The sequence below is a fragment of the Cibotium barometz genome, chromosome 60 (assembly GCF_041138505.1).
Source record: "Cibotium barometz isolate CiBa-2024 chromosome 60, ASM4113850v1, whole genome shotgun sequence".
Classification (NCBI taxonomy): domain Eukaryota; kingdom Viridiplantae; phylum Streptophyta; class Polypodiopsida; order Cyatheales; family Cibotiaceae; genus Cibotium; species Cibotium barometz.
The window spans coordinates 2,910,039-3,054,217 of NC_141105.1; the positions used below are offsets into that span (position 1 = coordinate 2,910,039).

Genomic DNA, 144,179 nt, shown 5'->3' on the forward strand with positions numbered 1-144,179 from the left:
CCCCGTCCTATACATGGAGGCAAGGTCGTATGTAGCTCTCATGGCTGTCTTTTTTTATTAACTAATAGAAGAATCTTTTTCCCGAAAAAAGAGGATTCTTTAAAGAACTACATCAAAGAGCATTAAATTAAAAAAAGCAAATAACTCATACTATAATCAAATAAAGTATAAAATGCATATGAATATTGTATCTATTATTTAATTTAAATAAGTATACTAAATAAAAAATAAAAAAATCAAGAAAGAATGATAAATGAGATTGATATTAGATTGATAAAACCATACCTTCTCAAAAATTTCATTGTTTTGAGACTTGTCAATAAAAGGAGCATATTCTTGAACCTGAAAGTTTAGCTAAAAGCTCACATTCATAAATATATATATAGTGTATCTTACATACATTCAAAAATATAATCCTTAGATTAAAATACGAGAAGATAACTAGTCATACCATTGAAAAATATGAGAAGATAAAGGATCATACCATTTAAATGATTCACAAACCAATAAAATTTCATACGTGATATGACAAGCCAATGTCCATGTTTCCTTGTTAAGAACTACAGTTGAAGGCAGAGCTCAGTCCAAGTGATTGACTCACTTTTCCAGCATTTAACATCACCTTCTATTGAAACATGATAGTGTCTAATGAACTATCTCCTATTGAGATTATGCATTCAAATATTAGTTTACAAAAGGATTCTTAAAATTAAAAGTAAACCTACTTTATCGTTGATACTATTTTTCTTACTTTATCCTTGAGACTCTTTTTCTTGCTATACTTTATGTTTTGCTTATTTGGAGGAGACCCGCATGAACTTAAAAAAAAGTAAATGTTGCCACGATGAGAGAACATTATCCATTGCCATAGACTAAACACAAGGGCTCAAAAGAGTAGCAGGAAAAGACGCTTATAGCTTCTTATTTAGAGAAATAACCAAGTATCCATGGATCTAGAAAGGACTAATGCAAGATCACATCCCAATAGAGTGGGGATTGTTTACATAGAGAGTAATGTTGTTTAGACACAAACACCTTTGTGTGAACTCAAAGTTGAGAAGAGAGTATATCCTCATCAATAGAGCAAGCAGTTTTTAAGAGATGCATATACTATAGGTTATGCCTAAACCCATACAAGTGTAAATTCATCCTCATCAGTAGAGCAAGCAGTTTTTAAGAGATGCATATACTATAGGTTATGCCTAAACCCATACAAGTATAAATTCATGGTTAGGTACAAGAGAATCTTAGGATGTGGTTTTAAATTCTAAATAATATTGTTCAAAGTACTTTTATGGACAAGAATCTTAAAAAGTAGTAGTATTTTCTAAATTTACATAAAACTTTCCAAAACAAAATAAAAAGTACTATTAAAAGCAGTGTCAAAGACACTGCTTTTTGTTTCACCTATCCATGCTTTCACCCTTCAAGAATCGTTTGGAATGTTGTATTAGCTATTTTCCCATAGACCTCCGTCACAAGAAATAACTTAATTTGTATAGCATGAGTGGATTTCTCCTTGGTTTTTAGATTGTCATTTTAGGATTTTTTTTCTTGAACTCTTTAGCTATGTGTCCTTTTTATTGTTACATTAAAATCTTTTTCTAATTATTTGAAGAGTTACCCTTCTTTTGAATAGTATTAGTGGAGAAAGCCTAGTCACCATTGTTACAACTTTGCATGTGAACCTTCTCATCTCAAAGCACAGATCTGAACTCTAGAAGTCAGCGTTACACCAACATAAAGAGATGTGACAAAACTATCAAAGTCGACGAGCAATATTATTTATTTTAGTGAGGAACACTCACTTCCCCTTCATTCATCTTCTCTTATTAAAATTAATTCTTTGAGATTCTAAATCCTTGTGATTTGTGGTCTCATATTGACTTGACAATAGTGTAAACCAGGTTTTTCTAGCTATAGAGAAATGTGAGACATGGATAGTGACATAGTTAATACAATATCTTCCATGTTGATAATGATGGTAGAAAATACATTTGCATATCCATGTTCGCCAACATAGTCAACACACTATCGTTCACATTGATTATGATTGCTTAAATCTCCATAGCGGGTAATTGGTGCCATTCAACTTTCCATTAGCAACAAATGGTGGTGGTTAGGGCCTTGAAGAAGAAGTCATTTCTCCTTATGTTCTATTAAACAACATCTAGCAAAGACGATGTGCAACAAGACAAAGTTTGAGTATCTTGTAATATGTGATGTATGCATGTAACCCTCATGCAAGTAGGATCTTCCACATCAGCAAAGGTACACTCAAAATGCACAATAACAAAGATGAAGAAAAATATAATATAACTAATGTGATGTAGTTGATGGCTAAGGTCCACATCTATGTGCTTCTTCTATGAAGGAAGCTATGATAGTTGATTTGCGATTGTTGAGATTGGATGATGTATGATAATAAAAACTAGTTTCAAAAAGAAAAAATTAAAGAAAACTGGATGATGTATTCTAATCAAACTGTGTACAAAACGAAAAAGTTGAGAAAATAATTCGTGTGTAGTTGACTATGTAAATCGCTTAGGCGAACCCTATTTGGCTTGGTGACCTTTGATAACCAAGGTGTGGTAGGTACAAACTAGTTTATTGTGATTATTGTGTTCAACTTGGTGACCCTTGATAACCAAAATAATTCATGTGTGTGTTGTTGAGTGTGTTAATCGCTTGTTCGGCTTGGTGACCCTCGATAATCAATGTGTGGTGGGTACAAACTAGGTGAAGCGTGTGTGTGTTTGGGGTAAGGTCTCGTGATCGAGTCTTACTTCCAGCTCTCATCCGTAAGGACACTGCTGGGTACAAATAAAAATCTCACATTACAAAAAAAACAAACAAACTAGGTTATCCCACTTCCACCATTGTCACAACATCCCACAACTTTCACACCTATTTGGAACCATCTTGGTGCCCATTTAAGGCCCACAACCTCAAGTTAGGTGTCTAAGAGTAAATTTTATCAATCCTATATATAATTGTTATAGAGATAATAGTCCATGCAAGCATGTAGCCTCTTTGGCAACGTATTGAATCTATTAAAACCTCTTTGGGAACACCGCTCTTGGATTTTGTTATTTTTATTTTTTTGAGAAGTGCAACACCTTTTTCCTACATTATCATGTGGGTGTTATGCTATACTAATCCTCTAACAAAACCTTACACATTCCAACCTAAATATAGCATTTTACACCATGACTCTTAATATTGAATTCAACACAAAAACAACAAATCTCATCAAATATGGACCAAATTTACACAAGGCTTAACAATACTCGAGTGAATACTTCCTTCCAACTTGAGGAAGGTCCCACAGAGCTCATCTCATAGGACCCTAACACATTGACGATTTGAGGAAACATGGTAACACTAAGAATATTCATTCTAAATTCATAGGACACTAGCAAGTTGATGATTTATTCTTAGTGTTACTATAAGGAAACATATATATTTTTATGGAAGGACAGTAAAAAAGGTTGATTTTGATTGCTTATAGCTTGGATGGAGTGGATGAACGACCAACATTTTGCTATAATAAATACATTAATAACCTGATAATGGAAATAAATACATTGGGTGGCCAAAGAAGAGCCCAACATGGTGTGAGCCCAACATGGCTGAAATAACTCAAATGCAGCAGCAAAACAAAAGGGCAAACCAGTTGCTCTTTTGGGGATCTAATTCGTGATAAAGGAAAAGGCAAGATGCCTGTAGTTCCACAGATTACTTCTACTTTGGCCAAAAGTGTAGAGAAAGATGATGCATCTGCATGGCGATGGCCTAAAAAGCCAATCCATGCAAAACCAGTGTGGTCCCCACTCGTAACTGGACCACTTCAATACCCTCTAATGGTCAATCTAGTCGCTATGTTGAAATTAGTGGTGTGAGAAGGCTATGGGCTGTGGTGGTTTTAAAGAGGGTCTGTTCTTTGCGAATAACATTTATGATGTGGGCAATGTTTCAATGGGCTTGAGGTTCCTGTCCCCTCACATGGTGATGCAAGGAGTTAGACACTATGCAAATGGAATCATGAGCTTCTGCATCCTTCATCATTTCCATATGTATATACCATTGAAATGCATAAGCTTTAACATACAGGGCCTCTGCGACCCCAATAAATGGAGGCTCTTTTGGGCATATGTAAATAGTATGCAATCGCATGTAGTGTGTGCAAGAACAAAATCAACACTTGTTTGTTGGTAGTAATGGTGCTTTCTCAAGGTATCAGATTTTTTACGTTGCAGAAGAAACTTTTCGGGTACTTTCATCTTGGTTAAACACGATTTGCAACCATGTGTCACATACAATGACTCACATGGATGGTGGATGGTGGTGCAGTGTCTCATTGCTTGCGAGGTTTACGAGGTTCCTAGTATATATGCTTCACAGACATCGCTTCGTAGAGTGAAACTTTGGTGCTTCATCCGGTCTTATCCATGGGTTACAAATGCGTTTCTCATAAGGGATTTCAATAACTCACCTAGCCATGAGGATAACTCCTCACATTGTTCCCATATGTGGCAGGATGAGCAAGCCGAATGGCATAGTATGATTGAGGGTTTGCATGCTTTGGATCTTTGGAGACGGCTCATGCTAGACACTCCTAGATTCACATTTCAACATAATGCTCAGTCGCACTATTTTGCCCGTCTTGATCGATGGTATTTGTTAAATGAAAATCAGTATAATGCCTTTGCATGCTACATATGGATTGACCACACAATGTGTCTGTCTTATCATGCCCCGTTGTGGTTAGCTCTATACTTTGGAATGGAGATTCATGACCCACCTCTACCGCATAAATTATGACTTCTCATCAACAATAGTTACCTCACTCATGATGCATTCACTGATTTGGTACGCTCGGCTGTGCAACCCCTTTTGTTGCAGTTGAATGAGGATGTTGACATTGCATGGCGTTGTTTTGCTTCATGCATGCAAATGCTGATAAGGGACTATGGCAAGTGGTACATGGGTGCTTGATGGGAGAGGGTGGAAGAGGCCAAACGGATTGTGTAGTATTACATTGAACTTAGTCATACAAGACCACTGACTGTCGAGGAAAATGTCACACTCATGGATGTTGAATCTTGTATCAAGGACAATGATAAATGAAAGATTGCAAAGTGGCAATGCCTTGCAAAAATCAATGCTTGGAGGCTCTTCCAAGTATTTTTTCAAAGGTCTCCATGCCTCTAGACAAAAGCAAGGCATAGCATGTGTTATGTTGTCTGATGGCACATGGACCTTTACCAAGCAACAGCTTGCGAAAATGTCTCTCATTTCAGGGATTTGTTTGCCCGACCTATGCCACTTACACAGGATGCATTGGCTTCTCGCACTATGCTTTTGGATGAGGTTGCACGGATCCTATCACTTGATGAGGCACAAGGCTTGGAAGAGTCCTTTACGGAGGAAGAGATACAAGCTGCACTTAGAGGTTTTGGGCAAATGGAAATCTCCCGGGTGGGATGGTTGAATTCTTTCACACGTTTTGGCCGGAATTGAAGCATCCATTGCTATACCTAGACCTATGATTTGCTGGAGAAATCCAAGGAATCTGCGCTCCTATCTTGTTAGATCAAGGTTTCTGTAACTTTCTATTTTTAGTAAATGTTATTTTCAGTAAGTACTATTTTTAGCGTGGACCCACCTTGTAAAGCAACCTTTGGGAGCATAGGCTTAACAGCATATTAGACCTCCCATGCTTGGTTCTGCTATCGGGAAAACCCTCCCCCTCTTTTGACACTAAAATTTAATTCAAATCCATCTTTTCTTAAATATCATAAAAATTCTTCTTTTAACTAAAATATCAATACCTATTTTTTTGAATAAACTTGAAATCCTTCTTTTTCTCATTTCAATGAGTGCAATCCAATTATCATGGGAATTCCTCTTTTACCATAAATTAAGTCTACTTAAAATTCTTCTTGTCAAAAGTCTAGTGTGCTCTCAAGGGATGAAGCAAAGTTTATTTTGCAGAAGCCAGAGCAAGGGTTCAGAGTTTGCTCTCTTTATTTCTTGCCCAAAATCCACAAACCTACAGTGGTCGGAAGGCCAATCTGCTCTTACAATCGCTTTGTTTTTGAGAATGCGTCTATATGGCTTCATCATAAGCTTTTCCCCATTCTCTTCCATTAAAAGCAACATCTAAAAGACTCCCTCACTCTGATTAAAGAGTTATCTGAGCTTCATCTACCACAAAAAATTATCCTCTTCACATTTGATGTGGAATCTCTGTACCCCAGTATTCCCACCAATGATGGACTGCATGCCCTCGAGATGATGATACAGGGTGACTTCAACCATGTAGAGCTCAACCTCATCATGACAATTGCCTCTCTTGTTCTCAAGAACCACTATCTTGAGTTTAATGGCACTTTTTGGCATCAAATCAGAGGCACTGCTATGGGCAGTAATTTTGCTGTTGTCTATGCTTGCCTTTTTCTATGTTATTTAGAGAACCTTCAAGAACAGGTACATCCCACAACAGAGCTACTCTACTACAAAAGATACATTGATGACGCTTTAGGTTTTTGGCATGGGTCTCACATCACTTTGCTTCAATATCTTAGCAACAATGCAATAGATCTTCAGGAGCATATCAAGATAACACATGTCATCTCCAATTCATCTGTGGATTTTTTGGACATTCACCTCTTCAAAGGTACGAATTTTCAAACCACAAGAAAGCTTTCTACTAGTTGTTTTCAGAAAGAGCTGAACAGGTATCAATACCTCCCTTTCTCTTCCTGGCACCTTAGTCATCAAAAGGAAGCCTTCATCATTGGAGAACTTAAGCGTTATGTCATCAGGGAAAGCACGCTTCAAAGCTACATCAAGCTAAAGCTTTTGTTTTTCCAACGACTTCGAGGTAGAGGATATCCGGATTCTCTCCTTCAAAAAACTTTCAGCAAGATCAAGTACAATATGCGAATAGCTCTACTTCTAAAGGCTTCCAATCGAGAAACCTCTTCGAGTAAGCGGATCCCCCTAGTTCTTAAGCTTGACTACTCCAAGTACACCAAAGCGTTAAACTTGGGGGCCTCCCTAAACCCTAAACTTTTTCGGCTTTACCAACAAAATCTCGAGCTGCAGTTATACCCTCGGTATATACGGGTAGTCACGGTCCTTGGAATTATAAGGTAAAACCATCATGTCTAGGCCTCAAGCAAGTCAGGGATTCCATACAATTGCGGTACTTCCATTTGAAGACCCAATTACTAATTTATGAATCTCATTCTGAATATCAATTTGTATAAATTTCATCACACAATTCCAACCTTTTACTGCTACTTCATAACTTTCTGACATTTTTGGCTTCCCAAAAAAGCCACTTTGTGAGAATTGAGGCGACTAAAGGCCCCTCTCTTATGTCGGTTGTTTATCAATTATTCACAAAATGATAGTTAATCACATTAAGGGCTACGTTCACTCGGGATTGCACCCAACACAATACGGCTTTGTTCAAGGCGGCAAATTATGGACAACATAGCAAATGCCTCCATGGGTGTTGTGTATGCCAAGTACACTGACTAGGATGTCCTGATCATGGGACATTGCTAAGGCATTTGACATTGTCCATTGGGACTTCATAGCTGGGGTGATGGATCGGATGGGCTTTGGACCCAAAATGCAAAATGTGATTTATTGGCTATACCAGGGAGGTACTGCTCAATGCATTTTTGGTCAAGAAATTTCGATCGCTTGGACCTTGGGTAAATCGGTATGTTAGGGTTGCCCACTTAGTGCAATGTTTTATGCCATTTCCACACACCCCTTGCTATTAAATATTGACAAGCTTACCTAGCAAGGCATCTTGCATGGTATTGCGATGTTGGATGGTTCTCACTTTGTGGCACAGGCCTTTGCTGATGACTCCTCCTTCCCTAGAAATGCCCCAACAAATTATGGATGCCCTTTTGCTTTATGGACTGGCAGTTGGGTTACATGTTAATTTTCAAAAGTCGAAGCTGTTATCAATCCGCCACTATCTTGGCATTCTAATCTTTGGCCAAGTCAGATTGTTCCACTCGGTTAATTGGTCAGACATTTGGGATACCCCATTGGCTGAGATGTTTCTTTGAAAGATGAGGTGGTATGGGTACTGACTCGATTGGAGTGCAAAATTGATTACTGGAAGCTATCCACTTGGCCTTTGCATGTCGGCTTGCGAATTGTCCAGTCGATCATCATGGCGTACATTCAGTTTTACCTTCCTTTGTTACCCTGGACTAGCAAACAAATTGATACATTTATGTCTCGTGCCATTGCCTATCTCTGCAATCGGATCGCAAAGGGCTTCATCTGCTCAAACGTGCTTATGTGTGCTTGCCCAAAATGCATGGGGGACCTAAACATTCTCGACATTCACTGTCACATGCTAGCACGTAAGGCTACATTGCTTATTGATTTTGTCCGTCAAACGCAACCCTGGACAAAGATGTTCGCGGCCATGTGTGCACACAATGGTCACTAGGTTTTGGATCACTCTGATGTCATTTTTGGTCATCTTATTGGGAGTATGCCAAGTTGCCCTTATGCCACTTCTTTGATTATGGCTTGGCAGTAGATCTTTTGTTTCATCCATTGGTCAGGTAGACCTCCACATACAAGGAACTCACTTCGATCCCAGAGCATTCATTGGACTCCTCGGCCTTTAGCGCTAGATCACCCAGGAAAGGCTTATCATCTATCAACTTTGGGAATACGTATGGTACAGGATATTGATGAGCATGGTATGGTCCTTTCTTTCCAGAGGGCCACCAGACAATGGCATCTAGGCATGCATCATAGGCCAATATGGTGTGCCATAATTGAACTTCCAGCTCCATTTTAGTTGGTACCCACTCTTGAGGAGGAGGATTCATTACAGGATTGGCATTTTGATCGCCAGCAACGAGGTTATGCCCCATTCCCATTCCGCCTAATGTTTGCTTATTCCTCAACCTTGGATAGTGGAACATGGTAACAATATATGGCACTTGGATAAGCCTTTGCCTTGGTGGAAATCGACTTTAAAAAAGGTGTGGAAGTCAAAGTTGCCACTTAAGCAACAGGTCTTTTTTTGGCGATGCATTACGGGCACGCTATTGGTTGGCACTCTATTGGCTCAAAGGCGTATTGCTCCAGCTTTGTTGGTGTTGTTGCCTTATAACCGAGACCGTACCTCACTTGTTGTGGAGTTGCTCACATTCCCGCGATTTTCTTCAACACTTGACAGCACTACTATAGTATAGATTCCCTCGACAACGCTTTGGGTGACTTTTTTGGATTTTTAGCAGATTGTCCCCCGCTTTACTAGTATGATGATTTCTTCGCATGGATGTGCTTCTGGGCTCTTTGGACCATCTATTCCATTAGAAATCATCTGCACTTTTTTGGTGATGTTCATCCCTTCCCATATTTTCGTGTTGCCCTATTCTGGTCTTTTCAAGATTGCTATGATCTTGACGAGCTCTCTCCTACATTTTGAAGAATTTTCCCAGTTTTTCTATTTCGTTCTCATAGTTCCAATTGTATAGTTTACTATTTAATATAAACAGTGCTTTCACAACTCTTGCTCCACAAGATGGGTGGTGTGAGTAGTGCCTGGTCCATTGCTTTCACAACTCTTGCTCCACAAGATTTTTTGATGAATTTTTATACAAAAAACATAACCAAAGATGTGAATACATTCACCCTAATCGCCTCCATTGATTAGTGCTACGGTTTAGTCTCCACAATTAAATCATACCCAACAGCTGCCCTACCCACACCTTACGAGCTTCCCCTCCACCACCCATGCAATGCATGCTCTCATCCACCCATGCTCGAGGAGATCTCTGTCCCCTCCCGTCTACAAATTTCACCTCCTCTTTGTGCAGATACCCACCTTGCAAGGGAATCACTAGAAAGTAACATGTATTATTGTTTGTGGTCTTCACGCATGTGTGTGTGTGTGTGTGAGAGAGAGAGAGAGAGAGAGAGAGAGAGAGAGAGCCCTTGGACATCTCAACAATGCCATCTATTTCAAAGAGACGTTCTAACATATGCAGAGAAGATCACATTTATGAAAGCTGATATGAGAGCTTTGCAAGAGGAAGAATTGTACTACAAACTCTACAGAAAGTGCAAATTGATCTCAGCATGTTTCATGAACAAAACCTGTCATTGCATTAGAAAACTGGCTGAAAAGAAGGATACAAACTTTCAAAAAGATGAACAGGTTGAGTTTGATAGAGTTGTAGCACCAAATTCGCAACACCTCAACATTTCAGAGTTTCTAACATCTATGGGGAAATGGATACAAATATGGGACGAGCCCTCACCTAACCATCTTTTACGATTCTATAGATCCCAAGAAGAGGGCCACACAAGCTTGTAAACGTGCGCAATAGACCAGTCACTAAATTTCTCATCATACTATCAGGTACTTCAGCTACTTCTGCACATTATATGCCTAGGCATATAAATGGGTAGTCAAGCAAGATTTGAAAGTTGCCAAAACACTCCAAAAACTGTAGTCGTGAGGTTGAAGCACTCCATGCCTATCACAATATATATCACGAAAAATTTGGAAACCACGTTCATTTGACGTCAGTCAATGCCATCAAAATATGATAAAAAAATGTAAATTTGTCACTTACGTTTTAACAAAAAAGGCATACATACATCAGAGGTTAGATAATCTTCTCAGGCCAAGATCAAGTTGTCCTTAGCAGAATGGCATCACAAGTCCTGGCTTCAAACCTAGCTTATTCACTATTTTTGAAAGAAGTCACCACAAAAAAGCTTTCAAATCTTGGCAGCATCTTTTGTCCAGAAAAGGATGACCCTGGAACTCTCTGCTTTCTCTGGAATATATGGAAACCTGCCTGTCAGTTCACAGGCACAGGAACCCTGCCTCCCAAGTATTTCAACCAATGCCATTGTGCCAGCTTTATACTGAACCATCTTACATGGCATGGAGATGCCACAAGAACCTGGAACACAAAAGCTGCCTCCATGGAGTATCCAGGGAGCAAACATTGGAAGTCTAAAGTGAAGAATCTGTAAATGTACTGGACCTTGACTCAAAACTGTTTTCACCTGGCTTGTGTGATCAAATTCAGGAGCTCGCATCCACCAGTTGTTACCTTTTCGCTATGCATTCACTTCGTTGCAACTGCAAAACCTTAGCAAGGTGGCAGTGATTCCAGAAAGCACATAAGTTACAACACGTGCAAATTACCTGAGGTAAATCTGGTAACATTGCCACGAGCATAAAGAGTGATCTTGTAAGCTAAGTACGAAAAATGTGGCAATGTTTACACTGGTCGAGCCAACCTCACCCATTTATGAGACTTAAGAGCCCACATCGTAGTGGGCTCTCTACATTTAGCCTGTGGCCTTCTCTGACAAACAGAACATGTACATGCACACTTGGCTGTATAAAAAATGCCATTATAATTTCATCAGTAATAAGAACCTAACATGTGGACCGCAGTAAAATGGGGCCAATCCAAGAGCTGAACATGTCACTCAGAGCCACTTGAACTTCCCCTGAGCCATGCTCACAACTGATTAAGCTTGCAAGGAGAGGGAAAAACTGCCTCAAGTATTTCTCAAATGATGAATCTTTTAGCCCGCTGATTGCTTGTAAGGTGGCTACAACCAAAGGAGCTCGTGCGACTAATTCTCTTCTCCTTGAAGAGCCCAACGGGATCACCCAAGGACTTCTATCAGGCTTTTCCAACTGGATTTCAAGGGTAGGGCGAGAAGCAGCTGTGGCAGTGTTCAGGTATACCTGTAAGACCTCCTCACAAAGCTCCACTAACCTTCTCTCAACCTCCACATCTTTTGCAAGAGCTGGCTTATCTAAAGGTAAATGTTGTAGCAAGGTTAGGTATGCTTGGTAAGATTCACTTTCCAGCCGAAGCAATGGAGGATCTGGCATTTGAGTGACCGTTTGTAATTTTTGCAATTTTGAACGTAGTTGAAAGTTTCCATTGACTTTGTGTGAATGCACAGCAATCTCATGCAGTGTATCCAGAAGAAACATGGTATGCCCAGCTGTCAACCTGCCTCCATGCATATTATAAATTTCACTGACAGCCTGCAAAACAAATGAAGAGAATGATTGACCTGCTTCAAGGTGACACTTGAATTATAAGAAACCAACATGCACATTGCAAATAAAACTGATGCGTCTAGTCATTGACTACCCAGGCCAGCAATGTGCCTCTCTCTTTGTGTCTAGGCCAGGCACTTGCAACTGGCCAGAAGATCGGGTCACAGACATCTTCTTCACAGAAGAAAAAGGGCTGAAATTCAGTGGTCATCCCCAAGCACACAATCCTGAGCCACCCCTCCATACATGTCAGACAAGTATGAGCACTGATGCATCATGACCAGTACGCAGTCATCTCCTTCAAAGTGCCCTCAGTCTCTACACAGATTTCAGACATACTCAGGAGGCATTAGTGCGCTAGTTGAGACCTTAGCCATGCTCACTCAAAGCTCCAGTCTCTCACATCAGAACTTGCACTGAAACACTCTCTCATTAAACTTTGGCACATTGCCCACGAGTGCGATTCGCAAACAGATAAGTGGACAACAGCTGCAGATTTCAGTACTGTTTCAGAGACTGTTCTCGATCCCAAGGTTCAGAATTGTGTTGAGAAAACTTGAAAATGCCTTCAAAAAATTAGGGGAGGCACCACCTTTAGTGCTGCAGTGACAGAGAATCTCCTTATGTTTAAAGAGGCCTTTCTAACACATGCAGAGAAGATCATAGTTTTGAAAGCTGATATAAAAGCTTTGCAAGAGGAAAATTTGGTACTGCAGAAAGCTCTAAAGAAAGTGCAAACTGATCTTAGCACATTAACATGTCATTGCAAGATAAAAATGATGGACTAAGTACCCCGTAGTGGAGGCTGAAATGAAGCATGCAAACTTTCAAAAAGATCAACAGATTGTGTTTTATAGATTGGTAGCACCCCATTCACAATTCAAATAACATCTCAACATCTTGAAGGAAGATCAATCCAAGCACATGAGGGAGGTGGTGCACAAGTTGGCCAAGGTTGCAAACCTAAGTGGAGTGATGTGAAAGAAGGGAAAGAGAAAATTGAGGAATACACCAAAGTTATCAACAAGCAAAGAGCAGGACACACCAACTCCACTATTCAGCTACTCTCATGCAGTAAAAAAGGAGATAGGAGAAATCCTTGAACATAAGGTAGCAGGAATACCAGAAGGACTGTCTCCCTTGGAAAAACAGAATGTGGGAATCACAATACAAGATGTGAAGAGCGCTTGGAGATAGGATAGAGACCCTGCAAAGGAAAGGACTCTCGTCATCAAGTTCAAGAATGTGGAAGGTCCATTGGAGATCTAACAAGGGCTTTTAAAAGAGGGGTACTTGTCGACGGGAGCATAGCCTAGTGGTAAAAGGGGTGGACTTGCTGGGCCAAGTCCGGGTTCACTCCCTGCTGATGTTACAGTGTGACATCTGCTGTACAGACACGGGGTGAGGACCTGTGCACGTGCGGGTGCATGTAGACGTAAAAACTCTCCAAAAAAAAGAGGGGGAAAACACTTGCATCAATGAAGATCTCACAAAAAAGAGGGGGAAAACACTTGCATCAATGAAGATCTCACAAAACTACAATTGGAGCAAAGGAAGGTGGCTACGGTGAAGATAGAGAGGGAAAAGGGCTGTTTTCAGAGATGGGCAGGTTCACATCAGTACAATGAGGAAAACACAACCAGCACCTGAAATCACATGATGGTGTGGAATCTATGAGACTATAGACTCCACACCAGTACAATGAGGAAAACGCAACCAGCACCTGATATCACATGATGGTGTGGAGTCTGTGAGACCATAGACTCCACATCAATACAAGGAGGAAAATACAACCAGCACCTGACATTGCATGACAGTGTGGAGTCTATGAGACCATAGAACTGGCTGCAGATAAGGTAAATATGGCATATATACCAATGAAAATTTCAGGTCCCAGATTTAATAAAACCCAGTGCATATCTTGACTCCATGAGAATCTACTCACAAAGCTTCAATCATCAACTCCATCATGCATAAGCAGCGTGCTATGACATCCCAACTCACTGCATCAGCACCCAAGATATATAACCATAGTGGACAAACTAGATAACTCATTGAACTGAGTTTCTATCGCTTTTCAATAGGTGATAGAAACAATGCTATACTCAACCATGATGAAGGCTAGCACTAAAGAGCACATACATGCATGCATGGCTGCAGAAAGCTAAGACAAACCAAAGCCTAAGTCCAGAGAGAGGGCACCACTTCCTACCGGGTCACCATTTGCCAAGAAGGAATCAAAGAGGGAGTCACAATTTCTCTCTTTGTATGAGGATATTATGGCTTTCTCACAACAAGAACATGCTTGGAGATTTCAATGCTAGGACAGCGAATCAACAGGTTAAGCTTACTGATTTCCATGAAGATGTGGTTATGCTACCACTACACTCCTTGGAAATATCAAATATGAATGGCAAGAGTCTCAGAGTCTCTCAGAAGAGCAAACCATTCTGAATGGAATACTCTCTCAAACAAGCAGAAATAGAGGTTATCCCAGCCTAGCCTGGACAATATCTGAGACTCTACTAAAGAATTTCTCTCAGATACAAACCCTTAAGAGAGTTAAATAGGGATTGTCCCAGCCTAGACACTCTACTAAAGAATTTTTCTCTCACATACAAGCCCTTAAGAGAGTTGACATCCAAGCATATGCCACCTTATTGGTAGACCCTTTTCGATAACGGATCTCAAAATCAAACTCTTGCATAGGTTCCAACCAACGTGCCTTTCTCCCCCTCAACTCTAGATAGTTGCAAAGATGAGCCATCCACATAAACAACAACATAGTGCCATGCGAACATAGTCACAAAAGAAACATTTCGAGGTTTTCTTCGTTTCAAGGTTTTTGTTTAAAAAGGTTTCGTCCCTTGGCTAAAAAATCACAAAGTTTCCAAAAATCATTAATTTCATGAAGTATAAATACTTAAAGAATTTATAGAAGCCATCTAAAAACGTACGAAAAAATGGTCTCTTCTCACACATCTCAGGGAACTATCCTTATTTTGGTGAGGCATTATGGCAATTTTGCTTGATTAGATACCACAAGTGGTTCAATCAAGGACTCTTAAGAAATTGAAGAAGTGAAGGTAGAAATTGGGAAAGATTTAAGACATTGAAGGAAGAAAAAGAGGAAAGAAGAGAAGAGAAGAAGAGAAAAGGAGAAGAAGAGGAGAGAAGAAGAGAACGGAAGAAGAAGAGGAGAGAAGAAGAGAATGAAGGTGTAGAGGTGAAAGTAGTAGTAGGAGATGGAAAAGGGAAGGAGGGAGGCACGAGAAGAAGAGGGAAGGAAGGTAATGAGGAGGATATGGAAGAAAAACAAAAATAAAAAAATCCCAAAAGAATCATGAATCACAGCATAAAGCTCTTTTTCATGTGTTGGTAGCTTAATCTGTGGGTCAACAGTCAACTTTTTACTCTCAAAAGCAATTGGCCTACTATCTTGAAATAGTGCTGCTACAATAGCATAATCACTGGCATCCGTTTCAACCACAAAATGTTTACTTGGATCCACAATTTGGAGCATAGAAGTTGCTATAGCCTCATGTTTCAACGAATTGAAACATTTATCCAACTCCTCAGTCCATTCCACAAGCTTGTACTTATTGTACTTGCCCTTCTCCACCGCACTAGAAAGATTAAAAAGAGATAAATATCTAGAAGAAGTTTACAAATCCCAAAAGGATTTGACCTAGGTGATGGCCTTAAAATTGTTCATTCACACACTTTCTAGTCTTTTCATAATCAATGTGGACACCATTAATGACGATAACGTGTCCCATGTATGTTAAATCTTGCTTAAAGAAATCACATTTGCTCTCTTTAGCAAATACGACTTCTTTTCTAAGAAAATATAAGATGATTCTCACATGATAAGCATGTTCCTCAAGGATCCTACTATATACAAGGATGTCATCCAAAAAGACTATCCAAAAAGACTATCCCAGACTTTCCAAGATATAGAAGAAAGATCTCGTTCATCATTTGCTTGAAAGTAGCTTGTGCATTCCTAAGTCCGAATAGTAAAACCAAGAACTCATATTGCTCATACCTAGTTCTAAAACGAGTCTTAATGTGACATGCAAGGGATTGATCGTAGTAAAACAACCCTAGGCTTATTAACTAAACTGCACTTAATGACACTTAAGAGATAGACAATGGTTTCAATGCAAATGCAATGCAGCTATATTATATGCAATGGTTACAACTGAGATCTATGAATAGATCTATGCCTGTCCTAGATGAGTATCCTTCTCAGGATAAGAGAGATGCTGATGAAGATGACGACTGCATGTTCCTTTCTCCAATGCTGAGGTCCACCCTTTGGATGCTGGCTTTTCTCTATGTAGGAGGCAGGAGGCTGATCTGAATGCTGAATGCTGTCTACGACTGTATGCTGCCTACGATTGATGTCCTTGCTCTTCAGGCTGGAAAAGCTAAGAAGAGGAAGATGATTTGACTGAATGAAGCGTTATGCCTTATATATGAGATGCTGCTGTTGGTCGGGCAGAAGGCTGCTGTCGGTCTGATCCTCCACGACCATAAATGCCAAAAAGGCCTCTTTAACTGCTGTTGGCTGCTGTTGGCTGCTCATGATAAATGCTCTAAATGCCTTTAATGCTTTACGTACTGTTGTGGGTGATGTAGAAGCCCCATACACTGCTGTACATGCTGTGATAAATGCTTGAATGCCATAGTTAATGCTCATGAATGCCCTGCTTAATGCTTATGGATGCTAAGAATGCCATGTCACTTGTACACCAATAGAGTGTGCACGTGACACTTCTTAAAGACGTCGACCTCAAATATCCTAATCCGATTATGGTTACATGTCTTCATATCAATCTTTGTGAAGTATCGCACTCCACATTGCTGATCCATAAGGTCATGCATCCTCCACAAAGGATATTTTTATTCTTAACAATGAATTTGTTAAGACCCAAAAATTCTTTTCGTCTTATCTTTCTTGTCCACTAGGAGAATTGGTGCTCCCCATGGTGACTTGCTAGTCCTCATATGCCCCATCCGGAGATAACCAAACACCCCCATGTTCAAATGGCAATTCTCATAATTACTATTGAAAGAATAGACATCAATGTTGTGAATAGTCGATCACCTAGAACTGTGTCAGAATGTACCAAGTGTGCATGTACCTGTGGTTATTCAGCTTTGCCACCACCTCCACTCATTGCCTTCCACTGAGATATTAACAGATCCAAGGGATTCAACAATACCCTTGATCTTCAATGCAACCACCGAAAGTCTTTTTATTGAATGGACATTGAAATGTATAGAGGCCAAGTCTCTGACATTTAAAACACGTCACTTTATGGACCTCAGTGTAGCCATATTTGGTAGTGATGTGTGTGAGCACACTAGGACCAGCCGAGACACTTTTTCCCTCTTTAAGAGGTTTTTTCCCCTGTGCTAGTATACACCCATCTTGGGGTATACTTATCTTCTTTATACAACACACATTCATTATCTATCTATCATCTCATTGTGTGCTCTCTTGAGCTTCTCCATTGTGTGTGTGTGTGTGTGGGGGGGGAGGGGGGGGGAGAGAGAGACGCACGTGCATTCCTGCAACCCTATTTCCAACATTTGGTATCAAAGCATTTGCTCCTCGCCCATGTGCTGCTGCCTACCCCTCACTCCAAGTCACCTGTCTTCTTGAATCGGATCAAGGAGACCTTTTGGGAGAAGAAAGAGGACTGTGAAGTGTGGAGTACTCTGTACTGAAGTTTTTCGGTTAGATTTTCATTTCGGGCATGTTTTGGGGGACGTTCATCCAGTTTTTGGTTTTCTGCACACATCTTCGAGGGTCGGATTTGCATTGTTCTTCATCGGATTCTAGAGTAGTTTTGTCAAATCTACTACAAACAGGTGTACAGATATACGAGAAAGCATCTGCAAGCTTTACTTCAGCGATATCGATCTCTGCATCTTATAAGTAAAATTTCTACTCACTATACTCTGCATTTCTTTCATACACCTCGCAGGTCTCCATTGTCAACAACCTTGTTAGCAGCCCACGTTGGTTGCATCAAAGAGCACTCAGCACTTTGCAGGTTGTGTAATTACTTGCTTGGGTATTATCAAAAATGGTAGACAGTGATGTATTTCGGATGTTATCCGTTGAGGATAAGCTTGACGGAACCAACTACCCGTTATGGTTCTATATGATGCAGGCATGTATTGGTAGCCAAATTGGCATTGAGAAACGTCCTGGTTCTACTGATGAACATAATGTAGAAGGCACATCTGTAGATACGGACTCAGTTTCACATAGTACATTACCACAACATAGCTTACCTTCTCCACAGAAACAAACAAAGTGGGATGAAAGAGATACGCAAGCACATGCGCTGCTTGCTTTGTCAGTTAAGAGAAGTATCATTCCTCACATTCGGTCATGTAAGACTGCTAAACATGCTTGGGATGCACTTGCGTCATTGTACCAAGTACGTAATGAAGCACATGTTACTTATATACGCAAGCAATTAGAGTTAGAGCATATGGATGAGGGAGACTCCATGGACAGTTTCCTTACAAAAATCAAGGATTTTAAGGAGCAATTGGCCAATGTTAATGAAATATATCCTGACAGTTTATTGGTGCCTACTGTCTTGAATGCGTTACTGGACTTGTATTAAGGTTTGCTTCTATCATTAGACTCATGATGAAAGGCAATCCAAATGCCTTGGAAGTTTGAGGAGTTGATTTATGTGCTCTTGCAAGAAGAGCAATCTAGGCAAAACAGATCTATCATGCATACAAGAGATCACACTTTTGCTGCCAGTCACAACAAAGAGACAAAGGTAAATCCTTTTCTCAGAGTAGTTACAAGCCAAAATCAGAGTCGTCGGGAAAGCATACAGACAAGGAAGACAACAAGCCAAAGAAAAAGGACAAATGCAACTATTGCAGGAAACTTGGTCATTACATTAATGAGTGTAGAAAATGGTTGGCGAAGGAGAAAAAGAAAGACTCGGGTATGGCTGTAGCTTATGCATCAACATCTAATACAGAAAACAAAGAATCTGCAAACTATGCACATGATGGTAAGGCTTTCATTGCGCAATGCACATATGGCCTTTTGCATAAGGAAGTATGCATGGCTGTTATAGATGTATATGTCTGGTATTTTGTATTTTGACAGTGGTGCTAGTAAGCACATTACTTCTCATTGCAGCTTGTTCTCATCACTTGAATCTGCTCCACAGGGAAACACTGTAACATGTGTAAACAATTCTTTATATCTTGTAAAAGGAGTTGGTAAAATTGTTCTCACTGCTGCATATGGTGGAACAATCACGCTTTCAGATATATTATATGTACCAGGGATCAAGAAGAACTTGTTATCTGTCTCTGCCATTACTAAGGCTGGCTTTGTGGTTCAGTTTGAGCATGACAGATGTATTGTTCATGATCGTAGTGATGGCAAGACAATTGTTGCTTTTGGTACTTTGTGTCATAGCCTTTACAGGCTAGATGCATATGAAAGACAAAGGCATGCTGCATGTATAGTTTCTGCCACAAAGGCAATGGGTGATGCGAAGTTGTGGCATGCACGCTTTGGTCACTAGTTTACTGTGTTTGCATAAATACGACATGGTGTCTGAGTTACCACATCTTGATGTCCCTATCAAACATGTTTGTAAGGACTGTATTCTTGGAAAAATGCAACGAATATTATTTCCCAAAGATGGTTCAGTTAGAGCTATTCAAAATTTGCACCTTATACACAGTAATGTATTTGGTCCTATGAGGACACCATCTATTGGGAGCTACCTCTATTTTGTCACATTCGTTGATGATTATTCCATATATACCTAGGTATATCCATTGAAACTAAAATCAGAGGTTTTTATGTACTTTAGACACTTTGCTGCTATGGTTTAAAATGCTTTTGCATGTAAGATTGGTACCCTGCGTACTGATCGAGGGAAGGAGTATATGTCTAAGGAGTTTCATGCATACATGGCTGATAATGGGATAAAACACTAATGTACTGTGCCCTATAGACCTCAGCAAAACGGTGTAGCTAAACATAAAAACAGGTCTCTCATGGAGATGACACGTTGTATGGTCAAAAGTTAGGAGTTACCTCATGGTTTCTAGCTAGAAACAATCATGTGTGTAACATATATTTTGAACAGGTGTCCTATAAAGGCTTTGCATACAATTACGCCTTTTGAAGCTTAGAATGGCAAAAAGTACTCTGTGGCTCACTTACACATTTTTGTTGTCTTGCACCCACATGTCGTATGACTACCATGCGGACTATCATTGCATTTGTAAAACATAAAGATTGAAATGTACGTTAGTTGGATATCAAAATTGCTTTCTTGAATGGAGATTTGCATGAGGAGCTCTATGTATCTCAGCCTCGTGGTTTTGTTTAGAAAAGTCAAGAATCAAAAGTATAAAGATTCAAGAAAGCTTTATATGGTCTTAAGCAGGCTCCCAGAGCATGGTATGAAAAGATACATGCATACTTGGTTGCACAAGATTTTTGCAACAGCCCAACTGACAGTACCCTCTATATTAAGGGGACTAAGGAAGTTTTATTAGTCATCATGTTATCCGTTGATGACATACTGCTCACAGACCCTAATGATGATCATATTTGAACTTTTATAGCTGATTTAGAGAAGTCATTTGAGATGTCCGATCTTGGATCGTTGCACTATTACTTGGGCATTGAATTTTGGCAACGTAATGATGGCATTGTTATGCTACAGAGGAAATACATAGATGCATTGTTCAAGAGGTTCAATCTTGAGGACTGTAAACCTGTGGCTTCACCTATGGAGCCACGTTTACGACTAAGTCTTGAAGATGCAGGTGACTCTTTTGATGCTCACTTGTATAAAGAAGCTGTTGGATGCCTAATCTTTTTGTGCAACACGAGGCTTGACATTCAGTATGTGGTCTCAATATTGAGCAGATTTATGCATAGCCTAAGCAAAACACATTGGCAATCCGTCAAACACATGTTCCATTACCTAAAGGGCACTATCCCAAGGGGGGTAAATCATAGCTTTACAGACTCAGACTGGGCTGAATGTTATAACACACGAGTGTCCATGAGTGGTTTTTGCCTTTGCCTTGGTGATTCATGTATATCATGGCTCAGCAAGAAGCAACCCACTGTGTCAGCTGAGTATAGGGCAACGTTTACAGCTACACTTGAGTGTGTTTGGCTTAGGCATCTTATTGCTCATTTGGGTGTTGGCGAGTCCTCAATCACTACCATCTTCACTGACAGCTAGAGCGCTATCACATGCACTTTGCACTGTAGTGTATGGTGACAAGATGGCTCATCATCAATGCAACATTGTACAGTATTAGACCGGTATTCACAAGGTCGGGAGAAAAAACCTCCTGAGGAGGAAAAAAGTGCCCCGGCTTGGTCCTAGATGAGTTCACATATCACGACCATGACATACAATCTACATGTAGACTATTCAGTTGGGCAAAAGGACAGTTGAGGCATTCATCGAGGAGTTTAGAGAACTTATGATTGTGTTCTCTCGCTTCCTTGATCGTTATGTCCACCTACTATTTTTACAAGCACTTCCACGGAACTATCAAAATGGTGTGCGGCGCGGATTACGATTAGATCCTTTGAGGATGCATTATACTTTGCCCGTATCTACGATGATACACTCTATAGGTCCTTATTAGTGAAGTGGAACGAAGAAGAATAGAAAAGGGAAAAACAATTGCCGAGCTGTAGTAACTAGTAGTAATAGTCAAGAGACCTAGCACACAATTTTATACTTTTGAGCAACCAAAGTCAAGATCTCTTGGAAAGAGACCTCGACTAGATTATGCTACGACCTTGAGTGTTGGAAATAGGGTTGCAGGAATGCGCGCACGTGTGTGCACACACACAAAGTGGAGAAGCTCAAGAGAGCACACAATGTGATGATAGATAGATAATGAATGTGTGGTATACAAAGAAGATAAGTATACCCCAAGATGGGTGTATACTAGGGAAAAACCTCCTAAAGAGGGGAAAAGTGTCTCGGCTAGTCCTAGTGTGTTCACACACATCACTACCAAATATGGCTACAAATCTCCCCTAGGAGTGATGATGTGAACAAGGGGTGAGCTCGTACTAGAAGTACAGAGATGTGCCAAGCTCTTTGGACTGTGATAGAAAGCCCAAACTAGTTCCTAAAGGGAAGTAAGTTTAAAGCTTTGCGAAAAGCTTCAAGCTTCTCTCTTGGGAGAGCCTTCGTGAACAAATCTGCCAAGTTGTTCTATGTTGGCACATAAGCCAAGTTGATTTTCCATGCAAAGCATCTCTCCCTAACATAATGATAGTGCACCTCAATGTGCTTTATGCGAGCATGAAAAACTGGATTCCTCACAACTACCATAGCGCTTGTAACAAACTGAGGGCCAAACTAGGTTGAGTACCAAACTCATCTTCTATTCTATCCAAGTCTTTTTCAGAGATGTTGAGAATGGTGACTCCTGAATGGTCTGGATGCGGGTCTTTCTACTAAGAGCATTGGCCATTGGGTAATGCTTACCAGGGATATACTTGTTCAGTTCTTCAAACAGGTGGAAGAGCTGACTCCATCTAGTGTGCCGATCACTCCACTGGGCATTGGGCATTGTCAGGAGCCACTCGAGTGCTTGGTGGTCTGTGGTGACTGTGAAAACTCGTCCATAAGGAATATGTTTCAAATGTTTGAGTACGGACTGCTGTTCTTGCCTGCCCTTGCAAGTCTTGGAAAGACGATAGGGAAACTTGCTAGGAGGTTCTTCCCGAAGGACCAAATTGATATGATGATCCTTAGGGCGAGAGGATGGGATACTGGGTGGGAGATTATCCTTAAGCAAATGTTTGAATGAGAAAGGAGATCTGCCAACTAAGGGACTGAAGAAGAAGATGAGACAGCTGTTGTTATCGATGAGATAGAGGCGTTCTGAGCATAAGTCAATGCTCCTTCCACTCCCTTGCAGATAGTTCGTCGGGCTTGGAGATGAGAAATCGTAGAAATGCCAAGAATGCTCCTATCACCATGAATCATGACAGGCTCAGGAAAACCTTTAGAGATAATAAAGGTGTCCTGCCCCCAATTGGGAATAGGCTCATACTGACGACACCATTGGATTCCTAAGATCATGTCACAGCCCAAAAGAGGAGAGAGAATGAAATCTCGTTGGAATGAGGCCTTTTGAACCTGAAAAGAAAACTGTTGTGCCCGTTGAGATAAGTGGGTGTGGAGACCAGGTGTAAACCTGTCCACCTCCAAATGATAGGGCACTAAGGTACATCTCTTGTTGGTAGCCAACTGGGAAGAGATGGCGTCCTCAGAACTTTGCCCATGTTAAAAAGAACTATGAACTGGCGGCCCGTAGAGCCATAAGCTCGGATCCGGCTTTTTTGTGTGGTCGTAGCCTCTCCCTCCTGCTTAGCATCAAGCACCACGGATGGCATGGGATGCATAGAAGGAAAGAACTGAACCGCATTGGTGTTAGCAGACGGGTCTGGAGGAGCGGGGGATACTGCGACAACTGTGGCAGAAGGCTCTTTGGAGGCTTGCTCCGTTTGCCGTTTTTGACAATCCTTCTTACCATGTCCAATGATAAGACAGAAAAAACATCTGTTCTCTGACTGGTACTTTCTTTGCTCCTCTGGAGGAAGATATCCTCCAGTGATGCTTGCTTTAGCCTTTTGCTCAGGGGTTTTCTTAGGCTTGAGCTAGAACTGTTGTCTATCTTAGTGTCTTTAGAAGACGGAGTACCCTTCCCCGGTTGGGGTTTGGTACTAGATTGCGGTTGTTTAGGCTTGCCTCCCTTCATTCTCATTTCTTCATTTTGAGCCAAAGTCAAAGCTTGGTCATATGTGTTGGGTTCGAAGTTACGAACTGTGAACCGGATATTAGAATCTAATCCACGAATGAATTGATCCATCTTGGTTTGCTCAGATAACCTTAACTGTTGTGCTAAAGTTATAACCTTGCTGGAAAACTGAAGCACAGGTGACCCGTTTTGTTTGAGTCCATAGAACTCATCTGCAAGGTTGGTCAAATACTGGGGAGGGAGAAATCTGGTCTTTAGGCCATGGACAATCATATCCCAATGAAAAGCTGGGACACCTGTAGTCGGGTCTGTATGAAGACTAGACCAATGCTGCCACCAAGTGACTGCCTCACCCGTAAGGTGGGGAGCCGCTGCTTGGACTCTATCCTGAGGATTTGTAATCCTTTTTTTTTTCCGAGAAAAGATCCTTTCATTAGTTATGTAAAAAAAACGCCCGTAGGGCTACAAAAGAGATCTCTCCTGCTCCTAACAGAGAGAAGAGCAGTGAATACATCATGGCAGCCCGGGAGACTCTCCCTAGGTGCTGCAAAATACAAGCATCAGTCTAAAGGACTGAGCGGCTAAATCATACAATGGGGGGGGGGAAGAGCCAAACAGGTGGCCTGTAGTGCCAACGGGGGGATCCCGTGTGTAGGGTGTAGAACGGGCCGCAGCGCCAAGTGGTATGAAAGGCCTGGCGCCGTAAAATCGCCTCATCCGAGTCTCCCCGGATGCGGTCGTACTGTCCTCGCAGGGTGTGGATCAACTCCTGCCAAATCCCCCGAACAGTCTCTGCTGGTGGCTCTAATCTCCCCTCAAAGGCCGTGAAGCACCGGGCCCTCCAGGTGAACCAGATGGTGAGGCTGCTGAGGAGCTCCCATCGTAAATCCCTCTCCTGTGTCCAGCTGTCGGACGAGAAATCCGGTGCCGGAACCAGGCGAGGCTGACCCCTAATAAATCTGATGGCCTGACTGCCCTGCTCCATCTCATAGCCCATAGCAGGCCCTGACGAAGTCGACCAAGCAGCGGCACCCCACGTAAACATACCCTCTGGAGAGAGGGGGGCTAGAATACGCAGCATCCGCAGCCAAATCTGCTGTGCCTGAGGGCAGTCCCAAAGGCAATGTCTCTGTGTCTCCATAGGGTGGCCGCATCGGACGCAGGCCGCCGGAAGACCGCTATAAACAAGCCAAGTGCCAACTGCTGAGCCCCTGTGGGCGACCAGCCACTGAAAAGCCGAGATCCTGCGGGCCTGTCGACTAGCCCAGAGTCGAGCCCAGAAATCCTCCAGGAACTCCTGTGATAGTCCCTGCAATCGCCAATGCCCCGCTGCCGCTGGAGAAACCGTCCTCCTCGCCGTCAAAATATGCCGTCCCAGCCGAACAGTATACTGGAAAAATGTGATCTCTGTGGCCTCAAGGGATGCATAAGGATCATGCCACTCGTACTCTCCGGGGTCCCACTGTAGCCGGGCCAAGGGACGCGCTGCATATGCCCATATACGCCAATCCGGGAGCACGTCAGCAGGGTCGGGGTCAATATGCCACTTCCGAGAAGCGGCAGCCACTACCCGAATCCTCTGAAAGGTGCACTCTGCAACCAAAGGCGACTCCACCTCCACTCTCTGGAGTCGGCCCTCATCCTGAATCTCATAATAGAGGCATCTGCCATCCTCAGTGCTAGCTCTGACAGCAATCAGGATCTCCAACTGTGTGAAGGCACCCATCCACCGTGGGGCCACTGGCTCGAGAGGTGTGAACCACTCCTCTGAAAGTGCCTCCTGAATATCATCCCTCATAATCAACCCCCCTCTGAAGTGACTCAGCCTCTCCACCTGGGTCTCCTCTGGTAGACTGCAGAAAGCCTGCCAGTCTCCAAAACTCCGAGCTGGGCCTGCCGCTAAAGGTCCCCAGGCTAGACGAGGCCGAGAACCCAGCATATGACCCTGCTCTGTACGAACCGCTGGGCTCCAGATGAGCGGCTGCCTGGCCCGCTCCTCAACACAAGACGGAGGCCGCTGAGATAGCCCCGGTCTCAGTAGCTCCCAAGCTCTCAGGATACTCAAAGCAAATCTGTCCTCCCATCCTCTACTGAGGCCTGTCCTCCTCATCTCTATGAATATCCAGCGAATCTCTGGTGCCCAAGTACCCCCTGCAGGAGGCGCCCGGGCCTGCAATCGCTGCAAGAGGAGCTCTTTCCAAGGCTCAGCGCCTGGAAGCAACCCCTGAACAATAAGCTTCCCCAATAAGGCTCTACTCTGATCGACTGGATCTATAATGCCCAAACCGCCCTGAGCCAGCGGGAGTGTAATAACTGCCCATGCAACCTTTGCCCGAGCTGGCTGACCGTCCCGCCCAGACCACAGAAAGTTCCTGATCAGCCTCTGTACCTGGCTGATGCAAGAGCTCGAAAAAATCCAGCAAGACATAATGTACCACATGGTCGCTAACAGCACCTGATTTGCCACCACCACCCTCCCAGCCAAGGATAGTCGAGCTGTACTCCAATACAATAGCTTCTTCCGAATGCTCAGAAGAAGCGGGGCAATCTGCTGCTCAGGTGACAAATCGAGGCCAATCTGGCATCCCAAATACCGCACTGCTGTGCCGGGAGGGATCCATCTAAAACCGGGGTCCGGACTCCATGCCGGAGTGGGAGCACTACTGATCCAAAAGGCCACTGTCTTGCGCCAATTGATCAATGCTCCCGAAGCTGCACTAAAAACCTGGAGCGACTGCTCTGCCCGAATAAGATTGGCCTCTTGGCCATGCAAAAATAAGCCCGTGTCGTCTGCAAACTCAGCATCAAGCAAATCCTCCCCCCGGACTGGGAGCTGAAGTCCTCTCAAACCAACCTCCTCTGCCGTCAAATACATACTCATAGCCTCCGCAAAGAAGAGAAAAAGGAAAGGGGCGAGAGGACACCCCTGACGGACTGATCTGGTCAGCTCAAAACTCGGCCCCCGACCTCCTGCAATCAGCACCTGGCTGCGAGCTGTGGAATACAAAGCTGCCACCCCTCTGATCCATCCTGGCTCAAAGCCCAGGCGTAGCATAGTGCCCTCTAAGAATCCCCAATCAACTCTATCGTATGCCTTCTCAAAATCGAGAAGCATCACGACCAAGTCCTCGCCAAGAAACCTAGCTCGGGCCGTCGCCTCCCAGAAAGTAAAGATGTTGTCAAGGATACTGCGCTCCTTGACAAATCCTGTCTGAGTAGCATGAATCAACTCCCCCAGGAAGGGCTGGATCCTCAAACTCAAGGCCTTTGCCAAGACCTTGTATACAGTATTGAGGATCGTAATAGGCCTCCAATGCCGAATGTCATCCGATACTCCCTCCCCCTTGGGGATAAGATAGATCAAGCCCTCTGAAAAGCTCTGCGGCATCACCCCAGTGTCCAAAACATGCTGAAAGCCCCTGCGGAGGCCTGGCCCCAAAAGGTCCCAATAGCGCATAAAAAAGGCCGGCGTCAGTCCGTCCTCCCCTGGGCAACTATGTCGCGGCAGGACCCTCAAGGCCTCGGTAAGCTCAATCTCTGACAGAGGCGCACCTAGAACTGTGCGCATATGGTCTGTGACCCTCCTCTGCACATGGGCCCACACAGTCTGTCTGCATACATCTCGATCCTCAGTGGCTGGCTCCGCTGAAAGCAAGTCACGATAAAAAGCAGTGGCAATGGCTCTGATCTCCCCGAGCTCAGTAGCTATCGATCCATCCGGTCTAGCAAGCTGGCGAACCCCTGCTCGCGCATGACGGGGTCCAGTGATCTCAAAAAACTCCCCAGTCACTCTATCACCAAGCTGCGTCCACTGAGAGGCCTGACGACGATAGTAAAACTCATGTCTCTGCTCCTCTGCCTCTCTAACCTCCTGGCGTGCCTGGCTCAGCTGGGACGCCACCCACTCACATGCAGGCTGCTGCTCCTGAAGGCGCTGTAGCGAAGCAAGGCTGCGTCTCAGCCGTTGCTCCCGCTCGCGAATCTCTCCCAGTCGTGTCAAAGCTGCAGCGTGTAGAAAAGAGCTAAGATCAATGAGTCCCTGGGCACACTGGCCCGCTGCATCCTGGTCTGAGCACTGACTATCATGCCAGATCCTCTCAATGTCCTCAGCGAGACTGGGGTCTGCAAGTACCCTCTCTGGGATCCTCAACTGCAAGCTGGGCTCCCGTGTCCCCTCCTCCAAAGTCAGTATAACTAGCGCATGATCTGAAAATGAGGTGCCAGCAAGAATGCCGACGGAGCCCCCTCGCTCCCCCAACCAATCGCCCACATAAAAGCGATCAATCCGAGATAGATTAGTCCCTCCCTGCCGGCGATCCGACCGAGAGAAACTAAGACTGTCCTGAGACCGGGAGAAAGCCCCATGCTGCCATGCATCAGTGATCCTCAGTGTCATACAAAACCGGTCCCAAGCTGCAAGCTCCGTGCCGTGCACTGTAACATGACTGCCTCCCACCCTATCTGCCGGGTCCTCAAGCATGTTGAAGTCTCCCCCAACACACCAATGTGCGGCCTCTGGCAATGCATCTGTAACCTGAGTCCAGAACTCTGCTCTGGCACTAGCATGATTGGGCGCATAGATGTTGAGCACACCCAATAGCTCATCATGCATCCTCAGAATGACATACTGTGCTCTACCAGGCACAATGATCCCTCGGTCCACAATGGCCTGCCGCCATGCATCTGCAATAACCATGCATACTCCTCCCTGTCCACCCAACGGACCAAACCCTGCAGACCAGAAAGTGTCCCATCTACCAGGCATCACCGAACCATATCTCCGGATCCTGCTCTCACCCAAGTGGTGCTCCTGCATCATCAGAATGTCAATGCTGCCACCAACCAGACATCTCTGTAGCTCCTGCCTCAAGCAGCCTCGATAGCGTATAAAGTGTGCTCCGCCAAGGCCCTGTACATTCCATGAGATGATCCTCATGGATGTCCTACTGAGGTGGATGCTGTCTCAGCCGTACGGCGGGCCTTCGCAAGCGGCTTGGATGGAGAGTAGTCCCCATCCGAACGGCTGCGAGTCTGCCCACCCGGTGTACTGCAAGAATCCCGGATCAGGCGCCAGTGGCTGTGACCCATGGCGACTGCCTCCTGCTCTGACATAGTAACCTCGTGAATGCTCACATATCCTGGGTCGCGCGCCAAATCTGCAACTATGCGCACGACCAAATGCCGAATCCCGGATGTATCCACACCCCCGGGATCCAAGACAAAATGAGCCAACTCCCAAAGTCGGCCTAGCACATCTGTAACCTCCAAATCGCTCATGTGATGTGAAAACTCAACTGCCTGAGTCTTCAACGTGCTGAGAGCGAGCTCTAGAGTCCACTCCCGGTCACAAGGTCCACATAGAGGGAACGAGAAGGCCACTGCTGAGTCTAGTGCCTCCTCCCCGCGGGCCGGAGGTATCACTACATGCACTCGGATAGGTGCTGGCTCATGGGGGCCCTCTGCTCCAAAAAGCCGTGTGAAGGTATAATCAAACGCCGCCGAGCGCTGTCGAATGCCGAGGCGACTCAGCCGACTACGAATAGATGAAATCCGTGAGGCCCTAATCGGCATAGGTCTCCTCTGTGATGCTCGAGCGAGGTCAGTGCTCAGCGCCCTCCGGACTGCAGGTGAGCGCCAGGGAGCTGCCAGGACCTCCCGGGAAGGCGAGGCGGGCGGAGGGGGAGGAGGGGGAGGCGAGGGAGGAGGAGAGGGAGCCGCTGCCGAGACCGGAGCGGGGGCGGGAGGAGGCGATGGTGGAAGCGAGGCGGTGGGAGGGGATGGGTGTGGGGGAGGTGAAGGAGGGGGAGCTGGCATCTCCTGGTCCTCGGTCGCTGCAGGGGTCTCCTCCTGAAGGGGAGCAAATCTGTTCCTCACGGGAACCCAGTGAGGCTGAGACTGTGGCTGCTGCTGCAGCGGTACCTGGGCGTGCTGCTGTGGCTGTCTCCCTCGACGGCGCCCCTGTCCAGGCTGCCACTCCGAGGTCTCTGTGGCCTGAGCAGGTGTCCCTGAGGCAGCCTGCCGAGCCGAATCTGTGGGCGGGCCATCCGTGGCCTGCTGCGGTGGTGAGGGCCGAGGTCTCCTGCGAGGGCAGGCCTTGGCCAAATGACCGACCTGCCTGCAAATGAAGCACTGGTTCGGGAGCCCCGAGAACTCCACTCTCTGATCAATCCATCCCCCCCCTATCCTAGGTAGCTGAATGACCTTAGGAAGGGAGGAGATGTCAGATACTAACACTCTGACCGAAGGTAGCCCAGCTGCTCTGGCCACCACTGAAGCTGCTGAGGGGCCCGTCTCAAGAACCGAGCCCACCAGTGCTCCGAGCCTGGAGAGGAGCGGAAGATACTCCCGGCGGAGACCAGGGAAACAAACTGTAATATGGAAGAGGCGCTCTCCCTGCTCCGCCGCAGCTGGGTCAAATCCATGCTGCCAAGGCCTGAAGAAAGCCCGAGCACCCCTGATATCCAGAGGACTCATGGCAAGGACCTTGGCAACGCTCTGGGCGGCCTCGAACTCGATCTGATAATGTCCCCGGCCCAAGAGCTGTACATCAAGGATCTTGCCCACATCTGCAAGAAGGCGAGCCTGAAGTAGATCCCTGATCTCCCCTCTGCTGGGGCGAGTGCCGACTATACGGCAGATGGTGGAGTGAGCCTGAAGGCGTTCCACCTCTGCGGTGAGGCTCGCTTCCTCTTCCAGCGAAAGAGAAAGCCTGATGGGGAGGACCTCAGTGGCGGGCGAGGGGGCTGCGGAAGAGTCCCTCTGAGACGAGGCGGGAGGAGTCTCCATCAGAGTCTGAAGCTCAAGCGAAGGCGAGGCGAAAGCGGAAAACCTGCAAGAAGCGGGCTGCACACCAAGAGGCGGAAGGACGGAAGACGAAGAGGGAAAAAAAAACAAAAACCCCCAAGGGGTGACAAGCAGCACGACAAAGGAGGGAAGGGGGGGGCGGCGAAGAGAGGAGAGGCCCAGAGGGGGGGGGGGGGGGCGGCGACAACGCGAGGAGGAGGGAGGCGGGGCGCTGCTGAATGGAGGCGGCGATAGCAGGCGAAGAGGCGGGGGGGCGACCAGGCGGCAGCGGGGGGGGGGATGACAACAGGCGGCAGCGGGGAAGGGATGGCGAACAAGCGGCAGCGGGGGGGAACAGGCGGCAGCGGGGGGGTGATGGCGAACAGGCGGCAGCGGGGGGGGGAGGCGAAATGGCGAAGAGGGGGGCGCAGCAGCGAGGAAGGAGGGGGGGCGGCGCAGCAGCGAGGAAGGAGAGGGGGGGCGCAGCGGCGAGCAGAGGGAAGCAAGCGGGGGGCGGAAGGAAACAGGCGCGAGTAGGGGGGGGAGCGAGGGTGCGCAGAGCAGGGTGAGGCGGGGAGCTTCAGCGAGCGAAAAAAAAGAGTGAGGATTTGTAATCCTAGCTAAAGAAAAATGAGCATTAAATTGATTAACTGCTAAATGATCACACTTACCATCATACTTACTAAAGTTTGGTTGAGTTCGGATGACGATAGTCGATGTCGCGGGATGCTGGCTGGTGGCACCTATGGGTGTGGAAACTGAAGAGAGGTGTTGATACCTCATATGTATGGCCTCCTTTCCTCTTTGGTGTTCGAGTAACATGCGCTCTCGATCGAGCTCTCGTTGGTGCTCCCGAGCAGCGAGTTCAGCTTGACGCCGGTCTTCGTCGATCCTGCGTTGGGCTTCCTCATAGTCTCGTCTGTTTGCTTTTTCTTCCAGCCGTCTGGCTTCATCCTCTCATCTTTGTTGTTCCATCTGAAAGAAGAGGGTGACGAAGTCGGGGATAACTGGAGGATTGGGTCTTGCTGCCATTGCCTCCGAGAGTTGGAGACGCTCCATAAGAAGCTGGTTCTGTGCTTGAAGTAGAGCTATGGTATCTGCGCGGTAGGTGGAAGAGCAAGGTCTCCTTCGGGGAGACATCTTCCTGCTGATGTGTACTCTCCTCTGTAGACATGTTGCTGAAGTCGATGGTCACGTCGGAGCGAAGTCTGACCATCCAAGGATGCCCTCACGCTAGGATGCAGTGTGTGTGGACAAGCTGAATTTGATATCAATGTAACATGTAGTGGAAGTATTCGTAATTGAGGATCCTGTCACACAAGTCTCATACCATCTTCTTTATCCCGAGTTTTGCGAGTTTAGCAATTCACTTTTATCACTTCAAACTTTAAGAGATTGAGAGAGAGAGAGAGAGAGAGATATGTACACCGTATAGGTTCCCAAATTACCCACTGAAGGCCCCCTCCTATTGCTAGGAGTATTAGCTTTTATTGCTTTGAAGAGAATGACTTTGCACTGTAGATAAGCCAAACGCAAGATCTCTGAAAGACCAAGGGTCGGGCTGAATTGTACACTGCTGTGGAAGCACCAATGATGACCGATCTCGAGCCTATGCTCTCTTCCCAATGGAATGCAAGAAGGCTGCAAATCTAAGGCTAAGATATGGGCTGTTGGGACTGTTTCTAGGCTATGTATGAATGCTGTAAATGAATGAATGCGTGCGTTTTACCTTCACCAGATGGCTGTAGCAAAACGATGAGGAGATGAATGCTAAAAACTGGTTGTATGCAAAAAACACAAGGTTTATGTAACATGTAACGGAAGTATTCGTATTGGAGGATCCTGTCACACAAATGCTCACACCGTCTTCTGTATCCTGAGTTTCGCAAGTTCAGCAAACTTTTAAGAGAGATGAGAACTGTACACCGTATGGGGTCCCGAATCACCCATTGACTGCCCCCCCCATCCCGTTACCGAGATAGTATTTGCTTTATTATCTTTGAAGAGATTGACGATAAGCCAAACGCAAGACCTCTAAAGACCGAGAGTTGGGCTAAACTGTACACGGCTGTAGAAGCACCAATGATGTCCAATCTCAAGCCTATGCACTCTTCCCAATGGAATGAGGAAGGGATGAAAAGCGGAGGTTGAGAGAAGGGCTGTTTGGGATTGTTCTAGACTGTGTATGAATGCTGTAAATGATTATGAATGCTGCGTTTTACCTTCACCAAGTGGCTGGAGCAAAAAGATTTGATATGATGATTGTTGAAAACTGTATGGATGCAGAAAACGCAAGGTAAACTACTGGTTGAATGCTGAACTGATGCGTTTTGCTGATTCAGGATGGCTGAATGCTCATGCATTGAGGCGCCTAGTGTTGTAGGAGGAAAATGCTGAGGGATGATGGCTGAAACTGCAATTGCTTATGCTCCTTGTGCTGACGATGCCAAGCGCTTGAATGCTCGACCGCTGAAAATGATGAATGAATGAATGAATATAATGTTGATCTATTTATATGGACCAAAGGAGCCAGTCGGCTGGCTACAGAGCTGGCCGATTGCTATAGATGCATAAAAGATGTATAAAATGCTGAAAATGATGGGAAATTTACCAGAAATTCCTAGTAAATATTCTGATAAATACTAGATGATATCTGGGGGTTCTCCAATGGTCTAGATGCAATGAATGAATGATATGCAATATGCAAAATGCTTTCTAATGCAAACCCTAAGGTTTCTACTAACTTTACATGCATGAATGCGTCTCTTCAAGTGGGTTAAGGGACTTGGACTGACTGACTGACTGTCTGTCTGTCTAAGGCTGAGAATGACCTACGTAGCTCGTGCCTGACTTATCCTCGATTGAGGATTACAATGGGGTCACGGCGTACGACAAATATCATCCTGAAAGGTACTAATACTGATACAATGTTGCATTGATGATGATGAGCCAGTTTGCCACCATGCATTTCAGTGCAGAGTGCATGTGACAGTTTACTGATGGCTGAATGCTGTAGACTACTACGTTTTACTGATGGAGGCTGAATGCTCATGCGTTGATGCTCCTAGGATGAAACGCTTCTCCAAAATGCTAAATGCTGATGTGATCTATGGGTTGAATACTGAAACGCTGAAGCGCTTGATGCTGATGGCTCAGATAGATGAGGCATGAATGCAAGATGCTATTTATATGGATGCTAAGGGCTGGTTGGTTGGCTGTAGGGCTGGCCGACTGGTTCCCTAATACTATATGACTGAATAATAGGTATAAAATGGGTTATTGATGGTATTAAATGCTGGAAAAATATTATAAAATATGGGAAAAATACTATATAAACTTCTGAGGCTTCTACAATGTTCTAGATGACCTAAATGCATATGGGATGAATGCTATGCAAGAATGCACACATGTCGTGATGCAAACTCTAAGGCTTCTATGACATCTATATGCATGAATGATTCTCTCCAAGTGGGTTAAGGGACTTTGACTGACTAACTGACTCACTAAGGGTGAGGAATGACCTACGTAGCTCGTGCCGAACATATTCTGGACTGAGGATTACAATGGGGTCACGGCGTACGACAAATATCAAATCCTAAAGGCCCTTATCCACATTTTAGAGCGTACTTATCTTTTGTACTTGGTACACATTTCCTTATCAAGAAATCCACATCAAGTGGTGTGCTCTCGTTCCTCTCATGCTTCAAATCATCTCCACGACTGTGTGTGTGAATTGCTGCTGCTACATTCCGGACCCCAACATTTAGTATCAAAGCTACCCAGGTCCTAGCCTCTTGCGCTTAAGCTCCACCTCTGTTTGCAGCACATCGTCCCCTCCAAGAACCCTACCAGCAGCCCTGTTGTCCGTGTTCATCTCACTATCCTGGCCCTATTGCCCGTGGTTGTCGCTGTCAATGATGTGTCTGGGGATGCTTGCCGCCGAAGACAAGTTGTGGTCCTATATGATGAGGCATGTTTTAGTTGAGAAGGGAATTTGGAATGTGGTTAGTGGGGTTGAGGAACGCCCTACCTCACCACCAAGCCAGTAGGTGTTATGGGTGCATTGGAGGGTGATTCTGCAAGCACTGTGACTACACATCCCGCAACCCCTCCTACTGCAGAGCAAGGGAGATGGGATGGTAGAGATGCAAATGTGGATGCCTTGATTGAATTGTACTCAATGTAATAAAAAATGTGCAAAGTACACATAATATGTGAACCCTATAAGTGAAATAAGGGTTGGTTTACATGCATGGGTGCTTGTGGGAAAAAACCCCTCTTATGGAGATAAAAAGTTGTAGCATTATATGGTAGTGATGTGTGTGAACACAGTTAGGACCGTTGGGACACTTCTTCCCTCACTAGGAGGTTTTTTCCCCCGGGCGTATGTACACCCTCTTATCCTTTCATTTTGGGGTGTGTACTTATCTTTTGTATCTGGCACACATTTGTTCATTCTTATCTAGTGAGTTTGTGTGCTCTCAAACTTCTCTTTCTTGTGTGTGTGGATTGTTGTAACCCTAACCCTAATTCCAATAATTGGTATTAGAGCTAGCTTCCTTGACACTTGATCTAGTAGTCAACCTCCCTCCTCACTACCCTGTTTTTTTGTCTCCGATTGAGATACCCTCTTAGGAGAAGAAGGTATATATTGTAGTGTATTGTAGTTTACAGAGTTTTTGGGGTCCGTGGAACAATTCGGAAATGTTACGAGCGCGTTTTGGACACCGCAAGGTTTTTGCAGACGTTCTGGAGAGAGATCATTTTGGATTCGTTCTACTCGATTTTGGGTGTTTGGGTTGTGTAGCAGTAAAGATTTGGTGTGCAGCAGCATCTACAGTGTCTTCAACAACATCCACCACCATACTTTTGCCATTAACACTCTATTCTCTACTCTGTGTTATTTTTCATACACTTTGCAGGTGATTCAATCAATTGGCAACCATCTAGGGTTGCATTCAATGAATACTGAGTACTTGTAGTGTGATGAAAGATTCTGTATTTGGTAGAAAGTCATTGCTGGCAGTAGTGATGTATTCGCTACTCTATGTTATTTTTCATACACTTTGCAGGTGATTCAATCAGTTGGCAGCCATCCAGGGTTGCATTCAGTGAATACTGAGTACTTGTAGTGTGTTGAAAGATTTTGTATTTGGTAGAAAGTCATGGCTGGCAATAGCGATGTATTCAACATGTTGTCTGTTGAGGACAAACTTGATGGGACTAACTATCCATTGTGGTCCTATATGATGAGGCATGTACTGGTTGCTAAAGGCCTTTGGAATGTGGTCAATGATAGTGAAACTCGTCCTATTTCACAACTATCAGTGCAGTCAAGTGCTGCAGGTACACCTGAAGTAGAATCTAATACAGATGTGGCTCCTCCACATGCACCACCAGTACCTCCCACTGCTGCTCAAACGAGATGGGATGGAAGAGATGAACAGGCACATGCATTGCTTGCACTTTCTGTTAAGCGAAGCATTATTCCTCATATTCGGTCATGTAAGACTTCAAAATAGGCATGGGATACACTTGCTACATTATACCAGGTGCGCAATGAAGCACGTGTTGCATATCTGTGTAAACAGTTGGAGTCTCAGCACATGAATGACGGAGACTCAATGGACAGCTTCTTGACCAAGATCAAAGATTTTAAGGAGCAGCTTGCTAGTGTGGATGAGATATATCTTGATAGTACATTGGTGCCCACAGTTCTCAATGCATTGCCGGATTCTTATCAGAGTTTTGCCTCTACCCTTAGACTCATAATGAAGGGAAAACCAAATGCCCTTACATTTGATGAGCTGGTTTCAATACTCTTGCAGAGAAAGAAGGTGATAAGCCTAAAAAAGTGTCACTATCGCAGGAAACTAGGGCACTACATGAATGAGTGCAAGAAAACAATAGAGAAGGAGAAAAAGAAAAAATCGGGCATGGCTGTGGCTGATGCATCTGCACCAAGTGCAAAGAAGAAGAAATTTGCAAGTTTTGCTCAAGGTTATTGGGCATGGACTGTACATTGCAGTTACAACCCTTCTAGTCATGATGTATGCATGTCAGTGGAAGAATCGGATGCTTGGTACTTTGACAATGGTGCTAGTAAGAACATTACTTCACAAAAAAAAAATGTTCTCATCTCTGGAATCTATCCCAAGTGCAGGAACCGTCACGTGTTCAAATGGTTCCTCATATCCTGTCGAAGGAGTTGGTAGAGTTATGCTCACTGCTGAAAATGGGGGCGCATTTACTCTTTCTAAAGTTTTATATGTGCCAAGCATTAAGAAGAACTTGCTGTCAGTTTCAGCCTTAGTCTTGTCAGGCTTGACGGTGAAATTTGTGGATGACAGATGTACAGTTCCGGATAGAAATAATGGTTATTCTATCATTACCTCAGGTACCTTGTTTCATGGCCTATACAAGATGGGTGTATTTTAGAAGTTGCAGCATGATGCTTGCTCAGTCTCTACGACTCATGCTATGAGTGATGCAGAATTATGGCATGCATGATTTGGCCATCTAAATTATGGCAGTTGCATGATATGGTGTCTGAGTTGCCAACTCTTGAGACCCCTACTAGACATGTATGTGAGGGGTGTATTCTTGGTAAAATGCATAGTGATGTATGTGATGGATCTGTGAGAACTGTTAAGAAATTATAGCTTATACATAGTGATGTATGTGGTCCTATGAGTACACCATCTATTAGGAGATATCTCTACTTCGTCACTTTTATTGATGATTACTCCAAATATAGCTCGGTGTACCCATTAAAGCAGAAGAAAGGTTTTTATGTACTTTAGGCACTTCGTATCTATGGCTGAAAATGCATGTGAATGTAAAGTTGACACCCTTCGCTCAGATCGAGGGGGGGAGTATATGTCTAAGGAATTTCATGCATATATGGCTGAAAAAGACATAAGGCATGAATGTACAGTGCCAAACACACCTCAACAAATGGTGTGACTGAGAGGAAGAATAGGTCTCTCATGGAGATGGCATGATGTATGGTGAAAGCCCAAGATTTACCTCATGGTTTTTGGTTAGAGGCAACTATGTGTTTAACAAATGTCATACCAAGGCCTTGCAATCTAAAACTCCTTATGAAGCTTGGCATGGCAAGAAGCCTTCTGTGGCTCATTTGCATGTTTAGGTTGTCTTGCTTATGCTCTTGTGCCTGAGCAACAATGCAGTAAGCTTGATGATAAGGCAGTTAAATGCATATTTGTGGGATACAGTTCAGAAAGCAAGGAATATAGACTCTACTATCCGGCCTCAAAGCGGAATTTGGTAAGTAGAGATGTTGTTTTTGTCGAAAACTCAATTTAGCAAAAAACAACAAAATGTATGCTCACATGACATGTTTGATTCGCTCCTACCTTTGTTTAATGAAGGGCAGCCATATGTAGAGCAATTGAATACTCAACCAAGTGCTGAAATTCAGCCTTTGCAAGTGCAAAATCAGCCTGCAAATCAGCCTTTTGATAGGGCAAGTATTGAGGATGCAACAGAGAGCAGCCATAGAAGAATCTAGGTGTATGCCAAAATGGCTTGTGCAGACATTGAGAGAGAGAAAGTTAGCAGCTCCTTTACCCAGTAGAACTCTTGTAGGTCTCTTCATGCAGATTATTCTCATGTGGATCATGTTCTCATTTCTACTTTATGTAATGAGGAGTGAAGGAAATATGAAAACAAGAGCAAAACTAGAAATGAAACAAGAACTAAATGAAAGACAAAGAGTTACCTTGAGATGAGTGTAGACAAGACACAAGATTGATACTTTCATTGATGTGACACCTACAATATATAGGTGAGAAGTACAAGATTAAGTAGACTGACTTATGGGATAAATGTAGAGGTGCCACATGGCACTAGACTCAAGACACAAAGACTTAAGTGAAACTAGACTAGAAATAGTACACCTAGTGTGCACTTATTTCCAACACCCTCCTTAAGTGGACACTAGGAGGAAGACAAAAAAGACAAGACTAGAAGATAGACATAAAGACTGATAGACTGAGAGACAAGACATGAGAGACAAAAAAAAATCCTGAGACACCCCTCCTCAAGTGATATCCTCATATGGGTCCACAAGGGTAGGGACAAGATGGTTCTAAAACAAGACACAGTCAGATTGATAGACAGATAGACAGACCATAGTAGCAATGAAACGCGTTTCGCTGATACGAAACGTTTCATTGTTTTTGAAACGAGTTTTTTTTTTTGACATTTTTTTTCCCCAAAAACTGCAATATCCACGTTAAAAAAACGTTTGGCTGCCGTTTTTGTGCGTTTCTGTGCGAGCGCCGAGCAGCCTGCAGGTTCTTCGAAGTCACGACTCACGCGGCGCACAGGTTCTTCGACTCACGCACTCTCTCTCTACACGTCTCTCTCTAGTTCCAGTTTCATTTTTTAGGTGCCAGTAGTATCATCTTTATTTTTTCATTTTCTGGGTTTTTTTATCCAGACATTGTATCAGATCCACCATGATGTAACTTTTGGTCTCATAGGTCATTATGGCCTTTTGAAGACGTTAATATAACATTTCATTTCATTTCATTTCTACACTGACTTGCCTCTCTCTCTCTCTCTACACCTCTCTCTCTCTCTCTCTCTCTCTCTCTCTCTCTCTCTCTCTCTCTACACACACACACAGCCGTGCTGCATTGCTGTCGCGTGTCTCTCTCTCTCTCTCTCTCTACACACACACACAGCCGTGCTGCATTGCTGTCGCGTCTCTCTCTCTCTCTTCTTGCGAGGCATGCGAGACACCCAGTCAGGGTGCTGACCACAGAGGATATTGAGGAGATCCGCCAGTGTCCGATGCGGCACATATTATGAGATGGAGGTACCTCCATAGTGTACCTTCCAGTTCCAGTTTCATTTTCTAGGTGCCAGTAGTATCATCTTTATTTTTCATTTTCTGGGTTTTTTTATCCAGACATTGTATCAGATCCACCATGATGTAACTTTTGGTCTCATAGGTCATTATGGCCTTTTGAAGACGTTAATATAACATTTCATTTCATTTCATTTCATTTCTCTCTCTCTCTCTCTCTCTCTCTCTCTCTCTCTCTCTCTCTCTCTCTCTCTCTCTCTCCACACACACGTCACACGTCCTCTTTACACACCTCTCTCTCTCTTTACACCTCTCTCTCTCTCTCTCTCTCTCTCTCTCTCTCTCTCTCTCTCTCTCTCTCAACTACAGAATTATGATTAAATTCATAAGGCTGAAAATTAACCTGAACTTTGAACTTTGAAGGCTGAAATTTTCTTGAACTTTTTACAGAATCGAGATGGGTCGCAATCGTGATGCTGTATGGGCCCATGTCACCTCACTTGGAAGATACGGTGGGTCTGGGGCCGAAAAGTGGAAGTGCAATTTCTGCTTATTAGTGACCGGCAGGAGTGTAACCCGCATCAAAGCCCATTTGTCTGGCTTGAAGGGTGAGGGCATTTGTGCTTGTCCCAGGGTACCAAAGGCTGTGTATGATAGTCTACAAGAATGGAAGAAAATCCAAGAAGGGGTTGTAGACTCTAACACAGGTACAGGTGTCGAGGAAGAAGAGAGCACCGAGGTAGTGGCAAAGAGGGGGAAAACTCATGTGGCTGAAAGCCAAGATTCCTTTGCAGGTGGTGTGTGTGCAGGTACGAGCTCTATGCCGGTAGCGGCTCGTTCTAAATTGCCGACTGTGGGGTCTCTCAAGAGAGGCAATATCAAAGCAGGTTTTCAAAAACAGGCTGTGAAAGAGGCAACTCGAGAGCTCACGAAGCTCTTCATACAATGTGCCTTGTCTTTCAACATACTACGCACAAATCGTTGGAAATGTGCCATGCGTGCCGTCAGTCGGATTGGATACGAGTGGGAGGGACCCAACTATGAGACTATGCGCACTAAAGAGCTACGCAGAGAGCGTGCACAGGTGCATCACGAAATTCAGCCACTAAGGAAGACTTGGGAAAAGTATGGTTTCTCATTGCTTTGTGACGGGTGGTCAGATGTACGCAAGAGAAGTGTGTACAACATCTTGGTGTCCTCTTGCAAGGGCACAATGTTTTTGCGTGCCATTGATGCATCCCAGCCAGGCACAGTGGTTACAGGAGAGTTCATTTGGCGCCATTTGCGTGAGGCTGTTTTGGAAGTTGGGCAGGAAAATATTGTGCAGGTTGTGACTGACAATGGTTCAAATTGTGTCAGTATGGGCCGCATGCTTGAGGATGAGTTTCCACGCATTGTTTGGACACCATGTGCCAGTCATAGTTTGGATCTTATGATGGAGGATATGGGCAAGCTAGGTTGGTTGCAGGAAGTATTAAATACAGCTCGCTTCATTGTCAAATTTGTCACAAAGCGGCCCAAGATCCTTTCTATCTACAGGGCACAGGGTGAGTTGGAGCTGTGTAAACCCGCCACCACTAGGTTTGCATATATGTTCATAGTGCTTGATAGAGTAGTAAGAGTACGAAAGGGACTCTTACGACTAGTGGTGTCCAAGGAATGGTATGACTGGGAAGCTGAAAATAAGTGTTCAAAGTCAGATAAGTTTGTTAGCACTATCATGGGTGCTGAGTGGTGGGCAACAGCAGAGGGATTGGTGAGGATTTTACAACCTTTCTACAGCGTATTACGAATCACCGACATGGAGGGTTGCACCATGGGCCTCTTATATGGGTACATGGACAAGCTCGGGGAGTGCCTTATAAAGGCAACTGGTATTTCTGACATCCAGTAAGTATTATATTTTACTTCTCTTTAAATTTCAGCTCTAAACTTTATTTAATATAAACTCTAAATCGTGATTCGTGATTCGTAATGTTCAAAAAACTAGGAAGGCCAGCCTCCGTGCTATTTGGCAAGATCGTTGGGATTGGTTTCATAGACCAATCCATGCAGTGGCCCACATTCTCCATCCTTTGTGGAGACACGAAGATCAGGCATGTTGCGAGGAGTTGGAGGATGGTTGGACGGAGTATGTCACAGCATGGGTGGGTGGAGATGTGGATCAGTTGGCTACCTTGGAGCAGCAGCGGCTTGCCTTCCGCAACAAGACAGGAAAGCATTTTGGGTCACCGACTGCTGAGTTGCATTCAGGGATGTTATAGCCTGTATCTTGGTGGGAGAAATATGGTATAAGTGCCCCACAGTTGGTGAGTATTCATTAAAGTTTTATGCTCATGTCACATGATATATCATGATTCATGCATGTGCTTTCACCTGTGTCATGGATAATGAATCATGTCTCATGTGTGATTTTTCGGGTTTGAATTTTGGCAGAGGAGGCTTGCTATGAGAGTGCTTTCACAGGACTGCAGCTCAGGTCCTTGTGAGAGAAATTGGAGTACATGGGCCCTTTTCCACACAAAGAAAAGGAACAAATTTACCACTCCACAATTAGAGCGGTTGGTTTATTGTCATTGCAACCTCCGTCTACTTGAGCAGAGAGGTACTTCTATAGAGCCGATTCAGGTGAATGTCGACAAAATCGACATTGAGAAAGTGAAAGACATCCCAGAGACCCCACCTGATGAGCAGGACATTTACACCATGTTATATGAGGAGGCGATGCAGGGAACCAGGCAAACACGTAGCCGCTCTCGAGCCAGGGTGGGCAAGGATACACATGGTGCTAGCACTAGCAGGAGTTTTGTACGTGGCACAGATGATGGTGGTAGCACGAGTGTTGCATGTGAGACAGCGACAGCAGAGGTTGTAGATGACTCTTCTGATTGGACCACAGCTTCTGAGGCATCTGATGTTGCAGATGAGGATGAGGATCTTGAGTTGGATGATGCAGAGGAGGATGAGTAGGCTCTCAGAGTCTAGTATCTACTTAGTACCTAGTCATGACTCATTCTCATTTTCATTTATGATTTATTGACATGTATGATGTATTATGTCATGTTTGACATTGGAGGCTACTAGCTAGAGCCTTGGATAGTGTTGTTATTCTTAGATTTTTTTGAGTTTCTTTCATGTATGGTGTTAGTGGCAGTCACATGTCACATGTGACATACTCTCATTTGCTTCAGCCACAGCCCATGTGGCATGTGACATTTATGATGTATCATGTGACATTTCTCATTTTATGGATTGCCACTCTTTGGTCCTGACTCCTTTTGCCATTTGGTTACTTGTAAGTTGTAAATCGTAAATTATTAAGTTGTGCTAATTTATTTGAGCCTATGAGATCAAGGTAACATGTGTCCCCCCCCCGGGTACCCGAGCCGTTTCATACTTCTGGGCTTCAGCATGAAACGTTTCGAAACGCGTTTAAAAAACCTTTTTTATGAAACTCCTGGCTACTATGAGACAGACAACAGATAGATAGACAGACAAGACTAGATAGATAGAAGACTGACTGTAGAACTGACTGTAGACAAACAGATGGACCTTGAAGACATCCCTCCTCAAGGGCAATCTCTGCCTCTCAAGTAGGGACAAGAGAGAGGTCCTAAAGCAGAATGAGTAAGACATAGAACCCCTTGACCTACATCATCGGTGGTCAAAGTGGTAGACAAGAAAGGTGAAGTAATCAGAAAGCCCACTTCTCATCATAGGAATGAACAGCAAGATCTGCTGATGTAGATGCTGCAGCAACATGGGCTGAGGTAGATGCAGGGGCTGATGTAGAGGTTTTAGAATAGCAGTCCTTCTCCCGGTGATTATCACGGCCACAAATGGTGCATGGATGGGCCTTGAAGCAGTCCTTCTCCATATGATTAGTTTTTCCACAATGGGTGCAAGGCTTTCTTACCTTAGAACCTCCTTTCTTTGCTAAAAATGCAGTGTCAGTTACCTTTTGTTGTTTTGTTCTTTCCTCTTCTTGGAGAGCATTGATGATACCTTCAAGAGTAGGATTATTGTGATACTTGAAGGTAGTAACAAGAGTAGCATAGGTGTCAGGTAAGCTTTTGAGAAGCACAGCAATAGCAATATCTTCGGAGATGGGGGACTTCACTGATGCAAGCTGAACCATAAGACTGCGAAAATAATTGACATGAGAGGCTATAGTAGCTCCCTCCTGCATATATAGATCAAAGAATGAGATCATAAGTGCAATCTTAGAGTTTTTAGAGCGGGGTCCAAAAAGGGTATCCAAAGTGATCCATGCTCGAGAAGCAGACTGTATGTCGGAAATGTGATGAATGTAATCATCTCCAAGACCGAGCAAAATGATAGCATAGGCTTTGTCATTCTTGGCAGTGGGAGCATAAGTGATAACTTGCTCAATGTCGGAATCTTCGGGAGCAGCAGGATGAACAACGTCCCAAAGACTTTCTTTCATAAGATGGCACTTGATTTTGATTTGCCAAGTATGAAAGTTGGACCCGTTGAATTTGTCGATAGACATGAGAGAATGAGTGGAAAAGGCCATGTGGGAAGGTCTTACCTCTTGCTAAAATGCAAGGGCAGTGTCTATTCCCTTACAAGATTGCAGAAATGAATGAAAGAAGAGATCCAAACTGTTTTTAGAAGCCGGCTCTCTCACCACTTGTCAAGGCCATAGCATGTGACAGCCTATCGAGGTATGAGGAACCAGCGGTTTTCAGATATGAGCATGAACAAAAAGGAGACAATGCACAGTACCTTAGACTTTTCAAGAAAAAGCGATGGCAGAACTGAATAGTTAGGCGGCCTGAAGGGGGGAAATGCGAACTCAAGATTGTGAAGAGCTGTGTGATATACTCATGATTGTTGTAGGGGGCGGCGGCGGCAGCTCTAATCAGGGCGTGAGCAGACTGTTGTAGAGATAGACAGCTGTAGCAGTCGGCTGCAACATCAAAAACAAGTCGGCCAGGAGCTGTGTATGAGCCTGAACACGTACAGGCTTCCGTAGCAGCTGCTGGAAAACAGGTCGGTAGCAAGAAAGTGGCCAGACGGCAACTGAACAGCTGAGCGCAGCGTATCCTAACAGCTGAGCGCAGCTTAGGGAGATGGTGGGCAACACAGGACAAGAGCAGTCTGCTCTGATACCATGAAGGAAATATGAAAACAAGAGCAAAACTAGAAATGAAACAAGAACTAAATGAAAGACAAAGAGTTACCTTGAGATGAGTGTAGACAAGACACAAGATTGATACTTTCATTGATGTGACACCTACAATATATATGTGAGAAGTACAAGATTAAGTAGACTGACTTATGGGATAAATGTAGAGGTGCCACATGGCACTAGACTCAAGACACAAAGACTTAAGTGAAACTAGACTAGAAATAGTACACCTAGTGTGCACTTATTTCCAACAAGGAGGAACCTGTTTTCTTTAAGGAAGCACAGGATAATGATCATTGGATGCATGCTATGCGAGATGAGTATAACTCTATACTCAAGAATAACACCTGGTATTTGATAGATCTACCTCATGGCAAGAAGGCCATTGATACTAAGTGGGTTTACAAGTTAAAATGCAAAGCAAATGGTAGCATTGATCACTACAAGGCCAGACTTGTTGCAAAGGGGTATGCCCAGCAAAAGGGCATTGATTATGATGAGGCCTTTGCACCCACATCTCGTATGACTACCATTAGGTGTCTCATTGCTTTAGCAGCACATCATGGGTGGAATGCACATTAGTTGGACATTAAGACTGCATTCTTGAATGTTGATTTACATGAGGAGATGTATGTATCGCAGCCTCTTGGTTTTTATGTGAAAGGAGAAGAGTCTAAAGTATGCAGGTTGAAAAAGGCTCTTTATGGCCTTAAGCAGGCTCCTAGAGCATGGTATGAGAAGATTCATGTGTACTTGGTTGCAAATGATTTTTGCAACATTCCAATAGAGAGTACCCTCTATGTGAAGAGGAGTAAGGACACATTTTTTATCATCGTTCTACACGTTGATGACATGCTGTTCACGGGACCCGATATAGATCAAATTCCAGCCTTTAAGGCTAATTTACAGTCATCGTTTGAGATGTCAATTTTGGGGTCCTTGCATTACTATTTGGGGATTCAGTTTATGCACTGCAATGATGGCATTATTATGGTGCAGTCTAAATATATACAGAAGCTATTGAAGAGGTTTAATCTTAAAGACTATAAACCTATGACTACACCTATGGAGACAGGTACTCAACTTAGTCTTCAAGATGGAGGAGACTCTTTTGATGCTAGTTTGTATCAACAGGCTGCTCGATCCCTTCTTTATGTGTGCAACACGAGGCCAGATATACAATATGCGGTCTCATAGTTGAGCAGATTTATGCATAGTCCAAGTACGAAGCATTGGCAGGCTGTTAAGCAGGTTTTCCGCTATTTACAAGGCACTCAATATTTCATAGTCACATGAAAACGCGTTTCTGGAGTGAGAAACCCTGAAACACCGAAACGCAAGAAATGTTTCGAAACGTTTCAGAAACTCCTAATTTTTTTGGTTTCTCAAAAAAAAAAGTTTCTCAAAATGTTAAAAGTTGCTATTGTTTGGAACTTTAGCAATGCAAAATTATATAGAAAAAAAAACCGAAACCTTAGCGTTTCTTAGCCGAAGGCCGAAACGTCACCAAAAACATTTCGGGTGACTATGCAATATTTTGGATTATTTTATCCAAAGGGGAGTGAGTCACAGCTGCATGCTTTTAGTGATTCGTTGGTTGGAATTTGGGGGTTTTTCAAATTAAGTTCAAAATCAGCAAATTAAGCCTCTTCTAGCTGTAGAAATTTGGGGCTTTTGTGAAAATTGGGCAATTGACTACACATTGAAGCAATTGCAGTGCATAAAAATTGGGGGTTTTCAAATTGGAGCATGTAATTGGGGATTACAGCAGTGATATGTCACATATGTATACACATTGTGTGTAATTGGACAATTTGGTGCAGGTTTATACTTGCTTCAGGTTGCAGGTAAAAATTTTGCACAGGACATTTGGTTGCCTAGCAGTGCACATTGGTGCTTGGTTTGTCTGCAGGTGTATTTTGTCGACATGGCTCAAAATGCTATAGATGTATTCGATGTACTCACCCAAGAGGACAAGTTGGATGGATCAAACTACTCCCTCTCTGGAGTTTCATGATTCGTAATTTGCTACTAGCCAAAGGGCTTTGGGGCATCATGTGTGGTGACGACACATGCCTACTTACCATATAGCCAGCAACGCCTCAAAGGGGAGGTGCTCAAAGAGCTCCTGAGGTAGAACCTGCTCCCACACAAGAGCAGAAGAGATGAGACTCTAAGGATGCACAGGCCATGTCCTTGATAGCTCTTTCAGTAAAAAGAACTATTATTCCACACATTCACTCTTGCAAGACATTGAAGCTTGCATGGGACACATTGGAAGCAATGTATCAGGTACGCAACAAGCAAGAGTTGCCTACTTGAAGAGGCAATTGGATCTTCTTTCTATGGATGAGGGTGACTCCATGTCAGATCATCTCACCAAAGTGAAAGATTTGCAGGAACAATTGCTCAACATTAATAAGGTTATCCCAGACAGCTGTGACAGACAACTGGTCACCAACACTCTTCATTCTTTACCACCTTCCTACTTGGGCTTTCACACCTCTCTCAACCTCTCTATGAGAGGAGGTGGTGATCCCATCACTTTTGAAGCGTTGGTGGGTTTACTCTTGCAGGAAGAGTAAACAAGAGCAAACCTATCTAGCAACCGTGGTGGAGACAAGGCATTTACAGCCAAGGATAAGGGTAAAGCAAAGAGCTTTAAGCATGGGGGACAACAGTCTAGTAAGACTGGTCATGGGCATCCCTCTTCTGGTGGTGAAAAGTTTGACAAAAGGGATGCAAACAAGCCTAAAAAGAAGGGCAAATGTCACTACTGCCATAAGCTTGGCCACTACATCAATGAATGTAGAAGGTGGATTGCAAAAGAGAAAAAGAAAGATGCAGGCAATGCAGTAGCAGACTCTTCTAATGACAAAGCACAGCAATTGGCTAATGTAATTCAGGAAGAGTACACTTTTTTGGTCACATGCACTAGTGACACACCAAGTGCTTCAGACAATGATATGTCTTGCATTGCATTTGATAGACAAGATGTATCATGGTATTTTGATAGTGGTGCTTCGAGCCACATCACTTCATGCAAAGATGTATTTCAGCACTTGGTTTATGCTTCAAATGGCCGCACTGTATCATGTGCAGATCATACCACATATCCAGTAAAGGGAATTGGCAATGTCATGCTTGTTGCAGCCAATGGTGCCAATATATGTATGAAAATAGTGTTGTATGTTCCAGGGATAAAGAAAAATCTGCTCTCCATCTCAGCCATAAACGACCAAGGTTTAAAGTTTGAATTTGAAGATGGTAAGCGTTTGGTAAAAGACCCATCAAAGAGTTATGAAATAGTCACTTTTGGAACACGATACAAAGGCTTGTATAAGTTGGACAGCTATGACAAGTGTACTTATGATGCAAATACAATGGTTGCTCACACTCCTGCTATGCATGATGCACAGCTATGGCATGCTCGTTTTGGGCATGTAAATTTTCGGAGTTTGATGCTTTTGTAGAAGCATTATATGGTTGATAATATGCCGCATCTTGAGTCTCCAACAAGATATGTATGTGAGGGGTGTATTTTGGGAAAGATGCATTGAAAACCATTCCCCAAGGATGGAGCTGTTAGAGCTGAAACTAAATTACAGTTCATACACAGTGATGTATGTGGTCCAATGCGAACACCATCCATAGGGAGGCATCTTTATTTCGTCACATTCATTGATGACTACTCCAGGTTTGCTTGGGTTTACCCCTTGAAAGCGAAAGCAGAGGTGTTTACATGCTTTCGACACTTTGTAGCAATGGCTTAAAATATGTGTGGATGTAAAGTCCAAACACTCCGCTGAGATAGAGGTGGAGAATACATGTCAAATGCATTCAAGGATTATATGCTTCAATAGGGCATCAAACACCAATGTACTGTGCCTTATACACCGCAACAGAATGGTGTAGCTGAGAGGAAAAACAGATCTCTCATGGAGATGGCAAGATGCATGGTGAAAGCACAAAGTTGCCTCACAATTTTTGGATGGAAGCTATAATGTGTGCAACTCACGTGTTGAACAAGTGTCCAACAAAAGCTTTGAAACCCATAACACCATTTGAGGTTTGGTATAGCCGAAAGCCAAAAATGGATTATATGTGTACATCTGGGTGTTTGGCATATGTACATGTGCCAGAACAACTCCAAACAAAGCTAGATGATAAAGCAATGAAATGCATTTTTGTGGACTACAGCAATGAGAGCAAAGGATACCGTCTTTATAATCCAACAACACACAGGATTTTTGTTAGTAAAGATGTGGTATTTGCTGAAAATTCAGTATAGCCCATGTATAGCTTATATAAAAGTCATGATACAGGTATACAGGACATATTTGATGGATTATTACCCATTGCAATTAGGGGGGGTGAAGATCAGCCAGCCCCTACACAAGAAAATCCCCATGTAGAACATGTGGAACAACCAGCAATTCAGCCCCCTTCTATGGAAGAAGTAGAAGATCTTGTCAGGGAAGAGCAAACAGCCATAGACACAGCCACGTCGGTGCCTTTGCAAGAAAGCAAACTTGAAGCTCCACTCACAGGAAGAACAAGGGCTAGTTCCAGCCATGCATTGAATATGCATCATGGGGAGTCTGCATTAGCCATGGGTGGTCTCTTTGATTCAGAAGAGCCTTCTTCTTATGAAGAAGCACATGAGAATGAGCACTGGGTGCAAGCCATGCAAGATGAAATCTCTTCTATCATGAAGAACAATACTTGGGATCTTGTGGACTTGTCGAAAGGCAAGCATGTCATTGGAACAAAGTGGGTGTGCAAAGTCAAAAGGAAGTCTAATGGTACTATTGACAGATACAAAGCAAGACTTGTGGCTAAAGGCTACTCTCAAAAAAAGGGAACAGATTATGAGGAGACTTTTGCTCCTACTTCGAGAATGACTACAATAAGATCAGTGATTGCATTGACTGCACATAAAGGATGGAAAGTGCATCAATTGGACATCAAAACTGCATTCTTAAATGGGGATTTACAGGAGGAAGTATATGTAAATCGGCCCATTGGTTTTGTAGTTCCTGGTGAGGAACATAAAGAATGCAGGTTACACAAAGCATTGTATGGGTTAAAGCAAGCTCCAAGAGCTTGGTATGATAAAATACATGCTCATCTAACCAGCCAAGGTTATGTGAATAGTCCAGCTGAAAGCACATTGTATGTGAAGAAAACTGGTGCCGATATTCTCATAGTCATCTCGTATGTAGATGACATGCTCATAACAAGGACTAGCAAAGCACAAATTTCAGATTTCAAAGATGATTTGAAAGCTGAATTTGATATGTCAAATTTGGGGTCTTTACACTACTATCTCGGCATACAGTTTATGCATAGAGATGATGGCATTGTTATGCAGCAAACTAAGTACATAAAAAGTTTGCTAAAAAGGTTTCACATGGATGAATGTAAGCCCATTTCTACTCCAGTAGAACCAGGTGTACGGCTTACTATGCATGATATTGGAGAGCCTTTTGAGGCCGGCCTTTACAGCCAGGCAGTGGGATGCCTCATTTACTTGTGTAACACGAGGCTTGACACATCTTTTGGGGTGTCTTTGTTGAGCAAATTCATGCACAGCCCAGGCACAAAGCATTGGCAAGCAATCAAACGCATTTTTCGTTATCTTCAGGGTACCCTGGATCTTGGTTTGTTCTATCCCAGGGGGGGCAACTTACAGCTTTATGCATTCAGTGATTCAGATTGGATTGGTGATTATGATACTAGGCAATCCACCAGTGGGAATTGTTTTTTTCTTGGCAGTTCATGCATATCTTGGTTGAGCAAAAAGCAACTCACTGTTGCCACGTCTATTGCGAGGCTGAGTACAGGGCAGTCCTCACAGCTACAGTAGATTGTGTATGGTTGAGGGGATTATTGGCTGATCTTCGTGAGTGTTAGGAGACACCCACCACCATTCTCATTGATAGCCGGAGTGCTATGGCCGTGGCACGAAATCCCGTATTTCTTGCACGTACCAAGTACATTGAGATTCATTATCACTATGTTAGAGAGAGGTTACATGCAGGGGAGATCAGTTTATCTTACTGCCCTACATAGGATAATGTTGCAGATATTCACAAAGGCTTTACCTCGAGAGAAGTTTGAAGCTTTCCGCAAAGCTTTGGGCTTACTCTCATATAGAGAGTGATCTGCTACCTTGTACAGGTTCACACTTTCACTACAGGAGGGATTTGTAGGCATACGCTCGCTTATGGTAGTGCTACGTGTGAACAGGGCTTAACCAAGGGCACTTTTTCCCATGTGGTTTTTTTCCTTGGATATCAAGTGTGAAAGAACACTCTATCCATATAACTTTTGTACTTCTATATTATATGGATGTGACACACATGCAAGAGTTGACTTGCATTTTGTGGTCACCACACATTTGGTGTTTGGCTCCCTCTCTCTCTCTCTTCTGTGTCAGCTTCTTCTCCCTGCACCTAACCCTAATTTGCAGGATGCATTTGCTATGTGTGAGTGTGTGAGTCCACCAACACCAATGTTCTTCAACAAGGTCAAAATAGCTGGTGTATGGTAGGAAGAACGTCTTTCTTGGGCCCAATGGGAATGGGCTTCCCTTCAGCACCTCTAAGGTTGCTTCCTCACCATTGAAAACCACTAGGAATAAACCTCTCCCAAGAAACCTCACATCTTTGAAGTGGAGTGTGAAGTTGGAGGACAACGCCACTAGTATCCAATCACACGCCTAGAGATGGGATGGATGTGACTTGACAATTTTGGCAACGAGGGCTGTTTTGGTGTCTTTTTCACTCTTGGCGAAGAAGTTCGCAAGCTTGGCTTCTGTAAAATTAATGGTTTGCCTGGGGGCGTGGTGATGATTAGCCATGAAGCTTATCTTTGCGAAAAAAAGGCCGAAAACTTTCTGATGCTGAGGCTAAATGGCAGGAAAAGGAGGGGGCAGACCCAAAACCAAGGCTGGGCAGCAGGCCAATGTAGGGCAGCAAAAAGGAAGAAGAGGCGGGCAGGGGGAAGAAGCCACAACAGAGGGGGGGAATGGCCTGCATCGGGCGGGGCGGGGCGGGGCGGGGAGAGGGGGGGGTAGCAAGCGGTAAAAACACATCTTCAAACAACCTTAGTCAGAAAGGGAAAACCTCTCTCTCATAAATGGTGTTTGATTTCATACGATCCTCCCTCTCCCAACTTTGATGTAGAGTTTTTGAAAAGCACTCTAATTCAACCCACAGAAATCCTAATTGTATGTAACATATGCATTCCCTAGTAGTTTGGCATCCTGATAAATCCTTAAGCCGTGAGCATGAGGAACTCACCTTTCTGTACGCTCCTCCTCGGGATAGAATCTATACCTGGCAAGTATCATCTTGCTGACTCTAGGCAGTTCCTGGTTGCATAGTGTGTGTGGCTGCCCAAGGTATCAAAGTGGTGGTAAGATGTCAATGGAGAGGGCCTGTGTTGTTATCCATCTCCATACACACCAGCAATTTTATACTCCCTAAGAGTGCCTATCAGAGCAAAGTGGTACAGACTGTAGAATCATGAATGTTGTGAAGGGAGGCCACCTTTGGCTTTCCCCTGACAAAAGATAAAAATGGAATTATACGAGGTAAGGTGAGCATGTAGATATGACATGTTGGCCAAATCTAGATGAATCTAGCCCATATGCTCTTTTATATAGGCCATGAGCTGCCATTTTGTCAATGCAATGGGGTTACATAGACGCATGAGAATCTCATCTTTCAACAGGCTGTTGCTTTCTCTGTGTGCCTTAAGGAATGTGTCTTGGAGCCTCTTTGGGTCCCCTCTAATCTCCTTTGAGTGGATGTGGACCTGCAGTTCCTAAGTTAGAGAACTGTGATCCAAAACCGACCTAGCTGTCTGGAAGTCAAGACAAAGACTCCCTGTGGTTAGGTCACTTCACCCATGGTCCCATCATATGCCAATGTGTCCCCCTCCTTACCATCTGACTCTCTAGCACGGCACTCACCAATCTTCTTAAAGAACTATCTAACCGGTGCTTGGCTCTGGTTTCCTTGACTTCTCTAGCCTCTCACGAGTTTATCTTTATGCCTTCAAATAATCACACAAAAAAAGTGCCACCCATTCTGGTCCTCATACCCTGTGATTAATCAACGAGGACTGAACCTCTCTCCGAAAAGGCAATGAGAACGCATATGAATTGAGCATTGAGATGTTATTGCATCTGTCACCATTTGGCCAAAAAATTTGTCCACCCGTGCTTTCTCATCATGTATGTACATTGGACTGGTGTCCATGGCAGTTGTATATGCCGGGGATTGATGCCACTCATGTGATACTGTGGACTTGGCTTTCCGTTGGGACTTGTGCCTCCGTGTACATGCCCGGAAATGCTTGGTGGATTGGTGTTCCATTGGGTCTGGTACCTCGTGTACTTGCCTGGAGCACGTCTATTTTGGTATAGTCTCATGAACGGGGATTGTCCATACCAATGTTGCATTGCATAGCATCTTTATGTGCTTGCTTGCAATTGAAATTGCATGCTGTTTTCATGCTTGCTTGACCAATGAGTAGTTCCGGGTAAGGGGACGCCCGCCCGCGAACCGTGCGTGTTTCTGGTCTTTTTGCTGAAAACCCTAATTTCAGCCCTCCTTTCTCAAGTTGAACCATAGGGGAAGCTTTTCCAAGGTTCCCTTTATCCTCTTAAAGACTCTTATCGCGAAGAAATGTGACAAATTGAAGATCTCATCACTCCAAGGACTTCCATCGCGAAGATTTCCGCTGTCATTGACTCTACTTGCATTTGGTAGGCTTTCATGCTTAAATATGGAAGCAAGTAGCAAGAGGGAGGAACCGGATTACAAGATCACATACCCTGTGTAGTGTTCTCTTGTCCTACGTGCTCTCTTGCAGATTGTTGCTACCATGTGTTGGTGAAACAATAGAGAGCAGATGGTAGGGAACATGGGTACTTGAGAGGGTAGTGTGGATTGCAAGTCTACATCGACAACCACTTGTTTGCAATACTATATTCATATGCATTGGTATGGAAATCTGGTCAGAAATGCCCATGACACTATGTACTTGATTCTCCCAAGATCAATATACTTTATTTGAGGGAGGGGTCGGCCGTTCCGGCTCATTGTGTGTCTCTTGTCAATTTCAGCAAATTACTTCTTGTATTTGAGCAAGTGTCCATAAAATCTTAGTGCATTTAAGTGTATTGATTAGCATTGTGTTCAACCAAGTTACAGCATCCCAAACACTATCACAACAATTTTTTAAAAGAATCAATCAAGTAGTTACAAAGCATATGCTAGAAAAGCGCACTTGTAAAATCTGGCTAGATGAATGGAAGAACACCAAAGCGGAAGCAGTTGCAGTACTGTATATCATATGCACCCATGCACTGAGGTGTCATGTGACACATTGGCTCATCACCAGTGCCATACTTATTCAGAGTTAGTACCCTTTTTAGGATTATGTCGTACGCCGTGAGCCCTAGTCTACGGACATATCAAGCACGAGTGTTACGACCCTGTGTTTTTCTCTGGATAGTATGCAAGTGGGCACGGGGACATGGTGGACAGTGTGAATGGCATTGGTTTGGAGTTGATAAGGAAACCCATGTGTGGACAATCCCAAGTGTGAAGGGGACAAAGAAAATTAAAGTTTAAAGGTTTTATAACCTTTGGTACAAAGAGATTTTAATTTATAAGGTTTTATAACCTTTGATGATTTAAAAAGAAGCTAATTTGGAGGATGCGCTTTTTGCTATTGCTATTGCATTAGTTTTTTTTAGGGAGAAAAGGGGGGTGGCGGGCTGTTTTTGAGGCGCCTCACTTTCACGCTTATGGAGGGGCTGGCGGCTGTAGAAAGAGACTTCTCTCTTGATAAAAAGCAAGGCGGGCAGGGTCCCTTGGCAAGAAACGAAAGGCAGGACCGCTCTCTCTCTCTCTCTCTCTCTCTCTCTCTCTCTCTCTCTCTCTCTCTCTCAGGAGCTTATTGGAGACCCACCCACCCATCATACAGCCACCACGCACTATTTTTCACTTCACTCAGGACGACCTAGCCGAGGTGTACGACTATCATGTTCATGATCAGCTATTTGCCTTAGATCCATCGGCACCCATGGCCATGCTCACCTCCCAGCTCTCACATGTACTTCACTCCGCAGCCGCGAGGAGTTTCCCATACCACATACAGACAGGACGGCCACCTGCATCTGGGAGCATGCCCCAGAACCGATGGTATGATGATGAGTGCGGAAACCTTTACCGCAGTCTCCGAGTGCAGAGGGCTCGCGGGGAGATCACCCCGAGGTAGGCAGGCAGGAGGATGCATACTCTCACCCGCCGTAAGCGGCGAGCTTATGAGGAGGCTCAGTACTGGGATACATATCACATGCTCATGAGCAGAGATGCTGCTGCTGCTTGGAGGAGACTCAGGGAGCCCCGTCCTCCCACACCTATTGCCGATCCTCAGACCTGGCAGACATATGCAGAGAGACTTTATGATGTGCCTGCACAGCCCCCTATACCACAGCCCACAGAGCCATGCTCCACAGTCTCCACCTTCTTCACCCCACCTATGGTTAGGAGGGCCATATGCCGACTCCAACATGGATGGGCGACAGATCATACAGGATTACAGGGAGAGCATCTCATCTATGCTATTGATACATTGGCACCATTTCTTGCTCATCTCTTCAACAGAGCTCTGTCAGAGGGGTTTCCGGCTGAGTGGACGATGCACACTATTGTGCCGATCCATAAAGCAGGAGATGTACTAGACCCCGGGAACTACAGCACCATCATGACTGGCCATATATTGGCCAAACTATACGGGGCAGTTTTGGAGGCAGAGCTGAGCACTCATGCAGAGGTTGGGGGATTGAGAGCAACAGGCCAGGCAGGCTTCCATCGAGCCTTCTCGACCATCGACCACATTTTTACATTGAGGTGCCTGATTGATCAGGCCAAGGCACGGAGGCAACGGCTCTATTGTTGCTTTGTGGATTTCCGCAAGGCATTTGATACTGTGCCCAGAGAGCGCCTCTTTCGGCGACTACAGACACTGGGCATACCTTCAAACATGATGTGGGGCATATACAGGCTATATGAGCAGGTCTTTGGGAGAGTCTGATGCCCAGGAGGCTTGTCGACACAGTTGCTAGCACCATTGGTGTGAAGCAGGGGTGCCCGCTCTCCCCCACGCTCTTTGGGCTCTATATTGATGAGGTGGTCGATTACATCGCACAGGGAGGAGGCTCTGGGGTTGAGCTATCAGGTATTACTGTCCATGTTATGCTTTATGCTGATGACATCGTCTTGGTATCCGACACGCAGGTTGGGCTTCAAAGACACCTTGTGGCTCTTGATGACTTCTGCGCACAGCAGGGGCTCACAGTGAACCTTGGGAAAACCAAGGTTATGATCTTCCACACTTCACCCGCAGTCAGGAGCCACACTACTCTCACATTAGCAGGAGGGCGGGTCGAGGTGGTGAGCTCTTATGTTTACCTTGGCATCACATTTACTAGCTCAGCTGGACGCTTCTCCATGGCTCATGCAGTCCGAGACAGAGTGACCCGGGGGTATGCAGCTCTTGCTCGCCTTGAGCGTCAGTGTTATCACGCACATTTTCAGGAACCCCGCACGAAGGGGTGGCTCTTTGATACATTAGTGACACCAGCCTTGATGTATGTAGCAGCGGTTTGGGCACCAGGGCTTGCAGCCTCCACATGGAGGCAGCTGGAGAGACCACAGATCTTGATGCTCTCGAGGATGATACGCAGCAAACCATCCGTCCCGCACGACATTGTTCGAGCTGAGTTTGCTGCACCACCTATGGCAGTGGAGGCATTGTTCCAGACGATCTCCTTTATATACAGGATGAGGGAGATGCCCATGGAGAGATTATCCCGCCGAGCTTTTGAGGCATCCAGACAGCTGGCCGAGGCTGGACACACTGGATCTTGGTATGCACAGATGCTACAGTGGTTCTCACATCATGGTATAGACATTGAGCGGTTGCCACCTTTTCAGTATGATCAGTCTGCTCCACGGGGTTACCTCTCTCTCAATGAGAGGAACAGAGTAATGAGACAGGACATATGGCAGCACTACATATAGGAGACATGGACAGCACCAGAGAGCCCACTACCACCGAAGATGCTGTACTACAGAGACCACTTTATGAGCATCTCAGGGGATGGGTTTATACATCGACCGCGGTACATGGATGTATACATGCCACACTGCTCTCGCGTTTGTATTGGACAGCTACGAGTCTCATCACATCAGCTAGAGATAGAAGCTGGGAGAGCGGCACGGGTTCCTAGAGCTGAGCAGATATGCAGATTGTGCCGCGAGGAGGTGGAGACTGAGGATCACTTTGTATGTAGATGTAGAGCCCACCAGGGGGTCAGAGATAGATATGCAGGATTGTTTGAGGAGCACTCTTCACTACATCAGTTGATGGAGGCCTCGAACCAGCGACAGCTTGGCAGACTACTACTAGAGCTTCATAGTTCTCGAGAGAGACTCCTCCAGACACCCGCTCCCACTAGGGGTGGGAGACAGTCCCAGCTCACAGATTTCTTCCAGAGAGCTATGCCAGTGCCAGCTGATGTACCACGTGGGGTGACCGCACAGAGAGCAGAGGAATTGAGAGCCAGGAGGAGACCTAGACAGACTGGACATAGAGCACCCCGACTCCATCACCGAGAGATAGCAGCTATCCGAATGAGACACCAGATGGAGATACAGGAGAGGCTAGCTCGCTTTCATTCAGACTCAGGGTACATGTTCATGCCATTCACAGCCTCAGCATCGGCGATGTATGATATCTTATATCCCTCTTATGGCACTGGATGGAGTTAGACATAGATCTGCATAGCATGCTTGTACTACCCCTTCAGCATATAGAGATGCATCTTGCCTTAGCACTCCATCCACATCCCCACCCCCCTTATATTGTTTGTATATGGGCTCCACCGATCCATGATGATTCACAGTTGTATCCAGACACATGCACACTTTTTCTTTTGTTTCTTTTCTTCCGATGAGACCGGAAGAACACAGTTGTATTATTTTTTGTCTCATAGGCCGACTTTGGCCTCTCATAGACGTTAATATATCTTTCTTTCTCTCTCTCTCTCTCTCTCTCTCTCTCTCTCTCTCTTGTGAAAAGTGGCGTAGAGCTGAAGGAGGCGGATTGGACTGCAAGAGGCAGGCTGGTCAGCAGGGAGCGCAAGGTTGAACTACGCTTTCTCTCTCACTTGCGAGGGGCTGAGCTGCAGCACACACAGTCTCTCCCTCTCTCTCGTTCTTTGGAAGGCTATGGCGGGCTGGGCTACTGAGGTGCAGAACTGCAGGCAGCTCTAAACAGCGAACAAGGCATCTCTCACGCTTTCTCTCTCTCGTGGAAGTTGGTAGATTGGGGGGGGGGGGGGGGGGGGGCGCGGCTGGACAGAGACAGCTGACCAGTGTATAACCTCTCTCTCTCTCATCATAAGGGCCTGGCGTGTTTTCTCTTCTGTGTTCCATGGAAGTATGAGAGACTTTGAATAGGAGAACAAGCTATAGATGCACGGGACGATGTTCATGGGAGAGATGGTGTGATTTCTCTTCGTGTTGAACTTATATGTGTTCAGGGATTTGCTTACATGTTCTCTAGTTTTCTCTCGCTTGGTGCTATAGAAAACAACTTTGTTTTGGCACCATTCTTGGATGGTGTATTCGTGAGTTCCATATTGAAACAGGAAAGAGGGTCCATGTGGAAACATGATGAAAGTTTCATGGAAAACAGCCCTTATATGTTCTATGGTAAACAGGTATTTTGGCTTCATATGAAAACAGGTCTTTTGAAGACCAAAGGAGACAGGTTACAAGCAAGCTGTGGTTATAGGGAAGGACATGTGGTTTGGTACAGCCCTACTGCTGTTTGCTAAAGGGATTGAGGGATCCATGGTAGAGATGGAGAAGACCTTTGGAAAGCAGAGAGGTGTTGTACAGGTGTGCCTTCTCTATGATATGCTGTGCTGTAATAATGAGAGTTCTCTTTTGGAAACAGATTAGAGTCTTTGCCGTAAGACAGGAGCACTGGAAGTATCGGGATGTGTGCTGCTCATGGGGTGAGAGACTATGGGTAGTTGTGGCAGTCCTGATCATGGGAGAAAGCTTCTGTATGCAGGACTCAATGTGGGAGAGTCATTTGATGAGAGCAATGGCTGGGTTTGTTTGTGGATGCCGAGTGGACAAGAAGCCATGATGCAAGGTCTTTGCAGGCTTCACGAGTTCTACTGTGCGGCTGAGTTTCCAGCCTTATTGTAATCAAAGTTATCTTATAATTAATTAAAGAAATACTGTAAGGGACGGCCACTGCGTTTTGGGGCCAATCGGTGTCCATGTACTGTTTGAAGGAGCGCTCTAGCTTCTTCCCTTGTTTGTTTTCCTTTTCCAGGTCCTCAGAGGTGTTGAAGTGTTTTGTGTGCGAGTGTTTGTTTCTCACCGCCTATCAAGTATCTGAAGGCCGATTTCATGGTTCCGTTGCTGGGACATCGTCGACTTTCTCAAGTAGGCGAGTCCGTGGTTGCTCTGGCAGGGACAATCGCCAACTTTCCTAAAGGGGGCGAGCTTGTGGTTGTCTCATGGAAGTCACATCAAAAGCTTCAACATTTGGAAAGTGAAAAGGAAGTGCAGGAGGCAGTGCAGGATTGTGTGTCTTTGCCTATATGAGGTGAAGAGCAAAAGCTGAAGATGAAGCTCAGGAGAAAAGACATCAAGGACAAGAAGTAGTCGGCCACAAACAAGAAGCAATTGAAGTGTTATGGTACAAAACTTGGGTTGAAGGCTATGGCTTTCAACACTTTGTCACCAGTGGTATCTTCACGGAGGCTTCATGGGTTCGAAAGACAGTTTCTTTCTATGTTTAGCAGTGGTGATCTACTATGCTTCATTAGGGACTTGTGCTTACCACTTGGGTGGAGTGCAAGCAGGGTTTGGGTACCTAATGATGTATCAGATGAGGCTCAGACGGAAGCGGAGAAACTTGATGACGTTCTTATTCTCGAGCAGATATTGGCACACAAGGAAACAAAGGTACGAGGTAAAGTTTCCCGTTGCTATCTTGTGAAGTTTAAGAACTATTCACCGATGGATGCGAAGTGGATGGAGGAGGGTGACTTAGCAGATTCACCTCAGGTATTGCAGCTTTATCCTGATGCCTTTGAGTTGGAGCCGGCTCTTGCTACGGCTCATTCAAGTTCAGCAGAGCTAGGATCTAGGGCATTGCCTGATGCTCAAGAGGGGGGTAGCACCTCTGCTCCCTTGTTATAGACAGGCTCAATTGTCATCTAGGAGTCGCTTGGTGACATCTTTGTATTCACCCGAAGGTACTGCATGCTGACACTACATCTGCTTATGGGACTTCTATGATATTGTGTACTAGTCACATGAGATGGTAAAGTTGGGTATGGTTCACAGTCGGCCGCACCATGAACTATAACTGCAACTATGGATGGTTTTTGCCTTTGGAACTAAAGTATGACTGAGGAAGATTGGAACATTGATCTTTGTCATATGGTTCTGAGGAAGATTGGAACATTGATCTTTGTCGTATGGTTCTGGCTGTTCTTGACCAGGGTGTTGGTCGATTGGATATTGAGATGATGCTATTTGTGGAGTTGATCTCCTTTGGAATGGCATGGTTTGGTTGAGCTCAAAATCTGCAGCAACCTGAGCTAACACTTTGAGACTCTATGAAGGGCATAAGTCTTGCGAGCAGTCCTAGAGTTGGTTTGGTTCATAGATATATGGATCGAACTCTATTTGTGCATGTATGCATACACTTTGTGACGTATTATTGTATTCTGGTGCCATTGGATCCTGGTACCATTGAGAATATATTGGATAATACTCTGGGTTGTGTGGTGTGATGCATGTATATTGGTATGATACATCAAGTACTTTATTATGTTCATGGATGCACCACTGGGTGTGACTCCAGCGGGATGGCCATGAGACATATGTGGGAAGTACTTAGTGGATGTATTGTTTGGATGCATTGAGTGCTTTCATATGCTCATGTTGTACAATCAATTGTAGGTCCTGCGGGATGCCCAAGGGCGTAAGGCTTGCGAGCACCCCTAAGACTCTTATTTTAGAGTAGGTAGAGCATCTTGAGGAGCATATTGTTTGCGAATGCATATATGTATCATGCATATGTGTGTCATATGTAGAATGATGCATGGTTTTATTTTTGGCTAACATAGGTTACGTGTTTCCACTTGGTTTTAGACTTTTGCTTGCAGCATCATTCATTTTACTACATGTGTAAACTTAACTAAATAGAAGATAGTTTTTTACAAAGTGATAGAGCTTTGTTTGTCACTTTCACGTGACGGTGTGGCCATATTGTGCAAGATGATTGTTTCATCACCCAGATGCACTTGAGGGCCATTGCTTTTGTCATATGGGGAGTCTTTGCTCATAAGATGCCTTACTATGCCATTGAGTGAAATCGAGGACACTTGCTATTTTTCAAGAGGGGGGTATGTTACGACCCTGTGTTTTTCTCTGGACAATATGCAGGTGGGCACGGGGACATGGTGGATAGTGTGAATGGCATTGGTTTGGAGTTGATAAGGAAACCCATGTGTGGACAACCCCAAGTGTGAAGGGGACAAAGAGAATTAAAGTTTAAAGGTTTTATAACCTTTGGTACAAAAAGATTTTAATTTATAAGGTTTTATAACCTTTGATGATTTAAAAAGAAGCTAATTTGGAGGATCCGCTTTTTGCTATTGCTATTGCTTTAGTTTTTTTTAAAGGAGAAAAGGGGGGTGGCAGGCTGTTTTTGAGGCGCCTCCCTATTGGTTAAAAGGGGAGAGGAGATCGTGGACTTTCACGCTTATGGAGGGGCTGGCGGCTATAGAAAGAGACTTCTCTCTTGATAAAAAGCAAGGCGAACAGGGTCCCTTGGCAAGAAGTGGAAGGCAGGGCGGTGCTCTCTAACTCTCTGGTGGAAGGCGGGCTGGACTGCGTTGGCCTTTTTCTCTCTCTTGTGAAAAGTGGTGCAGAACTGAAGGAGGCGGGTTGGACTGCAGGAGGCAGGTTGGTCAGCACAGGGAGCGCAATGTTTAACTACGCTTTCTCTCTCACTTGCAAGGGACTGAGCGGCAGCGCACACAGTCTCTCCCTCTCTCTCTTGCTTTGGAAGGCTATGGCGGGCTGGGCTGCTGAGGTGCAGAACTGCAGGCAGCTCTGGACAGCGAACAGGGCATCTCTCACGCTCTCTCTCATGCTTTATGGAGTGCAGATATGGGGACCTTCAGTGGGCCATCACAGCGCAGGCGGGTGGAGAGGTATGGAGAGGCCTTTGGTATCTATGATTGCTAGGATTATTAGAGCCAAGGCCGTGGTACCTCATGAGATTATTCGAGCAGAGCTGGCGGCTGCCCCTCTGGTGATTGAGGCTCTTACGAGATCAGTCTCCTACATACATGGCTTGTGGGATCTCCCCCGAGACAGATATGCACGCCTCGCCCTGGAGTCCTCCCGACAGTTAGCTTTACAGGGAGACACGGCTGGTTGGTATGGACAGATGACATCTTGGTTCCAGGCACATGGTTTTAGCATGGACAGATTGCCTCCCTTCCAGTATTCTCTGGAGGCACCCTCTCTCACTCTCACACGGACAGAGATTACCAGAGTCATCCGTCAGGATTTAGTTCAGCTGGACATTAGGAGGACATGGATACAGCCGACTGAGGAGCTGGGCACGAAGATGGCTTTCTACAGAGAGCATTTTCTTCAGCTCACAGCAGATGGTTTTGTGATCAGACCCAGTTACATGGATGTACACTTGTCTCATGCAGTACGATGTGCTATTGGTCAGATTTGCACATCCTCACACCAGCTTGAGATTGAGATTGGCCGATATAGAGGTATACCAGCTGAGGCCAGGATATGCCGAGTATGCCATGGGGAGCCAGAGACAAAGCTGCATTATATATGCCATTGTACTGCATACTATGAGATACGTGGTCGTTTCCACTGTTTATTCAGAGAGGGTTTTGGACCACTTTCCAGAGTCATGGGATACCAGGACCAGAGGTGTTTGGGATTGTTCTTGCTTGAGCTGCGGAGACATAGAGATAGCCTGCTTAGGCGCACAGAGAGCCAGACTCAGAGGCACATTACAGATTTCTTTAGTCCAGCCATCACTGCGCCAGATGGACCACAGCAACAGCAGGACATGGATACCGCCCACACCAGGGGTACACTGATTGATCGTGCGATTGAGCTTGGGTGGTCCAGACGCCCACAACTACGGAGGGGGGCATCCCAGCATAGACGGAGGTTGCAGCGGCAGATTCGGATTATTCTTGCGAGGCATGCGGGACACCCAGTCAGGGTGCAGACCACAGAGGATATTGAGGAGATCCGCCAGTGTCCGATGCGGCACATATTATGAGATGGAGGCACCTCCATAGTGTACCCCTCCGTCCCACATGATATTGTATCCTCTCACTATATTCCACTCACCTCCATAGCGTACCCCCCCCTCGCTATATTCCAGTTTCATTTTCTAGGTGCCAGTAGTATCATCTTTATTTTTCATTTTCTGGGTTTTTTTATCCAGACATTGTATCAGATCCACCATGATGTAACTTTTGGTCTCATAGGTCATTATGGCCTTTTGAAGACGTTAATATAACATTTCATTTCATTTCATTTCTCTCGTGGAAGTTGGCAGGTTGTAGGAGAAACGGGACGCGGGGGGGGGGGGGGGGGGGGGGGGGGGGGGGCGCTGCTGGACAGAGACAGCCGACCACTGTATAATCTCTCTCTCTCATCATAAGGGCAGGCTTGGCGTGTTTTCTCTTCTGTGTGCCATAGAAGTACGAGAGACTTTGAACAAGAGAACAAGCTACAGATGCATGGGACGATGTTCATGGGAGAGATGGTGTATTTCTCTTCGTGTTGAACTTATAAGTTTCATGGAAAACAGCCCTCATATGTTCTATGGTAAACAGGTATTTTGGCTTCATACGAAAACAGGTCTTTTGGAGACCTGAGGAGACACGTTATAGGCAAGCTGTGGTTATAGGAAAGGACATGTGGTTTGGTACAACCCTACTGCTGTTTGGTAAAGGGGTTGAGGAATCCATGGTAGAGATGGAGAAGACCTTCGGAAAGCAGGGAGGTGTTGTACAGGTGTGCCTTCTCTATGATATGTTGTGCTGTAATAACGAGAGTTCTCTTTTGGAAACAGATTAGAGTCTTTGCTGTAAGACAGGAGCACTGAAAGTATCAAGATGTGTGTTGCTCATAGGGTGAGAGAATATGGGTAGTTGTGGCAGTCGTGGGAGAAAGCCCCTGTATGCAGGACTCAATGTGTGAGAGTCATTTGATGAGAGCAATGGCTGGGTTTGTTTGTGGATGCCGAGTGGACAAGAAGCCATGATGCAGGGTCTTTGTAGGCTTCACGAGTTCTACTGTGATGACGGCTGAGTTTCCAGCCTTATTGTAATCAAAGTTCTCTTATAATTAATTAAAGAAATACCGCAAGGGGCGCCACTGCGTTTTGGGACCAATCAGTGTCCGTGTACTGTTTGTAGGAGCGTTCTAGCTTCCCTTGTTTGTTTTCCTTTTCCAGGTCCTCAAAGGTGTTGAAGTGTTTTGTGTGCGAGTGTTTGTTTCGCACCGCCCGTCAAGTATCTGAAGGCCAGTTTCAACGAGCATAGTTGCCAAACGTTTTTAAAACGGGAAGTATTATATGAGTTTTATACTTTTAAAAATATTTTTTATTTTTGGAAAGTTTTTAAAATAAGTTTTCTAGTCATTAATTTTTTAAGCTATAATTATGGCCTATATATATAGCTTTTAACCCTAGGAACCACAGATTTCATGTATAAAAATTAAACTTGAGCATAAAAACTCAAGAGTGAACAATTTGAAGCCTATGGCTATCATAATTCATTAAATCATAATAATAATACATTCACGTGGCCCCAGGCCCCCATGGGTCTAGTAGCAGCAATGCCAACTTTAATAATTGATTTACCAATGACCATTCAACATTGAGCACTCTTGTTTTTAAAAAATGCGTTCCAATATATATATATATATATATATATTACATTTTTAAAATTCTTTTTAAATTTTTTATATAAAAAAACTGTCATAAAAAAACGTGTCCCAAAAATTGGGACGTTTTGAAATGTACACATTTTTTATTTTTTCAAAAAAAACAAACGCGTTTTTTTGCAACTACGAGCACGAGCTACGTAGGTCTTTCCAAGCCTTAGGTGTCAGAGTCTTATCACTTAACCCACTTGGCGAACAATTAGTTCATGTAGGTCATCTTAGCATAGATAGCAAGCATGTAGAAGCATTGGTTAGCAAGGGTATGCAAGGCTTTTGGCCATCCCTAAGGCCAATCATAGTAGCCTAGCATAAGGGCAACCAATGGGCCACCAAATGGTTAACAAGGGCTTACACTCAGTTGGCCAGCTCTATTGAACATTGTACAACCAGAGTCGGCCAGTATTAGGAGCAGTCGGCAAGCAGTAGAACAGTCGCCAGGCAGTATTAGGAGCAGTCAGCAGACAGAAGAACAACTGGCTAGCGATGACATGGAAGAAGCATTTAATGCTTACTTTTAGCCAGTCGTGAGCATATAGTAGCAAGCCGGGCCACCAAATGGTTAACAAGGGCTTACACTCAGTCGGCCAGCTCTATTGAGCATTGTACAGCCAAAGTCGGCTAGTATTAGGAGCAGGCAGGCAGCAGAACAGTCGCCAGGCAGTATTAGGAGCAATGAGCAATCAGCAGAACAGCTGGCTAGCAAAGACATGGAAGAAGCATTTAATGCTTACTAACAGCCAGTCATGAGCATATAGTAGCAGGCCGACAGCAGTAAGAAGAAGCGACTAGCATCATAGGAGCATATATATGTAGCCCCTCAGTCCCATACATAAATCATCTCATTCTCACATAATTCAGCACTCACACAAGTGAAGAACTATGTGTGCTTAAGTCCGAGGGCTTGTGCATCCATCATCTCAGCCAAGCACTTCATTGTGCTACAATCCAAGGCAACCTAAAGTTCTCTTCAGCATTCAGCCTTCATTCTTGCATCTCCCTCAGCAGATCCGGGTGTTGTGCATAAGGCTTCCAAAGTCGTGTCACAATTGTCTTCGGTCCGTTTGATGGTTCAGCCGACGTTTGGTCTACATTGTCCTTGCATTTGGCAATCCTCGGTCAACCTTCTTCATCAAGTTTTCTGCATTGTAAAGAAGTTCTCCAAAGCAATAAAGCAATACTCCTACTTGCGGGAGGGGGGCCTTAAGTGGGTACATTGGGACCCAATCTCATGTCGTCTCTACATTTTCTCTCTCTACAGCCTATTTCCTATGAATAATGATTAAAGTGGATTGCTTCATGCTCATAAAGGTATAAAGAAGGCCTTGCTATGCGTTTCATGATCATACCAATTACATGCTACATTGGTATCACAGCTTGTGGTTGTGACCCAACTTGGTTACCTACAGTGAGAGCATTCGGTGAATGGTAAAACTAAGGTCAGGAAAAACCACCAAGCCATTCACCATGTCAAAAGAAGAAGAAATAAGCTTCAAAGAAGGCATCACCACAAAAGAAAGTTTCCACACGGACACCAAGAAGAAATGCTTCTGCAAAGCACTAAAATTTTCCTTTAAGAGCTAATGGAACAAAATAGGCTACTAAAGTTACAACTGCAGCAAGCGAGAATCAGAAAAGCCTAAAGAGTTGCCTAGAGAGAAGAGTCCCAAAAATTTCGAACACATGCTTCTTCTCATGGAGCAGCAAAAAAGACGACGGGAACTTGCTGAGGAACGAAAGATAGAAAAAGCCAAACACACGGGTGCTAAAGACCGGCGCGAGGCAGAACGCGCGGCTCTGAATTATCAACAAAAAGCTTGATCAGGAAGCCATGCAACCACAGCATCAGCGATTGTTGGCGACCCTTCACACCAGTCTCATAGCAACATTTCCCAAGTTGGTGTTGGAGAACAAGCCTTATCCAAGTAACAAATGATAAGTGTGTGTGAATAGTCTCCAAAAAAGGCTTCATATGTATGTGTGTGTGTGTGTGTGTATGCATAAAATCCGATTCTGATGAAAGTCACACTTTTATCATCATAAAAAAATCATTTATGGTGAAAATCACTCTTTTAATAAAAAATATCTTTTACGCACCCATTTATGCATAAAAAACCATTTATGATGAAAATCACACTTTTAATATAAAAAAATATCTTTTATGCACCCATTTATGCATAGAAATCATTTATGATGAAAATCACACTTTTAATATAAAAAATTATCTTTTATGCACCCATTTATGCATAAAAACCATTTATGATAAAAATCACACTCTTAATATAAAAAATATCTTTTATGCATCCATTTATGCATAAAAACCATTTATGATGAAAGTAACACTTTTATAATAAAAAAATAATCTTTTATGCATACTTCTATGCATAAAAATCAAATATGATAAAAGTAACACTTTTATAATAAAAAAATGATCTTTTATGCATACTTAAGTCTATGCATGAAAATCAAATATGATAAAAGTAACACTTTTATATTTAAAAAAAATCTTTTATGCATACTTCTATGCATGAAAATCAAATATGATAAAAGTAACACTTTTATAATAAAAAAATAATCTTTTATGCCTACTTCTATGCATGAAAATCAAATATGATAAAAGTAACACTTTTATAATTAAAAAAATCTTTTATGCATAAAAATCAAATATGATAAAAGTTGGGAAGAAAATAAAGGCTTAAATGGAGCAAGAAATCGAAAGAGAAGCAAGCCAATAGAGAAGAAACGAAATTCAAGAAAAACAATCAACAAGAAGAAGCAAGACAACCAAGGAAGAATGGAAATTCTTGCAAGGAGAAAGTCTCAACGTAGTGAGATCGGACAAATGGGCCAAGATCTCCTAGAGAAAGGCGGAGAAGAACGCCAAAGCGCTATTGGACAATCAAGACAAGAAGATGCATGACCAAGAAACCATGCTAGTCACTCCAAATCAGACCCACCTCCCGATCGAGGAAGACAGCCTGGAGCATCTAGAGGAATGTCTCACTAGACAAACATTCAACTTGTGCAGGTACACACCACCTTTTATGGTACCCTATTTTTCAACGGACAAGAAGGTGGATCCTAGTATTCAAGTTCAAACGTTTGAAAGATGGGCCAATCTGAAGTATATGGATCAGAAAGAGCCAGCAAAGAACTTTCCTCAGTCGTGGAAGGCTAAAGCTCAAAAATGGTACTATAAGTTCAAAAGGATGCTGAGCTATAAAATGTGCAAATGGACCCCAAACAAGATAGAGAAAATGCAAAAGCTTGCCCACGTCCTACATGGGTGATTGTAGTGGATAAAAATTTGCAACACTTAAAGCAAATACTTGATGAACAAGAATGGATGGGGGAATGTAAAGGAAAATATTTACTGCAATTTACTTGATGAACAAGAACTGCAAAAGAAATGAAATTTATTTCACTGAAAAATCATATGCAGAAAAGCCTGCATACAACTGTTGTAGGCTGCAAACAGTAATTTATCAACCCCCTTCATTTGCATAAGATCATTGATCACCCACTGAGCTCTGCCCGAGAGAATGGTACCTCAATCCATCACTTGAGGAAGAAGCCTGACTGCTAATGGACATGCAAACACTGCCTCGGTTGCCCACGGGTCCAAACTTAAGCATGGCTGCACCGCTCGTGAACCATGAGCACGTCAAGAGCACCCTGGACAAGGGCACGCTGTAACTCTTCCTGAAAATTAACTTGCATCTTTGGCTACAGGCGTCGCCCAGGCTGCAAACATTCCGCCATGTTGGAGTATTCATCAGCACTCGCCCAGCCCCTCATATCGTTTGGGTGAACATCCCCACAGTGAAGGCACCTGGGTCCTATAGACACCCCTCCCAGCTGCAATGTTGAGGTGGAAGAAGACGAAGAAGTGAACCTCCCTCCCATTCACATCAAAGGCCCCAAGCTCCATCCGTGCTGATCGCCAAGTCTAGCTAATGGCATATGTGATCTGAAGGTCACAAAGGAGATGAGAGAAACCCATAGCCTGATTCTGGAGAGTGCCATCCACTAGAAGATGATACAAACTGTGAGGAATGCCACCACCTCCACAAACGCGCTAGCGTTGAGAGAGAGGCATCTCAAGAAGGCATGATTCACCAGATGCCCCATGAGTCAAGGAGGGGTGCCAACGGTCTCAGGTGTGTGCACTAGGGACAAGACAATGGCCATCTCCACTAGATCTGAGAACCTCCAAAGAGAGTGGCACACAATGGGTCGGGCAGGGTCAGGTGCTATTGGTCACTGAGCTATGGTGGGTACACCAAAAGAGAGAGATGGAGATGGTGAACTCTAAAGAGAAAGGAGGATAGTACGACTCAATGATTATGATTATGATTTGATTGATTGTGTTAATCACCAAGTGCAATGCCTCTTTGTAGGTTTAGAACCTTATCTTTTGACCCAAACAAATCACACTCACAAACACACACATAGCACATGGCACATGTCACACTTATCTTATCTAGATATAAGAGTACCTAAGCAGGTGTTCACACCATAGTCACAAGAAACGGGAAACGAAAACAGAAACGGCACCCCCCTCAGAAAGGGAAACGGCAACCGCGGGAAACGGAAACGGCTAGGAAATGGCACATATACTTGATAAATTAAAAACTAGTAATTACAAACTCAACAGCGAGACTTTCTCAAATTTGCATAAAGGACACCTCAAGATGAAGTCAATTTCTTGTTGAATTAAGAATAGAAAGTACAATGCATATGGTGTGGTGTTGAGAGTTGAGACAAGTTGCAAGAAGAGCAACGGGAAGGAAGCAACGGGTAGAAGGCAACGGTGATTGTTTCTTCTCAACGGGCATCACAAGGCGGGCCAGCCAATGCCTTTTTCTTATTATTTTATGCCACGTGGGCTGCCATCATCAAAGGCGGAGCCTTACGTTTTTTTTTGGGCCAACCATCGTGTCTCAACGGCATCGCACAGCCAAACGGCATCGCACAGCCAACATTTTTTTTTTAAATGCCACGTGGGCAGCGCATATCACAGGCGGCGATCTACGTTTTGCCATCGTTTTTTTTATTAAAATATGCCACATCGGGCAACGTCTACCACCCGCCCCATTTCTTGCCGTTTCGCTGGGTTCGACGTGGGGAAACAACGTTTCCCCGTTTCGGGGCGCCGTTTCTTGTGACTATGGTTCACACAGACATACATATGAATAAGCTTACACATACACACATAAACGGGATGGTCACATATGACGACTCCAAATACCCAACAATCCCCCCTTCGGAGAGGAGGAGGTGAGATCCAACACGAAAGAAAGACACTACCTTCTCACCCCATCACATGTTGTGTCCGAGCCGACTCATCATGCACACCTCCCATGTCATGATAGCCCTCCAATCACATAATGTAACCGAGGTAGCACGGCCAGCACTTTAGTCACCCCTCTGGCTCCTAAACTAAGATAAGGATAACAAAAAGCCTTTTATAACTGAAGCGCGCACACAAACATAAGTACAATCTGATTTTAGGGAAACTATCCAAGGCAGAGAACCCTTATTGACTCACACACAGAGAGGTAGCTAGAATGCTCAGTCATAGTCTTTCTCATTGAGGGAGACTTGGACTGTTGTAGCGGTTATTTCTTCATCTTCAACTGGCATCTCCTCATTATATGCTATGAGATTAGCATGATGCTTTTCTTGCACTTTTTTCAACTTCTTGAAGCAATTGGACTCCTTGTGTCCCATTCTTTTGTAATATCTACACTAAATCCTCTTGATATTCTTCCAATTATGTGCTCGCACAAAGACTTTGCCATAGTCAGTATTGTTGTTGGCTTGTTGATCTTCTTTGTTTCTCCTATCCTTCTCAAGGAGCAAGGCCACTAGATCTTCAACCTTTGTAGGCATGATCTCCAAGATCTGCTCAAACCGTGCTATTCCTTGCATGCTCTTGATGAGCACAATCACTTTGTCTTCGTACTCAAGTTCACATTTGAGGCTAGCAAGCTATTGAGTTATTGACATGAACTTGGCCAAATGGTCACTAAACTCTTCATTGTCATTCATTTTCACATCATAAAATTTGAGCTTCAAAAGACTTTAGAGTTTGTGATTTTGTTGCCAAAAATACCTTCTAGTTTGCCCTAAATTTGCTTTGCCACGGGCATGAAATCAATATGATGCACTAGTGAGTCTGTAAGTCCGAGCCCTATGGTTCTGATGGCCCTTTGGTTGTGTTGTTGCCACAGCTTCAGCTCAAAGCCCAAGGTTTCATGGCCTTTTTCTTCCTCGGAACTGACCTCCCATAGCCCCTCCCACATAAGAAGCAGCTACATCTTTGTCTACCGAGTGGGAAACCCGCTGCCACAGAACTTTTCAAGTAATGAGGACACGGCAGATGTTGGGAGCACCATAATGATAATGCAAAGGCAACTCGTCAATGAGCACGGAGAAGCCACTACTCAGAGTTCAAGGCCGATAAGAATTGAAGCAAGTGGAAGAGGGGGTTTATGAGGTGAGAGGCATGCTGAAGACCTGAGTAGGCATTGGAATGTAGGAGTGACATATGGCCGAGGACAGCTCGCTGGAGTAGATGAGCACCAAGTAATAATAAAAAGCTTTAGGGTTTTGATGATGTTCTACCTTAGCTCATACCAATTTTGCATATGAATGACGTGGATTTCAATGCTGTTAGTATTGTTGCAAAGGTCTCCAGTGCCATGCTGCTCGAATTGAACAGGTGCAGTCGTCCGCAAAAGAGTCATGAAGAGCCATCGAAGGCAGGCTGTAAGAAAGATGGTTGGGGCCAAATGGCAGGCATGACAAAGCCAAACAACGCAGCCAAAAAAGTGTCAGCCATGGGCAAATGACAAGCGGCAAGGCAACGAAGGCGAAGGATAGCCACTAAGCAAGGGAGCGAAGACGAGCACCAATGAGGAAAAAAATTCAAGAAGGCGGGACGGGCAAAAACGGAGGCAAAGAAGCCCAAATTTGGCATGCCAAAAGTAAGGCCCTGTGGCGGGTAGAACGGTATCGTGCAAGAGCCGTGAGAGTGAAATGCTGGGCGTAAAAGTGATACCTGAGGTACAAATGACCAGGAAAGCTATTCGGGCAGCTCGATTGGGGTTCTCTCTCTCTCTCTCTCTCTCTCTCTCTCTCCCCCCCCCCAAAAAAAAAAAAAAAGATTCGGGCAGCTCGATTGGGGTTCTGCTTGCGTTGCTCAACACGGCTGGCATGTTATCATGAGGTCCGGCGGACAACGGTGGTGCTAGTGCAGAGTCTGCCAGTGGGCAAAGATGGAGCGCGGCACAGCCTGGCATCGGCGCGAACAGCAGATCACCTGGTGAACATGCGACAGGGAGTCCGCGTCGACATAAAAAGGAGAAGCACCTCGGGAACAAGCGGCAGGATTGATGCTAGCTCTGATGCCATTTATTGGGCATTGAGCTATGGCAAGTACACCCACAGAGAGAGATAGAGACAGTGAACTATGAAGAGAAAGAAGGACAGCACGACTCAATGATTTTGATTTGATTGATTGTGTTAATCACCAAGTACAATGCCTTTTTAACCTTACCTTTTGACCCAAACAAATCACACTCACAAACACACACACGGCACACGTCACGGTTATCTTATCCAAATATAAGGAGGTGTTCACACCTAAGCAGGTGTTCACACACACATACATATGAATAAGTTTACACATACACACATAAACGGGATGGACACATATATGAAGACTCTGAATACCCAACAAGTGCAACGGGAGAGCGCTAGCTGTGGCGAGCAGCAGGAGGAGGGGGAGGGCATGGAGGCAGGGGGTGGTCAACGATGAGGTCATAGCAACGTTCTAGAGCCAAATCTGGAGAGTGGGTACTTGCAAGTGAAGCTAGGGGGGAAGGGTGAGGGTGGGACCCTGGTGGAACAGGGGGAGATCCGCCGCTGACCCTACACAATCCACTGCAGGCAGTGGGCACCTGATCTGCGAGATCAACTACGGCCTCTGGGGCAGGATCCTGTGATAAATGCTTGCCAAATATCGTGAAAGATATCACCACACTTCCTGATGTACGGAACTGTCCTTGTACTTTCAGCACACTTCCTGATGAAAACATCAGTCCTTGTACTTTCAGCACAAACAAAAGAAAGATCATGCACAAGAGAACATTCAAAAAACAACTTGAGAAAGGAAGCCTAATTATTGCAACAAAATAATATAACCTTTTGAGCCACATATACTACTTGTGATAGACTAAGCAGAGGAGTAAATAATAAATGTAAATGCCATAGTGAACCGGAAAATAATAATAATGACCACAAAACAGGATTCAGTAAAACAACCTCACCTGCACAAGAAGCAGTTGCACTGCTGTGCGTGATTTCATATCAGACACAGAAAATTGTAATCGGTTCTTAAAGCTACCAGCTGTGTCATCTCTTTCTGTATAGCCAGTCCTAAACCCATGTTGCTGCATGGATCGTGCCACCTGAAACTCTGCACTTTCTACAACCTTGACCAGATCAGGTAATGTCTCTAATGCAGCGTCTTTCAAGGCTGACAAAACCTCTGACCATTTTTCATCTGAAAAAAGGTTCCCTGCATTACTAATCAAGCGGACAAATGCTGCGACACCAATTGCAGCCAAACTTTGATGAGATCTCTTTATGAAGCCAGTCAAGAGATGTAAAATTTTCCCAACGAGTGGGTTGACAACACCGTAGAACTTTACAAACAGGTCAACCACCAGTTGCAAAGCCAGAGTGCATGTCTCATACAACCACGCATCTACTTCTACTTCACTTTGTTCAACATCTCCCTCATCTTCAGGTTTTTGAATAGGAGGATCCATAGCTCTGCGGACAGAATCAAATATTGGGAAGAGAACAGAATCAAAAACACGCTCCCAAAGTCCAAGGGAGAACAAATGTCCATGGAAGCGTAATGTATCAAACAATATATCCAAAGCACTCTTCCGAATGTCAGGCCGGGGATCAAAACTGAGCTCTGACAAGCCTGTAAACCACCACCAGATTACTCTCTCTCTCTCTCTCTCTCTCTCTCTCTCTCTCTCTCTCTCTCTCTCTCTCTCTCTCACCAAAAGAAAGTACACTTCCGCCAAGCACAGAAGAGCTCCTGAGAATAATGATGGAGCAAATAATATCATTGAAGATGCAGCTTGCCGCATAAAAAGAGAAGCCCAAATAAGGCCTCTCACATCTAGCAAAAATGATTTTCGGTCTGGAGGAGCAAAGAAGAAAAGACAATGAAAAAGCAAGAAGAAAAGCTGAAGAAGAAAAAAAAAAAAGAGAGAACAGAGACGTGCGGAGGAACAAAGGGATAATAAGGAAGCCACACGTAAATATGAGGAAGACCAAGACCATCGAGAAGCCGCCGACCGAGAGTTTCAACAAAAACTCAATGAGCCAACAGGGATTGTTTGAAAACTTTAGGACTAAGTTACACCTATCTAGTGCATTCCATCCACAAACAAATGGCCAAACAGAAAGATATAATCAATTGGCCTTTGACGTTCTCAAATCATACTGCCATGACCAGCAGTCGAAATGGGAAAAATATCTTCCATTGGTTCAGGCAATCCTAAATGATACTCACTCATCGAGTATTGGCTAGACGCCGTATGAGGCAGCATTTGGTCGCCGGTTCTCATCTCTTTTAACGAGACAAGTATCACTATCTCTAGAGGCAAACAAGACAACCAAAATAATTTCAAAAATCATTGAGTCAATTAAGGAGCGCCTTGCCAAAGCTCAGGAAGCTTATACCCAGCAAACCAACAAATCCAGACGAGATGTAAACTTTAAGGAAGGGGATTGGATATATCTCCGTATCATGAAGCAACGGCTAAAGCAAGTGAACAAACATTGTCCCAAGCTTTCATTCCGAAGTTTCGGCCCATTTCCCGTCATTCAAAAGTTAGTGATGTCTCTTTAAAGTTACAGTTGCCAGAAAGTTAGACTACGCACAATGTCTTTCATGTTTCTTGGTTGAAGCCATATGTAGGTTCAGCATTGTAGGATGTATCTAAAGAGCAACAACCAGATATGATCGACGAGGCAGAAGTCATAAAGCCAGAACAAATTCTCCTCCACGAATGGAAGCATGGTTCCAGTTGAAGAATACGACAGTTTTATACGAAAGTTGCCAAAAAGTTGGGACTATGCACAATGTCTTTCATGTTTCTTAGTTGAAGCCATATGTAGGTCCAACATTGACAAGCAAATATGATCGACGAGACAAAAGTCATAACGCCAAAACAAATTCTCCTCCACAAATGAAAGCATGTAAGAATACAACAATTTTATACGAAGTTCAAGGACCGAGGAACCCATGAAGCAGTATGGCTGGATGAAGAGTTCTTTCAAGAGTACCCCCAATTATTGGCGGACTACTTGGAAGCCTTGAACCTGCTGCCAAGGTTAAGCAGAAGGGAATGTCACGTGCACCCTACACTGGGGTACACAGTGTCACACAGGCATGATCATCATGTTGCACCTTTTTCTAGGAATATTTGTCGTACGTCATAACCCCATTGTGAGCTCTCAGTCCAGCAACAGTCACACACGAGCTACGTAGGTCAGTCTCCGAGCCATAGAGGTCAATTTGGAGTCAATCCTCTTAACCCACTTGGAGAATTCATCAGATCATTGCATGTAGAAGTCGGCCTTAGCTTAGGTCTTGCATTAGCAAGCATATAGATTCATTAGTAGCTCTATGGGCCAGCCAACCCATAGTATGGCCAGCCCATAAGGGGCAATAAACACGCCATAGGCGACCAAAGGCAGCCAATCGGCAGCCTCTAGGTACCCTTACCTGCAGTCGGCCAGCACTTGGTGCCTCTTGGTATCAGTCAGCCAGCATGGAAGGAGGCAGCATCAGGTCAGCCAGATGGCAATGAGTCGGCCAGGCCTAGGGACAGAAAAAGCCATTAAGCTCAGAATTTAATGCTGTTAAAACAGCATTTTTGTCCATAAAAACAGGCCAGCAGCCTCTAAAACGAACCGACCAGCAGCCTAAAGCATATATAAGCAGGCGCATGAAATCAGTCATATCATTCGGCATTCAGCAAAGTCTTCAGCAGTTAAGTCATCCTATCATCTCCGAGCAATCAGTGAAGCTCCTCTTTAGCATTCAGCCAGCATATGTGCAGTCCTACAGCTATCTGGACTTGCATAAGTGGCCCAAAGAGTCTTCTGCAGTGCCTTGGATTCATGGATGCTCAGCCGATGTACGGTCTTCCTTGTCCTTGCATTGTACAGAATTCTCCAAAGAAGTAATATAAGCAAAAACTCTTGCTTGTAGAGGGGTCCCTTCAGTAGGAAAATTGGGACCCAATACTGTGTCGGCTACTTCACTTCTATTCTCTTCTCTCTCTCTCTCTACTCTATGAATTGGATGCTAAATATCTCACCACATAAAGGTATAAAGAAGGCTCTGTTGTACGTTACCACATAAAGGTATAAAGAAGGCCCTGTTGTGCGTTACCACATAAAGGTATAAAGGCGGCCCTGTTGTGCGTTACCACATTCAACCTCAGTGCATGCAATACTATGGTACCAACCACTTGCAAATGGCAATCACGAACTCTCAATGGTATACTATGGTCCGACCCAGAAGGATTGAGGGAGACTCTAAGAGGGAGAGAGATCATCTTTTACACGGAGACACACCGAAGCCCAAAGAGAGGCCTACCACATGTATCACCGTACCAGTGGGAGTCATCCTACACAAGGGAGACCCACACTTCCGGAGGGGAGGGTGGCGGTAACTATTCAGAACACATCTACAGCCCATGGTTACCATACTCCAGATTCCCAGAAGGATGAGGAGGCATGATTATGTGGGTACGATTATAGGCCACAGAGACGAGATGCATCTGCATCGCCTACGCTATTTTGCCCCAAAAAAAATCACAGTATTCACAGCAGGAGGGAGGCCAATCACCAGACTACATGGAGGCATCGTAGAGTTCTCCAGCCTGGGTGAGGTCCTCCTACTGGGAAACTTCAAAGCAGAACCACGAGTGAATAGTTAATCTCGTGCTTAATATGCATTAATCACCATCTAGGAGTGATTAGTGAATATTAAGAAGATATCAAGGAATTCTGGAGATGTGATTGGATAGTTAGGATCCTCTTAAGTGTAGTATGAAGAATCGAAGGTCAAATCTCATTAAAAATCATTAAGATGATTGATACGGCTTAATCCTTGCTTAGGCATGGATAAAGAAAATTAAGCAATGGATTAAGGGTTTGCTGAATTTAAGGGTATGGACCAGACATAGACTACTAATCGCGGTAGCAAATCAACCAGTTACCACATCATCCGTCTAGATCTAGCTAGACTTCATACAGACCAGACATGGATATCCCCGACTGAGCTTTCCCTGAGCTTCAGTCCTACACAAAAGCATGTCTTGAGGGTCACTGCGGATGGTTTCATTGAGAGGCCCAGTTATCTCCACAGACACATGTCCCAGCCATGAGGATCACAAATTAGTCAGGTGAGGATGCTGTCACAACGCCTTCAGCTTGAGAGAGGAGAGCAGAGGGCATCCCACAAGACAGACATGTATACAGGGTACGTAGTACTGGAGATCAAGTATGAGGAGCATTACATACTTAAATGCCGAGTTTACTATGAGATACGCAGACGCTACCACTGTCTTTTCAAGGAAGGGTTCAGTCCCTTGTCACAAGTGATGCATTACAAAGATCAACAGACTATTGAGGCAGCAGCCCAAGATGCGGAAAACCGAACAGACATCTATCACTGGTCCCCACCAGAGAGCCCCAACTGAAGCCCATACGAGATTGGTGGGGGCACAGAGCTAGACATCCTCGGGGAGTGACCACCCTCCAGACCCACGGCAGGCTGGCACCGTGCACCCAGGGAATCCTTTAAGAGAGTGCACAATCTCTCCAAAGAGCCAGACGCCTTCGCACGAGCAACCCAGACCCTCCACTTGCCAGTTCCAGGTCCAGGACTTGCCTCAGCAATATAACGAGGAAGCCCCACAGCAAAAATCCTATTAGTGGAAAAAACTTTCCCCGCCACAAAAGCCTCTAGTCTATCAGACAATTTCTAGCAGCGTGCTCGGTGGATTCATACTTGAACATTGTCCTACCTCTCCCTCCCACAAAACAAACAGACATCATCTGTTGATTATGTGTGTCCTGCCGATTGTGCAAAACTGTCCTATACTAAGACTGAGTCGTGCAGCTTAACCAAGTTTCAGATGATTTCTCCCTCCTTTACCACCCCATGCAACAATGCCTTAAAAATTCTTGAGGTCAGAATGACCAAAGGCTGATTTGATCCAAGCTCACAAAATCATATGCCTAAAGGAGCTTGAAACTAAGCAAATGTATATCCATCCAATCTAAAGTTCTTATAGGCAGAAGAATCAAGCCATCGACTCTCCACTATTACTCATATTGATTGTAATCTAAGGTGAAGACAGAATAAGAATAGAAAAGCAAATCATCTGATATGATTGAGCTAGTCCTGATCAAATCAATGATGGAATAATTCACAATAAGTAAACATGACTTTTGAGTAAACCCAGAAGATTGCAATTCGTATCTCAAAAATACCAACCCTTACTCACTTACCCAGTACGTATCCATGAGAGAAGATGCAAAGAAAAAAGTGGACAAAAGTCTGATTTGACTCACCAACAAGGAGTGGAAACCAGAAGTAAAGATGGTCATCTTTGTCTGTGAAAGTAGGAGAGTCTGACTTTAGAGACTTGTCTTTGTCTTTCTCCTTGTTTCTCCCAGCAGCACCAAGTTCCCCTTCAGCTAATTTCAGTGCACAAAACCGCAAGAAGGCAATTGCATTCAAGCTCACATCCTGGTTGAATCTGCTGTTTGTAAATGCAATGAGACAGTTCACACAGTCTGTGAAGGTGGTCGTTTCGGTTTCAGTGATATAAGGAAAGTACTCTCTGACAACTTTCTCAATTGTCTCAAAAGCCAGCAGTACAATACTTTTGTGGTCATCTGTTGCAGCTGTGGTGAAGACCTGCAAAAAAGGGCAGTTTTCTTCACTCAAGTTAGCAACCTGCATCTACATTCCTAAGAGTCCCTTCACGTGTATGCATCAGGAAACCAATGGTAAATCCATACTACCATATGCAGATGTCTCATGTACAGTATCTTTCCCATGCCAACCACAGTTCTACTAACACAAGGGCTTCTCAATGAACCCATGCATGCGCTATGACTATGTGTCTAAAGAACTCACATTACACTGTAATAAGAAAAGGATCTATCAATGTCTCATTTCTACTATGGCAACAATGTAAGACACAATGTATGCTTGAAATACTTCAAAAAAAGACTTTATAATGGATTGCATTACCATAAACATAATTTTCCACCCCGACTTCACATTGTTTACTCTAGCTAAAACCATCTGAGAGACACAGCGGATGATAAGCTCTCTAATCTCAACAGCACTGCTTTTCCGCATGACAATCACAAAAGGCTTCATAAACTCATTTTGGAAATTATAGTTTGCAAGCTCTTCCCGTTCCAAAAATTTCATGGCCAGTTGCCTCAGGGAATCCATTGCAAATATGGCAATGGAGAGATTGTCAGAGCAACCAACATTGATGAAAAAGTCCGATAGCACATTCCAAATTCGTGACCAGACCAATCTGATCCTGTTCATATTGAAATGCCTGCATAAACAAATACAAAAGCTATCAAATGCCCATCAAGAAGAGAGACCAAAGGAGCTTTGAAAGAAGTGGATTAAGGGGAAGAATAGTTATGGTAAGGTCAGATGTCCTACGCAATCTCTACAATCTTTGTAAGACTAAAAACCCGTGGATCAGTTGGAGATCGAAGCTCCTCCATGGAGACCTTGCACAATGCCTTCACAAAATCAACTATAGCTTCACTGTTGAGTCTTTGACTTCGCGTGAATATGCGGTTCATTTCAAAACTCCCTATCTGCTCTAGCATGTTCAGGTTCAAAACAAGGTTGTTCATCTGTTCTGTGGTAACAACCCCTGAAGCATGGCCCCCCACACCAGCACTGTCATACGACCCTCTTCGAGCAGCAGCAGCAGCATATTGTAGGCGACCGGGCCCTTTTCTTCGAAGTACAGGAAGGGCAGGAGACTTTACTGCCTGCCTAGATTTTTCTGATTCATTTTGGGGTGCTGCAAAGAATGTTGCATCAGGAGGAGCGCCCTCACCCAAAAGATGAAGATGTTCAAAACGCGAGACACAGGTCAAGATGTGTTCCCAAGCTTCCTGCAGGTAGTTTCCATCTTCATCTGCAATTGAGATAATGGCCTGCAAACAAATCCCCAAAAGAAAAAAGAGTAAACCTAACAGCAGCAATTTCTCTGACTACTGTGGTAAACTGCCCCATCACAGTATTGTTCTGACTAATTTTATTTGAATCTTCATAAAAAACAATGCACAAAACCACCCTGAAGAGGCAAAGAAAATGCCATCATGTTGCCTTAACATTCTTGCACATCATGCAAGTATATACTTCAATATGAATCTAGGGAAGACATTAGCTATTTGAAATAATTTCAGAAGTTGGCAATATCACAAATCGAGAAGTACTGCAGACCAACTCCAAACAACAATGATTCAATCTTCTAGCTGGTAGCAAACCAAATATGGGCCTCCTTATCCCTTCACAGAAAATGTCAAAGCCCCTCTTGTACAATCTACTAGCAGAAATTGTTCATTGATTAATAATTTCAATCCAAACATGCATGTGCCCATTGTCATTTGTGCAGATTAGCTGCTGCACTGTCAGAAGTATTCCCACTATATCAGTGTTCTCAATGAAAAGCTCTTGTGCCAATACCTGTTGGAGTGATACAGCCTTTGATTTGTATTGAAGACAACAAATGCACAAAAGCATCAGGGTGTATGGAGTGTTGCTCTTAGATGTATGTACTCTCTCAATCCCATTTTCCTTCCCTCTCCCTATAAATAAGGGCTCACATTTAACCTTGATTCTTGAGCATCAGAAACATGCCGATGCATCCATTCATTCACACTATCCATGTGGTATCCTTTCTCCAGTACAAAAGTCCTTCTGTTGTCAGCCAAAAATAAGTGTTGCTCTGAGAGAGAGTCTTCATCGACCCATTACTGCACATTTATGTGAAGGTACTGCTCTTTCAGCCCACTAGCATGCAGAGTCAACTCTATTGAACACTTGTCCCACCTGCTTATTAGTATTTTGAGTTCTTAAAATCAACCCAAAAGGATGCGCTCTCCCTGAGTGTAAAAATATGAACGTTCTGTAGCCCCAGCTTTGACTTACTCCAAGACCAGACTAAGAACCAAAATCCTATTTCTCCAAAAAAAAAAAACTGGTGTTTCTAAGATTCCAATGTCATTACATTGACTAATTATCTGTGGTCTGCTATTTCGACAATTTCAAACCCAACCATGGACTTACAATCAGCTATTTCCTTGAGCAATAGTAAAAGAAGAAACAGTGTTTCTTCTTGACACATGATTTTGAAGCCTGTATTCCTCTAATGTAGGCTTCACATTTTGAATCACAGATTCCGAAAAGAAATGTTATTAATGATAATCTGAGGTAAACAATTTTGTCACGTCTTCTGCATGGAATAATCTTTACACAAGATGAGCATGACAATTGTCAAGAGCATACTGCTGAGAATAGGGGTGTTACATGCATTGTGAATGACATCTGATTAAGGCGTACTTTGGTGCTGTTAACTTTAACTCAAGAGAGGAGAGAGGCGAGAATGAGACAATACACTCAATGGATCCCAAGTATTCTGCGTAAGGGCCCCCACCTTGCAGTTTATTTTCTTGTATTGTTAGATAAGTAATGAAGCACAATGCAGTTTATTTTCTTGTATTGTTAGATAAGTAATGAAGCACAATGCTGTGAAAAATGATAATCCTTGAAGTTTGAACCTCTGTGAACTGAGCATGGGCTGTATTTCAAGCTGAATAGGAGGCGCGACTTCTTTCACTAGTGGTCTTTGGTTCAGGCCAATCTATGACTGCTTGGACTTTTGCAGAATCTGGAGAAATTCCATCTTTGGATACCAGAAAGGCCAAGTATTCAACATGGTCTCGGCAGAGAAAGTGCATTTGCTCTTTTTTGCAAAGAGTTGGTGCTTCCTTAGAATCTCAAGAACTTTTCTGACATGAGCTTCATGGTCAGCTGCATTCTTTGAGTAAATCAGAATATCATCAAAGAAAACAAGAACAAAATCATCCAAGTATTCTCTGAGAATGTCCTGCATTAGGCGATTGAATGTAGCTAGGGCATTTGTCAATCCAAACGGCATGACAGTGAATTCATAATGCCCATACCGAGTATTGATGGCTGTCTTCGAGATATCTTGCTCATTAATCCTGATCTGATAATACCCTGATTTAAGATCTATCTTTGTGAAGATCTGGGCTCCACTTAGCCTGTCCAGAAGCTCATCAATTTTGGGGATAGGATACTTATTCTTCACTGTCACAGCTGATTGAGACCTCTGTAGTCCACACAGAGTCTTAGCGTTCCATCTTTCTTTTTCTGAAAGAGAACTGGCACACTCCAAGGTGAAACATTGGGTCTTATAAACCCTTGTTCTAACAGCTATCTAAGCTGTTCCTTGAGTTTGATGGCTTCAAGAACTGGCATTTTATATGTGCGCACGGCTACTGGCTGAGCTCCGGGAGTCAATTCTATCACATGATCTACTCTCACTCACACGGGCTGGTTCCATGCACGAGCGGGCTGCCTGCTGAGCTGGGGAGATCCTGGAAACTATGGGTGCTAAATCCCTGAGAGGTCTGGGAAATTTCTACTGTTGATCTCTACTCTTGTGGATAGCTCAATACACTTGTACTTGAATATCGGAAAATAAAGAAAGGCATAGGGAAGGGCCTTTATATAGGACCACCAGGGACCCCTTCATGGGGTTAGCGGCCATTAGCCTGCTCAACCAGCCCCACAACTGCTTCCCAGCCTGCACCCGGCCTGCCAGGCTTGCCCAATCTACCAAGGGGTTAGCCTACTCAACGAGCCCCACAACTCCATCCTAACCTGCACCAGGCCTGCCCAACCTACCTGTACAGCTCGTCTGCCTGTCCCCGCTATCTGACCTGGCCAGATCTGTCCACCTTTTTCAGGAAGGCTGTTCACACTACCTAATAACTGTTGTTTGGGCTGTCAAATGTCCAGTGCATCCGATGACTAATTCACACTCGGTACAGCACTCAGCTCTTGGCCTGATAAGTCGATTGGACACATGTACAACTTACAATCCAAGCAGGTTATATCGGTGTGCAAGACAATGCACTGACTATTTGTCCTAAGACCTAATATTGATGGCAATTACCGATTGGTCCCTAGACTGAGGCTCACAAAAATGCTCAATGCTCATCACCAAGCCCAGAAGGTTACTGTGCACTTCTGTATAAGTATGGACACGATCGCTCATCAGACTTAGGATGATCAACATGAGCTCATACATAGTCACGAATGCCTTCTTGAAGTGTCTAGGCCTTTTCTGGGAGCCCAAACTAGCTGCCCACTGCCCTCTTGGCCTTCCATCTCCCCCAAAACTAGATCTTTTCGGGAAGAGTACTTGCTGACAATGATGATGTTACTGGCAGCCGAGCTCGTTTGAGGATGGCTACGAGCTCTTGTTGACGTTGGTCTTCTGCTGCTTGTTGACAGGCCTCCCAAGCGTGGAGGCGCTCTTCCGCAAGCACCCATGACGTTCTCATTCTTGGTGGCAGTCTTTGGCTTTCATCAACCTTTGATGCTTAGCTTCCTCCAAATCATCACAGGAATGCAACGATGTTACAAAACAGCCTGGGTCTCCTTAGTCTGTTGGGCTAAGATTGCCTGGGTAGTAAGATTTTGTTGAGCAATGGATTGCAAGCGTGTCGTAAGAGGATCCATGGAAGTAGTGCTAGGGGTAGAGGTACTTGTTGGGGTAAAGGCATTATGCCCACCCTTATAGTGTGTCAAGCCCATAAGTTATAGTACATAGTACACTTAGTACTTTTAATGTACTAAGTGCACTATGTGTACTAGTGCAATATACATGTGTGATAGGGGAGTCACACACTCATCTTGATGAGTTGACTTATCCCCACAACTCTCTCTCTCTCTCTCTCCCTGTTCTTCTCTGTGTATGTCTCCCACATGAATCTCTAACCCTAATCTCTACAGCTGAGCTTTAATTGCTCATTCAACTGGTATCAGAGCAATGGTCATTCCCTCCCTCTTGATAGCATCTCAGGCTGAATTTCAGGCTGTGGAGCAGGTGCTTACAGATAGCATCTTCGGCCAGCATAGAACAGTAAAGCTAGACGGCTGCAGGGTGCCCAGCATAGAACAGTGAAGCTAGACGGCTGGCTTTCAAGCTTTGGGCGAACCTTCAACAAGAACGCCTTTACGCACTCTTCACAGCCACGCGTCAGCGCTTGCAGCAAACGAGGCATTGGTCCAAAAAGTGTAGCGCTACTAGGTGGCGGATAGGTGAAGGGCAGGCGTGTCAGGCGCCTACAGCAACCAGGCGGAGGCGGCGAAGGCAGCGTAGAGGTTATGTGGGCAGATTCGCTACAAGCTGTGCATCCATTCGTGGCAACGTGTAGCGCTGGCCCTTCGCTCCTCAGCACCTAGCGCCGGTGACGAGTTGTGCGCGAAAGCTCCAGCACGACGCTATGTCTAGTTGTGTGCGAAAGCTCCAGCACGGCGCCCGTAGTGCTGGCCAAGGTGTAACAAAAATCCTCCATCTACTGTGTTGCCCACGAGGAGAGCTACGCAGCCTAGCCATCCGTACACGCTCAGCAATCTGCAGGCGCATCAGCATCAACCTACGTGCTTCCCAATAGTGTGGTGCTGCTTCAATAGCCGCACGAGCTGCTGCAAAGGAGTCCTTCATCTGCATTAATACAGCAGCAGCATCATCACCCCTTTTCTTGCAACAAAAAAATCAAAAATTACAAGGTATCTTGCTTCATTTTTTTTTGAGACTTGCAATTGAGCATGTACAATAATCAATTGAGCAGGTACAGGTGCCGAATTGCTCAATTTCTGAGCAAAATTGGCAAAATTGGGTGACATTGGTCACAATCAGGATCAATTTGCAGGAAATTGGATGTCGAAATTTGGGGCTTTTGATGTAATTGTGCAATTAAGCATTCATACATGCTGTATGATGTGAGAAATCGCACATTCGGGCAAAATTGCAGCAAATTGCAGTGCAAATCAAGGGGCTTTTGTGCCGATTGAATTGATTTGCATGCAGGCACTCGCAGTTGATGATTTGGGCAACGTGTTGATGCCCGACAAGCACTCAATGTGCCTGTAAATCAAGGGGCTTTCATGTATTGGATGTATATGTGGCCAGGGGGAAGCACTGTGAAGACTCTGGATGCATTCATGTGCGTCAATGTACCATGTATGATCAGCAATTGATCTTAAATCAAGGGGCTTTTCAAGATTTTATACTTGTTAAGCTTGGCAAAGCAGCAGGCAAGACTTTTATGCCTTAAATCCTCAGAAATCAGCTTGCAGTCAAGGGGCTTTTGCCCAATTTCTGTTCGGAACTGTTGTATGCAGTGTTCGGGACTGTAAAAGTCTGATTTTCACTCATTTGGACAGCCAAGAGAGCATTTATTGCTACTGTACCTGCTGGTACAGATTTGGCACAGCTTTGTGCAAGTTTTGGCATGGCTGCACATTGATTTGAGTGAGCAAAAGGTTCAATTTCAGCTGCTGTACTTGCCGGTACAGGTTTGGTACATCACAGGTGAGCACTTGGTACTGTTGTACAGTACTTTGGAAGGGCAACAGAGCACATTTAAGGTGCTGTCCTAAATCTGCAGCAACCAGATTTTGGTGATTTCATCACATACAGTGGGAGTAGAGTTGCATTTGTGCTTCCGCAGTGGGAGATAAAGCTTGGGAGAACAACTGTGAGCACTTTGTGTGCTTTTGGTGCAGTGTTTGCACATTTTGCAGGGAGTCAGGCATTGACAGGTTGCATATTGCTATGGCAACCACAGGTGAGAGCTCTTCATTGCTTCACATCAAGAAGCTTGAAGGCTCACATAACTATGATATTTGGCAAACCCAGTGCTATAATGTGTTGCTCCAGAAGAAGCAGCACAAGCCTATCAAAGAAAGGGGTGTAAAGCCCGCTTCTCTTACTGCTGAAGAGTGGGAAGATATGGATGAGCTGGCAAGATCCACCATCATGTTGTCTGTGTCAGACACTTTACTTTTCAGCATTCGTGAAGAGAAGACAGCTTGGGGAATGTGGCAGAGATTGCAGGACTTGTATGCCCAACAAAGTGCCTCAAGCAAAGTGTATTGGTTGAAGAAACTCATAGGTCTTCAGATGAAGGAAGGGGCGTCTATGGCAGCCCATCTAAATGAGTTTAATGGTATTGTCAGCCAAGTTATAAATCAAAAGTTGGCAATGGACGATGAGTTCAAAGCCACTTTTCTCTTATGCACTTTGCCAGAGAGTTGGGACACATTCAGGACAGCCACTAGCAATTCGAATGGTATGCTCTCCTTCAAGAGAAGATGAACAGGAAAAACAACTCTATTGGAAAGTCCAATGCAATGAATGCACGTGGGAGATCCCAGCAAAGGGGAAAAAGCCAAGAACGGGGAAGGAGCAAGTCCCGCTCCAAAAAGGACTTGGAATGCCATTATTGTGGCAAGAAGGGACACATCAAAAAGCAATGCTACAAATGGAAAAATGATCAAAAAGAAAAGGGAAAAGGCAAAGACAAAGACAAAGATGAAGCCAAAGATGTAAAGCCAAAGGGCAAAAGTGGAGTCAAGATTGAAGAAATCAATGTGTCACATGCAGGTGACAATGAGGATGAGGTCCTATTCACGTCTTCACTTGATGCCCATTCACTTCTTACAGGTGGTCATGGTATGCACTCATGGATCATTGATTCAGGTGCCTCCTTTCATGTCACAGGTTGCAGAGACTTGTTTGTCAGGTATACTGCTAGCAATGAAGGAGTGGTTTATTTGGGTGATAACCATGCATGCAAGATTCTTGGTAGAGGTGATGTGAGGCTTGTGTTTTCAGATGGCTCACAGCTTATGCTCCATGATGTCAGGCATGTGCCTCAGATCAAGAAGAATCTGCTTTCTACTGGACAGCTTGATAATGCTGATTATGTTACCACATTTGGTCGTGGAAAGTGGAAAATTAGTAAGGGCTCACTGGTTGTTGCCAGAGGCTCTAAGGTGGACACTCTTTACTTTATGCATGCAGGTGTTTGTCACCATGCTAATGTAAATGCAACCGAGCTGCCGGAAATCTCTATGTGGCATAGCCGGTTGGGACACATGAGTGTCAAAGGAATGGAGCAATTGTCTCGTTTGGGTGACTTGCCTTCTCTAAAGTTTTCAAGTTTTCAGTTTTGTGAGCATTGTATATATGGCAGGCAACTGCAGTGCCCCCACAAGAAAGCTCTTGGACAGAAAGATGCTCAGTTAGAGCTTGTGCATACAGATGTATGTGAGATGCCTCAGCTTTCTTTGGGAGGGGCAAAATATTTTGTGTCTTTTATTGATGATGCCACACGCAAGGTGTGGGTCTATCTTCTTCGTTTGAAGAGTGATACATTCTCAGTGTTTGAGAAGTTTGTTGCTCTTGTTGAGAATCAAACTGGCAAAACACTGAAGGCTTTGCGTTCCGACAATGGTGGAGAGTATATGTCCAAACAGTTTCAGGACTTTTGTGATGCTAAAGGCATCAAGAGGGAGCTCTCTACTCCTTATGATCCTCCACAAAACGGGACAGCAGAGAGGATGAACAGGACCATTCAGGAGAAGGTCCGTTCTATGTTGTCACATGCTGCGTTACCTCATGGTTTTTGGGCTGAAGCTGTTATGACAGCCGTTCATCTTATAAACGGGTCACCTAACACGAGGCTTGGAAAGTGCCAGAAGAAGTATGGACAGGGAAGCCTCCGTCATACAAGCACTTGAGAGTGTTTGGTTGCGTTGCGTACGTGCACATACGCAGGGAAATGCGCACCAAACTTGATCCTAAGTCTCACAAATGCATATTCCTAGGATATGGTGACAGAGGTGAAATGGGATATAGACTATGGGATCCCGTGAATAGAGAGATTATACGCAGCAATGATGTCATTTTTGATGAAACATGCATGTATAAGGAGCCTGCAAGGCAACAAGAGCCTGGCAGAGTCATCTTTGATGATGATGGACATCATGGACAACAACCAAGGGCTGTAAATCAGCCATTACAGCAGCAAAACCAGCCCTTAAATGGTGCTGAAAATGGTCCAAATGGACAGCCAGAGATGGCAGAAGATATCCCTATGGATATCCCACAGTTAGAGGAAATACCGGGCATGATTTTTCAGCCTTATGGCATGGAACAGGAGCCACCAATAGGTGATATGCAGGCTGGACAGCAACCTGCAAATGATGGTCATTGGGTACGGAGGTCCACAAGACCCTCCAGAGCCCCTGACAGGTTTGTTCCAGGGGTTGACTACTTGATGCTTACTGACTGTGGGGAGCCCTCATGTTATAAGGAGGCTTTGCAGAGGGCAGACAAGGCTCTTTGGGAGCGTGCCATGAAGTCAGAGATGGATTCTCTGCACAAAAATGGAACATGGAAGTTGGTGCATTTACCTGCAGGCAAGAAGGTTTTGCCATGCAAGTGGGTTTACAGGCTCAAAGTTGCACCTGATGCAAAGCCAAGGTACAAAGCCAGGTTAGTGGCTAAGGGCTTCAAGCAGGAATATGGTGTGGACTTTGTTTGATGAGATCTTCTCTCCAGTGGTCAAAATGACCACACTTAGAGCTGTGTTAGCTTTGGTTGCACATGATGATCTGGACTTGATTCAGATGGATGTGAAGACTGCTTTTCTTCACGGTGATCTCCATGAGGAGATATATATGCAAGAGCCAGAGGGTTATGCAGTAAGTGGAAAGGAGAAGCTTGTATGCAAGCTGAAAAAGAGTCTTTATGGGCTCAAACAGGCACCAAGGGAATTGTATCATAAATTTGATACATTCATGAAATCCCAGAATTTCAGGAGAAGTGACATAGATCACTGCTTATACACCAAAAAAGCTTTGGATGGCACTCTATTGATCCTCACCTTGTATGTTGATGATATGTTGATTGCCGGGAAATCTCGTAAAGAGATGGATACCTTGAAGCAGAGGCTGCATCAAACCTTTGATATGAAGGATTTAGGTGATGCAAATCACATTTTGGGTATGCGGATACTTCGGGACAGAAATCAGCATGTGTTGTATTTGTCTCAGAAGGAATACATTGGCAAAGTTTTGCAGAGGTTCAATATGGACGGGGGGAAGAAGACTAGTACTCCTTTGCCTCCATCTGTGAAACTCAGTGCTATGGACAGCCCACAGTCAGATAGTGGCAGGGCTGATATGGCCAAGATTCCGTATGCTTCAGCTTGTGGCAGTCTCATGTATGCCATGGTTGCTACTAGGCCGGACATTGCATTTGCAGTGGGAGTGGTTTCTAGATACATGGCCAACCCTGGCAAGAAGCATTGGGAAGCAGTGAAAGGTATCATGAGATATCTGAAGGGCACACAGGATATGTGCATTTGTTTTGGCAAACAGGATGCATTAGTGCATGGTTACACGGATTCGGATTATGCCGGTCATCCAGATAACCGGAAGTCTACTACCGGTTATGTGTTTACATTCACAGGAGGTGCTGTGTCATGGATATCCAGGATGCAGAAGTGCACAACCTTATCTACTACAGAGGCCGAGTATATTGCAGCCACAGAGGCTTGCAAGGAGGCATTATGGCTATCTCGGTTAGTGGTTGATTTGGGATATACAGGGGATATTCCATTGTTGCATTGTGACAGTCAGAGTGCCATCCAGTTGGCAAAGAACCCTGTCTTTCATGCAAAGACGAAGCATGTGGATGTGAAGTATCTCACTTCATCAGAGAGGTGATAGAGAACAAGCAAATTCAGCTTGTTAAGATTCATACGGATGACAACCCGGCTGATCTGTTGACAAAGAGTTTGCCTCCGGAGCGGTTTGCTCATTGCAGACACTTGATGGGCATTGGATGAGGCCAGTTTCAGCCTTGATATGGCCTTGTATATTATCATGTACATGCTGATTTTTCTTTTCCTTCATTTAAGGGCACTTTGCCTTTAAGTGGGAGGTTGTTGGGGTAAAGGCATTATGCCCACCCTTATAGTGTGTACAACCCCATAAGTTATAGTACATAGTACACTTAGTACTTTTAATGTACTAAGTGCACTATGTGTACTAGTGCAATATACATGTGTGATAGGGGAGTCACACACTCATCTTGATGAGTTGACTTATCCCCACAACTCTCTCTCTCTCTCTCTCCCTGTTCTTCTCTGTGTATGTCTCCCACATGAATCTCTAACCCTAATCTCTACAACTGAGCTTTAATTGCTCATTCAGTACTTGCAGCAGTAACTTGAGGGATTGGAATCTGGGGTATTCTTTGAATGGTGGAGTAATCTTATGAGGTGGGTTTCTCTTCTGAGGTGTCCATAGTAGGAGGCTTAACAAGTAACGGAGTCCAATAAGACCATCCACTATGCTTCAAGCGGGCTGCTCTTAATCGTCTGTTTGTCGACTACAGATAGCGAAGGGGGGAGGGGGGGGGGGGGGAGAAAGCGCCCTGCGCCTGCTGCCCCACCCTCCCGTCCTCTGCACATGCTGCCCCAGCCACCACCTCCCTTGCACCTTCTCCCCTGCCGCGTCAGCTTAGCGAGCAGCTGCTCTCCCCCCACCCCCTTCATCACCACTGTTCCCCCACCAGTCCTTCCTCCTCAATAGTGCCCTCCTGCCCGCCCCACCCCTCCTGCACGCCGATCTCCTCCAGCTGCTGCCTCCTTCCCACCGCACCCTGCCAGCCCTCCCGGCTGAATCTCCACCCTCCTTCACTTTCTCCTTCTCCCGCCCTATTCGGGGTGTGTAAGCTGCACGCACACACACCCACCCACCCCCCTGGTTTACGCCTCCTTTTCAAGCTTGTCGGCGACCGCCCGGCACGCTGCCATATTAGAGACCTGCCTTGGCAACCAGGGCCGGATCACCGACATTTAGTTCATGGGCAAGGGCTACTTGAGGATAGCGTCCGACTCCTCGAGTAGGGCCTGATCATCACCGACATTTAGTTCATGGGCAAGGGCTACTTGAGGATAGTGTCTGACTCCTCAAGTAGGGCCTGATCACCGACATTTACTTCATGGGCTCCTCAACCCTTGCCGCCACTGCAAGCATCCTTGACCGAAGCCCACTCCCAATACGGGAGGCGCAGCTCTTCTTGGCACGTTGGCACCATGGATTCTCGCTCGAGTAAGACCTGATGGCACAGGCAGCACATTTGCTTCCTAGGACTCCCTAAGGAATACATGCCGGTCCTTCTAGCGATTGGCAGGATCCTTGGTGAGGTAGTTGAGAGCCCCCCCACAGCGCCTCCCTTGTCGCACCCGAGCAACAAGCATTCCAACACTTTGAATCATTGTGGCAACAGCGATGTCCTTCCTCCACAAGAACGGCATTCCCTTGCATGGACCAATCCCATTTCACTCAATAGGTGGAGTCCTTTGGCCTCCTTGGTCAGTGTTACATCTGGCACGCACCCACCCTGTTGGGGTTTCAGAGCTCTCGTGTGTGTATTCACCGTGTATGTGAGCCGTTGTTTTTATCTCCGCTTATGTGTGTGAACTGCCCCTAAAGGGCTAAGTGAATGTGTGTGTGTCCACCTCGTGTATGTGTAACCTCATCCATGTTGTGTGTGAACACTTGCTAAGGTGTGAGCACCCCTTACATCTGGATGAGATAAGTGTATGCTATGTGTCATGTTCCCATATGTGAGTGTGACATGTAAGTGTCAAAAGATAAGGTTTACAACCTACAAAAGCATGTACTTGATTTGAAGTAATACAAGTCACATCGTTTTTGAGTCGTGCAAAATCATCTCTCACTAAGAGCTTTGTTTCTCTCTCTTCTCTCTCTCTCTTACTCCTTTGCAGCAATGGACACCTTCAATCCCCCTTAGCCTTCACTGTGATGTAGCTAGCCCTACAAAGGGCCTTCAATTGGTATCGGAGCTTGGTTGCCTGCCTTGCAACCATGGTGTTGCGTTTATACGTCAAGAACTCTCCACATGTGTTATTTGCTACAGCTGCCTCTCTTCTGATGACGACCAGCGTGTGTTGCTGAACAGCCCATCATCATCATCAGACACCTCCATGTACTAGCGCCAGCTGCCTCGTCTCTGTTGCAAGCAGAACGACCTGCTGACCTTAACTACAACCAATGGCGCCCTGTTTGCACACCACCTGCTGCTCGTCACCCCTCTCCCGCAGCCGCCTGTAGCTGTTGCTTCCTGGCTGCGACCCGTTTTCAAACGTCAAACATCCACATCAGAATCAACAAATTTTGGGAATTTTTTCAAGATTGGTAAAATCATCAGAGTAGAGATTTGCCTTTATCAAAAATTAGGGCTTTTCTAATATTTCAATAATCAGCCAAAATCAAAGCCCTTGCAATAGCAGAAATTTGGGGGTTTTCAAAATCACGGTAAAAATAGCCTAATTAACTGCTCCAGCATTGATAAAATTTGGAGCATTTCAAAAATTGGGTAAGAATTGTCTAATTGTAGTTCTTGTAATCCATAATATTTGGGGCTTTTTGTAAAATTAAGCCATTAGCTTCAAACTAAAGCATCTGTAGCAGCCCACAAATTGGGCAATTTTGAGAGTCATGGACTAAATGGAATACATTGACATTATCTTTTCCGAGGCATTCTTGCTGAGGGTTCCACCGACAACATTGATAGAAGAGCAAGAGTGTGTACACGTGTGCAACTGTGTGGGGAGCATCTCCCAACTTGGGAGATTTATCTTTTTTTTCTAAATATTTATGTTTTTATGTGTGAGTGTCATGGGTCCTCTACCCAGATTGTCCCCCGAAAAGATTTGTAATAAATGTTCGCTCTATGTGCCTTGTTTTATAAAAGGCTTCATGTTTTCATTATCCCTAGTAAGAGCTAGGAGAGTGACTAAGCAGTAATCTCAGCTTTAGTCATAAGCTGATTGAGGGAATAGCATGGCACGGAAGGTGCACATAGTTAGGTCATCTCTCTATAGTGATATGACCAAGGTTGTTAGAGGCGTTAGAGGCGTTTGGTACGAGGCGGGTATGGTACGCGCCTCAAAAGACTCGTATTTTTTAGAGACATTAGAAGCATGTTAGAGGCGTCTGTTTATATATATATATATATATATATATATATATATATATATATATATATATATATATGTCATAAGCTGATTGAGGGAATAGCATGGCACGGGAGGTGCACATAGTTAGGTCATCTCTCTATAGTGATATGACCAAGGTTGTTAGAGGCGTTAGAGGCGTTTGGTACGAGGCGGGTATGGTACGCGCCTCAAAAGACTCGTATTTTTTAGAGACATTAGAAGCATGTTAGAGGCGTCTGTTTTTTATATATATATATATATATATATATATATATATATATAGTGAAAGTTGAGAGAGAGAGAGAGAGAGAGAGAGAGACTAGAGTGTGTATGTATGAGCCTTGAGGGAGCGAGAGAGAGGGTGTGTATGAGAGAGGGAGAGAGAGTGTGTGTGTGAAAGAAAGAAAGCTGTATTAAACGTCTGCAAAAGGCCAAAATGACATGAGACCAAAATAGTCCATCCTCATCATCTGGATACACATCATCAAGATTCAAGGGTACAAAGTAAAATGAAATGAACCGGTAGAGTATAGAGAGAGCTCCAAAAGTGGGTATAAAAAACATCATCATCCTAGTGTGTTTGAAGCTTGAACTTTGAACTTTGGGTCTTGAGAAAGGCTCAAGGGAGGGAGGGAGAGAATGAGGGAGAGAGAGTGTGTGTGAGAGAGGCTGCCTTGGGCCCTTAAAGCCCCCGTCTAAAGACTCAAACCAGCAAATATATATTTATTTATTCATTTATTTTTTATTTTTTTATTTTTTTATTTTTTTTGGTGGACACCTCAATCAGGCAGTCGTACGCCTCGAACGCCTCAAACTGTTAGAGGCACGCCTCGTAACAACTATGGATATGACAAAGTTGGAAGTTGGTTGCTTCTTTTACGTTCAGGTGTCACTAGTTGAACATTCTCTATGCTTTCGAAATTCGGACCTATAGCCGAGCTCCATAGCGTGGACACGACACCTCATTGGCAAGGGACTTACATCTATGCCAAGGGTCATGTGAATTGGCACCTCATGGTAGGAGACTAATGTCTACACCAAGGACTAGTAGGCTGGATATGAGAGGCTAGGGATTTTGGTCCACGATAGCATAATGTCTACGCCCGGAATGACTAGCTGCTACAAGCTAAATGAAAGGGAGATTGTCCAATACATTCTTATGCATGACATACTTGCATGCCTGGAACTGTTTTTGCATGAGATGAATTCTACTTGCAACATCTGTGTGTCTAGTTTACAGGCAAGGGACGCCGTCTCGTGAACCGTGCACATGTATTCTAACCTCGCTTCTAGAGTGCAAAAAGGTGGTAGCTGTGACTCTAAACCCTTTGTTTAAGCTTATTTGAGTTTTAGCTCACTTTGATGTTTTGCACGTCCACACTTCATTAAAGTACGGCCGGACAACTTATAAGTGAAGTGGGCATCCACACTTCATTAAAGACTAGGCGGATAGGTTATAAGTGAGTTTGGGCACTTATATGGCAGCTGGCCAGACTTTCATAAATTAGGCACTCTTAAATAAAAGAGTGTGGACAACTTAATGGGCACCCTCTCCACTTATGGGAAAGGTGTGGCCCTTGTTGAGGTGGACCAATGGCCACCAGCTACTTGAATGGAAAGGCTTATCCTCTCCCCCTCTTGATGGGAAATATGCACCTTTTTCATGAGGAGGTAAAGGAGGACAATTTTCAGCATAACCAATCCATACACACTTTTGGCATGGTTTCTTGCTTCTCCAACTCTTGGATCAGCCGGCAAATGAGTGCTACACTGTTGTCCAGCTCTTGGAGTCCTTTTCAGCTGCTATCTCTTGGATATGTACCTGCTGAAAATGCTTTAGAGCATTTCTATCTCCGACAATTTGACCAAAAGCTGATTTCTTCTCTCAAAATTCAATAAATTCAATGGTAAGAGCTTTTTCAAGTCCTCTTTACCTACTCTACATCCGTATGTCTTCTATGTCTCGGTCTCGCAGACATATACCTGTGTATGGATGCCAGTGGAGAATAGCTGCTAGTGGTAAGACACCAGGTATTGGGAAGTGAGGTTCTTCACGACAAAAGCTGCGGAATCAAACCCAACTTCGACAAAACTCTAGACCCACTCTGTTCAAGCCCTAGAGTATGCATACTCCGGACTCCATCTGTCATAGTGTAGGTATTTGTAGGAGGGAGGAAGTGGTACTACAACGGAAACATGAAGAAATACAAAAAGCAACACCTCCAGGCTGGAGGACACCATCTCCTGTCAAAATACGCAGCGGAGATGATGACCAGATCTGGGAAAACAAGAGCAAAACGCAGTGCAGAAAATCACGGCACAAGAGTGTGAGAGATAGAGGCGTGTAACTCTGCTCTATATACACAAGAAGATCCCGGAAATAGTACAAAATGGAATGGGGAGCTGGGGGCCAACCATGAGCTCAACTGCCTCATCAGGAAGCTCCCGTCCAATCTGGTGTCGATCAACCAGATCAATGAACCATTCTGCTTCTGAGTCAAAGAGGCATCACACTACTCACAAGGATCAACACCTGTTACGGTGCAAAAACAAGTCCTGGAAACCTGATGAAGACCACGCAAGGCCTTTTGAAACCTGTCAACCACCCCCTCTGAATCCGGAACCACAAAGCCTGGAGAAACCACCTCCTTCTGCAAGTAATCACCTGCCACCTGCCTGGCTTTCCGAAAGGTCCCCGTGGAAAGAACATCCTCATCTACTACAGGTTCTTTGTCCCGAATATGACGAGACATCAGAGCATAAGTTACCTGTTCAGTTTCCTCTGACTGACGAACACAAGAACTACCAACATCAGTACTGGAGAGTTCCTGCCAACTGCTGCCATCTACTGGCAAGCTATCCACCATCTGGTCCCGAAAAGCCTGCACCTGCAGCGTATCCACACTTAAGTGGCCATTACCAGACTGCCACTCATCACAAACCTGAGGACCCGGGAGAGAGAGTGCTGAAAGCTTGTAAACTCCATTCTCCACTCCGCCTTCCCAAACCACCTGGCCTGTTGCTTTGTCCCGGAGAGCAACAAAATGCTCATCAAACTCCACCCGTACGCCAGTCTTGCAAACCTGATGCACTGACAACAGATGAAAACCAAGTGACGGAATATACAACACCTGGGAGGAATGCTTCCCCCCTCTGCCATCGGGAACTATCTCCATCCTGCCCTCACTGTGAACTGGGATAGTGGATGTATCCCCAGTAAGAATGTGACCAGAAAGCCTACAGAGATCCTATAAACCGGAACGGGAAGGAGTCATGTGCATGAAAGCACCACTATCTAGAATCCACTCCCGAGTATCCGTTGCGGAGAGTCCTCCAATCTCCTCCCTGCCTGAAGAAAATGAAACATCGGTGTCCACCACCTCCAGGTGCACAAAAGCCGGAGTCTTCATGATTGCTGCTGAGGAATCTTCACCCTTCTCGGTCTTCCGCTTGGGACACTGCCTCCACTAGTGGCCTTTCTCGCCACAATCATTACAGGTCCTCTTTGCTTTTAGTTTCTCGCGGTCAGTAAAACGGACTTCTTCTCAGAAGACTTCTCCGACGAAGCCTTCCCTTTGCCCGTGTTACGGCCTTTCGACCGTTGGCCAGTTAAGGCCTCCGAACCTCCACCCTGAGAAGGGTTCGTGAATCGTTCCTCCTGGTCCAGGACCATGGGCACAAGCTCCTCCCACGTGATGGTGCTGAGCCTGCCATTGGTAATCAAAGACGAGTAAAATGCTGGGTACGAAGAGGGCAAATGTGACAGCAACGTGATGGCCATGTCCTCTGACGATATCTCCTTCCCAGCCTGAAGAACTTCCTGCTGAAGAGCCTGCAGCTTGTTAATATGCTCCCGCATCGTCGACGACTTTGCAGGGTTCATAACCCGCATCTGTACTTCCAAGGAAATCCTCTTCATGGGCGATACCCTGTTGTAAAGAGAGGCCAAATGCTGCCATATACCTCTGGCTAGTGTCATATGCTTTACATGATTGATTACTTGCGGTGTGCAGTTGAGAAAGATAAACGAACGGACCCTGGCGTTGACACGATTCCACATCTGTGTCTGAGCCTCCCGGTCCTTTCGGATCGACGGTAACTCCCCTTCCTCTACTTCCGGCCGTGGAACACCAACAACGACGAAATCAGCAAGGTCGTAAGACTCCAGAACAGATTCCATCATAACCTTCCATATGCCGTAGTTGCTCCCGTCCAACTGACGGTCCACCGGGAACGTGGGGAGTGTCGGGATCTTCCATCTCAAACAGATCTGCCATTGCGGGGATGTACTCTGAAAAGGGTGGGTGGGTGGGAACAAAGAAGAACTAATACCTGCAAGTGGCTGTCCAGCAACTCAGCCCGCCGTCCTCTTGCTTCTCCTCTTCCCGAACAGTCCCGTACAGTCCACCAATCAGCAACACAGCAGTCCCCCTCTTGCTCACACAAATCCCAAGAACTATCTAGAGCCTAGGCTTTGATACCATGTCAGAATACGCAGCGGAGATGATGACCAGATCTGGGAACACGAGCAAAACGCAGTGCAGAAAATCACAGCACAAGAGTGTGAGAGATAGAGGCGTGTAACTCTGCTCTATATACACAAGAAGATCCCGGAAATAGTACAAAATGGAATGGGGGGCTGGGGGCCATTTTATATGGCCCCATATACCCAGTCGGCCATTGCTAAAGGCAGCCGACTGGTCCTGAATCTCCACGACCAGCATATGCAGCCAGTCGGCCAGCTGTGAGGAGTCGGCCATCAGATAAATGGAGTCGTGGACCAGTGCCATCAGTCGGCCAGCTACTGGGTCCTCCTGCCATCTCAGGGCTGCCTCCCAAGCCACAAAAAAATGGAAAAAATAGGGGAAAAATGCGGAGAGTGGGAAAAATGATAAAACACCTCATAAGGGCGGGCACACCCACAACAAAGGCCCTGGTGTATAAAACAAGACAGGAGATGACTTCTAACATCTCCCCTACCCGATCCCTAAGGCCGGAACCGCCCAAGTCCATCCGAGCCAAAGATAAGCATATTTGTAATGCGCAAGTCGTACATATGATTCAAAAGCTCTATGGCCTGCCCCTGTATAGCGAAGGATACTGACTCCGTGCTCCAGTCTGTTCCCTATGCTGCGCTCAAGGGGAAGGAGAAGATCATCACTCCACTCTTTAGGGTAGACAACCTAGAGTGGTAGAGGAGAGTCAAAGCAGAGACGGCGGGGGAGGGGAGGGAACGGGACGTGTTGTCACATGCGGAAGCTCTGGGAGTCTTGTTTCAGCCCTAAACACCTTTCCAGGAACATGCTTGATGCAAAACCCAAACAAAAGTCTCCGCACCCTGCATTTAATTGCCCTTTTCACACTACTTCTGGCCGCCCTTTTTTGTTGTGTCCAGGCTGCTGCCTAGACTATATGCTGGCCTGCGCATGCTGTCCAGCCTGCTGGCTGCTGGCCGACAGGCTGGCCAAGCCCTGTGGGCTGGCCAACTTGGCCCATAGCCCCTCTAGGCCTGGCCGCCTTGCTGCCCTAGCCAATAGTAGCTAGTAGGCTTGGCCATGGGCCTCTTGGCCCCCTTGGGTGGCCTAAGGCCTACCTAGCCTCCTAGTATAGGGATGCCAATGCCTTCCTGGGGTAGCCCATAGGGCTTCCCCCTTCTCCTACATGCAATCTACATGCATCAACACAAATGCCTGGTATCTAGTTGCAAACCAAACACTCAGAACACCTGACATTATTCCAGAGGGAGAATCAAAGAACCGCCTGGCACTGCTTCATGTGCAGGACAATGCACACCTCACCAAGACCATGTACGAGGCTTGTACACCTGCCCTTGGGCACTTAGAGTGGAACCCTGGTTGACTCGTCCCGGACTAGGGCGGTGGGAGTGCTCTAGAGAGGCTGATTGGTGAGGGAGGGTGGTGGGGGGGGGGGCGGGGGGAGTTGTCCGGTACTATTGGAGCAGAGGGAGATGGAGGGGGGAGAGTCAAAGTAGACGGAAGGGGAGAGGACATATTCACTTATGTGCAACATTGTACAATTTGTCAAAAGGTGAAAGTGCCGCATGGGAAGAAAGCAAGTTTATTACAACCGTTGCCGATTCCCAACGGCCCTTTCCAAGATATATCTATAGACCCTAGCGACCCAAGAGGGAGGGCCCAAACCGGAGAGGCAGCAATGACCATCTCTATTGGCTCCGAACGGACGGAGCTAGCCAGTTGTCACCGCTCCAGCTCTCGCGTAGCCGGAGGGTAGTGGGAGTGCTCTGGAGAGGCTTGGGGGGAGGGGGGAGTGGTTCTGATACAACTGGAGCAGAGGGAGGAGAGTCAAAGCAGAGACGATGGGGGAGGGGACGGGACAGGACGTGTTGTCACATGTGGAAGCTCTGGGAGTCTTGTTTCAGCCCTAAACACCTTTCCAGGAACATGCTTGATGCAAAACCCAAACAAAAGTCTCCACAACCTTAATTTAATTGCCCTTTTCACACTACTTCTGGCCACCCTTTTTTGTTGTGTCCAGCCTGCTGCCTAGACTATACGCTGGCCTGTGCATGTTGTCCAGCCTGCTGGCCAAGGCCGACAGGCTGGCCAAGGCCTGTTGGCTGGCCAACTTGGCCCATAGCCCCTCTAGGCCTGGCCGCCTTGCTGCCCTAGCCAATAGTAGCTAGTAGGCTTGGCCATGGGCCTCTTGGCCCCCTTGGGTGGCCTAAGGCCTACCTAGCCTCGTAGTATAGGGATATCAATCCCTTCCTAGGGTAGCCCAAAGGGCTTCTACATGCATCTACACAAATGCCTGGTATCTGGTTGCAAACCAAACACTCAGAACACCTGACATTATTCCAGAGGGAGAATCAAAGAACCGACTGGCACTGCTTCATGTGCAGGACAATGCACACCTCACCAAGACCATGTACGAGACTTGTACACCTGCCCTTGGGCACTTAGAGTGGAACCCTGGTTGACTCGTCCCGGACTAGGGCAGTGGGAGTGCTCTAGAGAGGCTGATTGGTGAGGGAGGGTGGTGATGGGGGGGGGGGGGGTGTTGTCTGGTACAATTGGAGCAGAGGGAGATGGAGGGGGGAGAGTCAAAGTAGACGGCAGGGGAGGGGGAGGACGATTCACTTATGTGCAACATTGTACAATTTGTCAAAAGGTGAAAGTGCCGCATGGGAAGAAAGCAAGTTTATTACAACCGTTGCCGATTCCCAACGGCCCTTTCCAACATATATCTATAGACCCTAGCGACCCAAGAGGGAGGGCCCAAACCGGAGAGGCAGCAATGACCATCTCTATTGGCTCCGAAAAATGATGAATAGACCACCGGACGGAGCTAGCCGGTTGTCACCGCTCCAGATCTCACGTAGCCGGAGGGTAGTGGGAGTGCTCTGGAGAGGCTTGGGGGGAGGGGGGTGGTTCTGGTACAACTGGAGTAGAGGGAGGAGAGTCGAAGCAGAGACGGCGGGGGAGGGGACGGGACAGGACGGGACGGGTTGTCACATGCAGAAGCTCTGGGAGTCTTGTTTCAGCCCTAAACACCTTTCCAGGAACATGCTTGATGCAAACCCCAAACAAAAGTCTCCACAACCTGCATTTAATTGCCCTTTTCACACTACTTCTGGCCGCCCTTTTTTGTTGTGTCCAGGCTGCTGCCTAGACTATACGCTGGCCTGCACATGTTGTCCAGCCTGCTGGCTGCTGGCCGACAGGCTGGCCAAGGCCTGTTGGCTGGCCAACTTGGCCCATAGCCTGGCCGCCTTGCTGCCCTAGCCAATAGTAGCTAGTAGGCTTGGCCATGGGCCTCTTGGCCCCCTTGGGTGGCCTAAGGCCTACCTTGCCTCCTAGTATAGGGATGCCAATCCCTTCTTGGGGTAGCCCAAAGGGCTTCCCCCTTCTCCTACATGCAATCTACATGCATCTACACAAATGCCTGGTATCTGGTTGCAAACCAAACACTTAGAACACCTCACATTATTCCAGAGGGAGAATCAAAGAACCGACTGGCACTGCTTCATGTGCAGGACAATGCACACCTCACCAAGACCATGTACGAGACTTGTACACCTGCCCTTGGGCACTTAGAGTGGAACCCTAGTTGACTCATCCCGGACTAGGGCGGTGGGAGTGCTCTAGAGAGGCTGATTGGTGAGGGGGGGGGGAGTTGTCTGGTACAATTGGAGTAGAGGGAGATGGAGGGGGGAGAGTCAAAGTAGACAGCAGGGGAGGGGGAGGGGGAGGACATATTCACTTATGTGCAACATTGTACAATTTGTCAAAAGGTGAAAGTGCCGCATGGGAAGAAAGCAAGTTTATTACAACCGTTGCCAATTCCCAACAGCCCTTTCCAAGATATATCTCTATAGACTTTTGTGACAAATTTGCCTCCCAATCCAAGCAAGCATAACATGCACTCTTTGACGATTGTTGATCGTTTTAGCAAGTTTGTTATGCTTATTGCTTGCAGGGCTAATGTTGTTGTCGAAGTTGTTGCAAAATTGTTTATCTGGCATTGGTACGCATTTGGTGGCATACCTACGACCATTGTATTAGATCACGATGCCAAGTTCACCAGTCATTTTTAGAGGGCATTGCTTGATAATTTGGTACTAACTTGAATTTTTCTGATGCCCAAAGTTGTTGTTTCGAAATTTCGTACTTTTTTCCATTCTGTCTAGTTGGACCATGCACGATGTGTTTCGTGTCTCTTGGCTAAAGCACTATGCCGGGCCTCCTCCCTCCGATGTCCAAATGAATATTGTCGATGAAGCCGAAGTGATAGTTCCAAAACAGACCCTTTTGCACCGTTCCAAGCATGGCTCCAGCTAAAGAGAGCATCAATTTCTCACGAAGTTCCCGAACCAAGGGACGCATGTGGCAGTTGGCTTGACAAAAACTTCTTTGAAGACTATCTGGCATTATTGACAGACTATTTGGAGACTATGCAGCTTCCGTCGAGTTAAGCGCAAGGGGATGTCACATGCATCCCACACTTGGATGATGCCATGTGGACATATCTGTACAACACGTGCAAGACTTAGATTGGTAATTCGCCCTTTGTGATCTCTCGTCCAGGATGAGTCAGCCACGCATCCATTGTAGAGGGTCGTGGTCAGGTGGTGCATGTCCCTCACATGAAGTCAGTGCATGTCCTGTATGTTGGAGTATGCACAAGCAAAAGCGTAGACAAAACAAGAGAGAGAATAGGGAGCAAAGAAGAGAGAGCTTGTAGACAAGATCACCCTCTATAATAGCTTGAAGCTTTAGAATGGCAATAGCTTGCAAGTAGTGTTGAAATGTGCTTGGAATGAACTACAAGTGAATATGAGAAGACCCCTTTTATAGTGCATATGTGAACTGGCCGACTAGCTCTAGAAACAGGCTGACTGCCCCCGACTTACTAAAAATAGGAGAAAATGATAAAAGCCCATAAAATAGGCAAACCCCATAAATACACAATTTCTAACACCCCCTCTGTAGCTCAAGCACTGCAGATACCAGAATCACCTCGAAGAGGGCACCCGCCAACCTGTTTCCTCGAAACAAAATACCACCACGACCAGCAAGGAGCTTTGTTTGGCTCCGAATTCCCACACAAGTGTGCAATGAACTCCAAGAATAAGATAATGAGATGCTGGACACACCGCGCCCATAATCCCCAACAATGGACTGTGAACACATCACGTCCCAAAAGCCTCGAAAAATGAACTCGGAATAGATCCTGTCCATAATCTTTGCTATACCAAAGATGACCATGTCTTGCCAGATTTTTAATGCTTGGAACTCCAACTCATGGTTCCCATGCACCAAGAAATGGAGTTGCTACCAGCCCCCTCTCGCCCACAAGCCTCCTCTGGCTGGAAACACATGGGGAAAACTGCATGTATATTAGAGAAGTACACCATCTTAGTCCTCCCGAGCCAGAAGCGCCCTAGGAGCCCTAGATCTGTTATTAGAAGTATCTGTATCACTATCCTATGTCATGTCTTTACCCTTCTTCTTAGATGAAGACTTGCCCTTGGTCTTGTCCTTCTTCTTGGACAAACAATCCTTGGACAGATGTCCTCTCTTCCCACATGAGAAGCAATTACTCCAACCTTTCTTCTAAACTAAAGTAAGTGTCTGATCAAAACTGTTAAGAGACACCTTCATCTTACCTTGAGAAACGAGGACGGACTCTTCTTCCAAGAGTAGGAAGCTAAGATCATCAAACTCCAACTGAGTGGTTGGGACTTGGCACCGCAAAGCTCGAGAAACCACATCATACTCTGGGGGGAAGCTTGGTGAGAACAAGTGCAACCAACTGAGTAGAGGACAAAGCAGCACCCATTGCCTGTATTAACTGGTCATGGATAACCTTGGCCTTCATGAGGAACGACTGCATAGAACTGCCAGCAGGAAATAACAAACCGTAGAGTTGCCCTTGCAAAGTAACTGCCCTCATCAATGAATCTTGAGCAAAGAGATCCTCCAATTTGGACCATACTTGATGAGCACTAGTAAGAGTTTGCACGACCGGTGAGACCTCCTCTGTGATGGTCCGCACAAGCACTGAACGCGCCTTCGAATCACAATTCTCCCAGCCTTGTAATTTTGCAAGGAATTCATCCTCATGATCCTGGGTCCACCTCCTAGAGTTATGAGGACGCTCGGGCTTCTTCTCACTACCCTGAACAATCTCCCACAAACCCTTGTGGATGAACCAGATCCGCATATTCAGCTTCCAACGGGCATAGTTGGTTCCATCCAACTTGTCATCCTTGTTCGTACAGGGGGGGAGCCATATCCATAGCAACAAAGTACACAAATCTCAACACTCCAAGACTCCTCTCGAGCACTTTCCAACAAAGCAAGGCACCAGGACCAATCAGCCCCCTCTCAAAACTGAGAGAGAAAGAGGCTGGACAGCAACAAAACAGTCCACCAAAACTCACCGAAAACACCCAACCAGAGGGAGGGGAAGCTAGGGAAGAAATAGAGATGTTGGGGCAGCTTGTTAGGTTGCACCACATGCGAAGAGAACACCTTCCAATGCAGTCCACACTGTAAAACTGGAGAAAACAGCTCTTTCACCACGATCAAACACTGAAAAACAGCATGAAGAAGCTTGCCGATGACAAGCAGTAGCAGCAGCGCAGCCCGGGGAGTGAAAAAGAAGAAGAGCACCAGGAGTAGAAAAACGCAGCGACTGTTTGGATCTCCATAAAAACGCAGCAGTGGGAAGAAGCAGAATCACAGATGATGGCAGCCGGAATCCTAAGCTATTGATACCATGTTGCAGTATACACATGCGGAAGCGTAGACAAAACAAGAGAGACAAGAGGGAGCAAAGGAGAGAGAGCTTATGAACAAGATCACCTTTTATAATAGCTTGAAGCTTTACAATGGCAATAGCCAGCAAGTAGTGTTGAACTGTGCTTGGAATGAACTACAACAAGTGAATATGAGGACACCCCTTTTATAGCGCATATGTGAACTGGCTGACTGCCTCTAGAAACAGGCCGACTGCCCACGACTTACTAAAAATAGGAGAAAATGATAAAAGCCCATAAAATAGGCAAACCCCATAAATACACTAAGATGCACAATTTCTAAATCCACACGTATGTGTAACCCTCTTGAATGATATAGAGGTATACCAGGCATTTATTAGGCTTCTAGCCGGATGCACAGGCACCAGTCTAGTGTCAGGAGACATGGGCTTGGAAGAGCCAACCAAGGACCACCATGATTTTTATGTGCCTAGCACTAACCCTTGGTGTTAGGGACTAGTCTAGTAGGGTTAGGGAGTCCTTGGACTAGGAAAAGCAAGCAGATTCAAGTGGCTAAGGTTCGCATTTAATGAATCCAAGGTTATTGACTAATTATAACTGGACTGTTATTTATAGCAGCAATAAGCATTATATCAGTGAGTCTTGGATTATTATTGATTAATTGTGGTATGGACCTAGATCAAGAGGCTTACTCTTCCCACGGACATGGCAGATCACAAGTAGTCTTGCCGAGCCCCTACGGGGAACCACTGGTGGTATCGGACGCCAAGACTGACTGGCATGGATCCATGGGAGTGGAACCTTAGCCCCTGGCTGGGGGGTCGTTTGTGGATGCGAACCTAAGGTTGGGTGGTGAGCTTGCCTTTACCCTTCTTTGTTTGTACTAATCTTGTTTATGCATGTGGATTAGGTGAGCCTTCAAGAGGAGTCCGTTACACTATCGGAGCGAGAATTCGCGCATATTTTCTCTACTGAGCAAGTTTGAGGTCTTTGAACTGGATAGTTGGTTGATCATAGGATTGTTGGATCCCAAGGTCTCAGCCTGTGAGTATTGCATCTTACAGGATGAGGACGAGATTGCCTCACAAATGTGTGGATATGTGTGAATTATTTCATTGTTCCTTCCGGTGGTTTACCTGTAGGTTGGATCATGACACGGAGTGGAGGTGTAGTGCACCAAGACCTAGTTGGAAAAGGATTGATCACCTTGACTCAACTTTAAAAGTCTCAAGGAAATTTTATATGGTGTGTATCCTAGTGGTATGGGACACTAGGATCTATAGCACGTAGAGTTTATGGGTGTATCTATATTTACTAAGCTTTCTATGATCTATCCTTATGGGACATAGTTAACCTATGGCAGACAGAGTTTAAGCAAGACTTGTCATCATTTGGCCACCCAAATGGTTTTCTCCAGTTTCTTGTGCCCGTGTGTTAAAATAATATCATGCATGTGACATTGGGGATATGGGCATATGGTTCATAGGTCTAAAGCCAATATTACACTTACATAATATGGTGTTTTGGGTTCATTTATCAGCTAGAAAGAAGGCACCTAGAGCAAGTGGTTGATGGCTCTCGGTGGCATCCAAATCAAGGCTTTTGGTGCTCTTTTTGATGGTGCTCAATTCTAGGAGAGTTTAGGTAGAGATTAGCACTTAATCTCTTCCTAATCCTTTTGTACTCTTGCCTATTTAAAGGATCCTATTAAATGAAAGGATCTCACTCTCCTCTCTAATGTTGCCATTATGATGTCATTATGCTTAATCCATTTGATTAGTCTTAATCTGGTGCCAAAAGGTACCTAATCACAGCCTAAAACTAGGGATTAAGCATGTCCACATGTTGTGCATGTGACATCCCCTCCTGCTAAGCTTTGATGACAGGAATCCAACTCATCTTGGATGACTGAAATCATCCCTTTACTGTATGTGGACTCCATCCTTGATGTCGTCCTTCCAAAACTTGAGGCACTCTTGACCGCTTTGATCTTGTCTTGAAAACCTTATGTTGCAACCCTGGATGCTCCAATCTCTAAAGCTCTGTTCTGCATTGAGAAATGTGCATCTATTTTTTTTGTCCCCTCCTTGGGCTGAAAACTTTGTACCTTTCTTGGGCTGAGAGCTAGATCCCTTCTTGGAAACCTACAACCCCTTGTTCCTCCCCTCATCCTTGTACCATGGCCGCACTTCATACCCCATGATACCCACCTGGGGGCTCTATACCCCATGGCTGCCCTCTATTTGGCACCACCAGAATACCTAATGTTGAAGAACCACTCGGCTGCGTTTTTCTGTCTAGACCCAAATACAGCCACCTTTGTACTGTGCGTTTGCCAAATCTGCACAAATTCAGCACCGCTAGGACTTCCACCAGGCTCTGATACCAATGTAACATGCGGAAGAAACTGTCAGTATTAATAACTCTGCATGGATCCGGGTAACAAGATGTCCAAGTATGATGATTCCCCTTTGGCTAATGCTACTTTGTATTGGAAGCTAGTTGGATCTTTGATCTATCTAGCTAACACTCATCCAGACATCAGTTATTCATTGGGTGTTTTGAGCAAGTTTTCCTCTCAACTGAAGAGAAACCATTGGAGTGCTTGTCTCCGTCTTCTTAGGTATTTGCAAGGTACACAAACTTATGGCATTTTATACAAGAGTCCTTTTATCAGGGTATACAGACTCAGATTGAGCAGGTGATGTTGACACCAAAAGGTCAACTGTTTCTCACTTGGTTCTGGTCTCATCTCATGGAGCAGTAAGATTTCATCCATTGAAGCACAGTATAGAGCAGCCACTTGTGAAGTTGTTTGGCTCCGGAGATTATTTGAGGAGATGGCATGTAGTCAAGATGCTGCTACCATTATCAAGTGTGACACTCAAAGCTGCTTGGCTATGGCCAAGAATCCTATCTTCCATGCTCCGAAAAAGCATACAGAGGTGAAGTATCACTATGTCTGAATCCTGAGACAAGAGTTTGGCTAATGATATCTTTATGGCGTATTGTCCATCCGAGGACAATGCAGCAGATATCTACATGAAGGCACTGCCACGGGATCAACTTGAGCATCTACTACAGAAGGTGGGCACAACCAGATCTGAGAGGGGGTGTTAAACATGCTATTTTCAGCCATGGTCATCTCCCAGTTGTGAGCCCATAAAGGGACATTTATAGAGATGGACCATTGCATGAGAACAGGACTAGGAGATAGAGCTTTGCATTAGGTTTCATATGATGTATATATATAGCATGTTTTAGGTATGAAAAGGGGAAAAAATTAGGGCTTTCATGTGGGGCATGTTAACACCCCTTACACATGGCATAAACCTTAGTAATAAGGTTTATAAAGGTAAATTTTATTTAAAAAAGGCTTTAAGCCTGACTATGGAAAAAGGCATGAAGAGTTCGAAGAAGCATCGCCACCTGTCCGCCATCTAGGAGCTCCCGTGTTTTCAATGTGATGATGCCACCACCATATCTGAGTTGGTCGACTTGTTCTGGCAAGAGCATGGAGCACCCGACTTTCCATCTATGCTGGCCAACTTGCTCTATCAGAAGCACCCCTCCATCGTCTATATGAAAGCACCCCTCTTCATCGTTTTGCATCACTTCTCCTGCCCCTTTCTTGATACACTGATATTTCAGCTTATAGCTCTTGCATCTCTTGCATAATGATTGCTGCCTTGAAGACTTTCACTGAAGCACACTCAAAGAGAGGTTCCAACTCCTTGTTATGCTTCAAAGAAGGCGACAAAGGTTTGCTGAAATTTGCAGTAAAGTGTACTTGCTTAAGTGCTATCATTACACTTGTTTTTTGGACATAACATTATGTTTAGTACTTGTTGTACTTGCTGTCCATTAATCAGAGAGAACTTCAGCAGCTTGCCACTAATTTTCCAGGCATTTAATGTTGCACATTAGTTGATCATTAGTTGTTCCACCTTCCAGGCATTTAATGTTCGCACATTAGTTGATCACAGCCTTGTGAATTTTATGTGCATCTTCAGGTCATTAAACACGCTTCCGCACTTGTATTTATTTGAGAGGGGTTTGTGCACAACATAGCCAAACATCACCCCCTTGTTTCTTTGACAGTTACATAGCTTCAAGAAATAAAATCTGAGCACTATGCACGGACATAATCTTTCGCTTCCCTCCCCTTCACAAATTTCAGCCCCAGCATCAGCCCCACTAGGGACCAGTACACAGCCAGCTCTCCCGCCAACTGTAGAGGCAGAAAACACCAGGTCAACATGCATAACAGTCTAGCTTCACCACCACCAATTCATAGCAACAAGGACAAAGCAAACCTAGTCAACCTTGTCTTGAAGACTGAGGTCAAAAAAGTCCAAGAGCAAAAGAACCTAACAAAGGCACACAAAAACATAGATGCATAAAAGGCCACGCAACAAAATTACAACACCATCATCAGAAACCACACTTTCGATTCTGTGGATACACATTCGATTTCCACAATCTAGCTCAAAATAAAAGGCATGGAGGTCTCAGATTACCAAAGGCATTCTACAGCCTTAAACAAGCCTCCAGAGTACAGCACAGCAAACTTATATCCCAGGAAGAAATCCAGCTATTGCAAAAGCAGTTGGCTGAGTTCAACATGGCAATCCTTGCACCACTGCTTGAGCTCTTACAAGGGTCAGACTGATCTTATTTCACGGAACGAGACACTAACAAGATTCTGCAAGAGCTTTTGGTGAGACTAAAAGCACTACCATAAACACACCATAGGAGGTCAACATATGCTGTCCCAGGAAACACATTGAAACCACTTGTGGACAATGTAACATCAGAGGCTCGTCCAAGAGTCTCACTTACCTTTCCCACACAACTGTTGGAATGGAACACAATGCACTGGCATAGGTTATTTTCCATAAAGAGGTGTAGATTCTATTCAGGGTAAAAGATATGCACCTCAACAGACAGTATGCACCTTCGTCACACGTGAACACCTCCCTATAGGACCTCAAACACAGTCTAACATACCTCTCCACTCTTTAAATGAAAAAGCTACACGAAATTGCAGGAATCTTCTTTGACATCGTGAGATTCAGTATTAACAAGTAAAGATTTTGAAGTCTATAATTGCCCTTAATTAATTAACATCAAATTCAACAAATCTATCAGCAAAGAATATTAACCAGTTGCATACTAAGAGGAAGGGCATACTTTGATGGCATCAATGTTCTTCTGTTTTATATCTGCTGCAGAATGCAGAGACGTAAACTTTGCCAATGAAGTCAAAAATGCATCACGCTGAGTCTGCATACACATGACTGCAGTAATATGCACTGCATAGCGAAACCCTTCGAGGCATTGAAAGGTTACAACTTCATCTTCACTTTGGTCCAAAGGTACACTAAAAGCAGCGAGCATGGGTGCCCAAGAGACCTCTACCATGGGCCGTAAGATCTCAACATCTGAAGCAGCATAATATACAGTCCTGCAATTACACAAGAAAACTTTAGAGCAGCCCTCCAGTTTCATTAAAAGAAGCAGGCATGGGAGCACAAGAGCCCTCTATCATGGGCATTCAAAAAACTCTACACCTGAGGCAACATATTCGAGTTCTACAATGATAGGCATAAATTTTGATACAGCATTAGCAGGTTCCAAAGACATAAAGAACTGACTTTTCCCAAGAATCCCACTATTACTCACTCTGATTTGCCAGCCTTTGCCTTGAATTGTTCTTGCATATGGCGAATGACATCATCACTTGTCTCCAAGGCCTTCTCCTCACCTCGTTTTCGGATAACAATGTTGAGTATGGCATCAAGGCCCAAGATTCTGTTTGCATTTGTAGGTTGTTTGTTCTGGGGAACCATGGGATCTCCTTTCATTTTTATTTCATTCTTCACTATGCGGTCATACAATGCTCCCATGAAATCCTCAGGCACATCCTTGCCATCATCAATTCCTCTGTTATTCCGCAAAAAGTCTGATTTGGACATCTGCCCCTCGTCCCGAAAAACAATTGTTACCAAACGGTTCACACCCAGACATTTCAAAGACTAATGAGAGAGAAAATATTCTTTACCAACCTTATTTTTCACTGTTGGGTTGTGTGCATCAGTATTCAGCAGAATCACTGAATAAGCAAGCACATAAGCTGTATCTGCACTGGTAAAGGCCTTTGGATTGCATTTGCAAAATCGTTCTGCGAACTTCTCCATTATGCGATCTATTTTCTGAGCCTCACCGGGCAACCTGAAGCCCAACAGCAGTGTCCTGATCGCTTCATCAAATTCCATTCCTTGGAAATTGAACGAATCAACGTAAGAATGCATCACTCTCAAAGAGGGCTCCTCGTTTTCCCCAAGATAGTCGCCAATCATTGCCTTGTCTAAACCTGATGCATTTTTCAGAAAGGTAGATATTTCTTCTGGTGACTCTCCCACCTTGTTAGCCTTCACCAAAAACTCAATACCTTTCCGGGGCTTTCTATTAAAGAGTGAGATCCCTTCCTGCGGATTAAAAATAAACATCAGAAAAAACAGTAAAGGCTACTACCAACAAAGCAAACTAGTGTTGACCATTGCAGTTTTTTTAATAATAATAAAAACCCCAGTCAGTACAAAAACACTACACTCCAATAACAACGGCCATTGCTACTTCTTTCTGCTTTGAAGATGAGGAGAGGGGCCTACATCAAATCACCATCCATGACCTACCTGCAGCTCTAATTTGTATGCACGGCGTTGCTCAAATGTTGCTGCTTCTGATGTTTCACCACTGGCTTCTGTACGAGTTTCTGTCCCCTCTGAAGTTTCCTCAGTGCTTTCCACTACCGCATTCAAACCAGTACTTCCGCTTTCACTAGACTCCTCTGTTTCAGGCATCTTCTGGTAGTGTGCATCTGTGATGCGAAGTTGTTTGTTCATCCAGTCCCCCATAGATCTTAGAACTCCCACCAAACACTTCATGGCAGAAAGTTTCAAGGTTGCATCTTGCATGGGAGTAAGACTTGTAGCTGCACCAGGAGGAATCCCTTGGGCTGTCTTTAATAATCCATTTACCATCCTGCAAAGAGCAAAACCAACAAGGTTGATTTGATCCATTGCACCAGTAACAATTAATCAACCGAACCCCCTCTTTCGTCTAGCAGGTTGCAAGAATACCTTTCAAAAATATTGGACGATTCTACATCGCAGTCATAATTCACAAAGACATCCACAAGGATTTGTGAGTCCACGCATAGCTTTTCTAGAAACCTCAAAACCACCATTTTCTGCTGAAAGTTTGCCTGAGCCACATTCTCTAGGACTCTAAGAACAATCATGGGGAAAAATACTCCGATCTCTGCTTTTAATCCCGCCCGAAACCTTGAGACCAGGCTCATAAAAATTGAGCATGACAACTGGAAAATGTTCATCGTTGCTGAGGCACTATTCTTCAATAGTGATAGGCAAAGATACTGCTTGATGGCCCCTAAAAACCTGCACAGAAGAGGCAGCTTATCTTTTGCATTACTGCTTTTGCATATGATCACTGGGCATACAAGGACTTTAAACAACGAATTAAGAAAAAGTATTAAGTGTCCAACCTATCACTTTTTCGAAAAATTTCTCCTGCATTTTCCAGTAAAATCTTCAACAGCTCCAGAGCTATAATCTTCCCTCGCATAGACAGTGGATCTGTTCCTTCTTGAGGTGAAGATTTCATTGAAAGTTTACAAAGCGCCCTGAAGACCAGAAATGCATCCCTTCGAAGCTTATTGGTGATCTGCAACTCCATATCTCCATCTCTATCTAGGTCTACTTCCGAAAGCTCTCCTTTTCTCTCTTCCAGAGCACTTTTGTACATGCTTATCTCCCAATACTTGGCATCCAGCATATCTTTATCTGTGGATTCCAGATAATTGGTGGGATCCGCACCTTCCACAGCTATCGTATCAAAAGCTCCATCATGCCCCATTGATTTCAAAGAAGGGGATGGATTCAGAACCACTTCAATGTCTTGTACTACTTTTGTGATGAAGCTCTGCACGAATTGAGTGATATTGGAATCTGAGATGGACCGCTCAGAGGGCTCCATAAGATCTGCCACTACAATGGGCTGCACAGGCACAGTAGAAGAATCCGCTTCCATTCTTCTGAATACAATGATGAGCATTTGGATAAGGGATGCTTTGGCTGTGGTCTGGTTGACAATGACTTTGCTGCCAAGGTAGACATTGTAGCAGGTACGGACAGCCTTGAGGAGGCTTTCACCATGCACTCGCAGGGGTACGGATGTAACAGCTGTGAGAAGGGTCTTGAGGACCAGAAGCTCGATGGCATCGTCTGCAAGATCATGGCATTTGCAAACGGCTTCCATGAGCTGTACCAAATTTCCGTTATCTACTGCATTGGCAGCATCTACTTCACCTCTCAGGTAGCCATGGGAGATCATCTTCTGTACGGCATCCAGAGCAGGTTCCACTACCTTGAGAGATCCCGTTTCACAGGCAGAAACCAAGGGCTGCAGGATGAAGACAGCATCGTCTGCACTGAGGTAGCGAGATCCATCAAAAAGTGGGCTTTCCGGAACTTTGGCAGAGAGTTTCTCTGAGCCATCGCTATTTTCGGATGGTGCAGGTGAGAATTCCGGGGCCGAGAGCTTGTCTATCACAGCCTTGCAGTCCTGTACGAGCTTAGAGTGCTTCCTCCAAGCTGCATTTTTTATGACCTTTTCGAGAGCAGGGTTTAAAACACGCGCAAGACGAGAAAGGTTATGAGGAGGAGAACCTGGAACAGAAGCGGCCGCCATGTTTGCTGCAGATCAATGTTATTGATGAGCTTGATTGCCGCTGTATGCGGCGACCTCTCTATGCAAAGATAAAATGGCGTTGAAACTCGAATAGCCACTGGCTATGGCGATGCGGTGACAATCCGATTCAAGCCTTTCTTCTTCTCGATGATGCTTATGAAGGAAACGTCCTCGTGAGCCATGGGCGATGAGTTCAGAGGTCGCGATGATGGCAGTCTGCTTGTAAGATCTGCGATCTGCGATCTGCGGTAGCCATCCATAAGTTTTGTGCTAATTCACCATTATTTTATTTAATTGAACGAGATCTTGGTTGAAACGTTTTGGGTGGCACCATGTTTTAATCCATTAAAAAAAGCAGGGAATATTCTTGGAGGAGAAGGTAACGCTTTAAGCATAGTTAAAAATAGATCAATCTTAAGAGAGAGGGAGAGTGGGCACGTGCATAGCGAGTGGTGTTGTGGACTCGTGGTAGCTTTTACTCAGCACGTGTTGGCGCATGCAACCTGTACATCGACAAGTGGTCGACGAGGGTCTTGCATGGCTGAGCCTTCTAGTTTGTGGCACCAAGGTGATGATTCTGAGGAGGAGATGAAGCGACGCAAAGAGGAGGTGGAGGCCGAATTTTCCAAGAGGAAGTGTGTGCCTGATTGGTTAAACGATAGGTTATGTTCTCAAGCGAAAGCCAAGGTATGTTTGAAGCTTAATCAAGAACTAGTCAGAAACTAGGTGGGGTTGTTCTCAATGTGTAGCATTTTTATCTTTTGCTCTGATAGACCCCTGTCTAAAGCTGAATTAGGGAGGTGGCTTTAGGAAAGTATCCTGCATGATAACGTTGTTTCTAAAGTTTTCTACTTGGGAAAAGGCTTCTTCAATGTCCTCTTTGTCAATCTGTATCTAAGTTATTTGCTAAAGGACCTCTATTTTTTGGACGTCGTCTTGTGCATGTTTTTCCCTTTGATCCTTTATTTGATGTTAGCAAGAGCATGCAAGAGTGTATGTCCTATTTGGGTTGAGGTGGTCGGTCTCCCCCCTTGGCTTAGGCCAGCTCTACGTGATATTGCTCATTCTCTTGGCCCGGTGTTGTATATCCGAAGACAACAGTGTTTGCATCACTTGGAATACCTCCAAAGAAATGTCAAAGTCATTAGACATGGATTTGGGTGAGTGGGGTATCATGGAATTAGGCCTAAAAGTTGGAGCATTTTTGAGTGCATGTTTCAATTGTGGAGGGTTCAGCCATATTGCCAAAAATTGCCCAGAGCAATCTGTGGCAAAAGGGGAGGAGGAGAAGGAAGGTAACTTGAATGGGGAGGATAATGCTATTGTCTCTGCTAGAAGTCAGAGGAATGAGGAGAAGGGAAAAGAAGCGATGAGAGAGGCTGGTAAGGGAGATTCGGAGGGTGAGTGGGTTAGGGTTAAAGGGAAATCTAGTGTAAGGCAAGCCAAGATAGAAGCTAGGAAGGCCCAGCTCAACCAGGGGGTAGAGGGTAAAACTTCAAATTCTCATGGAACTCTCAGTCCTACCTTTTATTCTAATCCATTCAATCCGCTAAAAGATAGTGATAGCCGCCCCTTGTCTGAAAACAAAGATTTGATTTCATAGTTGAGGAAGCTTGGAAAGGATCCAAAATGAGCAGAATAAAATAAGGAATGAGGAGGAGGTTGACATGGTCCCTGAAACTGCTCCATCATGAACAACTATTCGAAGTTTTCTGGCTGCACGTGGAATGTTAAAGGAATAAAAGATTAAAAAAAGAACGCTTCATTTTGGGGGCTAGTGAAATTATGGGGCTTTTCGGTTTTGGCCATTCGAGAACATAACCTTTTTGGAAAAATCCCTAGAAAGGATAGATCTAGGGATTGGGTGATTATGTATGGGGGTGTTAACTTGGGTTATAGTGGGGTAATGACCTTAGTTAGGGATGATCTTAATCCTAGTGTCATTGCCAACCATCATAATGGTAGGATTTTGGTAGTTGAAATACTGGTGAACGGGGAAAGAATCTGGCTTATCAATGTGTATGGGGCTCACAACCACAAAATTAGGAGTGATATGTGAAATTGGATTGCCAATTTAAATATTCAGGTTCCATGTATTATTTTAGGTGATTTCAACATGGTGGAAAAAGTTGTGGATAGATGTGGTGGTAGCAATGTTCTCTTAGGAAAGGAGAAAGGAAAACGGGAGGACTTAAGAAGAGGGTTGGGCCTTAAGGATAGTTGGCACTTAGGGGACTGGAGGGATAATACGGGTCATACTTATTTGAGTCCTCAATATTTATCCCCTTCCTCTAGAATTGACAGGGTCTTTTTTAGCCAACAAGCTGCTTGGGTGCCACACACTTTGAGAGTTTCTATTGACTGTAGCTCTGCTCTCTCTGATCATATGCCTCTGAAGTGGTGTTGGAAAGTGAATGATGGGGTAGAGATTGATCTTTCTCACTACCCCACAAGGAAACTCAGAGTTAATAATCTACTCCTCAAGGATGCTCTCTTTGTGGAGTATACTGAAGAAGCAATTAGAAAATTGAAAAGGAGAGGGGGGTAGAAGGTGCTTGGAGGCAATTTGCCAATGAGATGAAAGGGATTATTAGAGTTGTGGGTAAACTGAGAGCTAAGGAGAGGAGATGTGAAAGAAGGAATTGGGCTACTCAACTAGAGAAACTTTAGATTAAAAGAAAACAAGTGCACTGAATGCTGAGGAAACCATCTTGTATTTTAAATGTCAAGTTGGCATTAAGGATGAAGATGACAGATGCGCTAGAGAAGAGGATAAATGGTCCAAAAGGAAACTCTTTAACAACAAAAGGACACCTAAAAGCAGTCTATTTAAACTCTCAAAAGGAAGGAACAATAAAGCGGTAGTGGGGAGCATTCTGGATGAAGATGGTCTTCCCTTGAATGATATAAATACCCTAGCTAGGAAATGGGTTAAGTTTCTGGGTTCTACCCTTAGTCTGAAGGAAGATTGCTCCTTGAGGAGGTTTCAACTTGAAGATAGATTGCTGGGGCTAGTCAGCTAAAATGTGGATCCAGACAAAGCAAGATGGCTGGAAAGGGATGAGGATGTAGAGGAGTGTTAGAATGCCTTGCTAAAGCTGGGAGAGAGACGAAGCTGCAGGTTGGAATGGGCTTTCCACATAATTCTTCATAGCATTTTGGCCTTCTTAAACGGATATTGTGGGAGAAGTTGTAGGAAAGCTTTCAACACAGGAAACATGGATAAGGACTTCAAAGAAGGGCTAGTGAAACTAATTCCAAAGCAAACTGCATGTAATACATTTGGTCACTAGAGACCCATCACTTTGTTAACTGTGATCTACAAAATTTGGGCCAAAGTGATTGCCCTTAGAATTACACCAGTACTACAAGAAGTTGTGTCTAAAAAGCAACATGGCTTTATTAAGGGTAGGTCAATATATGATAATATTTTTGCTGCCTTGTTAGAAAGAGATGTGGCTATTAAAACCCAACAAAAATGCATCATGCTTCAACTTGATTCAAAAAGCCTGTGTGACAGGACTCACTAGTCTTTTGTGGCAAGAATTATGGAAAAGCTTGGTTTTGGGACCAAAATGGCAACTTGTATCTATACTCTCTCCTGGGGTGGATACTCTAATGTGTTTTGAATGGAAGAGTTATAGGTGGGTTTGAGATTAACATATCAGTAAGATAAGGATGCCCTTTGGCCCCCCTTTTGTTTGCTATTGCCTCTCATCCCTTGGTGGTGTCTTCAGAGAATGGCTATAGAGAAGGGAATATCACTGGGTTAAAACTTAGATATAGTGATGAGCTCTGGGCATACAGTGTTTGTGCTGATGATTCTCTACTTTTTTTAAGTGCTGAGAACAACAATATTACACTGGCTTTGGACATTGTACGAGAATTTGCTATTGTTTCTGGTTCCAAGTGCAATATTCAGAAATCCAAAATCATTAGTTTACAATGATTTTGATATGCATAGGTGGGGATGTGAGGTGGTGCAAAAGGATCAAATTGTCAGGCTTTTGGGAATCCCCTTTGGAGTAGGGGTAACTAACAAGCAGTTGATGGATTGGGCAATAAATAGATTTCTGGAAAAATTAAGGAAATGGGAGGGTATCAAAGTTCCCTTTCACAACAGGGTTGATATTTCTTAATACAGTGCTACATGCTTATATTATGTTCTTATGCCTAGTGCTGGATTTTGGCAAATGTCATTGGAAGAAACTTATAGGGCATGTTAAGGACTTTTTATGGAAAAGTAATTAAAAGAGCCCTAGCCTAGTTAGCATGGGACAAATTGTATGTTCCAAAGGAAGGAGGAGGTATTGTTATCCTTCATATGCCTACACACTGTATTGCAAGGACTGCCTTGATGCTACCTAAATGTTTGCTTCAAAATGCCCCTTGGGCCTTAATGATAAGGGAGCTAGTTGAGTCCTCTAAGGTATTTGCTAAAGGAAAATGGGTGGATCTGGGTTGGAAGGATAAATTGTTCTCCTTTTAAGGTTACTAACTTTGAAGTGTGCAAAGTGTAATGCAAAAGATGGAAAGAGTGCATGGGCTTCATAACTTGGGATGGAGGATGTAGGGTGACTTGCAATTTTATGCTTAGCTTGGGAATTTGGTGGACACACAAATTTAACCCCCCTCTGGGCTTATTTGACACTTCCTCAGCTAAGAAGCTCAATAATAAAGGTCTTGGGTACTTGAATGATTGTTGGGACTAGGATGTGGTGGGGTGGAAAGATGTGGATCACATAACTTGGGAATTTCAGCTATCTGGTAGAGAGAGAGATCTGGTAATACAGGATTATGATCTAATTCAAAGGGGGTTGTGCTCTACTGCAGTTGATGAATCAATTTGGATTAAAGATTGGTCATGGCTTAATTGTGTTAAGCTAATAGATGGCAAAACCAGAGAGTTGTATTCTTTGATGAGATGTGGGGATGTTAATGTGGAATACTACAGTAAAAATTGGAAAGTGAGCTGGAGCCCTGCTTCTTAGAAAAGAGGTGGAAACTACTATGGAATAGTCAAGTTCCTAAGAAGTTTTAGGTGTTTATGTGGAAGGTTGGTATGTGGGCTTTACCTATTGTTTCTAAACTTCAAAAGAAAAGTATTTCTAATAGTATTTGCCCTGGATGTAAATCCTCATTAGAGGATGGCAGACATGGCCCAGTAATCAGAGGGACCTGGACAAAGATTTCTAAATGGGTAGATAAGGGTTTGGCATTCAAACATTCTGGGGGGACTGGATTCTAGGCAAATGGTCAGTGATGAACATGCTGGGCTGTTATTTAACATTATCAGAGCTTGTGTTTTGTGGGAAATCTGGTCTACTAAGAATGCCATTGTTTTTCAGAAGGTCTCATTTGCTGGTGTGGAAGTGTCAAATATAATGCATAAAAGTGTCTACATGTGCTGGTTTGTGTGGAATGCTGCGTTGGACTTTTTGTTACTAAATCTGTAGAGGAACATCATCTCGATTTCTACCCTAGTTTGGATGAAGCTTCAATCATACTGGGAGCGAGCTCCTAACTATTAACTTTATGATGCAGGTGAGATGTTGGGAGGGAAAAATAGACTTCCCATATTTGGTCATAGAACCATGCGGTGGTATTTTAAGGAAAAACAGGTTGATCACACTTTTGGTGCTTTTAATCAGACCCACTACGAAGATATGGTCTAAGAAGGGGGGAAAGCTGGAAAAACACTCCAAGAGGTTGCAAAACTAAAGCAATGATGGAGGCCTATATCATGTTGGGCTATCAGATATCTTGGGAGCACTCTTGCTTCTCTTGATGGAGGAGGACAGATGGGATTTTTTATGTAAACTCTTAAATGAAGTTGGGAGAGAGTAAGAGCCCAAGGTGGGCCCCCACAAGAGGAGATGGGAGATGTATCCAGTACACAACAAATTTTTGTAAAAAACATGGCAAGGCACAGGCCCGGGTTGGAAGAGCCATAGGTGGAAAGATTGCGGGAGAATCTTATTCAAGTAGAGCAACATGAGGGGGTTGATGAGATTAGCACTACCTTGATTAGTAACCTTGTAGGCAAATACAAGAGATGAAGAAATTGGAATTCACTCCCGCACACACACGATGGCTGGCCAAGGGCAATGCCTCAACTAGCTTTATCTTTCGAATAGTCAGGGAGAGACACCAATAGGAAAGAATAAGTAGACTAATGAAACCAAATGGGGCTCTCATTGAGAATGAGAACGAGATAGCCTCACTCTTCACTTCTCATTTATCAGCCACCATCAGTGGATCGACACCCCCTCTAGAGATTGGGTACTCAGCGAGATTGGATAACTTCTTGTCAAGGATAACTACCTCAATTGATCGATCCTCTCTAGCAGTTTTACTGAGGATGAACTCAGATATGCTACCAACAAGATGGGTAAAGAAAAGACACCTGGTCCAGATGGCTTACCCATAGAATTCTATTGGCACTTCTGGCAACTGATTAGTTCCAATCTATGTGCCATGATTAATGAGGCATACCAAAGAGAGGAGCTATCTCATGAGGTTAATCGGGGGCACATTAAGCTCATCCCAAAGAGAGCTCATAGACTGACAGTAGGAGACTGTCGCCCTCTCACCGTGCTGAATTATTAATCCCATCTTGGATTAACAAGCATGCTCCTCCATTTGAGGACATTAATAAGTGTCATGCAAAGGCACTATAAAGGTTGTAACATTATGAGACACTGGCTACCCAAGGCCTTAGTTAGTAAGTTTTGGGTGCCCAAGTGTGAATAAGGGTCACTTGTATATAAGTCATTTTCTCATTATGAATGGACACAATCCCCCTTTGTGATATGAGAGCTCTTGCCTTGTCTTGAGAGAGAGTGTGAGAGTATACTCTAGTGCATGTGCCTTCTCTATGCTCGTATGCTTTTGTAGTGGAGTGAGAGAGAGAGAGAGAGATTGCCTTGTATGGTGGTGCAAGCGACTCTACAGTGACAGCGTGGAGGTGGAGCTTCTCGAAGTGAGCTTGGAGACCTCAAGGGACATGAGCTCAAAGCATTGGTAAGTTCCCTATGACAGTTTTGATCTATTGCTTCTTCCAATAATGAATGCTTAGAGTTCTTTCTTGGGAGAGGTGTGGTACCCATAACATTTTTGGCATTGCTGTGAGGGAAACACCATTGTTTCTTCCGTCCTCTTTGAGTTTTAGCTCCCACTATACATATTTCATCATTGCCCTTTCATTCAGGTAGTGCATTATGTAAATAATGAATGGATAAGGTTTGAGTGGAAGTAAAGATTTGTGAGAAATTATTTGTTTTTGTTGTGTGGGTGAGTACTTGGGTGACCTTAGAGGAAAACTACACTGTTTTTTCTTTCAAATTTTGATGTTTGTATCACCAAACTTGTTGGCGTAAACGAGTAGGATGATACTCTGTTTTTTGTTTTTTTAAGAAAAATCACAAAAATCACGAAAATAAGGAGCCATTGGTTGTGCTTTGAACTTGAATTACACTCCTCATTACTAGCACAACCATTTTGGAGCATCTGGATAGGTAATTTACACCCAATCTTCACTCTGTCGATGCGGGAGTGAATACGTGAAAGTGCAGGAAAATAGTTCATGACGTGAACCATTTCCTACTATCTCACGGCGTGAACCACTTCCGCAATCAGCGTTGCATTTGCGGGATTACCTTGCTAAAAATAGGGTACCTTATCCTAACACCTCTGACACAAACGGATCCTACGGAACCTTATCCGTGAATTAGCAGAGAATACTTCACGACGTGAACTATATACCTTTTCACGGCGTGAACCATTAGATACTTCACGACGTGAAACACCCCCTATTTCACGGTGTGAACCATTACTTACTACTTCACGACATGAACTATTTTTTGGTTTCACAACGTGAACTATCAGTAAAACGGATCTAGTTCACGAACGAAGGATAGTCAGATTCAAGTTAGGAAAGTGCTTTAAAATTTGCAAGTTGAGCCTAACCAACTTAGTTGGATCAAGCCACTCTGCAAGCACTCAATTAAGTGTTTCAGCTCAGAGAAATCTAACCACCATTGATACAAGTAGTGAAGAGTCCATGGAAGAAGGGCTACGATTTCCTAGGATTGGAGAGGAAGAAAAACCATCTTCTCCTACAAGATCCAGTGGTATCTTTGACATAGCCATGGGATTTTTGGGTCTCCAAACCAGCACAGAAGTCGGAGTGTAATCTATGGGTGCAGGCCTGTTAACTAGCGCTGGACAAGATGTAAGACCAAAAGTACCAACCCAGCCTTCGAGTTCTAGGATGTCTAACACTGGGACTCCCAGATTGAGGAGGGACATGGAAAGTGCGGCCAGGACTAGTAAAGTCTTTTTCCCAAACGTCAGAGGAAACAAGAGCTTGATACTCGACGAACAAGGGCCAAACAAAAGGAAATGGAAAGGGTAGGTCCATTTCAATCACGTGGCAAGGAACCTGAAATGGAAAGGGTAGATCCATTTCAATCACATGGCAAGGAACCTGAAATGTTCAGGAATGCAGCTAATAATATGGAAATGGGCCGGACTGAGGGAGCTATTGTAGCATTATGTGGTAGTGATGTGTGTAAACACACTTAGGATCACTGGGGCACTTTTTCCCTCACTAGGAGGTTTTTTCCCCCGTGCGTATGTACACCCTCTTATCTACTCATTTTAGGGTGTGTACTTATCTTTTGTATCTGGCATACATTTGTTTATTCTAATCTAGTGAGTTTGTGTGCTCTCAAGCTTCTCTATCTTGTGTGTTTACATTGTTGCAACCCTAACCCTAATTCCAACAATTGGTATCAAAGCTAGCTTCCTTAATACTTGATCTAGTAGTTTGTCTCCCTCCTCATGACCCTATTTTTTTGTCTCTGATTGAGATACCCTCTTAGGAGAAGAATAAATATATTATAGTGTTCTGTATACGAAGTATACGACATTTTGGGGGTCTGCGATGCCTCTCGGGCACGTTTTGGGCACCTCAAGGTTTCTGTAAACGTTGGAGAGGCATCATTTTAAATTGGTTCTGCTGGATTTTGGGTATTTGGGCTGTGTAGCGATAAAGATTTGGTGTGCAATAGCATCTACAGTGTCTTCAACAACATCGACCATCATTCTTTCGCCTAGTAACACTCTATTCTTTACTCTGTGTTAATTTTCATACACTTTACAGGTGATTCAATCAGTTGGCAGTCATCCGGGGTTGCATTGAGTGAATACTGATGAGTACTTGCAGTGTGTTGAAAGATTTTGCATTCAGTAAAAAGTCATGTGGGCTAGCAGTAGTGATGTATTCAACATGTTGTGCTGAGGACAAACTTGATGGGACTAACTACCCATTGTGGTCCTATATGATGGGGGCTAGCAGTAGTGATGTATTCAACATGTTGTGCTGAGGACAAACTTGATGGGACTAACTACCCATTGTGGTCCTATATGATGAGGCATGTATTGGTTGCTAAAGGTCTTTGGAATGTGGTTAGTGGTAGTGAAACTCGTCCTGCTTCACAACTACCAGTGCAACCAGGTGCTGCAGGTACATCTGAAGTAGAATCTAATGATGCAGATGTGGCTCCTCCACATGCACCACCAATACCTCTCCCACTGTTGCTTAAACGAGATGGGATGGAAAAGATGGGATGGAAGAGATGGGATGGAAGAGATGCACAGGCACATGCATTGCTTGCACTTTCTATTAAGCGAAGCATTATTCCTCATATTCGGTCATGTAAGACTTCAAAATAGGCATGGGATACACTTGCTATATTATACTAGGTGCGCAATGAAGCACCTGTTGCATATCTACGCAAACAATTGGAGTCTGAGCACATGAATGAGGGAGACTTAATGGATAGCTTCTTGACCAAGATCAAAGATTTTAAGGAGTAGCTTGCTAGTGTGGATGAGATATATCCTGATAGTACATTGGTGCCCACAGCTCTCAATGCATTGCCGGATTCTTATCAGAGTTTTACTACAACCCTTAGACTCATGATAAAGGGAAATCCAAATGCCCTTACATTTAATGAGTTGTTTTCAATACTCTTGCAAGAAGAGCAGTCTAGGCAAAACAAATTTGTTATGCGAGTTGGTGACCAAGCTTTTGTTACCAGTTCTAGAAAAAGGTAAAGCTTCTTCACATGGTGGCTATAAGCAAAAATCAGAATCCTCAGGTAAGGATGCAAAGAAAGAAGGGTTAAGCCTAAAAGGAAGGGCAAGTTTCACTATTGCAAGAAGAAACCACGGCACTACATAAATGAGTGCAAGAAAAAGCTAGAGAAGGAGAAAAAGAAAGAATTGAGCATGGTTGTGGTGGCTGATGCATCTGCACCAAGTGCAGAGAAGAAAGAATCTTTAAATTTTGTTAAAGATGATTGGGCATGGACTGTACATTGCATCTATCACCCTTCTGTTCGTGATGTATGCATGTCAATGTGGCAGAATCGGATGCTTGGTACTTTGACAGTGGTGCTAGTAAGCACATTACTTCACAAAAAAAAAATCTCATCTCTGGAATCTGTCCCAAGTGTAGGAACCGTCACATATGCAAATGATTTCTCATATCCTGTCAAAGGAGTTGGTAGAGTTGTGCTCACACTGGTGGGGGTGCATTTACTCTTTCTAAAGTTTTATATGTGCCAAGCATTAAGAAGAGCTTGCTCTACTGCTGTCAGTTTCAGCCTTAGCCTTGTCAAGCTTGATGGTGAAATTTGTGGATGACACATGTACAGTTCATGATAGAAATGATGGTTATTCTGTCATTGCCTGAGGTACCTTATTTGATGGTGAAATTTGTGGATGACACATGTACAGTTCATGATAGAAATGATGGTTATTCTGTCATTGCCTGAGGTACCTTATTTCATGGCCTATACAAGATGGATATATTTGAGAAGTTACAGCATGATGCTTACTTAGTCTCTACGACTCGTGCTATGAGTGATGTAGAATTATGACATGCATGATTTGGCCATCTGAATTATGGTAGTTTGTTACGCGTTCAAAGGCGTGATATGGATTCTGAGTTGCCAACTCTTGAGACTCCTACGAGACATATATGTGAGGGATGTATTCTTGGTTAAATGCATCGGGATCATTTCCAAAGGATGGATCTATAAGATCTGTTAAGAAATTACAGCTTATACATAGTGAGGACACCATCTATTTGGGGATATCTCTACCTCGTCACTTTTATTGATGATTACTTCAGATGTAGCTGGGTGTATCCATTAAAGCAGAAGTCAAAGGTTTCTATGTGCTTTCGGCACTTTGTATCCCTGGCTAAAAATGCATGTGAGGCATCCTTCGTTCAGATCGAGGGGGAGAGTATGTGTCCAAGGAGTTTCATGCATATATGGCTGAAAAAGGCATTAGGAATCAATGTACAGTGCCATACACACCTCAGCAAAATGGTGTGGCTAAGAGGAAGAACATGTCTCTCATGGAGATGGCATGATGTATGGTGAAAGCCCAAGATTTACCTTATGGTTTTTGGTTAAAGGCAACTATGTGCACAAACTATGTGTTAAACAAATGCCCTACCAAGGCCTTGCAGTATAAAACTCCTTATGAAGCTTGGCATGGCATGAAGCCTTATGTGGCTCATTTATGTGTTTTTGGTTGTCCTTCTTATGCTCTTGTGCCTGAGCAACAATGCAGTAAGCTTGGTGATAAGGCAGTTAAATACATATTTGTGGGATACAGTTCTGTAAGCAAGGGATATAGACTCTACCATCCGGCCTCAAAGTGGATTTTGGTAAGTAGAGATGTTGTTTTTGTTGAAAACTCAATTCAGCAAAAAACAACAGAATGTATGCTCAGAGGACATGTTTGATTCACTCCTACCTTTGTTTAATGGAGGGCAGCCATATGTAGAGAAATTGAATGCTCAACCAAGTGATGAAATTCAGCCTTTGCAAGTGCAAAACCAGTCTTTTGATGAGGCAAGTATTGAGGATGTAGTGGATGAGGAGAGAGCACCCATAGAAGAACCTAGGTGTATGCCAAAATGGCTTGTGCAAACATTGAGGGATAGCAAGTTGGTAGCTCCTTTACCTACTAGCAGAACTCGTGCAGGTTCTCATCATACAAATTATTCTCATGTGGATCATTTTCTCATTTCTACTTTATGTAATGAGGAGGAACCTGTTTCCTTTGAGGAAGCACAGGATGATAATCATTGGATGCATGCTATGGCGGGATGAGTATAACTCTATACTCAAGAATGACACCTGGTATTTGATATATTGACCTCATGGTAAGAAGGCCATTGGTACCAAGTGGGTTTACAAATTAAAACGCAAAGCAGATGGTAGCATTGATCACTACAAGGCGGCCGGGGACTTGTTGCAAAGGGGTATGCCCAACAAAAGGGCATTGATTATGATGAGACCTTTGCACCCACATCTCATATGACTACCATGAGGTGTCTCATTGCTTTGGTAGCACATCATGGATGGAATGTACATCAATTGGACATTAAGATTACATTCTTGAATGGTGGTTTACATGAGGAGGTGTATGTATCATAGCCTCCTAGTTTTGATGTGAAAGGAGAAGAGTCTAAAGTATGCAGGTTGAAAAAGGCTCTTTATGGCCTTAAGCAGGCTCCTAGAGTAGTATGAGAAGATTCATGCAGACTTGGTTGCAAATGATTTTTGCAACAGTCCAATAGAGAGTACCCTCTATGTGAAGAGGAGTAAGGACACATTTTTGGTCATCGTTATACGTTGATGATATGCTGCTCACGGGACCCGATATAGATCAGATTTTGACTTTTAAGGCTGATTTGCAGTCATCATTTGAGATGTCAGATTTGGGGCCCTTGCATTATTATTTAGGGATTCAGTTTATGCAGTGCAATGATGGCATTATTATGTTGTAGTCTAAATATATACAGAAGCTATTGAAGAGGTTTAATCTTAAAGACTATGAACCTGTGGTGGCTACACCTATGGAGATAGGTACTCGACTTAGTCTTCAAGATGTAGGAGACTCTTTTGATGCTAGTTTGTATTAGCAGGTTGTTGGATCCGTTCTTTATGTATGTAACACAAGGCCAATAATCTAGTATACGGTCTTAAAGTTGAGCAGATTTATACATAGCCCACATACGAAGTATTGGCGAGCTGTTAGGTGGGTTTTTCGCTATTTACAAGGCACCCAGTATTTTGGATTATTTTATCCAAAGGGGGGTGAGTCACAGCTGCATGCTTTCAGTGATTCAGATTGGGAGGGATGTTATGACACATGAGTGTTCACTAGTGGGTTTTGCTTTCACCTTGGTGATTCATGTATATCATGGCTCAGTAAGAAGCAGCCTACATTGGCCACTTTTGGCTGTGAAGCTGAGTACAGGGTAGCTTTTATAGCTACAGTGTGTGTGGCTCAGATGTCTTATAGCTGATTTGGGTGTTGGACAATCGTCTAGCACTATGATTTTCACCTGCTGCTGACAGCCAGAGCGCATTTGCAATTGTTGCGAGGAAACCAGTGTTTCATGCTCACACTAAGGACATTGAGGTGCATTACCACTATGTCAGGGAAATACTCTCTGCACAGTAGAGATTAGCTTGGTCTATGTGCCTACACATGACAACATGGCAGATTTATTTACGAAGGCTCTTCCTCGTGAAAAGTTTGAAGCTTTTCGTAAAGCTTTTGGCTTACTGCGTTTTTAGGATTGATTGGCCATACATTATACATGTTCACATCATCACTCTAGGTGGGATTTGTAGCATTATATGGTAGTGATATGTGTGAACACACTTAGGACCGTTGGGGCACTTTTTTCCTCTCACCAAGAGGTTTTTTCCCCCGTGCATATGTACACATATGCACACCCTCTTATCTACTCATTTTGGGGTGTGTACTTATCTTTTGTATATGGCACAAATTTGTTTATTATTATATGGTAGTGGTGTGTGTGAACACACTTAGGACTGTCGGGGCACTTTTTCCCTCACTAGGAGGTTTTTTTCCCCGTGCGTATGTACACCCTCTTATGTACTCATTTTGGGGTGTATACTTATCTTTTGGCACACATTTGTTTAGTCTAATCTAGTGAGTTTGTGTACTCTCAAACTTCTCTATCTTATGTGTGTGCATTGTTGCAACCCTAACCCCAATTCCAACAGCTATCCCAAATTTAGAACCCATTAATGAAGAGCCAAGAGCGAAAGAGGGATTTGATACCCAAAATGAAGAGGACATCTTACCTAGGGAAACTGTTAAAGTTGAGGACCACCTATACACAAACAAAGACATAGAGCAAATTATCAATCATTCCACGTTCTTGTAGGACATGAAGCTTTTAATTCTACAAAGATAGACGAAGGCTGCTAAGTCCAAAATGAGATGGTCGGCCCTACCCATAGACCTGAGATGCCTAGAAGAGCCAATGTAGGAAGAGGATGAGGTCTAGGTAGGGGGAGAGTAGCTCATCAAAGACCAATGGTGGATCGAAATGTAGATCTTAATGCGGCCACAAGAGCAGATTTGCTAAATATGGCTGTGAAAATGGGCCGAGGAATGGTTAGGGAACTAGGCACTGTTCTAGAATCCAGACCATCCCAAATGAAGCCACACATAATTTCCAAGCTCATACAAAAGTTCTCAAGGGATGGGGACCCGATCCAACATGTTGAGATATTTGAGTCCACATGTGAAACCCATGGGCCAGTGAGTGATGTAACCATGATTCATGCCTTCTCACTGACCCTAGAAGGGTAGGGTCATCAATGGTTTCTAACCCTAAAGCCAGAAGATAAGATCAATTTTACTCGGCTCAAGAATGTGTTCGTACCAAGCTTTGCCCGAAGTGGTGACAGATGGAGCCCTGTGGCACACCTGCATAATATCAAACAAAAATAAAATGAGTCTATGCGAGACTATGTATCCCAACTTAGGCACTTGAATTCAAGATGTAAACTACAGGAGAGGCTAATTGATGATCAATTATTGCCGTGCTTCCAGAGAGGAGTTTGAGATCACAAAATGCATGATTATCTAGTATTAGCCCGAAGGGCTACTATGGAAGCAAGCTTATGGATGCAAGCTGTAAGTTGGCAATTGAATATGAAGACAATATGCTTGAATTGCCACAACCTAAATTTGTTAAGGCAGCTTCAGCACTAGCAACATCACGAGTCTCGAGTCACTAAGACACAGGAACTCGAAGCAAGTAAGTTGGGAACATGACTATGGAGGAACTCAGTAATGCCATACTGGACAAGTTGAAGGTTAAGGATGGAAGAGAAACATTAGGTCATGGGCATACTCATCTCTACCCTCAAAGAGATCTGGTATGGTGTTCTATGTGCAGAGAATGAATCACACCACTACTTAATGCCCTCAATTAAGAGTAAGGCCATTACTTTATTATGCTCATTGCCACTGGCCTTGCCAGCACCACCAATGCAAATCACTGCTAGCTCTGCAAGTTAGACAAACCCATCCTATTTACTAAGAGGGATGTTTTGATCGCCTCTGCCGCCACTTGTTCTACTGCCACAACCACCATAGGCTAAAATGAACCAAGTATTGATTGAGGAGCCATTGGATGAGGGTGAAATGGTGCGTGAGGTAGAAATCAATAGTGAGTACTATGAGGAAGCCATGGAGATTGTGTCAGAAATTTGTCTTACAAAATAACATGCCAGTACTAGTGTTCCAAACCACGGTACAGTGGAAAGGTAAGGACATAAACTCAAATATGAGAAGGGGGCCACTACAATGTTTTGGTTATAGTGGACCTCATTGAATAGCAAACTATCCTAATAAGAATGTGGTTCATGCGCATCAAACTCGGCAGCACCGCCTAATGGCATGCCAGTTGCTTACTTATACTAAGTGTGGGATTGATCATTTGATGAAAGACTGTCCATATCGCGCAAGTGGTTCTGCTTCCACTTCTAACCAATCCACTATCAGGACCCTAAGTATGCAGCCTGGAAATATCCCACTAAATGTTCTGACACGAGCCCAAGCCCAACTAGGGGACAAAGGGAAGAACCCAACAAGTGCCGCCACTTCTAGAATTGGTAAGAGAAGGGAGAGTGAAAAAAGTGGGTAAAGGCGACACCAGGGTCACAATCCAGGATGGATCTGAAGAAGATACTATTGACACCGAATCCACCCAATCAAAGAAAGAGAGCAATCAAGCACCAAATTTAGACAAACTTGCCCAAGAGGCACAAAGAGAGAAACCAAGATTGGTAAATATCCAAATGCTGAAGAAGAGATAAGAAAGCTTGAAGAAGCCAAGGCCCTAGTGGAATAGTGCCAACGACTTCATGAAGCCAAATTAAGGGCTAACCGGGCCAAGGATACAATGTATACAAGAAACGAGCCGATAAGGGAAAGAGAATTGGATGTGCCTACTCTAATTCTAGAAGAGTTTGAAGGAGGGTCTCAAGGAGACCTTATGGCAAGAATGTTTGGGGAGGCTAAGCAAGATGTGTCCATTCATTCATTCCCTAGGAGTGAATATGAGACACACACGTGGAAGGAGTCCTCACTTGCCAGAGAACCAAGGGACATAGGTAGTCTCGTTGTTGTACTATATTCACTCCCATCCAGATGCCATTGGGACAATTGCTACGCAGTTCACCAACATTGTGGGCAGACAAAAAAGAATGGGTAGAGGGAGGATTAAAACGAACGACTACTCCAGAGGGGAGACCTAGTCACCTGTAGAGCAGAAAGAAACTTAAAACACGCAAGGAAAGAATGCCTAGATTCGTCAAGATACCGGTCAATCAATTGGGTCAGTATTATGAAAGTGACGACACTAATGCTACAATCCCAATTTATCATAAAACAGGTACCAAAGCATTGGCTATCCTGGATGGAGGAGCAGGAGTTAGCATCATCACAAAACGATGTTGGGAGAATTTTCGGGAAAACCACAACTAGAAAGAGCAGATCTTATCGTTAAAATGACAGACGGAACATCTTCAAGACCCATGGGGGTTTTGAAGAATGTATGACTTAAACTCTTTATGTTCCACTACTACTATCATACATTTGTGGTAATAGCCTTCCTGCGCCAACTAGACTCATACAACATAATCTTGGGGAGACCCTTCATGAGGGAATCCAAATTGGTGCATGATTGGGCATTAGATCACGTGTATGTTCGAAGGGACTCACAAATCCTAAAGATAGATCTGTGAACATGGAAAGCACACCTATTGGAAGCACAATTGTTTGGTAATGACTTGGTCACCACTGAGCAAACCACATACATACAAGTATGCCATCCAACTGTGGAATTTTCAAAGGAGGAAGAAAAAGCTGAAATGTATGCATCGCTTCCACCTCCAGATTTCACTGAAAACTGGATGTATGTGCTGGCCACCATAGATGTTATGCAACCCCAAGGAACCCAATACGTTGAATCAAGGAATGCTCCTACCACCCTTGTTTGTATAGTCAATGTACAACCAATTGAAGAGGAGTCAGAGGAGGAAGCCTCTAGCACAGAAGGGACTGGATCACAAGGTCGCACCAGTGCCCAACGCCTCAGAAGATGGCAAAAGCAGAAAAGGTATATCGCTCGACGAAATGCCCTGCTAAAAAGTAATCCATGGATGCCTAGTGGCTGAGATATCTCAAAGCTACTAAGGTGCACGATGAGTTTTCTAAGAATTGGGGTGAGGAGTTGAGCAAGATATCCTTGGAAGGGAAACATAAGGAGGAGGTCATTCCTCAAGAGCCGGAAACGCCCAAGCTCACAAAGGCGGGATGTTGAAAATGAAACAAGGCTTTGGCGAAAGTCAAGCATGAGGCCAAGAAGATGATGGCTCAGGCTTGAACAAAAAGAGAGGATGAAGATAAACCAGAATCACTCTCAGTATTGGACCATTTCAAGACATACATGATTGATAAATGAAAAGTGGTCCAATTGACAGCCAAAAGAGTTAAGGAAGATGGCTTGTCCACATCATACGATGGTCTAGTGAAAGTCAAGGAAATTGATATTGCAGAGCCAGGGGAGGAAACCAAACCTGTCTATATCGCTAAGGACTTGAATCCAGTTGAGGAAAGGGAACTTATTACCCTCCTCAAGGAATTTAAGGATTATTTTGCCTGGAACTACAAAGAGATGAAGAGTGTACCACCTGAAGTGGTACAACACATGATCCCAATCATGGAGGGTTAGGAGCTACAAGGCAGAAGCCTTACCAGCAAATGAATCCAAAATAAGCAGCTGTAAAGGAGGAAATTGACAAACTCATTGCTGTGGATTTCGTCTACAAAATTGAGCACACCGATTGGTTATCACTGTTGGATAGGTGTCATCTCCAGATGGTGTCATGCTAGTGGCACACTCTTTAGCCTCTAGGCATTTTTGGGATTTATAGCATTCATTTCCATTTTTTTCTATTTACACATTTTTGGGTGAAGGAACTTTCCTATATATATGAGGCATTGTAGTTCATTTCTAATCAAGTTGGCTAGTGGCTCATTGATGAGTTCTTGAGTACATTGTCTCTTCTCTCATCTCTTCTTCCTCACATGGTATCAGAGCAAGGTGGTGGCACACATAGAGCCTCCTTATCCTTCTTCCTCTCTACCTCTAGTCCTCTTTAACAACCCCGCTTTCAATTGCGTCTTTTCATTCTTTGATTTTTTGCTAAACAATGCGTTTTTGAGGACTGTGCCCGTGAAACTACTGGAATCATCGTGGTCTACAACTTTGCAGAAGAAAGTTTTCGCAAATTCCTCACCATTTTTGAGTTATTCTTCGCAGACTGCCTGCATGCAGAATTTTTGCTTGCGTTTTTTGCAGAAGCCCTTACTCATCATCCTTGCACTCATTCAATGATGCAAGAGGCTTCAAACCAGCCCCTTACCATCCTCTACAAGTGTGTTTTTAAAGCACTTCAATCCGAGTCCTACAACTCTACTTGCGGTGAAAACATTGCCGGCTGCGTTTTCATCATCAACTTCAGCCCTCTTCATGGTGTTTTGAGGTACATATTCATCCTCTTTTCTGCACCTTTCTACCGGCTGAAAATTCCACTTTGTTACACACTTTGTGTTTGCATTTTTGTGGACAATCAACTCCTCCATACTCCTTCTATCTAAGGCTACATTCTCAGCCCTCTTTTGGTGGTTTCTACGGAGTCTATTGGTTTATATATCGGCTGCGTTTTGTGACTGCGTTTTTGCACTATCTTTGTGCATATTTTGGAGATACTTCCTTGGTGGACAGCCCATCTATTGGCTGCATTTTTGGAGGTACGACACTTCTTCCCTTGTGTTTTCCCACCGTCCTCTCCCTATGGGATATCGGAAGTCCTCTACTCCAAAAGACAAAGGCAAACTTGAAGATACTATGGATCCTACATCTCCTACGACGGTTGGACCGGCAACTACTACAACAGAAGTTGGTGCAATTCCTTCTTTGGTAGGTGCTTCTACTTTCTCTTTTCCGTCATATCCATTACCTTCTACGGATCCTTTCTCTCTTTCTTCTTTGTCCTTTATGCCTTCCTATCCACATACTTCTATGCCCTCTATGGTATATCCCCCTACATCATCTATGCCTTTTATGGCAACTTCATCTACTATGATTCCTTCTTCTACTACTTCCACTACTACTCCTCTCCCCACTCAATCATATCAGCCCTTTAACCCATTCACTCAATCTTTGAGCCTTCCAAGTCTTTTCGATTTACAAAAGCTTACCCCAAACAACTACCACACTTGGTCCTTGTTTATGCAACTTCTTTTGGAAAGCGCCAGGGTGTGGTCTATAATCACTTCTCCTCATATGGTGCCTTCTCAATATCAAACCTATATGGATGCACGGGCCAAAGCTTTACTTGTGCATGGCATGTCTACATTGGTTGTGTCTCAATTTCTCTCTACAAGAAGTACGGCTCAACAATTATGGCACGCTATACAAATGCAATATGGAAGACTTTCAACGGTTAAGATGGCTAAGTTGGAAGAAGATTTGGATAAGCTTTCTATCTTCGAATCCGACAACATAGTGGAGAAGCTTGGAGAATTCAATCGAATCAAGCAGCAACTTGAAGAGTTTGGTACATTGGTAAGCAATCTGGTCCACAAGCTACTTGGTAAATTGCCTTTTTCTTTTGAAGTGTTCAAAGATAACATCTTTCTTCGAGTTCCTTTCCCTTCCTTTGAAGAGACTATGGGTCTTCTTCATGATAAGTGCCTTACTCGTAAGCAAAATAAAAAGGACTCGGCTTTTGTAAGCCAAGGCAAGGGCAAAGGCAAAGGCAAGGGGAATGATCAACGCAAAGGCTCTAATTCCAATGTTAAAGATTCTTCAACCAAAGGCGACAAGGACAAATCAAAGGATTCTTCCAAGGAGTACTTTTTGTGGTCATAGTGGCCATATGGAGGATCGTTGTTTTGCTAAGAAGGCGGCATCCAAGAAGGTAAAAGCTAAACTTGAATCCAAATCTAAGGGTTCTTCTACATCTACATCTTCTCATGACAAAAACAAAGACAATATGGAAGACGGTAACGCCAAGATTGCATATGTTGATTGCCGACAGTGGTGCTACCTCTCACATGATGAATAGTTCTTCCTTATTAGAAAACTATAAGTCTATCTCTTCATCAGTACACATTGGTGATGCTTCGTCTCTCCCTGTGATTGGTATTGGTGATGTTTCTTTTGGAGATGCTATCTTACATGATGTTTTGCATGTGCCTAAGATGTCTGCCAACTTATTTTCTATCTATAAGGCTACTTCTAAAGGTCTTGGGGTTTACTTTGATGATGAAGTGATTGAAATCATTGATAGACAGTCACTTTCTTGTGTGGCACATGGTTATCAAAATGCTGGGCTTTATCATATAAGCTCTTGGGCCACACGCATACTTGAGCTTATTCATGCTGATCTTGTAGGACCTATGGAAGTATAATCGCTTGGTGGATCCAGGTATTATATGCTTCTTGTGGATGACTTCTCTCGCAAATCATGGGTTTATTTCTTACCTAAGAAGTCTGATGCACTTTCTCAAATTTTGAATCACCTTGGATGTTCATCTACTCCGACACTCATCTACTCAGATTCACAGAGTGCTATTGCTTTAGCCAAAAATCTAGTTATTCGAGGACGATCCAAACACATTGATGTTCATTTTCATTTTGTTCGTGATTGGAAAGGTCACATTCAGCTTGAGTATTGTCTTACCAAAGATAATGTTGCTGATTTGTTTACTAAGCCTCTTCCTCAACCTACCTTGGATTATCTTCTTCAGCGCGTTGGCGTTGGTCCTCCCATCTGGACCTGAAGAGGAGGTGTTGGATAGGTGTCATCTCCAGATGGTGTCACGCTAGTGGCACACTCTTTAGCCTCTAGGCATTTTTGGGATTTATAGCATTCATTTCCATTTTTTCCTATTTACACATTTTTGGGTGGAGGAAAGGGTGGAGGAACTTTCCTATATGTATGAGGCATTATAGTTCATTTCTAATCAAGTTGGCTAGTGGTTCATTGATGAGTTCTTGAGTACATTGTCTCTTCTCTCATCTCTTCTTTCTCACAATCACCAATCGTGATAGTGCCAAAGAAGAATGGGAAACTTAGGGTTTGTGTCGATCTCAAAAAGGCAAATTCAGCTACGAGGAAGGACCATTACCCATTGCCTTATACTGAACACATATTGGAATGGGTAGCTTGTGAAGAAGCTTAGAACTTCTTAGACGGATTTTCAGATTACAATCAGATGTCTATGGCACCCAAAGACCAGTATAAAATTACCTTCAATACAATATGGGGAACATATGCTTACAAGGTTATGCCTTTTGGCCTCACTGATGTCCCTACAACTTTTTAACGACAGTTGATATGCACAACCTTTAAAGACTTCTTTGCAAAAGTGGTTGGAGGTATTCATTGATGATCTGTGTGCACACTCACGATGGTCGGAACATATGGCTTGTTTGAGAAAGGTGTTTGAGTGATGTCGATTGTATTGAATATCCTTAAACCCTTTCAAATGCCAATTTTGGGTCAAACATGGTGTGATCTTGGGACACATTGTCTCCAAAAATGGTATTTCCACGGACGAAAGTAAGGTCAAACTGATCTTGGAATTTTTCCCATCCACCAATTACAAAGGTGTATAAAGGTTTATGGGCCACATTGGGTATTATCGTCACTTCATAGTATTTTATGCTGAAATTTCTAAACTATTATATAGACTACTCATTGTCTTTGAATGGACTGAAGAATGCCAAGAAGTGTATAATAAATTGAAGCAAGCAGCACTAGCCAGTGCACCAATTCTGAGACCACCCAACTGGGATCTTATATTCCATGTGCATATCAATGCATCAAACTTCCAATAAGATGTGTATTGGCACAGCCTGGTGAGTTCAAATTGGACTGCCCAGTCAGTCTGCTTTGCTAGTTGCCAATTGAATGATGCAGAGGTAAATTATACAAGCACAGAACGAGAGGGTTTGGCCATGGTTTATGTTGTTAATAAGTATTGACATTACCTATTGGCCAACAAATTTGTATTCTTTGTGGACCATCAAGCTTTATTATACTTGGTGAATAAGCCTTGCACCACGGGAAGAATCACACGCTGGTTGATATTACTATTGGAATTCAATTTTATGGTCACGGTAAGAAAGGGAACACAGCATTTGTTGGCCAATCATATGTCGAGAATTTCGAATGGGGAACCGACAACTAGTGTTGATGATGAGCTCCCAGATGCTTGTTTGTTCAAACTAGACATGGTGCCTGAATGGAGTGAAGAAATATTAAACTATCTAGCTTATGGTTTTTCGCAAATAACCTTTGAACAAAGATAAAATGCGTCGGCTTATTAAGTTGGCTGCACCTTATCCATTAATTGCTGGAGAATTATACAAGCTAGGTAAGGACAATGTCTTAAGAAGATGTGTTAGGGAAGACGAATTTGTCACTATATTAGATGAAGCACACTCAAGAATAGCTGGAGGAAACTTTGCTCAACATGTAAGGTGCTTCAAGCAGGGCTATGGTAGCCTACGTTATTCGGGGATGCCATAGAGTTTGTAAAAAGGTGCGAAGAGTGTCAAAAATTCGCTATTCCACAATAAAGAGACAGAATGCTGCTTACCCCTATGATTGTAAGACAACCTTTTGAGAAGTGTGGTATTGATTTTGTTGGATCCATTAGTTTGGCTACGTATCCGCTCACAAGTTTGATATGTAATCGTGGCCACAGACTATTTCACGAAATGGGCAGAGGCAAGAGCCTCTAAGCGGGCTAATGCACGAACAACGACTAAGTTTGTATATGAACAAATCATTTTGAGGTTCGGCTACCCATTGGAATTAGTCAGTGATCGGGGTTCACATTTTATTAATGAGGTGATTGATTACTTGCTGGATTCCTTGTAGTCCATCAAAAGTCGTCACCTTATTATCCATAGGCAAATGGTCAAGCGTCTCAAAGTACAAATAAGATTTTGTGTACTATCCTGAAAAAAACATTAGAAGCCCTCTAGTCACACGGATTGGGAACATAAGCTGACTGCAACTTTATGGGCATATCGAACATCATATAAGGCAGCAATGGGATATACTCCCTTTCGTTAGCTTATGGCATTAAGGTGGTAATGCCTACACGGAGTACTTAGTTCCAAGCCTGCGAATTGTAGTGCAAGAGAGATTAACTAAAAATGCATTAGCAGAAAGGTTGGTTGATTTAGAGAAACTTGATGAAACTCAGCTTATGGTCGAGAAATTACGTAGAAAGAGTTGGTTTGACCATAACCTAAAACAAAAAGAACTAGAAACGAGGGACCTTGTCCTCGTGTAAGGTGTGAGAAGCACCAGAAAAAAGAAACTCAAGTACAAAGGATTAGGACCATTTTGAGTGTTTGAAATCACATCTCAAGGGTCGGTCCAAATTGAAACTATTAAGGGTGTGCAAATGGAGGACTACATCAATGGAAGTAATCTTAAAAAGTATTACGGACCATTGACATAGGAGATGCTCATGCAAGAGCATCTACTAAAACAAAGAAACAGCTAGCCAAGGAAAAAATCAAGCAAGCTCAAGAAGAAGCCAAGGAAAGGGAAGCCAAGGCCAAACAAAGACTTCAGGAAAGAATATTACATGTGAACATGGCTTCATTAACTCTCTTTGAGGAGGATGACCTGGACATTGAGCTGGCACATCTCAGTGGTGGTGAAAGTCTCTACGACTAAAAGTTATGCAACGAGCATTGAATTAATTGATACGGGATCAAGTCATAACCTGCTCTCTTACATGGGAAGCTCTAGACAAACCTCACCTTGAAGCCACCAATGCACAAGTACGAAGTGTGCATTTGTCAACTACCAAAGCCGTGGGATTCTTAAGTGTTAATATTTCCATAAGAAATAATCCATTGGTTGGAAAGGTGTTTGTTATGCCTGGAGGATCTATGGAGGAAGAAATGATCCTTGGATGATCCTAGATTTGTGTCAGTAATTGTGATATCCAATGGGAAAAGAGGGCTGTACAACTCGATGAGGGTAAGGATATCATTACCGTGCCATTATGGAGCCCATTAAATAAGGGAAAGCAAGCTATGATAGATGATATAGAAATGCCAATGCCAAAGAAAGCAGCTATCATACCAGAGAAGGCATCAACATCACAGTCCCCATGTAAAAATTAGTCAAAGTCTCTAGTAATTTAGTAGTGGGTTCCTAAGAACCAACTTCAAGCCCTTGTTTTCTTTCTTTTCTTTTCCTTTCTTTCTTTCTTTTGTGAATTGTTAGCACATAAATTGCATGTCATGTTAAATCTTGCGAGTGGTGAAACCGTGTTGCAAGTGCTCTATTTTGCGCTGTTGCTGTATGTGTGCATACGTTCATTCACCGTACCTATGAAATGTGCATAAAATGATCACTCATAGTAGCGATTGATTTTCATGTAAATTATCCACCACTGATATTTCACGGCACCTACCTTGCTCCTTAGAAAGTGGCCACACAATTTGACTCTCAAAATGCTGATAACTCAAAGATTTTAAAGTAAAAAACCCTTAGAGTTCAGACCCTACTAACTCACGGGTCAGCACTTACTATCTCACGGACTGACCACCTCATGTGTTAAGGCATCTCACGTCTTTACCATCTCATGGGCTAAGCTATCTCACAGCTTAATTCTCTCATGCGCTAAGTTGTTTCACGTGTTAAGCCACCTGCTAACTCATGCGTCAGGAACCTGCTATCTCATGGGTCAGAACCTACTTCTCACGAGACAGAACCTGCTCACGTGTTAAGCTACTTAACCATCATCTCACGTCTTAACTGTCTCATGGTTTAAGCCACGTCACAGATTAACCATCTCACGTCTTAACTATCTCACAGTTTAAGCCACTTCACGGCTTAACCATCTCACGATTTAACTGTCTCATGGTTTAAGCCACTTCACGGCTTAACCATCTCACGTCTTAACTATCTCATGGTTTAAGCCACTTCACGGCTTAACCATCTCATGTTTTAACTGTCTCACGAGTTAAAACCCTGCTATCTCATGGGGTAAAGACCCTACACTCTCGTGGTTTATGCCTTTCCGCCTACATCTTCACATATTATACACTTGTTTATTGCTCACCCCACGAACACCCTTCTCTTCAATAACACGCGCGCGCGTGCACACACACACACACACACAATTATTATTATTTTTTAAAAAGAATAAGAAAGAAAGAAAAAGGAGAGAAGACCACATGCTCTCACCAGTCATTGTGACTGACTCTCTAATCAATGTTACAACTGTCGACATCCGAAACCCCTGAACCGGAAGTCATAGAAACTCTAGTGGTCACACAGGAAAGTGCCTCAAGGTCACCAATGGTGGATAGAAAAAAGAGACCATCCCGTGGTCCAAAGCTTAGCTACTTGGGATAATATGCGTAGATGCTTCATGGATCCATAATTACCAAGGATGTCCAAACTATACATGGAAAGATAGCCATGCAATACCATAGCCTAGAATGCTTTGTAGATTCTAGAAGATGCAGAAGTCAAGGCAAAGCTGGAGAAGGTGGGGCTAGGATGAATGGCGGCATACCTTCCCCGCACAATGAACATAGAGTTATGTGCTAAATATTTAAAGACTTATGACAGGGCCGCTAAGTGGGGACATGTCACCAAGACAGATGGTACAACTGAATAGGTCCTCATCTCTGAAGATTTGATCTGTGAGGCCTTGTAACTGCCACCACCAATGAAGATCCATTCTCACAACTTCCAGAAAATGCCCTTGAATGCCATGCTCAAGAAATGCTCATATAATTCAAATGGGGTTGAATACGACAATATACGGGATGAGGTGATAGAGAAAGCTTGCTGTGCCATGTCTCTCATTATGGATGTAAAACCCATGAACAGATACAATAGGAGGGTCCCTCTTAACATGATACAATAGGGTCCCTCTTAACATGATTGCTAAGGTGCATGAGGAGAGAGGAAGACTGGGCATGGAAATGAAGAACTACTTGAAGGCCCACCAGTCTAAAGTTTGCAGAGCTTCCCATTCCAGAATTAGTACTAGAGGAACATGTACAACAAGCAGCACAGGTAGAGCAGCCACCAATACTTACCTCTGGTGAGTTACAAGAAGGGTAAGCACTGCTAAAGGACACAAAAGAGATAATGAAGGAACTAAAGAAGAATAGAAGAAAGAAGACCGACAAGAAAATGAGGGGTATCATACCCGGAGTCACCGAGGAGTCAGCACGGTTGGAGGGGTAGCACTAGCGGAAATAGCTTCTTTATTATCAGGAAGTGGTGGAGCAAAAGGAAACCATGGGAATAAGTTTATCAGAAATTCTAGTAAGCACAACAGCTAAAATACCTGCGGCATGGACTGTACATTGTAGCCTATGACCCTTCTGTTCGTGATGTATGCATGTCAGTTCAGAATCGGATGCTTGGTACTTTGACAGTGGAAGCACATTACTTCACCAAAAAAAAAGTTCTCATCTCTGGATCTGTCCCAAGTGCAAGAACCGTCACATTTGCAAATGATTCCTTATATCCTGTCAAAGGAGTTGGTAGAGTTGTGCTCACTGCTGCAAATGGGGGCGCATTTACTCTTTATAAAGTTTTATATGTGCCAAGCATTAAGAAGAACTTGCTGTCAGTTTCAGCCTTAGCCTTGTCAAGCTTGATGGTGAAATTTGTGGATGACACATGTATAGTTCATGATAGAAATGATGGTTATTCTGTCATTGCCTAAGGTACCTTGTTTCATGGCCTATACAAGATGGATGTATTTGAGAAGTTGCAGCATGATGCTTGCTCAGTCTCTACAACTCGTGCTATGAGTGATGTAGAATTATGGCATACACGATTTGGCCATCTGAATTATGGCAGTTTCTTACGCCTTCAAAGGCATGATATGGTGTCTAAGTTGCCAACTCTTGAGACCCCCTACTTGACATGTATGTGAGGGGTGTATTCTTCATAAAATGCATGGGGCATCATTTTCAAAGGATGGATCTATGAGAGATGTTAAGAAATATTAGCTTATACATAGTGATGTATGTGGTCCTATGAGGACACCATCTATTGGGGGGCTCTACTTCGTCACTTTTATTGATGATTACTCTAGGTATAGCTGGGTGTATCTATTAAAGCAAAAGTCAGAGGTTTTTATGTGCTTTAGGCACTTCATATCCATTGCTGAAAATGCATGTGATTGTAAAGTTGGCACCCTTTGTTCAGATCAAGGGGGGAGGGGGAGTATATGTACAAGAAGTTCCATGCATATATGGCTAAAAAAGGCATAAGGCGTCAATGTACAGTGCCATACATACCTCAACAAAATGGTGTGGCTGAGAGGAAGAACATGTTTCTCATGGAGATGGCACGATGTATGGTGAAAGCCAAGATTTACCTCATGGTTTTTAGTTAGAGGCAACTATGTGCGCAAACTATGTGTTGAACAAATGCCCTACCAAGGCCTTGGAGTCTAAAACTCCTTATGAAGCTTGGTTATGGCCTTAAGCAGGCTCTTAGAGCATGGTATGAGAAGATTTATACATACTTGGTTGCAAATGATTTTTGCAACAGTCCAATAGAGAGTACCCTCTATGTGAAGAACAGTAAGGACACATTTTTGGTCATCGTTCTGTACATTGATGACATGCTAGCAGCTCACAGGACCCGATATAGATCAGATTTGAGCCTTTAAGGCTGATTTGCAACAATCATCATTTGAGATGTCAGATTTGGGGCTCTTATGTCAAGTGTTGATAACTAGGGTTGTGCCTTGACCTCTTTGCCCCTTAGTGTGTCTCTTAGGGTGTGAGCTTCTGCATTATTATTTAGGGATTTAGTTTATGCAGTGCAATGATGGCATTATTATGTTGTAGTCTAAATATATATAGAAGCTATTGAAGAGGTTTAATCTTAAAGACTATAAACCTGTGGCTACACCTATGGAGATAGGTACTCGACTTAGTCTTCAAGATGCAGGACTCTTTTGATGCTAGTTTGTATTAGTAGGCTGTTGGATCCGTTCTTTATGTATGCAACACACGAGGCCAGATATATAGTATGCTGTCTCACAGTTGAGCGGATTTATGCATAGCCTAGGTACGAAGCATTGACAGGCTATCAAGCGGGCTTTTCGCTATTTGCAGGGCACTGAGTATTTTGGATTGTTTTATCCAAAGGGGGGTGAGTCACAGTTGCATACTTTTAGTGATTCAGATTGGGCTGGATGTTATGACACACACGAGTGTCCACTAGTGGGTTTTACTTTCATCGTGGGGTGATTCATGTATATCATGGCTTAGCAAGAAACAGCCTATAGTGGCCATTTTCAGCTGTGAAGCTGAGTATAGGGCAGCTTTTACTGCTACAGTTGAGTGTGTGTGGCTCACTCAGACGTCTTATGGTGGCTGATTTGGGTGTTGGACAGTCGTCTAGCACTACGATTTTCAATGATAGCCAGAGCACATTAGCAGTTGCGAGGAACCCAGTGTTTCATGCTCACATTAAGCACATTGAGGTGCATTACCACTTTGTTAGGGAAAGACTCTCTGCAGAGCAAAGATCAGCTTGGTCTATGTGCCTACACATGACAACATGGCATATTTATTCAAGAAAGCTCTTCCTCGTCATCATTGAAAAGTTCGAAGCTTTTCATAAAGCTTTGGGCTTACTGCCTTTTCAGGATTGATTTGCCATATAATGTACATGTTCACATTATCACTCCAGGGGGGATTTGTAGCATTATATGGTAGTGATATGTGTGAACACACTTAGGACTGCTGAGGCACTTTTTCTCCCACTAGGAGGTTTTTTCCTCGTGCATATGTACACCCTCTTATCTTCTCATTTTGGGGTGTGTACTTATTTTTAGTATCTGGCACACATTTGTTCATTCTATTCTAGTGAGTTTGTGTGCTCTCAAGCTTGTCTATCTTGTGTGTGTGCATTGTTGCAACCCTAATCCTAATTCCATCAGACATCGGGTTTTGGACTTCACATTTTGCATTCAGAAGAACCCCAAAAAAGCTATAGTCCCATCGGAACTTTTATCGTCATGAGTTTGGTGACTAGGTCTTTCGACCTCGGTGACAGGTTCTGATGAGGAGAGAACCTACATCAGGTAGGGGGGATGTTAATCCCATCTTGGATTAACAAGTATGCTCCTCCATTTAGGGACATTAATAAGTGTCATGCAAAGGCACTATAAAGGTTGTAACATTATGAGACACTGGCCACCCAAGGCCTTAGTTAGTAAGTTTTGTGCACCCAAGTGTGAATAAGGGCCAATTGTATATAAGTCATTTTCTCATAATGAATGGACACAATCCCCCTTTGTGCTATGAGAGCTCTTGCCTTATCTTGAGAGAGACTGTGTGATAGTGTACTCTAGTACATGTGCCTTCTCTATGCGTGTATACTTGTGTAGTGGAGTGAGAGAGAGAGATTGCCTTGTATGGTGGTGCGACTCTATGGTGATAGCGTGGAGGTGGAGCTTGGAGGATTGGAGCTTCTCGAAGTGAGCTTGGAGACCTCAAGGACATGAGCTCAAAGTATTGGTAAGTTCCCTCTGACGGTTGTGATCTATTGCTTCTTCCAATGATGAATGCTTAGAGTTCCTTCTTGGGAGGTGTGGGAGCCCATAACATGAACATCTCATACAAGGTGTTTGCAAAGGCCATTGCTCTCTGAATTAAATTCATTTTACCCCGAGTGCTTGACCCCAACCAATTTGGATTTGTGCATGGCCGACAGACTCATGAAGTGGTGCTTAATGTTCAATGTGGGATTAATTATGCACTTTCCCTTAACCAACCGTATATGCTCCTCAACCTTGACCTAGATAAAGCATATGACAAAGTTAGATGGGATTTCATGCTGTCTGTTTTAGAGAAGATGGCGAGCCCTGATTGGGATGGTTCGCGCCTTGCTAACTAATGCCAATGCATAAGTAATAATTAATGGGGTGGCAGTAGGAGAGTATGCTCTGCAGAGATCGGCAGGGATGCCCTCTTGCCCTGCTCCTTTTTGCTATAGTCACAGAGCCACTACTGGCTAATGTTCGCTACTTTCAGGAGAGAGGCCTCATCAAAGGCCTTCTCCTTCCCGAAGGAGACCAGGAGATGACCACCCAATTATTTGCAGATGACAATAGCTCTATTCTAGTTTATGAAGAGACTAACATTGATGCGTTGCAAGTAGTGGACGAGTTTTGTCAACTGTCTAGTTTAGTGAATAGCATTGCTAAAGCCAAGGCACTATTGCTAGCTAGAGGAGAAAGAAAAATGTGGAATCTCAAATACGACTTTAAATGGATCCCTCATGGGAATCCATTGAGGATTTTGGGTTGCCCTATTGGAATGAATATTAGTAACAAGCAAAGGTTTAACTAGTTCCTCCCCTTGACTACAAGGCAAAATGACACATTGGAGCAAAGCCTCACTATCTTTTTATGGGTGACTGGTGGTGCTCAAGCACGTCTTGCTATCCTACACAACATACCTTGCCTTCTATTGT

General features: G+C 44.1%; 2 protein-coding genes across 2 annotated transcripts; one reads left to right on the forward strand and one right to left on the reverse strand.

Moving 5' to 3' along the window:
* Nucleotides 1-10,614: 10,614 nt before the first annotated feature.
* On the reverse strand, nucleotides 10,615-113,490 carry LOC147604878 (brefeldin A-inhibited guanine nucleotide-exchange protein 2-like). Its single transcript, XM_086794052.1, has 11 exons — nucleotides 111,974-113,490; nucleotides 111,549-111,866; nucleotides 111,102-111,450; nucleotides 110,472-110,894; nucleotides 110,089-110,381; nucleotides 109,597-109,870; nucleotides 79,645-80,153; nucleotides 79,210-79,531; nucleotides 78,522-78,870; nucleotides 73,172-73,839; nucleotides 10,615-12,091 (listed from the first exon to the last, which is right to left on the reverse strand). The coding sequence occupies exons 1-11, from the start codon at nucleotides 113,176-113,178 to the stop codon at nucleotides 11,465-11,467; spliced, it is 5,337 nt and encodes a 1,778-aa protein (XP_086650178.1). The 5' UTR covers nucleotides 113,179-113,490; the 3' UTR covers nucleotides 10,615-11,464.
* LOC147604879 (uncharacterized) lies at nucleotides 39,893-42,823 on the forward strand. Its single transcript, XM_086794053.1, has 3 exons — nucleotides 39,893-41,444; nucleotides 41,545-41,863; nucleotides 41,991-42,823. Exons 1-2 carry the CDS (start codon nucleotides 40,012-40,014, stop codon nucleotides 41,816-41,818), a joined length of 1,707 nt encoding a protein of 568 aa, XP_086650179.1. The 5' UTR covers nucleotides 39,893-40,011; the 3' UTR covers nucleotides 41,819-41,863; nucleotides 41,991-42,823.
* Nucleotides 113,491-144,179: the final 30,689 nt, after the last annotated feature.

Bases quoted from the DNA above. Each gene is read 5' to 3' on its own strand.
- LOC147604879 (XM_086794053.1), top strand. From the start codon at position 40,012: ATGGGTCGCAATCGTGATGCTGTATGGGCCCATGTCACCTCACTTGGA. The intron at 41,445-41,544 runs GTAAGTATTATA...TCAAAAAACTAG, and splicing joins ACTGGTATTTCTGACATCCA to GAAGGCCAGCCTCCGTGCTA.
- LOC147604878 (XM_086794052.1), bottom strand. From the start codon at position 113,178: ATGGCGGCCGCTTCTGTTCCAGGTTCTCCTCCTCATAACCTTTCTCGT. The intron at 111,867-111,973 runs GTTGGACACTTA...TCTTCTGTGCAG, and splicing joins ATTTTTCGAAAAAGTGATAG to GTTTTTAGGGGCCATCAAGC. The intron at 12,092-73,171 runs GTGAGGTTGTTT...TTTGTTTTGCAG, and splicing joins TGCAACTGCTTCTTGTGCAG to GCTGTCAGTGAAATTTATAA.